Below are 144179 nucleotides of genomic sequence, written 5' to 3'. Positions count from 1 at the left end.
GGCATATTTGCCTGTGCAGCATGAAGACATTGTGTATTTCGGGTGTCCCAGATGTCCAAGAGCTGCATACAGTCACCCATAGACATAAATGGATGAAAGCGGTTGTACACATCTATGCACCAACATTTGCATAAAGTAGCACATGCGCACAGACGTAATGCACTGAACACACCTATTTTTTGACCATCCTATACCACTTTTAGCTCTGGTTCACACTAGAATGTGGTGCAGGAAACCTTTGATCCATGCACATTTATCTCACCACATTCAAAATGCATTGCCCTTGAGATCTGCAGTGGGTACAAGCATGAACAGAAAAAAAACACCCGAACCGGATATCGTATGTACTCTCCAGCGCCTCAGGATATGCACAGCCAAAAGGGAAGCCAAGGGTACCAGGACAGCGACAACCAAAGGAAATGCTTCAGGGGTGCAGCCCTCCTCAGACGGGGAAATCAGCCACTGGATAGAGAGAAAACAGGTGGTGCACACACCTAGTGCATTATCCAAGGTTTATTGTAGGAGTGAAAGAATAATAAAAACATACTCACAGACGAAGCATGTATCTAAAAAGCATAGAAAAATGACAATGGCCACAACGGCAGGCAAGGTGTTCTCACTGTCAGTGTCACCATCCCACTCAGGCATCAACAGCAAGGGTCTTACTTTCCATTCATCATACATCAGCATCAGAGGTTGGTCATCAGCTCTGAGGAAAGGGATTTGTCCCCGAAACACGTCAGCCATTTGACCGCACTGACAGTGAGAACACCTTGCCTGCCGTTGTGGCCATTGTCATTGTTCTATGCTTTTTAGATACATGCTTCATCTGTGAGTATGTTTTTATTATTCTTTCACTCCTACAATAAACCTTGGATAATGCACTAGGTGTGTGCGCCACCTATTTTCTCTCTAGAAAAAAAATACCTGCTGCACATGAATGTGATAGCTTGATAACAGTTTTTCATGTACTTCTGCTTCTCCAAATGGAACAGGGACACGCCAAGCCTTGCTGCCCTCTCAGGACTAGGGGAGCCCCAGAAACACACTACAAAAACACAAAGAAGGGCGCACCATCCTAGTGCATCATATCTTCATGTACCATTTATTAAGAATCCACAAATGATAAAAACAGCATATCAAGATAGACATCAGTATCATGGTGTTCTGTCCCACTCAGTGTAGCCACTCAATGTAATCAAAGGCTCGGGAGAACACCACCAGGATCCTAGCTGGCATTTCAAGGGCTTTACTTTCTTCCCTAGAGCCGGAACCTCTGAGAAAGAGGGTACAGCCCTTGAAATGATGTCTATCTTGATATGCTTTTTTAATTATTATTATTATACAGGATTTATATAGAGCCAACAGTTTGTGCAGCACTTTACAAAATGAAGGTAGACATTACAATTACAATACAATTTGGTACAAGAGGAAACAGAGGGCCCTGTTCAATAGAGCTTACAATCTAGGAATCAATTATCATATGGTTTCTGAGTATACTGTATCTATTTGAGGATTATTAAAAATGGTACATTGGATAATGCACTGGGGAGATGTGCCCTCTTTGGTTTGTGTTTTTATAGCGATCTTTCTGTCATGTAACTGGATAGCTTGCCTGACGTGAAGAGGCAGACCTCCTGTACAACTCTGGCTCAAGGACCGCTGATGGTGGGACAACGGCCGCAGGGGCACAGTGGGGTATGAGTGCCTGTGATCAGTCCAGTAGTAGGCAGGTGAGCTGCAGGGCAGGCTGAAGATAGGGAGCCGGATCCGGATACAGCCATGCTGGATGGATCACTGAGGGGTGCGTTTTGAGGCTGCAGGGTCAGACGAGCTGGGTTCGGTAGCGGTTGGGCAGATCAGGCATAAATGGCAGGAGGAAGAGTAGTTCGGTCACAGGCCAGGTCAGCAACAGAAGATCAATCAGACAGGAGCAGAGACAGAAGGGCAATCCAAAGCAAGCCAGAGGTTAGGGTAGGTAGCGGTCAAGCGGAGGTCAGGAACAAGCTGGTTCGGAATCAGGAGTCAATCACAGGAATCAGGGAACACAAGCAGGGATAAGACCAAACGGCAATGAGACATTTACTGCAGCCACTTTAAATAGCCCTTTTGGTGTCATCATTAGTGACGCATGCGTGCATCTGCCTGGTTTGTAATAACTGTATATTTGTGCGCCGCAGATCTTTGCCTGCACTATGGGCAGGCCTTTCATGACAGAGCCAGTGCAAGGTTAACAACACCCCAAACACAGGTGTAGATGCAGTGTGTTTGCCTGCAGCAGATTGCATGGTACAAAACTACAAGTCATAGCTGTAACTGTCAGTTTTGTAATGCTGCAATGCCTCATGGGAAATGAAGTTCCACAACAGCTAGACAGCCGCAGGTTGCCTACCCCTGGCCTAGGCGATCAGAAGTGGAAGTTGTCCTCCCTCCCTCCCTCCCTGTAGTCTTCTGGGACACGTCCCAGAAGACTACAGAGCCATTCACACACGCTTCTCACGCATGCGCAGTGGGCACCTGGCTGTGAAGCCCCAAGCTGTCACAGCCGGATGCCCACACTGAAGATGCCGGCGCCAAGGAGAGAAGACGGCTGATGAAACCAGCGGTGGTGAGGACATCGCTGGACCGAGGAACAGGTAAGTGGCTGTATTTAAAATATTTTTTTTTTTCAGCTGGAACACCGCTTTAAGCTATAGCTTGAAACAGAACACGAATACACAGGCTTCTTTTGAGCTTATGACCCCAACAGACTTCAATGGGAATACCTGAAAATCACGTAATGTGTATTCCCTAGTAACTCATTTTCCATTGACTAAAAAAAAAAAAAATCCTCAACCAAAAATTATCTGCAGAAATGCTCAAGAACACCTGTATATACACTGAACAAAGCCTGTAGAAATGAGCAAAGACACTCAGTTCAGGTGTGAATGCAGCCTCTGGGTGGTTTTATCAAGCAATTTAAATATTCTGAACGTTTTGCTATATTTTTGTTATAAACAAATGAAAAAAACATCCTATCTGTTACCCTAACCTAGCTCTAGAACAGTTTCAGTAACCGGGGTTCCGCAGAACCGTAAGTTCGGCAAGAGGTCACCAGGGGTTCTGCTCCAATCTACACGTCAGTCACAGGCAGCTGATGTGTAGATCGCTTTCACCGCATGCAGAGTAGTGCAGGCAAACAATGGGATTCTCCACTGTTCCTTGCCAGCCCTTCCTCCCCTCCTGTCCATCCCAAATGCTTGTATGTGATATCATCTGGGATTTTCAGGAAAGTAGGAGGGGTCGGCGGGGAACAGTGCGCCGCAAGAAGAAAGATCCCAGCCGCTTCCCTGCCATGCTCTGCATATAAATCCGGTAGGAAACCAGTACTGTAATGTGCCTAGTGTCTCATGTAATGTGCCCCATGTAGTGGGTCCCATAATCTGCCCTGCTCCTATGTAATGTGAACTGTTCCCAAGTAATGTGTCCTGCTCCCACATATTGTGCCCTGCTCGCATGTATTGTGGCCTGCTCCCACATAATGTGCCCTGCTCGCATGTATTGTGGCCTGCTCCCACATAATGTGCCCTGCTCGCATGTATTGTGGCCTGCTCCCACATAATGTGCCCTGCTCGCATGTATTGTGCCCTGCTCCTACATAATGTGCCCTGTTCCTATGTGATGTGCCCTGCTCCTATGTAATGTGCCCTGGTCCTATGAATTGTGCCCTGCACCCACGTAATGTGCCCTGCTCCTATATAATGTGCCCTGCTCCTACACAATTGTGCCCTGTGCCCACGTAATGTGCCCTACTCTTATGAATTATGCCCTGCGCCCATGTAATGTGCCCTGCTCCTATGTAATGGGCACTGCTCCCACAATGTACCCTGCTCCTATGTAATGTGCCCTGCTCCTATGTAATGGGCACGGCTCCCACATAATGTGCCCTGCTCCTATGTAATGGGCACGGCTCCCATATAATGTACCCTGCTCCTATGAATTGTGTCCTGCACCCACATAATGTGCCCTGCTCCTATGTAATAGGCACGGCTCCCACGTAATGTGCCCTGCTCCTATGTTAGGGGCACTGCTCCTATGTAATGGGCAAGGCTCCCAAGTAATGTGCCCTGCTCCTATGTAAGGGGCACTGCTCCTATGTAATGGGCACGGCTCCCACGTAATGTGCCCTGCTCCTATGTAATGGGCACGGCTCCCACGTAATGTGCCATGCTCCTATGTAATGGGCACTGCTCCCACATAATGTACCCTGCTCCTATGAATTGTGTCCTGCACCCACATAATGTGCCCTGCTCCTATGTAATGGGCACAGCTCCCACGTAATGTGCCCTGCTCCTATGTAAGGGGCACTGCTCCTATGTAATGGGCAAGGCTCCCACGTAATGTGCCCTGCTCCTATGTAAGGGGCACTGCTCCTATGTAATGGGCAAGGCTCCCACGTAATGTGCCCTGCTCCTATGTAAGGGGCACTGCTCCTATGTAATGGGCAAGGCTCCCACATAACGTGCCCTGCTCCTATGTAAGGGGCACTGCTCCTATGTAATTGGCACGGCTCCCACATAATGTGCCCTGCTCCTATGTAAGGGGCACTGCTCCTATGTAATTTCTAAATCTATTTCTAATCTATTTCTAAAAATAATTGTTGTTTTATAAACAACTTGCTGATCATACCAATGTTCTGTGAGATGTGCATTATTTCAGGGGTTCCCAGAGATCTCAGACTTTTCCCAAGAGTTCCTTCACGGTAGAAGTGTTGAGAAAGCCCGCTGTTGAACAATACAACTCAAACTGAAGTAGCTCATAGACATCATATATTTGATCTCCAATCCCAGAGGACGCCAGTTGTGGGGAAACGCATCAGCCAGAGTAATCTTGTGACGTCACCACGTACCAGCCAGTGAACTGACACTGTGGCCAAGTTGTATTTGTTTCATTGCTTCCTTTGTACCAAATTGAATGTAAGTGCAACATTTTATCTTAATAAACAGTATTCTTTTACTGGGTTGCACTATGAAGTTTCTTCTGTTTTAATTCTTCATATACCATTGCGGAGAGTGGTGTGGAGTATTATACCAGCTCCTGGGGAGCTCGCAGCTGTCCATTCATCCTTTTTAGAATCGGTAGTGAGCGTGTCAGTGTAGAGTCGGGATATTTTCTGCCTATTAGATCTCTATAGCTTGAGGTCAATTTGGTTCGGTAAGAGGCTTGTCAGTTTTTTGTGAAGAGCACCATTGAGCACTACAGCACTTTTTGGAATATATATACAGCACGCAGCACTTTTTCTTTACATTGGATTGGGGACTTTATATACCAATATTTGTGCATTAATGTATTGATTTATATGTCATATTATTGTGTATTTTTGTATTTTTTTTATACTGTATATATTAATTAAAAACAGTCATTTCAGTATTTATATCATTGGGGGTTAAGTGAACAGTGCGCTTTGTGTATAAGTTGTCATTTGCTATTCTGGTATTCAGGAAGTGAGCAGCAGCAGTTCACTTTATTATTTTTTATTCATTTTCATATATTTATATATTTTTTCACCTTTTCACATTATTGGTTTATCACTAGTCATATTGGGTATTAGCACGATTTTTCTTTCTTTCCCAGCTCATACACATCACAGAGACCTCAAAAATCTTGTTAAACAATGAATGATTGTCTTGAAACAGTCTTGCAATTTACTCAGACCACTAATATTTATGAGTAGACTGACTATAAATAAATAGAAATGAATAGGAAAAGAAATCTCCAGTCTGGCCTCAAGGAAAAGGGTTCTACTGAGGATTAACATGGGGAAAGGGCAGTTATTGAATCAGAATTTGTCTTTTTAAGTTTTTATGATCTGTGTTTGAGCAGATACTTTGAAGGGCAGGGGAGATAGAGTGAGTATAGAAAAGAAACACCCTCATGAAAATATTCACACTTTGCAGCCTGAAATGAAGACAAACACAGTGTTTGTTTTATCCAGCTGTATTAACTCAGTGCAACTTATAACATCCAACTGAAAAATATAACACCAACATATCAGAAAAAAAAATCAAAAACAGAATCAGTTAGTTGGAAAAAGGATCACCCCCTGCTAAGAATGACTTGTAAACTCAATCATGTGTAGCTAATCACCTTCTCAATTGCAAAGAAAGCCAGTTGTCAGCTGTGATCAGCTGTGGTCATTTTGATTAGCTCAGCATGAAAAGAGCTTTCCTGGAGCATTTCAGTCTCTAGTAGTGCAGCTAAAGCAAACAATCAATATGAAATCAATCATCATCAATCAAATGAAAATTATCAACCTACAGAGGACTGAATTCAAAGACATCCCGAAAATCAAAGTGAAAAAATGATGTAGCAATCTAATCCATTTTTCTGAAATTTCATTGCAGCAACTCCAAATGGTACTCAGTAGTTTGTATGGCCCCCACATGCTTGTATGCATGCCTGACAACATCGGCGCATGCTCCTAATGTGGCAGATGGTGTCCTGGGGTATTTCCTCCATAATCTGGACCAGGGCATCACTGAGCTCCTGGACAGTCTGAAGTGCAACCTGGCTGCATTATATGGACAGAAACATGATATCCCTGAGGTGTTCTATTGGATTTAGGTCAGGCGATCGAGGGGGCTATTTAATGGTATCAATTCCTTCATCCTCCAGGAACTGCCTGCATACTCTCTCCACATGAGGCCAGGCATTGTCATGCTGCAGGAGGAACCCAGGACCCACTGTACCAGCATAGGTTCTGACAATGGGTCCAAAGATTTCATCCCGATACGTAATGGCAGTCAGGGTGCCATTGTCTAGTCCAGAGGTAGGCAACCTGCAGCTCTCCAGCTGTTGCAGGACTACAAGGTCCATCATGCCTCTGCAAGTCATAGCTGTAACTGTCAGTTTTGTAATGTTGCAATGCCTCATGGGCATTTGGGTAGTTCCACAACAGCTAGAGAGCCGCATGTTGCCTGCCCCTGGTCTAGCCTGTAGAGGTCTGTGTGTCCCTCCATGGATATGCCTCCCCAGACCATCACTGGCCCACCACCAAAACTGTCATGCTGAACGATGTCACAGGCAGCATAACGTTCTCCACGGCTTCTCCAGACCCTTTCACGTCTGTCACATGTGCTCGGGGTGAACCAGCTCTCATCTGTGAAAAGCACAGGGCGCCAGTGGCGGACCTGCCAATTCTGGTGTTCATTGGCAAAAGCCAATCAAGCTCTATGTTGCCAGGCATTGAGCACAGGGCCCACTAGAGGACATTGGGCCCTTAGTCCACCCTCATGAAGTTTGTTCTGATTGTTTGATCAGAGACATTCACACCAGTGGCCTGCTGGAGGTCATTTTGTAGGGCTCTGGCAGTGCTCATCCTGTTTCTCCTTGCACAAAGGAGCAAATATCGGTCCCTCTGATTGGTTAAGGACCTTCTACAGCCCTGTCCAGCTCTCCTAGAGTAATTTCCTGTCTCCTGGAATCTCCTCCATGTTCTTGAGACTGTGCTGGGAGACACAGCAGACCTTCTGGCAATGGCACGTATTGATGTGCCATCCTGGGGGAGTTGGACTGCCTGTGTAACCTCTGTAGGATCCAGGCATCGCCTCATGCTACCAGTAGTGACACTGACCCTAGCCAAATGCAATACTACTGAAAAACAGTCAGAAAAGATGATTAGGGTGAAAAAAGTCAGTGGCCTCCACCTGTAAAATCATTCCTGTTTTGGGGATCGTCTCATTGTTGCCCATCTAGTGCACCTATTGATATTTTCATTAACACCAAAGCAGCTGATTAATAACCCACTCTGATACTTAACTGGCCAGATCAATATCCCAGGAGTTTCATTGACTTGATGCTATGCTCTGATTACAAAGTGTTCCTTTAATTTTTTTGAGCAGTGTGTATTCATGGTTTATCAACATTTCCATGAGTGAGAAATACAGCTATCCCTTTTCAGGATTTTGAGTGATTAAGAAATGATAAGAATTAAATTTTTACAAAAAAAAAACTGAAACTTGTGATGACTATCTTGTGACTGAAATGTTGCTCCAGCTCAGGTTTCTGTGTCACAAAATATACTGCAGCTTGAGCAACAATGGTGTAATCATGGAGAAATACTGCCATCTTGTGTTTCCCTCTATGAACTAAACTAACAGATAAACCTTTTTTTTATCATAAATGCTACGGCTTTATTAATGCAAACGCGGGCATAATATTTTATTAATTTACATAGGTCATTCAAATTTCACATTATTAAGGTAATTCTTCCTCTTTAATAGCTTTTCTTCTTTTTCTTTTCATTGCAGGTAAATGGATCCCAAACAGAAGCAACGTGCTGTCATTGGATTCTTGATGAAGGATGGCCTTGGCTGTCCAACACTGAAAGAAGGAAAGAAAAAGGAGGCACCCATCTAAGATAAAAAAACACTTTGTGCCGCGCTCCACTAACAATATACACAAAAATCAATTAGTGCAAAACAATATACTGAATCCTAATATATTTCCATAACGTGATTATCAATCACACTAGTACTGCATTGTCAGGGAGCGAGGAGCCAGACACACAAGGAGGTGCAATTAAAGGTAGGTTTATTAATATAAAAATAAGACAAGAGTCTATGCAAGTCCAACAGCGGAAATTGTAGCCATAGCCGGGGTCAAGAGCCAGGAAGAATCATCGCCAGAGCCAGGATCAGGAGCCAGGAAGAATCGTCACCAGAGCCGGGATCAGGAGCCAGGAAGAATGGTCGCCAGAGCCAGGGTCAGAAGCCAGGAGGAGTCTTAGCCAAAGCCGAGTCGGTATCCAGGAAAGCAATGAGTAGCTAAACAGGAGCTTGCTGTTGTGCAACAGACAGGACACGAATGCAATGGACAGCCACAAACAGCAGACTTATATGTGATAAGCCGCCACCTCCTGGGGGAGGAGCCACAGAGGGCTGAAAGCATAAAGGATCCCACAATGCTTTGCAGACACCTAAGATGGATGCCAGCACATGGAGCAGCACAAGGTCTGAGGAAAGGTAGGACCTTGACAGTACCTCCTCCTCAAGGGCCCCTCCCCCTCCACGGCTCAACATAAGGCTTCTGTGGAAAGCGGGCGTGAAAAGCGCGGAGGAGGGCAGGAGCATGAACATCCGCGGAAGGAACCCAGGAACACTCCTCGGGACCATAACCATGCCAATGGACCAGGAACTGCACCTGACCGCGGACCAACCGAGAGTCCAGGTGGCGGCTCACCTCATACTCCTCATGACCGTCGACCCGGATAGGACGAGGCCGAGGCGGAGAGGCAGAAAAGCGTTTACAGACCAGAGGTTTCAACAGGGATACGTGGAAGACATTGAAGATACGCATCAAAGGAGGAAGAGCAAGGGCATAGGCAACCAGGTTCACCCTGCGGAGGATGCGGAAAGGACCAACAAAAGGGGGAGCCAGTTTTGGTGCGGGCACCCGAAGATTGAGGTTACGAGTGGACAACCACACCCGATCTCCGACCTGGTATGAAGGAGCAGGCAACCGTCTATGATCAGCCTGGAATTTCTGGCGCTGAGCTGAGTCCTTCAAGGACCTCTGGATCTGCCCCCACGAGGAATGCAGGGCAGCAAGATGGTTATCCACAGCCGGAATGTCCTGTGGCGAGAACAACTCAGGCAATACAGCGGGTTGGAACCCATAGTTTGCCATGAAGGGAGACATCCCGGAGTTGACAGCCGAGTTCCTTGCAAACTCTGCCCATGGCAGGAGATCAACCCAATTGTCTTGATGGCCAGAGATATAGCAGCGAAGGAATTGTTCCAGGGCTTGGTTGGAATGCTCTGCAGCCCCATTGGACTGCGGGTGGTAGGCCGAAGAGAAGGAGAGCTTGATACCCAACTGGGAGCAGAAGGCACACCAGAACCTGGACACAAACTGGCTCCCACGGTCCGAGACAATCACCTTAGGCAACCCATGCAAGCGAAAGATCTCCCTGGTGAAAACCGTAGCCAGTTCTTGCGCAGTCGGCAATTTCTTGAATGGAACACAATGGCACATCATGGAGAAACGATCAATGACCATAAAAATGACCGTATGGCCTCGAGACGCAGGGAGGTTTACAATAAAATCCATGCCCAGGTGTGACCAGGGACGCTCCCCATTGGGAATGGGTTGCAGAAGGCCCAATGGAAGATGCCGAGGAGATTTATTCTGGGCACAGACAGAACATGCTGCTACATATGAGGCGATGTCGGAACGGAAAGATGGCCACCAGAATAAACGAGAAACGACCAGGACAACTGGTTCCTCCCTGGATGAATGGCGGTCTTGGAATTATGGTAGGTACGCAGCAAGCGGATGCACGATCCTTCAGGTACGAAACATCTACCAGCCGGTCTCTCAGAGGGAGCATCAGTTTGAGCCGCCAAAATCTGCTCCCCAAGGGGAGAAATCAGGCTGGTACGAATGGCAGCCAGGATCTGATCCGGAGGTATGACCGAGGCCGGCTCAGAGTCCTCCCTGGACAGCTCAGAGTATTGCCGCCACAAAGGCATCAGCCCTGACATGCTTGGAGCCAGGCAAATAGGAGACCACATAGTTAAAACGCAACAAGAATAGAGCCCATCTGACCTGACGGGGCATCAACCTCTTAGCTTCCGAGAAATTTGTCAGGTTCTTGTGGTCAGTGGGAATGAGAACCGGAACCGCAGAACCCTCAAGCAGGTGCCTCCATTCCTTGAGAGCCTGAATAATGGCCAACAACTCCCTGTCTCCAATCTGGTAGTTGCATGCTGCGGAGGAAAGCTTCCTGGAGTAGAACCCACAGGGAAGTAGGGGTCCATCGGGCGACCGACGCTGAGACAGGAGGGCGCCTACTCCCCTCTCAGATGCATCAACCTCGAGGACAAAAGGCAACCCAGGATTGGGATGAGGCAGTATTGGAGCCGAAGCGAAGGCGGATTTCAGAGCTTCTAAAGCTAAGATGGCCTCGGATGACCACTCGTGGGGATTAATGCCCTTCTTGGTCAGATCTGAGAGGGGCTTGGCCAGCGTAGAGAAGTTCCTGATAAACTTCTGATAATAGTTGGCGAATCCCAAAAAGCGCTGAATGGACCGAAGACCACTGGGACGAGGCCACTGCAGAACCGCCGAAACCTTCTGAGGATCCATGGAAAATCCCACAGCGGAAATGATGTAGCCCAAAAAGGCAACCTGGGATTGGTGAAAGTCACACTTCTCGAGCTTACAGAAAAGCTCGTTCTCACGTAATTGTTGCAGCGCTCGCTTAACATCCTGGATATGAGACTCCATGGACGCAGAGTAAACCAGGATGTCGTTCAAGTAAACCACCACGCACTGCTGCAACAAGTAATGAAAGACATCATTAATGAACTCCTGAAAGACCGTGGGCGCGTTACACAACCCGAAGGGCATAACCAGGGATTCATAGTGGCCGGTTCTGGTGTTGAACGCGGTCTTCCACTCATCGCCCTCCTTGATCCGTACGAGGTTGTACACAGCCCTAAGGTTGGGTTTAGTAAAGACTGTTGCTCCCTTGAGGCGGTCAAACAACTCGGTTATCAACGGAATTGGGTAAGCATTCTTAATCATGATTCGATTGAGACCCCTAAAATCAATGCAAGGCCTCAATTCACCGCCCTTCTTTTTCACGAAGAAAAAGCCAGCTCCTGCTGGAGAAGTAGACTTGCGAATGTGCCCCCGGGAAAGCGCATCCGCAACGTACTCCTCCATGGCCTGAATCTCCGCAACCGAAAGAGGATACACCCTGCCACGCGGATGAGTGGCACCGGGTTGTAAGGTTATGGCAAATTCGTATGGACGATGAGGAGGCAGAGCACTGGCGCGCCCCTTGTCAAACATGTCCAGGTACTCCCCATAGTCAGTGGGCAACACAGAGTCCGAGGAGGCACACAACACCTTAACAGGTCCACGGATGCAACCGGCCCCACACTGTGGAGACCACAAGAGAATCTCGGCAGACCGCCAATCAAAGGTCGGATTGTGCTTCTGAAGCCAGGGATATCCCAAAACCACAGAGTAGTGCAGGGAAGAAATTACTTGGAAACAGGCCAACTCCCTGTGAACAGCCCCAATAGCTACTTCCACCGGCAGGGTCTCGTGGGTAACCTGCGGCGGTTGCAGGGGCCTGCCATCTATCGCCTCAAGGACCAATGGAGTAACTCGAGCCTGCAGAGGAATGGAGTACTGGGCAGCAAACGAATTGTCCATAAACAACCCGCCAGCACCAGAGTCTACCAATGCCTGGGCCGTCACCGAGCCTTCCGCCCAAGAGAGGACAACGGTGATTAGCGGTTTATCTTTGCGGGAAACCGGGGACGAGGAAACTCCACCCAAGATCTGCCCCCGACAGGATCTCAGGTGCAAGTGTTTCCTGGACGGACTGGACAGGACTGCCGAAAATGCCCACCGAGACCACAGTACAGGCAGCGACCCTCCCGACGCCGAGAGGCCCGCCCCCCCTCAGAAAGGCAAGCAAACCCCAGCTGCATGGGCTCACCGCCAGGCAAGCCATCCCCAGGAGGCGTGGGAGGAGAGGAAGGAACGGGTGGGACAGAAAACATAGGTCGATTAGAAGGCCTCTGCAGATGCTCCTTAAGTGAAGGCCTCTCCCTGAGCCTGGTGTCAATCAGGATTAGGAAGGAAATGAGCGCTTCGTGCTCCACAGGCAGTTCTTTGGCTGCAATCTCATCCTTCAACGCATCTGAGAGACCATGAGAGAAAGCAGCCACCAGAGTCTCATTGTTCCGACCCACCTCTGCCACCAGGGTACGAAATTCTATGGCGTACTCGGCAACGGTTCGTGAACCCTGATGCATGGACATGAGCAGCTTAGCAGCAGAGATGGAGCGAGCAGGCACATCAAATACCGTACGGAAGGAGGCAACAAAACCGGCAAACTCGTGAATCACAGGGTTATTGTTCTCCCTTAAGGGATTTGCCCAGGCCAAGGCCTTGTCCGAGAGCAGCGAGATTAGGAAGCCCACCTTTGACCTCTCAGTAGGAAAAGCGTGGGGTATCAATTTAAAATATATGCCCACTTGGTTAAGGAAACCCTGACACTGACTCGGTTCACCCCCAAAGCACTGTGGAAGGGGGGCTGAACCAGTCATACCTCTGGGCCCTGCAGGTGCGACAGCAGATGCGGAGGTAGGCGCAACAACCAGAGCAACAACGGGAGCGACCACAGGAGTGACAACTGGCCTAATAGCACCAGGAGCAAGGTGCGCTGTGTGTGCAAGCAGCGTCTGCAACGCCTGAGCGAACTGAGCCAACAAGAGATCCTGCTGATCAAATCTAGCAATCAACATAGGGAGCGGGGGCGTACCTGCACCGTCAGGATTCATGGCATTCGTGTAGTGTCAGGGAGCGAGGAGCCAGACACACAAGGAGGTGCAGTTAAAGGTAGGTTTAATAATATAAAAATAAGACAAAAGTCTATGCAAGTCCAACAGCGGAAATCGTAGCCATAGCCGGGGTCAAGAGCCAGGAAGAATCGTCGCCAGGGCCGGGATCAGAAGCCAGGAAGAATCGTCGCCAGAGCGGGGATCAGTGCCTTATCCTCTTTTTTTTAAAGATTTATTATATAACATCAGAGCGTCAATTTTCCCTGATGAAGCCACGTGACCCGGTGGCGTAATGTGTAGGGGAGGGGCTCTGACATCACGATGCTTAAAGAAAAACCGCACAGCAAGTATATGGGAGTGTGGAAAACTTACTAAAAACCAAACAAAAAATTGTATCAAAGTTTTTATTTTGTTTTACATGTGAGTGCACTATATTTATATAATAAATCTTTTAAAAAAGAGGATAAGGCGCTATATATTTTTTTCAATTACATGAAACATACATAGATGAAGGAAAAAGTCTGAAAGGAGCCAAGAGACCCCCTAGAGGGAAGAGGGATAACTCCATCCATTCATCCATACTTAGGAAAAGGATCTCTTGACAATAGCGAGACCCCCTGCTGGAAAAATGAAAAAACTCCATTCATCCATCCAACCATCTAGGATACAGGGATTTATCCATTTGTCCTATTTTGAGCCCAATTAAAGGGACACAAGCCTCTATGACCTCACTTAATGGTTTGGTCATACATATAAGGTGAGAGCACAACTGGTGAAGGAGCATAGTATACATTTATAAATTTGGTGGACTATTTTTTATATATTTTTTATTTTTATTTTTAAATTTTATTTTTATTTTTTATATATTATAGAAGATACTATAGAATCATGGATTGTTTTGAGGATTCCTTTTGAGGACTATACATGAACAGTTATGCATGCAGTACTAACGTGATTGATAATATTACGTTATGGAAATATATTAGGACTCAGTATACTGTTTTGAATGAATTGATTTTTTGTGTATATTGTTAGTGGAGCACGACACAAAGTGTTTTTTTTTAATTTGATAAATACACATTGGTATGGGTATGTGTATAGTGTAGGCGACCCACTGATTTAATCCATATATTTATTAATTCAGTCATAGTAATTAAAACCGTGTTTAATGGTAAAGGATAAAAAACAAAAGAGTAATAAAAAAATAAAATAAAAGTAATAATAGAAAAAAATCTTCTTACTGCACTTAGATGGGCACCTCCTGTTTCTTTTCTTTTGTTCTTGCATACAGAGTTGACTTTTCTCCTAGGATGGCTGCCGCTAATTTGCGCTAATCTTTGGGCAGATTGCCTAAAAGACTTCTAAAAAGACTTTTCTGTTCGTTTATGGACATTATTCTTTACTCTACAGTGTTTTACATCTTTGCTATGCCCTGCATCACTCTATATACATTGTTTACCTCATCTCTGTGCACCAGAATTACCTTCTTACTGTTCCAACACCGACAGAAGGATACATAATGTCTATGTAGATAACACCATTGACAAGAGCTCCTGACAATGTCCCAATGATGAAACGCATTCGGCTGGCGTAGGCACACTGACATCATTTCACATAGTGTACCTGCTCACAGTGAGCAGAAAAAAACAGTGTTTTACCTCAGTGCTGGAATTGGGCACTAAGTGATGTGAGTACTATAATGTATTTTATAAATTGATTTTACCTATTAAATGGTTTAATACTGTGGAATCTTCTGTCCTTCTCTGATCTTTGCCTTTACAATGGGGATCGTATGAATGGTGACTTCAGTACCTGGAGGAGTATAAAGTGCAAAGAAACCATTTATGAAAGTAAGGGGTCTCCTAATCTGGTAAGAGTTCATCCAGTTGGGTGAATTATTAACAGGAGGGTCGTGTCACGAAGTGGGCGTTAGCCTATTGTGGATCACAGAAGTGCAAAAGAAAGTGCACTCCTGTGGTCCACTAGAGAAGATCTTTGGACCTACTTCTTATTTAATACAATGGCTGGGGGATTTAGGAGGGGTGTAGGAGGGTGCGGGCATTTAACTAATATTAGTTAATGTAAACTTAATGTATTTATCCTAAATCTTTAAAACTTTTTTTGACTTTTGAGTAGGCATTGTCTAGAACCTCTTTCAGTTATTATTGCTGACCCAGTGGAGTGATTCAAGTTGTCTATTTGTCCCAGCATTTCAACCACCGGGACAGAGCGTGATGACAAATACATTTTATGATTGTCGCTGCACCAGGAAGTGAGAAATCTTCCAATGGTGAGACTTGTCTTTGTGACAAATGTTTAGGATTTCCTTTCACTTTGGAGACATTTTCTTTCCCTTCCTACTATGTCTCTGGGGCAGAAAATTAAATAAAATCCCCCAAATGGACAAAGACAGGAAAAAAAAGGGATTTACCCATTGCCTGCTCTATCAAAGACTGACCTCTCAAACATGGAGGAAGTGCAAGAAAATACTGAATATACTGGATTAACATGGCAGCCAGATGTTCATCTGTAGTAATGGACAAGGTTGAAAGCTATATGTGCATAGCAAGCTGGCATCAACCCCCCCCATGTTGTGTAGAAGACATTGAAAAAGTTGCTAGAGCCCCATACACTATAAAATGATATAATAAAATATAATATAATGTAATTTTATATAAATATATAATATATTTTATTTATATATATATATAAAATATTCAACTGCTCCAGAATGATTTTCAGAATTATGTTTTTCGGATGTAAAAGTTAGCATTAGTCCATATATTGACATATAAGCCTCTGCAGATACTTTTCAAACATATGGTTAACTATGTTGAGGACTTAAAGAGAACCTGAACTGTTGGAAAAGGATTAGTCACCTATAGGTTCTTTGCTGCTGATCTTTACCTCATTACTAACTTACCATGCCTTCCTTTGCTCTGCTCTCTGTGTGGAGACGGCCATCTTGGTGGAGACAGGGCTTTGCTTTTTTTAATGTCCATTGATGACCGTTGATCTGTAGACAAGCGGGCTAATATTCAAATAACAACAAGAGATGTGCAAATCAAATCTACAGAATGAACGAAGCAGAAGCAGGGAGTTTATTGCAGTGCAGGTCCTCAAGCACAACTTTCACTTCAGCAAGAACAGGGAGCTGTACAGTAGCATGTTCACCATATCTTGTCATAAATCTTTAAGATTGTAAGCTCGAAAGAGCAGGGCCCTCGAACCCCTCGTGTATTGTTTTGTTACTGTATTGTCTCATGTTCTCTCCCCCACTATAATGTACAGCGCTGAGCAAACCTTTCTGGCGCTATATAAATACTGTATAATAATATAATAATACTAAATCTTGTCAGACTAGAGGTCAGAAGCATAGTATATTAGATCTTACACTGAAGATATATACTGTAGCTACGAGGTTCAGGGCACTGAAAATTAGACATGTGCAAATTGAAATTTCGGACGAATTTTCCATTATTCAGAGATTTGGATGTATCCAAATTACAATAGTAACAAATTTAAATGAATCTGAAATAACAAAACAAAATTCGTCCGAAATTCGAATCGATTTGAATTCCAAAATACATTTGAAAACAAATTCAAATTAGAAAACATTTGAAAACCAATTCCAATTTAACAACAAGAATAGAATAAAATAGTACAGAAAATAAAGAAATAGAAAAGAATAAAATAGAAAATAAAGAATAGAAAAGAAAAGAATAAAGGAAAAAAGAACAGAATAGAAAATAAAAGAATATAACAGAATACAGTAGAAATTAGTAGAGTAAAACAGAACAAAATTGAATAGAAAATAAAGGAATAGAAAATAATATAATCCATTAGAATGCAATAGAAAAGATTAGAATAGAAAATCAAAGAACAGAATAGAAAAGAATAGACTCAATTAGAATAGAATAGAAAATAATAGAGTAAAACAGAGCAAAATAAAACAGAAAAAAGGAATAGATCAGAATCAATTAGAATAGATTAGAATAGAAAATCAAAGAATAGAATAGAAAAGATTAGAATAGAATAGAATAGTATAGAAAAACAATAGAATAGCATAAAAAACAGAGTGGATTAGAAAACATGAAGAAAGCGGAGAGGAAAAAAAAGAAAAAGGGGGGGGGAGGTGGGATGTATCTCAAACCAAAAGTCCCATATTTACGATAGTTTTATAATGCTAAGAGTGGATTTTGAAGACCTCCTAGACGTGTGTAAGCTATTCAAGGTGACCAGTTGGAATGTAAATTTTACACTGTGCTAGTTTCTTCAGAGAAGCAAGGTTTCTCACTTTCTAGTTAGAGCATTCAGAGATTCAGCTTAACAAGGAAAAGAAAATATTTACAGAAAAGCTATGAAACAGATATAAGCAATGGTAAAATAAAAAATGTTAGAAGCAGGGGCGGACTGACCATTTGAAAACTAGGGCACTGCCCGAGGGCCCAGGGGTCAGTAGGGGGCCCCATGAGCTGCCCCTGGAATCTTTTTCATAGGCTTTTTTGAGTTTGGGCAAGGACACAGGAGCCACGTAATCCCTTATTGCCCGGGGGCCCCATGAGTTGTCAGTCCGCCCCTAGTTAAAAGTAAAATGTATTTAGGTAATATCCACATGGAGTTTGATACAGTGTAGAGTACGGATCACTTGCAGATTAAGTCCAATCTGAGTTACTGGACCTCATAAAAGCCTCTTAGCTTTAATAGAAAACATGAGCTGCTAGCTGCTAGGTCAGCTACCTTTTCCATGTTCCCAGGTTGGTACAGACTTTCCTTGTGTAATCAAAAGGTCTAAGGGATATGTTGTAGGTGTGCTGCAGTCTTTCTGGAGACACAATAATGCTGACTATCCTGGGTACATCTACATTTCCATATGACAAGGTTTCACAATCTGAAACTCTGCATCTGGTCTAATGTGTCTTACTAGCCTTCTGGACTTCTTAATATAATTCAGTTTAGTATCTACCTCTACAATAAAGTAACCATCCATTACAGTAGGAGTTATGGAATATGAGTGAAATCTTTGTGGAGTTAAAGCGGAGTTCCAGATGAAAAAAAAAAAAAAAAGTCAGCAGCTACAAAAAAACTGTAGCTGCTGACCTTTAAAATACAGACATTCACCTGTCCCTCGGTCCAGATTTGTCCTCATCACCACTGGTTTCACCGGCTGTCTTCTCTCCCTGGTGCCGGTATCTTTTGTGTGGGCACCCGGCTAGGACAGCTTGCGGCTTCGCAGCCGGGTGCCCACTGCGAATGCGTGAGAAGCACTGCACTTTGTGAATGGCCCCGTAGTCTTCTGGGACCTGTCACATGTCCTAGCAGGCTACGGGGAGGGAGGGGGGAGGACAACTTCCGCTTCCAATTGCCTAGGCGATTGCAGCGGAAGTGGGAGGAAGTACCTGTCAAACTCGGGTACCCGCTCCCCAAAGGTGCTAATCCTTAATGGGCAGCGGGGGACAAAGCATTAAAGCAGAACTTCCCCTTTTGGGTGGAGCTCCGCTTTAAGCTGTAGGTCAGTAGAGGTTAATACCCCAGCCTCACCCAAATTGGTCATTGGCTGTCAGGGATGCAGGTGTGACCAGAAGTGTGTGGACTGACACAGGGAAACGCAAGCTTCAGATATGGTATAAATAAGACGCTTTATTAAAGACTAACAATACAAACATAAACGCAGTGCACCAAACCCCAAGCTAACACAAATACATACAACAAGGTGAAACAAACCCAAACCTAAACTGATACAGATACACAGGTACATACACATGTAGAGCACAACGTAGTTAGGCAGGCCGGGTCGATAACTATCGGGCAGGTAGGTACAGGAGGAGCAGGCGGAGAGAATGGTCAGGGTCACAAGCCAGGGATCAAAACAGGAGAAGTCAGCAGAGGTCAGGATCAGGCAGGGTCGGCAACAAGTCAGGCAGAGGCAGAAACAGGAACAGGAACGCAGGTTACAAGATACAGGGGCCCATGGAAAAACACACACCAAGGCACAGACTGCAGGTCTGGCCATCCCTTAAATACACCTGCAATCAGCCCCAGGTGATGGCTAATTGCCGAAGTGAACCTCTGGTTGTTGAGAGCACCCGCTGGCCAGCCCTGGTACTGCAGCCCACAAGGCAGGTGAGTCCCACCACCATTGGCAAGTCCATTCCTGACATTGGTTCCCTTCATCTGCCAGATTTCCTGGCCTCTGGGGACAAAAAGATTGCTTCTTCGCACATCCCCAGCTTTCTGCCACACCAAAGCTACCTGTGTTTTGTTGACGAATAACATTACCAATTTTGTTGCCCTTCACTTTGGCCTGTTCACTGCACTTCAGATTTTTACCAAGGTGCTAGCCCCTGTTCTTGTTTTGCTTTACACTTAGGGCACCCCCATTGTACGATAGCTGTGCAATCTCTTTCTGAGGTAACAGTTGACTTGGAAAAAATATCAGTTCCTGATTAATATTCTGTAGCTCATGAAAAGGCTCTATAGCTCTTGGCTGCAAGGTCACCCAATCAGGATTCAGTTGAACAATGTCAGGACTGTGACTTTCAATAACCATTAGGGGAGCACCAGAAGTCATGAGGCTCATAGAGAGGTGGATCTGAACCTCATTTGGCCAGAATATCATATCCCAGCTCTGACAGTCATGCACATCCCAGCCATGAAAAATTGTCAGGTGGACTCCCTCAGTCATCAATGTCTGGACCCCAGAGAATGATCCCTTCAAATGGAGGTGTTTTGAGCTCTCTCTCACAGGTGAGGGATGCTAAATGTGGACCTTCTGGCAGGTGGGGGACACCAGAAGTGGATCCCCTGGCTTCCAGATTTAACAACAAACTGGATAAGTTTGTTGTCAGGACCAATGACACTCAAACCTTCACAGTGGATGCTCTGATCACTCAGTGGGATTATTTCAACCAGATCTATGCATTTTTCCCACTAAAACTCCTTTTTCATATGCTGCACAAGGTCAGGATGGAGGGGGTTCTGATGGTTCTCACTGCACCAAATTGGCCTGGGGGACATTGACAGGCTCCTAGCAATCTCTCCGTGGGCCTTTCTGGATAGTCTAGATGTTCTGTCCCAAGGACCAGTTTACAATCCTGTTTCTTGGTTGCTGGCTTTAATGGCTTTCCTGTTGAAATCCATATCTTAAAGTGATACTAAACCAAGGACAACGCATCCACTGTATCTGGTCTCCCACAGTACACAGAACATGGAAATGCAATTATTTTAGTAAATATAAACTGCTAAATACCTTTTCTCAGTTTCTTGACAGTTGGAGGGGTTTATTTTTAGTGTCTGATTTTGTGATCCATTTATACATCTGGAATTTTAAATAATGTAATTTTTTATATTTCTTAATTTTAATTTTTCATCTTTTTAATATTATTAATATTAATACTTTTTGTTTGTCACCACAAGGTGGCGCTATGTTTCAATTTTTGCACACCCTAAGTGGTATAATACCATTTCCAATTGCCATTTGGTCTTCTAACACTAGATGGAGACATTTATAGTTGAAGGACAGATTGATTATTCTGCAGGTGTACTTCCTGTTTCCTTTGTCAAGTGTGGCCTATCAGTGTGATCCTCTGGGGCTTCAGGTCTTATATAAGGAGCATGGATAAGCGTGTGGGCGTGCCCCTGATGACGTTACCTGTGACGAATTGCACATGCACGACTGGCGGGCGGCCATTTTGCAAATTGGAAAAGTTTGAAATTTTGCCTATCTATGCTCAGTGATGTCCGTTCTTATGTGAGTGCAACCATACTTCAAATAAATGTTGTCTTAATGGTTTTACACTATGTGGAGCACTCTTTTTTTGCATGTTTCTTACCACGAGTCTGAATCCCATTCGGAGTGGTGTAGTTACTCTAATTAGGGTCCATTGCTATGAGGATCTTTACTTTTCTCTCTTGGTGATCTGGAGGAGGATCTGATTGTCCAGCTTTCTGGGTTGCTTACAACAAAGCATGATTGACCACTCTTAACAGGGGTCATGGCTTTCTGGTAAGTCTTTTGTATGAGTGGTTGGTGACACAACAACTGTCCTTGGATTTCCTTTGTTTCATCACGGCCTCTGGGGACTTTTTCTTTATCCGAATATTTTTTTGATGGACAATTTTTCATATGACATATTTTTCACTAATTATTTGTCACTATATTAAGCTCTGCACTTTATGTATATATTGTTTACTGCCTGATATCAGGGTTTCTAATGTTCAGCTGCTATATGTTTACACTCCATATTTATCATATATTACAATTTTCTTAAGCACAGGTTTATATATATATATATATATATATATATATATATATATATATATATACATACACACAGGTTTTCTATATGTTGAATGGATGCTTGAATATATGTGTAATTTTTTTTATCTTCCGTTTCTTATTTTTTTATCAAATTGTTTCAATTTTGTATTGCAGATACCTTGTGCCAGTTTCACCTTCCTACACCATTATTTTTTTAATGGGGATCTCAACTATGTAAACAATTGTGCATGACACTTGTCTTGTCCTGTGGGAAGAAATGAAAAACTCAGTAATGCCAGAACCAACAGCCAGTTTGTAGGAAGAAATAGCTGATGAGTTTTGGGAGAAAACTAACTTCCCAAATTGCATTGGGGCATTAGATAGGAAACATGTCCATCTCATCAAGCCACCTAATTCTGATTCCCGCTTCTTCAACTACAAAAAATATTTCTCACTTGTTCTGCTGGGACTCAGTGATGCCAATATGAAGTTTATAGCTGTGGATATTGGGGCCTATGGAAGTTCTGGAGATTCTAGAATTTGCCATAATTCTGTGATAGGTCAGCTTTTCCAATATGGAGAATTTGACGTGCCACAATCAAGGCCTCTGCCTGGCACTGCTGGGCCAGATCTGCCTTTAGTGGTTGTAGAAAATGATGCATTTGCGTTATCCACCTACCTCCTTAGGACCTACACAAAGCATGGCTCAGATTCCAGGAAACGCATATTTAATTATCGACTGAGTAGAGCACACTGAATGGTGGAGTGTGCTTTTGGAATCTGTACATCAAAATGGTGTGTTTTATTAACATCAGTGCACCTGGAGGTTAACCACGCAGTCAACATAGTTTTGGCATGCTGTCCTCTGCATAACTTTTTGAGGATAAAGGATAATGTGTCCAGTGATTCGCCAGAACAGATTCCAAATGAACCCCAAGGTCATCAGACTGGCACTCATCCCAGTAATCATGCCCTACAAATACGCGACCATTTTGCGGACTACTTCCTGACCGAAGGACAGGTTCCATGGCAAAATAGATATATCTAATTTTTAGGTTGAAGATTTTTTTTTGAACAATTGTTACTACCACTGTTGTACCATTTTAAATTTTTTACCATTTGTATATTTTGTTATATTGGTATAGATAGTACACAAATTTTAACAGTTTGATAAAATTTTAAAAAAAAGTCAACACCTTTGTCCAATTATTTTGGATTTATTTTTTGTATGCTTTATGTTAATTAGTAACACACTTGTTAAACAAAGAAAGAAGACCTTAGGTCTTAAAAATACAAAACCCTGAACATACATGCTTGCATGTATAATACAACAAAAATTCCCTTTGGAATAGTGTGAAAGCTTTTTAGTTTTAAGTATACAACTCTTTTTTGACTCAGTATTGCAGGTGTGAGTCACAAACATTCCTTGCAGAAATCACAAAAAGTTTAAGTATTCCCATCATGTAATGTGGCAAAAACATTTTGTTTCACAAAGAAGGGCTGTGAGCGCAGTATACAGCTGTGAGTTAGTGCTTACAGTGGCCACATGTATTGCTTGAAAACATAATTTAAAAAAAAAACATGGGTTCTCAAATGCACAATCACACTTCAAAGTGTGTCCAACATCCTGCTGAGTGTTATCAAGCATCAATTGCAAATGTATCATAAACTGCCTGTGGTGATTTTGTGTTGGTAATATCTCTTTTTACAAAAAATCAGGAATTGGTATGGCTAGATTAAACAGGAATTGCAAATAGTTAAAGTATACTGTCGTTCATCTTATTTGGATACATTTTGGTTTTCCAGGCTGTGTGCAGACAAGATGGCATTTGACTGGAGCATAGAACACAAAGGGGATGTTGAAATGGTTAAATTGAGCAGTTTGACTATGCCATGATTAATACCTGTCTTTAGAGGGGATACAATAAACACAATCAGCAGGAAGTTGGATTAGTCGCTTACAGCAAAGTTATCAGTCAGATTAACCACAATATAAAAATAAAACAGGCATATAAATAACAATTTGAAAGTGATGTAATGGGCAGTACAGTGGCTAAATGATTAGCACTTCCGCCTGGCAGTACTAGGGTCATTGGTTTGAATCCCAGCCACGGCACCTCCTGCATGGAGTTTGCATGTTCTCCCTGTGCCTGCGTGGGTTTCCTCTGGGTGCTCCGGTTTCCTCCCACACTCCAAAAACATGCTGCTAGTTTAATTGGCTCCTGTCTAAATTCTCCCTAGTATGTATGTGTATGTATGAATGTAAGTTAGGGACCTTAGATTGTACTCCCCTTGAGGGTTAGGGACTGATGTGAATGTACTATATATATGTAAAAGCGCTGCGTGAATTGATGGCGCTATACAAGTACCTGAAATAAATTTAAAAAATGAAATAAATAACAAATTAGAAGCAATAAAAACTGCAAGTGTTCATAAACTAGGTAAGGGGAATGTATGGAAGAATGGCTAGGTTCCCTGCCAACATCTATGGGTGAATGAGATTGGGAGGATATAGATAAGGTTGGAAGACATGGGTTTGGTTGCTCATGCATTCTTTGAAAACCCTAATTAGATTGGAAAGGTGTGTACATCGTTGGGGGTCCTGAGTAAGGGTGGCTCATGGCAGGTGTAGTGTTATAACAATGAAGGGCAGGCAGTGATTTAGAGCCACTAGGTGTATTAAAACCCAATGCCCATGGCTGAAATCTAGGAAATGGGCGTTGCTCTTTTCAAACGGAAACTATGAACATAATATATGCATATAAATCCCCTTTAACTTCAGTACGCTTATCAAGAGGGACCTCTCTGATCACAGACAGTAACATTCTGCAAAACATCATATCAGGGTCTGAGATATTCATGAATTCATCATCAACTTGTGAGGTAGAAGCTTGCAATTGTTTTTTCAATTCATCAAGTAGGCAATTAAAATATTCTTCAATAGGAGGCTCATGCTGAGGATTATGCTTTTCTACAAATGTGTCACTGCACAAACACCAGCTGCCATTTTTGAAGGTGTCAACAACAGAGTGATTGTGACATGACAATTGTGACATTTTTTAAAGAAACATACCACAGGTGTTTGGTTTTCATCTGGAGAAACTGTCTCTGCATTTGTATCTTGGTTTGCTTCACCTTCCATTCCATTGTCTAATGAAATACTTGCACGCCTTACTATTGCAGGTACAGTATGCTTGAGACAGTTCTAGGAAAACATAATAGCATTCAACTTTGAGGATCAAGATTCTTGTATAATTTCTCTACAAACCATATCGTTTTTTCAGTGTTTACATTTTTTTATTATAATCAGGTATAGTGTAAACCACAGGATTGTCCTCCAGCAATAACTGATGGAACATTTAAAAAAGAGGTCAGATGCCTCCAGGATAAGAAGTGATAGTAGGTATACTATGCAGAAATAGTGAGTGTTGCAGATGATAGCAGCAGGCAATATTATCCATAGATAAAGCAAATCATAAGATAGTTAAAATTAAACAGTTTCTTGGATGCAAAAAATATTACATAAACTTACGGTCGCATCTCTGTGGTGCGCCTCAAAAATGATAAGGCCTCTACATGGGGGTTAGGCTGACGGCATTTTGAAGGTGCTCCACTTCTCTCTGCAGACTCTATTCATGGAGTTCCTTCTTGTTGCGGTCACGCAGGGACCTCCATCTTGTAGAAATCTCCTAGAAAGTCCTGTTGACTTTTAAAACAGCCATATGACACCATAGCAAACAATTACCATAGGAAAATGCATTTGCTATTTTTCAGGTATGTTTTCTATGGGCAAATGATCCCATGTATATGCACCTCACACATCAATCGATTCACTCACCACAGTTCTCCTGTTCACTTACCGACATATTTTCCCAGTTTGGAGTAAGAAATCGGCACACTTCCTCCCATCTCAGCCTCTTCATGACTCTGTCAGAGTATCCTGGGGATTCAGGGTCCCATATCTCTAGTCGGTCATGCACCAATGCTATAATGGCCTCATGAGAGATATCACGGGCCACCATCGCTCCTCTCTGCTTCTTTCCTCCCTTCAATTTCCTTTGTCATTCTCAGGTATCCCTTGTGATTCTGATGTGCTTCCTGTTGATTTTCTTGCTTTTTTGTCGCTGCTATCTGCAGGTGAAATAGTGCACAGCGATTACCTGCAGTTATGCACAGATACCTGCGATAAATCGGCCCTGGACACAGTCAAATTTATTTTTTTGTAACCGCCATTAACCACAAGTAACAAAACTGTTGCTAAACGCAGCGCGGGAATGGGGCCATAGGAATGCATTGTGGTAAATAAGTTCCTCTAACCGCAGCTAAAAGCTGAAATCTACCATGTGAAAGGGGCCTTAGAGATAGGGGCCTATTGGATTTGGTCATTCTTATGCTCTTAAAGGCTAGGGAATCAACTTCTGTAAAATCCACTATTACACCTGAAAAGCTTCCTTTTTCTGGTACAAAGCCAGAAACTTCCATCCCAGAATGTTCTCTGTGGGATGAATTCTGAATTTTCTCCAGTGTGGTCTAGACCACTGTTTAGCCTTGAATATCCTCAAAGAACAGAATTTGGTCTTTTCCAATGACCGCTCATCTCTAATTCTGTCAAACAGGGTGTTGTTCACATTGCTCCCTCTGTGCATTCTCCAGTGGCTCTGTTGGAGCTCAACCTTGTTCTGTCACCTTTGCAAAAACCACCCTTTGAGCCTATTAGGGATAATACCTTGTCTACGCTCACTCATAAGGTTGCCTTTCCTGTTGCTATCACTTTTGTGAAGCGAATGTCTGAGTTAGTACACTATCCTGTACACAACCCTTCCTAATGTTACATAGGGTTAAGGTTGTTTTGAGAACTAAGACCTCCTTTTATATATGTTGGTATTCTCCTTCCTCTCTAACCAGGACATTGTGTTTCCATTGTGTTTATGTGCTGTTGTCAAACATCTTTCTCTCCATTGTCTTGATGTGGTATGCACTGTTTGAGTTTATCTTTCTACTACAGCTTCTTAAACAGGTGAACTCACTATTTGTGATTCCTGAGGGTCCCCACAGAGGACACAATACATCTTGCTACACTAGTTCCAGGTGGACTTGGGATCTCATAGTTCATGCCTATGGTTAAAGGATAAGGTTTCTCCCTTTCCTGTCAGAGCACATTCCACCAAATTTGTTGGCACTTTATGGGCTTTTCAGCATCAGACATCTGTTTCCCAGATTTGCAAGTTAGCCAAAGGGTCTATGGATCACATGTTAAAGTTTTAGTAGGTGGATGTCCAGGCCTTTTCTGATGTTAATTTTGGTTGTAAGGTGCTTTACGATGCTCTCTAAGTTCTTCTTGAGCCCTTCCTCATCCCATTCCTTTAGTGGGCCTGATGGCTTTTGTTTGCTGTTTTCCCCCTCTCAGTTGGACTGCTTTTGGACATCCCAACAATCAAAGACTTAAAGAGCCTATGTCCTGTAATGTACAATTAAGAAAATAGGATTTTGTCTGACCTGTAATATCTTTTTCTTCTCCATTACAGGACACACACCCCCTTTCCTGTTTCTTATGTTTTTTTCCTATTAGTAATTACTAAAATAACTTTAGAAAGTTGCTTCCATGTCATTATTGTGAACATCTTATTTTATAGTTAGACAATGGTAGACCATTCCTACATAATAGGCATGGCAAAGGCTAAGTCCACCTTTTGAGAAAAAATAAAAAAGTGAATCTATTTTTGCAATGCATAGGCTCCTGTAGACTCTTTCTGCAGTCCTTAGTCCATACTGTATCTCATTATTGACCCTTGATTACAGGGTTGCAGGAAATATCAATAGACTTGTGTTCCACTCTTAAATATAAGTACCTCTGCTGTGGTGGTAGATGGGACTTGTAGTTTATTCTTCCACAGATCTTGCCATGCACAACTGCACCAAACTCAAAAAGTGGAAGCAGCTGCTGGGGAAAAAAAACATTAAACCTGTCTTTGGAGGGAGGCTTTGCACCATGTTACATGTCACACCCTAAACGTGGGTGTAACATGGTAAAAAAGGTGGAGTTAGCTGTTAACTTGTAGTGTCCATCAGGGGTGCATTTAATGGACAACAACACAGGCGCACAAATGGGAGACAAGTGTCACCCCATAACAGGAAGTGTCTGATCAAGGCAATGTGAACTATGACATTGTCAACCATATAACCTAAGGGCCAGTTCACACTACATGCATTTCAGTTGCTTTTTTTCTGCATTCAAAATGCACTGAAAGTAGGTTATATGGTTGTTAATGTCATAGATCGCATCAGTGCTTGCAGTTCCAGTGCATTCCGATTGCAGAAAAAGAAGTGGAACATGCAGCATTTTTTCCGCACAGAACTGTACTAAAACGTGGTAAAATGCATCCAGAACGCATCAAAAATGCACATTTCCCTATTTAAATTGAAGACATGAGAGGGAAAAACTGGAATGCTTACAAAATGCACTGGAATGCGTCAAAAACGCATCAAGAACATGTAAGAAATGTGCATGCGGAAACGCATCTGGAACGCATCTGGACTGCGTTTCTATAGTGTGAACTGGCTCTAAAAGTAAACTCAAATGAGAGAGAGGGGCAGAAAACAAATGTGCAAAACATAAATAGAAGCAAGTGACAAACAGCTGCATGGGGTAGGAGAGATGTTGCTGTAGGCTGTGAGAGTTGAGGATAAACACAAAGCTTGACTGAGCCACTTCCTATGGAGCTGCATTTCCTTTCCACCATTATTATTTGCCTCAGTTCATCATTTTTACTGATAACAATTTTGTTGTGTAGTGCAGCTCCTGGAGGAGCCACTTAGTTTGATGGGTCCTCTTTTGTGCCACAACTCCTAAAACTGCTCAGTCCCCACTGACCCAACTGGTATAGATTGAAGGCTGCTCATAACTGTGATAGTATATTAAGGGAAATCAGTGCTTGGTGCGCTACTTCGGTCTCCACCAAATTCCTAAATATGAAATAATGTGAGGAAAATATCAAAATTAAAACAAAATAAAATATAAAAAAAAGTGATAAATGACAAAACCAGGGATGCTGCTACCACTAATAATAATTCTTGCTGGGCCATCCTAGGTGACTATCTGGTATTATATTGCTACCTACTGGACTGTTTCAATGTACTGTGTCTTGTTACCCTTGTTGTGCCCTCACATTCCTCAATAAACACCCACATGGTGTGTTTTGTGTGATCCGCCTCCGTGTGCTATCTCTGTGCTCCTAGTTCATTACAAATGGTTGGCATCAGCGGCACGAGAGCGCTCGAGATGGCTTATGAGAGTCTACATACCATGGACATTGATGCCCTGGAACACCGCCATTGGACAGCGAGCAGCCTACAAGAAAGAACCAGAGCATTGGGTCTCAGTTACAGGGGACTTAATAAGGATCAGTTGGTTCAGATGCTGGAGGAAGAAACCCAATGGGAAAAGTTAGGCACATATATGGGTCAAGCATTTTCTAGGGAAGATGGACAAGAACTTCCCGGTACAGGCAGTAAGGGCTCTTGGGTCATATGGTATGAAGAAGAGATGGGCATCCTGGGAGAGGATGACACAACAGAAAGGAAACTTGCAGCCCTTCAGAAGGCTCAAAAGAGATACAAAGAGTGGGAGGCTGCAAAGAATCGAGCAGCAGCCCCTGTGCCAGTCTATGTCATAAGGGAGGGCCCTAGAGTCTCCTGGGAGGACATTAAACCCTACCAAGAGCATACAGGAAATGTAGAAAGGTTCTTTCAGGACTTTGAAAACCAATGTGAGCTAGTGGACGTCCCATCCACAGACTGGACCCGCCATGTGGTAGGGCTGCTAGACAGAGGAGCTGCTGAAGCCTATCAAATGATGGATCCTCTAAAGAGTGTGTTGTTTTGTTGAAAGCAACAATGTGTAAAGCAGTCAGTTTGTCTGCTTAATTAATCTATGAGTTCCTGTGCTCCGCAGGGGGTAGAAGATGGGGTTGATCTCCATGGGGAATGCAGACAGCGTCCTGTAGCTGAGAAAAGCCAGATGTTCCGGCACCAGGTGCTTAAAGCTTGGTTGAATTCAAAGAACAATATAATATCCCTATGTGGGTAGAAAGAGTCAGACTTTTTCTGAGTTTATTCCTCTAGCACACCTAACATGAATACATACCAACCATGTGGTGTGCTACCCCTTAAAATCTTTTGATAAAAAGAGAATTAATAAATGTATCCTAAGTAATTAAATATGTCTGTTAGTAAATACTAAAAAAGTCCGTAATGGTGTATATAGTCCATTGTCACAAATTCAGTGCTGTGCAAACAAATAACGTGCTGTCCTTCCTTTGGGTGAAAAACTTGCTCACCTTGTGATTAGACCTACAAATAAATATAGTTCAAATTTGCTGTGTTAATCAGTGATATCAATTCAGACCAACTCTTCCATCCATGCATGCATTGCACCTAGTGGTGGTGGGGTATTGAGCATGCTTTGGAGGTGTTTGAGAATCGCCACCACTCACAAGAGAGGATATTTTGGTCCTAGAAGGAGGTTAGAAGATGCACAGAACTGCTCAGACAGATAGTTGTTTTGGACTTAGCCCTGTCTGCCTCGATCTCTGCCCTGATCTGGACTTAGCCCTGTCTGCCTAGATCTCTGCCCTGTTTTGGACTTAACACCTTGTCTATATAACATAACAATGAACACTCAAAGTGATTCAGTAGCGCAAAATTATAAGTGAATAAAATGTGGACATAAAAAAACAGCATAAGTGAAAAATAAAGTCCAAAGACAATTCTTATCCACCCAATAATTCTTCAAAATAAATCACCACATGTGAAAGAAACCAGTATCCCCCCTTTCGGGTATACACTCACCAACTGGTGTTGCCCTCCATTCTCATGTTCCAGGAGACCTCAGTCTTTAATAGCTCCCGTTTGCTCCAAGTAGAGTCATGTACCAATAAAAGCATCACAAACAGTGCCTATGTACATGACTCAACTCTACTCTACTCTACTTGGAGAAAACGGGAGCTATTAAAGACTGAGGTCTCTTGGACGATTGACAGTTACACCTCCTTCAAGGAGCTAACATGTGCAGCCATAAGTGAATCTTTTTGGGCTTATCATTATCTTGCTGTCGGGGAATTTTGATTCAATGAGATTGAATTCTTCTGACTATTACATCTGGGAGAGTCATATTTCCTTCTTTGATTGATTGGACATCTGTTTCAGCAGCACCATCTCCCTTTCCAGTGTGGAATATTCAGGAGAAGGAGTTATTCCTCTATGCTTACTAAGTGCCTCCATATTAGGAATCCATTATTATATGAAATTAATGCTTGCTATTTTGGGGAAAGGCGACTTTGAAGATTGGAGGAGAGAAAGCAGATCGATACTAATTGATTCTTTATCCCACCAAGAAATATCCATTGAGTGTTTCTGACAACCGTGAGAGTGGAGGGCAACACCATTTGGTGAGTGTATACTCGAAAGGGGGGATACTGGTTTCTTTCACATGTGGTGATTTATTTTGAAGAAATTGAGGAATTATTTGGTGGATAAGAATTGTCTTTGGACTTCCTTTTTCACTTATGCTGTTTTTAGGGTCCACATTTTATTCACTTATAATTTTGCGCTACTGAATCACTTTGAGTGTTCATTGATATGTTATATTGAAAATATTTTTTGGAAGTGGCAGCAATTTTGAATTGCTTTTGTTTTTTTTATCCATTTTGCTTTATGACTCACATTTTTACATATTCAGCACAGTTTTCTTTGTTTTATATACTTATATTTTTAACACCTTGTCTGCCTGGGTCCCCATTCCTGAGTAAGGGTTCCCCATTTCTGCTGGGCCATCCTACATGGACTATCTGTGCGGTATTAGATTGCTACCTATTGGACTGTTTTGTTGTACTCTGTGTTACTGTGCCCTCACATTCCCCAATAAACTCCCTCAAGACGGGTTTCGTGTGCTCTCTCTCTGCGCTCCTAGTTCGTTACACTTCCTTGATCTCTCAAAATTTGCCCAGGAAACGATCGGGTCTGGGGGAAAGAGCACTGCACTTCCGAGTCCTCTTTCCCCTCACAGAGACCAATACTGATGACACTGGCGATAGGGGAGAAAGGAGTAAAACGGGCACAGACATACACAGCCCAAATGCTGACTACAATTGTATTGAAAAGGGAGTGTTAAAGTGATTCACCCTGTGTATCAAATACACCAGGCTACTTAGTTTAACTAATGTGTAGGCTACAAGTTGTATTTACACAGCTACAAACATAGATCTTTAGGCGCACCCTGAAAACCCATCTCTTCAGGGAAGCCTACCCCACCCCCTGCTAACTTGCCGACCTCCTCCACTCTTCCTACCACTCCATCCCCCACAGCTATCTCCTCCTGTGCCACCACCCCCTCCCTCCTAGATTGTAAGCTCGAAAGAGCAGGGCCCTCGATCCCCTCATGTTTTGCATTGTATTGGTATTGTTCTGTCACATGTTCTGTCCCCCTTTGTAATGTACAGCGCTGAGCGAACTATTGGCGCTTTATAAATACTGTATAATAATAATAATAATAATAGATCTGGACTTGCAACTGTGTAAGAAAAACAGCTATTAAAGAGGTATTAAATCACACCGACGACAGACCAACTATACACAGCAAACCATAAAATATTGCTTCAAACTATCCCCCGAGAACTAAACACTTTACACACTTCAGAACTCTCCAATCTAGGCCGAGTGGCAACTCTGAAAATGTACATTTTACCCAAAACCTTATACATATTCTGCACACTCCCCATACCAATCCTTAACTCATTCTTTTCTAGCCTACAAACAATCCTCACAAAGTTCCTATGGAACTCGAAAAAACCAAGATGTACCACTAATCTCTTAATACGCCCTACAGCTAAGGGAGGAGCAGGACTCCCACACCTCAAGTCTTATTACACAGCTACTTTTAGACCAATTATACTTCTGGTGGAACCCATCGAAAGAAAAAATTTGTACCATAATGGAAACCCTCCCTTTTCAACCACTTAAACCCCAAAATATAATCCTGACTCCACCGACCAACCGAATAGAACCCCAACTAAAACATCCCTGCATTCAAGCCTCCCTACAAGCCTGGCGGGACCTACTATCAACTAAATTTAAAGACGTCAAACATATGCCTACTCCAACCAATATACTACACCTTCCATTTGATTTGGATGTAAATACCCTCAAATTAAAGCTGACAGTCTGCAGTTAAAGCACATCTTGTTCGTTTCATTTTAAATCCATTGTGGTGGTGTATAGAGCCAAAAATGTTAGAATTGTGTTGATGTCCCAATATTTATGGACCTGACTGTATTTTTACCTGGTGATCTGGCCAGTAAATTTATTGTTTTTCAACAGAACAAGCTTTCAATTTGTTAATCTAAATTTGCCAATTTACCTTACACTCCTCTCCACCCAGACTGACAATGTTGCTGTCTGATGTGCCGGTGCTCCTTCATCCAAAGTGGATGAATTCTAATTAGACATGTGCACGATGGAAATTTTCATTTAGTTTCAGATGCATTCATTTAAGAATTTTGTATAGTCATATATGTTATGTTAACCCGATTAGTTTTTGAGTTCATTTTGTACCTTTGGCATTCTTTTCATATACAGTGGGGCAAAAAAGTATTTAGTCAGCCACCAATTGTGCAAGTTCTCCTTACTTAAAAAGATGAGAGAGGCCTGTAATTGGCATCATAGGTAGACCTCAACTATGAGAAACAAAATGAGAAAAAAATCCAGACAATCACATTGGCTGATTTGGAAAGAATTTATTTGCAAATTATGGTGGAAAATAAGTATTTGGTCACCTACAAACAAGCAAGATTTCTGGCTCTCACAGACCTGTACCTTCTTCTTTAAGAGGCTCCTCTGTCCTGCACTCATTACCTGTATCAATGGCACCTGTTTAAACTTGCTATCAGTATAAAAGACACCTGTCCACAACCTCAAACAGTCACACTCCAAACTCCACTATGGTGAAGACCAAAGAGCTGTCGAAGGACACCAGAAACAAAATTGTAGACCTGCACCAGGCTGGGAAGACTGAATCTGCAATAGGCAAGCAGCTTGGTGTGAACAAATCAACTGCGGGAGCAATAATTAGAAAATGGAAGACATACAAGACCACTGATAATCTCCCTCGATCTGGGACTCCACGCAAGATATCACCCCGTGGGGTCAAAATGATCACAAGAACGGTGAGCAAAAATCCCAGGACCACATGGGGGGACTTAGTGAATGACCTGCAGAGAGCTGGGACCAACGTAACAAAGGCTACCATCAGTAACACACTACGCCGCCAGGTACTCAGATCCTGCAATGCCAGACGTCTCCCCCTGCTTAAGCCAGTACATGTCCGGGCCCGTCTGAAGTTTGCTAGGGAGCATTTGGATGATCCAGAAGAGGATTGGGAGAATGTCATATGGTCAGATGAAACCAAAATAGAACTGTTTGGTAGAAACACATCTCGTCGTGTTTGGAGGAGAGAGAATGCTGGGTTGCCTCCAAAGAACACCATACCTACTGTGAAGCATGGGGGTGGCAACATCATGCTTTGGGGCTGTTTCTCCGCAAAGGGACCAGGACAACTGATCCATGTACAGGACAGAATTTATTTGCAAATTATGGTGGAAAATAGGTATTTGGTCAATATCAAAAGTTCATCTCAATACTTTGTTATATATCCTTTGTTGGCAATGACAGAGGTCAAACGTTTCCTGTAAGTCTTCACAAGGTTGGCACACACTGTTACTGGTATGTTGGCCCATTCCTCCATGCAGATCTCCTCTAGAGCAGTGATGTTTTGGGGCTGTCGCTGGGCAACACGGACTTTCAACTCCCTCCAAAGGTTTTCTATGGGGTTGAGATCTGGAGACTGGCTAGGCCACTCCAGGACCTTGAAATGCTTCTTACGAAGCCACTCCTTCGTTGCCCGGGTGGTATGTTAGGGATCATTGTCATGTTGGAAGACCCAGCCACGTTTCATCTTCAATGCCCTTGCTGATGGAAGGAGGTTTGCACTCAAAATCTCACGATACATGGCCCCATTCATTCTGTCCTGTACATGGATCAGTTGTCCTGGTCCCTTTGCGGAGAAACAGCCCCAAAGCATGATGTTGCCACCCCTATGCTTCACAGTAAGTATGGCGTTCTTTGGATGCAACTCAGCATTCTCTCTCCTCCAAACACGACGAGTTGTGTTTCTACCAAACAGTTCTATTTTGGTTTCATCTGACCATATGACATTCTCCCAATCCTCTTCTGGATCATCCAAATGCTCTCTAGCAAACTTCAGACGGGCCCGGACATGTACTGGCTTAAGCAGGGGGACACACCTGGCACTGCAGGGTCTGAGTACCTGGCGGCGTAGTGTGTTACTGATGGTAGCCTTTGTTACGTTGGTCCCAGCTCTCTGCAGGTCATTCACTAGTTCCCCCCGTGTGGTCCTGGGATTTTTGCTCACCGTTCTTGTGATCATTTTGACCCCACGGGGTGATATCTTGCATGGAGCCCCAGATCGAGGGAGATTATCAGTGGTCTTGTATGTCTTCCATTTTCTAATTATTGCTCCCGCAGTTGATTTGTTCACACCAAGCTGCTTGCCTATTGCCGATTCAGTCTTCCCAGCCTGGTGCAGGTCTACAATTTTGTTTCTGGTGTCCTTTGACAGCTCTTTGGTCTTCACCATAGTGGAGTTTGGAGTGTGACTGTTTGAGGTTGTGGACAGGTGTCTTTTATACTGATAACAAGTTTAAACAGGTGCCATTGATACAGGTAATGAGTGCAGGACAGAGGAGCCTCTTAAAGAAGAAGGTACAGGTCTGTGAGAGCCAGAAATCTTGCTTGTCTGCAGGTGACCAAATACTTATTTTCCACCATAATTTGCAAATAAATTCTTTCCAAATAAGCCAATGTGATTGTTTTGATTTTTTTCTCATTTTGTCTCTCATAGTTGAGGTCTACCTATGATGCCAATTACAGGCCTCTCTCATCTTTTTAACTGGGAGAACTTGCACAATTGGTGGCTGACTAAATACTTTTTTGCCCCACTGTAAATAGAGCAATAACACAAGAGAGAGATAAAGGAAGAAGTTTAAGAAGGTAGAATACTTGCAGAAGTCCTGGATTTAAGCAAAGTTCAAGTGTCCTGAACAAAAGGGTACCTTTTCTCCCGAAGTTGGTTCCTGATGTTAAAAGGGAGAATCTCTTCATCTTTCTCCAGGCATGACAGCCTCTTTTCTAGGAACCCAGCAGGGTGTCTCCTTAAAGCAGAGAACCAATCGCCTCATTTGGGGAGGGGTGTTTGGGTGGGGACCCTGGCTATGACCAAATCCCTCCCACGTTTATACCATGGTCAATACCCTTCTATAGGTACATGTAGCAGCCTAGCCACTGGTAGATTAATATGAAGAATGATATCCTGAACGTCCAGACATCAAATATGACATATCTTACCGTTCCAGATAAAGACATATTGCTTTCTACTCTCGTGTAGGTGCCACATAGGGGTGTAAGGTATTAGGTGACTCATATTAAACTGACCTATCTGAATATATGCTTTGTTTGATTGTACCTTGTTCCTGTCGGAATTTATGAAATTGTATGTGTGACGGGAGTGACTTTTGGGGGTGGGGGGACCTCTGTATCATCTCCCCAAATCATTATGTTTAACCCACCCTGTGCCTGTTAAGGGTTACAGGGTGTGTATGTGAATGTCCCAGTATTGTGTATAGTGTGTGTTCCTTTGTCTATTACCATGTGCTACCCCCCATTGTGCTGTGTCTTCCGGCCCAGCCAACTATTATGGGATGTCCTGTTTGTGTATTGGTGTGGGGGTTGGTCAATGTCCTTTGCCACATGGTTGCATCCCATTGTTCTGTGTCTGGTTGGATGGGGAGGGGTGATGAGGTGTTTCCTGCCTATACTGTAGCCCTTCCCACTGAGAGGGTGGGCTGATGATGTATGTCCTGTTCCTGGATGTGTTTCCCCGCCCTCTGTATATATTCTGTGTTTTGTGTAAAATAAAGAGGAGTTGGCTTCCTGTTTTAGTAGGAGCTGGGTATTGTCTATTTTCCTGAGCGATTCCAGGGGTGTGGTCCGTGGATGGTGTTCGGACAGGGGAAGTTGTGCTATAACGGAAAAACTCAGTGCGGTCTGGGTTCCGGTTCTGTTACAGTATGAAAAAAGGGTTTCAAGTGGGATGTATGTTTTACTGCCATTCTGGAATGCTTTTCATGTCCAGTGACAGACTGATTTATAGCTTTACGACCAGGCCAAGGCAAGAGCCTGACAGACATCCTGGAACCAACGAATTGGGTTTACAACTATGATGCGTATCCAGCTGTGCCCTGTGCACTCCTGAACTCAGCACACACACAAACCACATTCCTTGCAAGGGGAGGGGGCTGGAGGGAGAGAGAATGATATTTGCAGAGTATGATACAAGATGGTAGATCTTTAACAAAATGGTTGTCCGCGTCCAATCGCCACAAGTATGTCTTGTTTCACCAAGTAAGATAAACAAAAAGCGTTGCCGTATGGCTTGGGGGGTGGTAATCGTATTTTGCCCAAAGTGGGGCTTTAATAAAACGGACAGCACTAATGCAATCTTGCAGTTTGTAGACTCAAAAAACAGTGGCTGGCTCCAACCCTCCACAAGTTTTCTTCATACTGTATGCTGGAATCGGGTGCTGGCTTGGAGTCCGTCACTCCTCCACTCATAGCTCATTATGAAGCTGCACACCGATGGAACCTTCACAGGCAAAACTTTAGATCAGCCAATAAGCTTCAGCACATGGTGCCTTCCACAGGATTGCCACTCCATGGGTACATTCATATATGCGGCTATACTGCTGACCTCGGAAAAACAACCTGCAGTAGATCGCTTTTCAGAGGGTCTTTAACTGGCTGGGAGGATGTGATATGCCACTTATATGGTTGAACTGGATGGTCTATTTTCTTTTTTCAACCAGATTATGTAACTTCTTCACCACTTGCTTTAATCCCCAAATTGCTGACCCACTGTGGTTGCAGTGCGGCTCCTTTCACTTGAATGGGTGTTTTTGGTGGTGGTCCCATCTGCAGCATGCAACATGCCATTTAATTTTTGCCGCAAAGCATCACAGCCGCGTCATGCGTACAGCCCTGATCGACTGCTTTTCTGTAATAGAGCCGATTCACATATATCCGGTGCCTATTGGATTCACTGCGTTTCCTACACTGCATTGAAATTGCACTCCGTTCATGTGATCTGCCACCGGTGTCAATGTTGAATTAAATACTCAAAACAGATTGCAAAACAGTGCTTTTGCAAGGATTGGATCCCATAGGTGTGAACACTCATGCGATCTGATTCGGGTGTGGCAAAAAAAAGGTTCCTGCACCTTTTTCGTGTGGGTATTTGAAACAAAATGAATGGACTCAAATCACACTGCAAAGAATCACATCTGATTTGAACAGGAATGCGGTTCCCGCTCCACCATAGTGTGAATCTAGCCTTAAGGTAGGTGGTCCAGGTGGTAAAACTGAAGCTCAACCACCTGCCTTTACTGTCCCCTGTGTGAAGAAGCCCTGACATGTTTTTGTCTGATGGGCTTAAAGGGTTAGTTCACCTTTACAGAAAAAATGAAATGTGAACTAACACCCTACACCCCAATCCCTGCTGTACTTACCTCTGGTGATCCTGACCTGTCAGGGAACCCACATCTGCTCCAGTGGTCTGAGGATTGGAAATCTGCACACTTCTCCCTCCTCTGTGCAGTGCTTCTGGAATGGACCACAGTGATTCACTGGCGCTGACCAACCAGATTTGCTCCGGTCAGTCCTGGAAAAGTTGCATGATGTCTGGAGGTAAGTACAATGAGGACTAAGATGGGAAGGGCGTGCGGCGTTCACCTTTACATCCTTTCTGTAAAAATGAACTGACCCTTTAATCATAGATAGCCTTTCAGGTAAAACCAGTCAGAGGGATGGTAGTGCAGACAGGACCACGTTCTGAAGCTCATCAGACCCTTGTTTTCTGCCGGCCCTCAGGTGAGGTTAGCACCTGTTCTCAGTACAACATCTGGCGGGGATTGTCATCTCTTGAGATCTGGAAATTTGCAAACAAGAAGTCCCTGGAAGTCAATGTGAATGTAACCTTCCTGGAGGGCACATGAGGCCCTGGCTACGTCACCAGTGTCTTCAGACAAACCAGGAAGTAGGAAAACAATACAAGCACACAAATTAAGTTTTGATTGTGGATGTGACATGAGGGTGTGTATGGATAGGCATCAAGCTGTTTTTTTTTAATTTGGTGAGTAGATAAGGTAGGTCCAACCACAGCACACCATTTTGAGGTAATGCCTTTTATCGCAGCGCAACAATGTGAACCCTGACAAGCAGCCCACCACTCAGGGCAGGTGAAACACTCCCTCAGTCAGGGCAGACTTCAGCCTGCACAGGGTGTCATAACAAGAATTCCCTGCCAGTCCTGGCTGCTTTCCAAACTCCCCCCATCTCTACTCATCACCTCATACAGCGTCAGAACGCCGTGACAACCGAGTACTAGATAGAAACGAGGCACAGGACTGCATGGAGTGAAACATTTAGCGGGATACAGAGATATTTTTTATTTAGTAGTTTATTTCTATTAACGAGCCCACAGCCAGACCCGTTCTCCTCATCCTGTCAGCTCGTGACAAGATGGCGGACATTCTCTGACACGGGCTCTCCAGCGACCAGGGACGGGCCATGCTCCAAGCGCCCATTGGCTCTCCCGGTCGTGGGAACCACCCACGCATTACGTCACGGAGGCGAGAAATAGGACAGAGAGGAGGGGGCGCGCGAGGAGAGAGCTTCGAGATGGCGCCGTGAGAGGAGACCGGGGAGGATGCAGTAGTGGAGGCGGCTGTACGGCTCATGTTAGGAAGTATATTGGCGGGCTCCGGCTGGCCGTGACTACGGCACAGTACAGGGCACACAACGTGACCGAAGATTAAAAAAAGAGAAGAGCGCACGGTGATGGAGGAAGAAAAGACAGGCGCTGCAAAGGACGGCGGGGAAAGTCCAAGGACGGCGGTAGCCGCTGAAGAGACGGGGGCGTACGGCATCGCTGCACAAAATGGCGAACAAGCCGAGGACGCAGACCCTAGAAGAGCGGGCTTCGTGCGCCGCCACAGCAGCACCAGCGAGCCCGGGAAGACGGAGGGAGGGAAGGGGGCCACGCCCCCAGAAGAGCCCCCCAGGAAACGCTTTCAGATTCCGAGGAAAACCAAGAAAGGTGGTGCCCCTCTTCCGTTCTATAAGGGCGAGGTCTTCCCGTGCATGCCGCCCGCTACACTCGCGGTGTAATAGTTGTGTAGACCGTTAGGGGGCGCCCGCCCGAGAGCATGGTGTCCTGTTACATCGCTCGGGGTGCGCGTGTTGGTTTTTTCCCGTTAGTTGCGTCCGGTGACGTCACCTCTTCGATTCCCAGCGAGCTGGTGTGGGCGGAGCGTCTGGAGAAACACGTGGTTAACGTGCTGGCTCTGCCCCTGCGCTGCCCGCTTGTCACGTGTGTTATTTACTTACCTGCCGACTTGCTAGGTGAAGCTGCACCATTTGCCACGTGCTGAATACAGCAGGGCAGCAGTGTTGGTGGGACTGGATAAGGTAGTGGAATAGCTTTCTCCACACCTGTCAGCCTTATCATTTGTAGATTTTCTTAGTGCTATAGAAGCAAGTTTCACTAAGGGCTCATTAATACGCACTTTGAATGCCTGTTAACGCACTTTTCGTGTAGGGTGCTGTTTGCGTCGTTAACATTTTTTGTATGATCATCTTGGCTAGTTTTCTAGATGCATCATAAGCAAAGGGGGATTTGCAGAGCACTTTGATGTCAATGAAAGTGGGGAGTAGTAATGCTGGACAAATGACACAGGTCAATTTTGGAGCAACATAAATGAGACCATGTGAACACTAGCTGTTGCAATCCAGATTTGACAGGCACTCGGGTTTAAAAAAAAAATGCTTGTGAAATGCTTACTTTTGAAGCTTGTGCAAACTCTGCATAATGGAAATAGAACGAGAATTTCAGGCTTGTGCTATGTATTTAGTGCTAGCTGAAACTTGTGGTTTCAGCTGACAGCAATTTTTTTTGTACTTTTGAGAGTGTAAACATTTTTTTATACAAATACTGACAATCCAGTGTTAAAGCAGAACCATACTCACCAACTCCAGTAATGCTGTCTTTTGGAGCTCACTGGCAGCTATCTTCAGCCTGGCAGCTTAAGCCATTTCATTGGCCAGGCTAAAATGTCACTCCTGTTTATGCACAGGAGTGCATGCATCTTGGCATGGCAGAAGCTGTACCCAGCATACAGGCAGGTAAAGAACTTTAATGCAGAAGAAACCTAGGTGTCCGTTTATGAACCAGCGGTAATAGATCGCTGCTCAGTTCTCCGGCATGCTCGAAGAACACAGTTCTGTGAGTGCAGTTTATGAAGCAGTTCTCCAAACGAAGGGAGAACGGTCTACAAACTGAAAAACGGCTGATTTTACTATAATCTCGCGAGATTACAGTAAAAGATCAGTTTACTAAGCAGAGGTAAATTATCTCTGCTTAGTTTGCGGTCCCTCCGATTCTCCAGCTCTGGGCTGGAGAATCTGGAGGGAGAACACAGATCTCCAGAGAAGGGCTGACATGATCTCCTGAGTGTCATAAACTGTGAATGACCAGAGAATAGCTGAGATCTGTTGAATTGCAGCTATTCTCTGTGTCATAAACGGACACCCTAGTGTATATTTTCCTTTTCCACTTTCATTTTGATGTTGGAGCTTGCCTTGAACTTTTGTCCCTAATATATAGATCAGTGATAATGCTGTCTTCCAACACTGATCCTGAAAGTAGTGCACCTGATTTAGTGCTGATTCACCCATGTACAGATTGAATCTCAGGTTTCACAGCTAATTGATACAGTAGTTCAGGTTTACATCAGGTTCAGGACAGGATTAGGTTTAGGTCAAGCTTTTATCCTGTTCACAACTGGTGTGAATGGGAAACGGCTCCCATAGAAGTTAATAGCCTGTATCTGCACCTGAACTGGAACACACTGTTAATTGGACATGACTCCTTTAGTCTGCACTGCCAGTGTACCAGACATGTAAGCAGGCAACCATAGAAAGCAATGTTATTTTACATAATGCGGTTCATACCGCATCCAATCTGCATATATGTGAACCGGCACTAAAGGTTCTCAGCACTGCACAATACTTCCATAAACTAGCTGTCGTGATTTGGTGTTAGGCTGGGTGCACAGGGGTGATTTCTGCAGTAGCAGTCATCACCTGATTTAACCAACGCTCCCCCCAAGTTAGTGATTACTGCAAATTAAAATATTGGCGTGTAATATATTGTATTGAATACTTCCACAATTTGTTTAATAGCTGTTATGTTGAGCAATCTCTAGTGGTTAATCATGGGTTGCTATGCGAGAAATCACCTAGTTGACAATCTGCAATAGTAATTTGGTAGCACTCTACTTGTAGGTCATTTAGACTAGCCATACGTGCTTGGGAAACCCGTTTGGCCCCCTAGGCTGAATGAGGTCAATTGATTCCATTAAAGAGCTTTAACAGCAGAATCTACCCTATTGGCTGTTTGGATAGTAGCATGAGTACATTGGCACTGCCAGTCAGTGACTGCATCTGGCTGCCATCATTGTTCAGGCAGCCATTGTTTACCCAGCACCTTTGCCATTTTTTCAGTTGACAATGTTGAGTCGGGTGGCGCCGTTGGGGCCACCCATGGTTTGAATTTCAGTAGAATCATTTGAAACTTGAGCTGTTTATGGTAAGCAATCAGAGAAACAAGTTGCGCTATTAGTATTTAAACTTTGAAGTGTTCCAGGTTGAGTGCTGTTGGGGTTTCCGTAATAGGTTGATGGAGCCATTCACGTGTATTAGTATACTACTGTTGGCCTTTTGGGAACATGTCATTAAGCACAAATGCTTACGTCCCCACAGTATTAAGATTTTAATTACAAATCTCACTGTTTATTAGACTGGTGAGATTCGTAAAATTAGCAGTAAATAAAAGAAACCCAAGCTTAATGGTGAAATATGATATGCGCTCCAAGATTCTTTAGGGAAATTAGAGGCATCATGGGAATGTATATTCAGCTGCCTTTTCTACAGATTTTAAGGAAAGCAAATATTGCAGTTCATTTTGGATATTTACTCCAAAGAAACAATGCTTTCAATCTTACGTATAGATTAGTTTTATTCCAAATATTTTGAAGGCTATTCCTAGACTTGACTGTTTTAGTGTTGTGGAGCATCAGTGGATAAAGTCAAGTTAACAGAAAGCCATTGGTATCACACAATGGCATTTTCAGCTTATAAGTGTGTTTTAAGCACACAGTTTAGCATCTTCAGGTGTCTCTGGAGAACTGACATTCCATATCTAGAAATTTACTGTTCTAGAACAGTGTATAAGAATATATTGAAATTGTTCTTTTCCCAGAATTAATGGCGCTTGAAATCGATCTTCGAAGGCTTGATAGACTGATGAATGGAGGAGGATTGAGACTGTAGGCTTGATGGATTGATGGCCCAGACTGGTTAACATAAAGGATCTTTGTTGGGTACATTCTTTGTGATTCATAACACATGAAAGTTTTAGAACAAAAGATGAAACCTTGCCTGCTTTCTTTGAATGCTTGCTTCAAAAGCAGCAGATTTAAGCAACTTGGGCAAAAACACATTCAGTAAGCACTAAATATGGCACCTCATGGCTGTGGCGTATCATTAACCCAAGGCTTTATCAATAGGTTATTTAGCAGCTGAAATACAAATCACAGCTGTAACATATTAATATACGTTTCCATTTTCTATTGGAACCTTTTGATTACCAAAATTATTGAAACATCTACTCAATTTGGTTATGTTGGTTTGTGTCTAATGCAAAGCTGTCTTTAAGTTTTAGTGGTCAGGTCCTCAATGCAAAATGACAGTGTGGCTCAGAACTACTTGATATATGAAACTTAACAGCTGTGGCTGTCATAAAGAAGCAACCAGTCACTGAACATATTTATAGTGCCGGTATATAGAGCACTTTACCTAGTACCATTTGCATCACTGTCTTCTGAAAGAGCTCAAAATCCAGTGCCCATACCCTATTCATTTACACTGGTTGAAGTCTTTGGATTCTGGAAGAAACCCGCATTGATTTCATGCATGCAGGGGGATGGTGAGATATACCCCACAGCTACTATGTAAATACCAGAAATGAAAACTTAAGGTGATTTAAACCATGCTTGTAAGTGTTTGTAAGACTAAATTTAAGAACGTTTAGCAGGAAACGTCAAGTTGAATGTGACCAGCTACTACTAGTTATTGCATGACCTGCGCACATGAGAAACTTCAGACTTATTTTGATCAAAAACTGGCAGGCGAACAGTTGACAGCTCTTGAAGAATAACTGATTTTTCCTGTGCGTTTTCTGGCCATAAGCTTGTGGATGTGTTCTATTTTGAGCCCTCGGATGAGAATTCTTTTGCATCATTTGTTCAAAGAATGGAGCAATGTTGCTGTCCATACTGGCAGATTGGGTCTTTGTGTGTGTGTGTGATTGTATATATATTATATATTTTCATCATATTTTCTGCAACCTTAATGTAAACCACAGAGCAGCATTTTCCCCAGTTGTCTTCCAGGACAGTAAATGAGAAACTCCTCACACCAGGACAGGAAACACATTGCCAGGTTAAAAGGCAGTCCTGTTATGCTCCAGTTTTATGTCTCCTGGAAGGTGGAGTCCATCCCTTGTGCAGCCCGTTTTAATGAAGTACATGTTGGTATAGGGGAAAGGTACTATGTATTGGCAATAAAATTATTTTGTCACGGTTTTGGTAAAGTTGTCTCTTGAGTTCATATATTTGTTCTGCAAGTTGTATACTTTGTAAATAAATTCAACCAAAATAAATATAAAAAATAAAATCTTACACTTTTGGTTTTGTTTTTTTCTTGTGTGGATCTGAAATAAATCAGCGCGTATGAATTTAAAACTATTCCTAAAATAAAAAGTAACACTTTTTTGTTTTTGTTCACATTTTAGCTCTTCAACCACTTAGTTCTGACTCGCGGGAATTTGAGGAGCTTTTGAAAATTCTACATGCCTCATTCTTGGAAGCAAATTCTAAAATACATTTCACTTACAAATCTGCCCAACTGGTTCACAATGAATTCTTGGAGAAAGAGGTCAGTGAACAATAAATTGATCATCTTTTAGATTGATCAAGTTTGGATTGTAGGTTTGGGGGACTGAATGCTTGAATCGGTTAATATTTGTGGCAATTTGCTTTTTTTCCAAAGATTTTTGCCGGCTGTAATACCGTGCTTAATTTGTACATGTGCTGTCAATAGCAAAAACTATTGTCTAGTCAAGTTTTATGGAAAGATATGAATGGCAAGACTTTTGCTGTAACCTTGTGATTTAGTTTTAGGGCTATGAAAGTAAAACATGAACATTTCATCACTGTTCTATCTAAATTGACTTTTATTTTTTTTTTTCCCTGTCCCCAATTTATATCCTCCCCCCTATAGTTTACTGAAAAAAGAAGACAATTGAAATTTGATGGTCGTCTAGATAAAGAGCTTGCTGAATCTTATGGTTTTCTTTTGGTTGATGAAAGCCAGGTAAGATGAACACAAAGTTAAATCTTCTGTCCAAGAAGATATTTTGACAATGTGAGAAATACTTCTCCAAACAAAGTGGGGTAGTGAAATTGCAGGGGTGTGAACATTAAAAATAGCTCTTGCTTTTTTTTTTTTTTTATAAATCAAAGTGCTCCTTGCTGTTTTTCAAAATCTTTTGTGGTAGATTCCGCCAGTGTATTTTTATATTTCCAGCTGCAACTTGTATACCTACAATTTTGGTGTATGTGCAGCAATGGAAGTGGTATATCAAACAATTTGGACAAATCCAGGCTTCAAAATATTGATTTGAGCTGACCTGTATTTAAATCCTAACCTCTCCAAGTATGTAATTCTCTCAAATTTTGCCATTGATGCTTTACACGCAACTGCACCTTGATTTCCAAGTACTGACTTAGAATCTGGGAACAAAATGGAGTATCAAGGTTTAATGCAATACCAATCTGCAGCAAACGAAGCCAGCAGAATATTAACATGCATAAAAGGGATTTACACCAGAGGTAAAACTATAATTCTACCACTTTACAAAACTCTGGTTTGCCCACATCTGGAGTTTGCTGTCCAGTTCTGTTCGCCAGTCCTTAGGAAGAATGTGCTGGAACCAGAGAGTCCAGAGAAGGGCAACAAATCTAATAAGGGGGTTGCAGGACCTCAGTTATAAGGAGCGACTACAAACAACTTATCTCTATAGAGTAGATGCATGAGAACGATTTACAAATATCTCAGTGGTGATCCCAACGTAGGAAGAAAACTATTTAGCTTCAGGGAGCTTAAGAAGACACGTGGCCACTTCATGAAACTTGAGGAGAAGTGGTTTAATCTTAAACTTTGCAGCGGATTCTTTACTGTTGGAGCAGTAAGGATGTGGAACTTTCTTCCACAAGCAGTGGTGTCTGCGGGGAGTATAAATAGCTTCCAACAACTCCTAGATGGGCATCTTCGTGAATACAATATACAAGGATATGTGAAATGATATAGATTTAAACACATGTTGAACTGGATGGACTGGTGTCTTTAACCTTACTATGCAACATGTCATATTCAACAATGGTTGGATTTTTGCTTTCTATTTGCAGGCTTTTTTCCCCTTCATAAAGAGTTTTTAAAGTGTTACTAAAGCATAATCTGTTAGAGAAATCCCTTTTGTCCTATTAATCGCTTGCCAATTGTTTGCAAAATTTCCACTAAATGTAGTAAATGGCATAGCCTCCAGCTCCTCCATTCAGCTTCTCTGAGCTTTCTTTTGGGAAGTGTGCACTCCAAATGTAGTCTTCCCACTACCCCCCATTGGGATTACAAGTTCCTTCGTTCCTAACACCTGCATGTCAACACTATCATGTAATTTCAGTTCCCCTGGGCTGGCCACACATGTCCAGTGCAGGCAGTGGTGTCAGGTATACTGTGATTGTGTAAGAAAGGGTGGCCCCAGCACATGCTTCATAGGACCCTACAAGCTAGGAAGGCACCCTTAAAATAGAATTCAAGGCCAGGAATGGGGGACATGGTAAAATGAGAAGACAAATGCAAAAGCTTTAGAAAAAAAACTTAAAATAAGTGCCGCCATCAACAGCTTGGCATAAAAAAAAGTTTAATATGACTTAAGCTCACCCTGTTAATCAAACAGAAATTATATAAATATGCACTCAACCTGTGTGTGAAAAATAGAGCCTTTTGAGCAATACTATTTTGTTAGGTTTGAAACGCACTTATGTTATGGTAATGCATGGTTAAACAGCATGCCATCATGTACCATCCACTTTGTGGTGTTCTGAGTGTCACCGTAATGCAACTTTGTGCACCAATACATGTATGTTTTAGTGCACCACAACACATGGGGCAACCATTTTCGTTAAAATAAAAAAAAAATAGCCTCCTGGTTGCGTTGGCAGCACATTTAAAATAGTTGACCTTAACATGCCTGCTGTCAAATTGGACAGGTGTGAAGAGAACCTTAGCAGAGGAACAGTTTTAGAAAGCCTAATTGGTCAATGTTCAAAAATGTCACAGGCACAAATGTAATAGTTTTGTGTCAGTTCAGATTAAACACTGAATAACATAATCCCTTGACACTGTAACCTATTCAATGCCAATCTTTAAAACATAATGTTCTCAAAAATGTTAGGTTACAGTGAGTTAAATGAAAGGACTTCTGACAATTGGGAAAAATGAAAAGCAATACTCAAATGTAATGGTTACACACTTTTTTTTTCTCTCCTTTCTGCCTTTGCCTGACACATTGTAACACTCCTGCCATCCTAAATTTAATCTGCAACTTCTCAAATTTCCTGCTGGCTTAGTTCCAATACTGTACAGCCCTAAACAAAGTGAACAGTACTAAACACTCTGTTCAGATTTGCCTATTTTTATGGCATATCTGGTGTCTTCAGCACTGAAAGCCATGGCTGCCAATGTTTGTTTTGACTGTTATGCAAGAAAAGTTCATGGTTGACAAAACTGCAAATAATTCATACGATCCCGCATGTTAGGATAGCCAGCAGATTTTGTGCTTAACCACAGAAAAGATCCAGGTGCTATTATGTAGTTTTAAATGCACTGGCTTCCTGTCTCCTGGGACTTTTTTTTTTTTTTTTCCCCAGCCATACATTACCAGAAATGCAGCAGTATTCATTTGTTTACAATTGACACTTTCTAATGTTAACTAGCAGTTCAGGATCATCACTGCAGAGATATCAGACCTTCTGTCTGCATCAGAATAGCCATATGTGAAAAAAAAAAAAGAAAATAGTTTTATGGACTGTGAGGCCTCATGCATCCTAGACATTTTGAACACTGCTCTGAACGTGCATCTTTTCTGCCTCCTAAACTATGTGATCTTGCACACAAAATAAAACACTGCTACTGTTTCCAGGTGCATCAGTGTTTTGGCAGAAAAAAACGCTTGACGTGTTTAGTGCTTGAGCATTCATTTCATTGTCCATAATAAATTATGACCAGTAAAATGAATACACGCCCCTATGCCCCTAAATGCATTACAAACATCAAGCCTTGTCTGCCAGAGCACTGCTGTCAGGAGGCAATGCATCTAGGAGAGATGGCCAAAGTGTCCAATGTGCATGAAGCCTTAAAGGAGAAGTAGAGCCAAAGCTCTTTTGGCCAGTTTTCTCCTATAGTTCACAGGAGTGTGTTTAGGTATGCATTCCTGTGGCCTATATTCAGCTAACAGCAGGCTCTGGCGCTGGCCGCACGCAAATGTGCGGCCTCCCGGTGTTTGACACAGATGTCTATGCAAATTGCACCAAAAGTAGTGCATGTACTACTTAGAAATCGGTCCGGATCCGACTAAGTTGCAACCACACCGATATGACTGCTGTAATTGCGGACAATAGGGTGCAACTTGGCACGCGATTTGCATGCAATGCAAATCGCATGCCAATTCGCATCCAGTGTGACTGGGGTGTAAACCTCATTTGCTACATAGTTGCCCAGTTAAACTGCATTGAGGTTGTGAGTTGGAGACATCCTGTAAGCTCCTGGGCTTAGTGCTGGATGTTGGCAGTTCTAGTGCTACCAGACGCTCGGAGACCAGGTGTGATTTTAAAACAGTCCTAGAACAAAGCTGCTCTCCCTGTAACATTTTGAAAAGGCCTTGAGGTCTCAAGTGGCTAAAGAAATGAGCGTCCAGCCCTGTTAAAATTTAGTTTTTCTTGAACATCTACAGTAGAATTATATTGGATGTCCATATAGAATACAAGGATGGGTATTTAAATAGTAACCAGAAACCATTTTAATACCATGTATTTTTTGTTTGTCATGCAGGCAAATAATGTAAAGCCACTAATTTATTACCAAATAGCGAAACACAGATCTACATTTGTCAGTTCTCAAGCCACATTCAAATATACAGACAGTGGGGAACCACAAAGACTTGCAAAAATAGTATTCAAATGATATTGACTTGGTAGGCACAAACCTTTTAATGGAACATGCAAATTATGCAAAAGCTGGTTTTACTGTGTCCCTGGGAAATGTATTTTGTAACAGATGTTTTGAAAAATACCAAGAAATCGCCAGGAGCATTAAAGCAGTTTAGAATGTACCAAAAGCACATGAAGTATTTTTTGGTCTGCATGTAAATATGTAAAAATAAAGCATATTAAATGAGTTCTTATTAGAATACTATTACACATATTAATTGATAAGTTATCAGAGTACATTTTTTTGGTAATGGCCTCTTACACCTAAAAAAAAATAAATAAAACGCATTGGAGGTACTTCAGCTTGTCCTGTTAAACCCTTTTTCTCATGCCTTCTGACATGCATGTAAAAAAAATGAGAGAATATCGTTCATTATCTTTGTGCTGTCTTCCAATAAAGACTTGAAATACAGACCCCTGAGTCATATGTGATTACCTATAGTCCAGTCATATGTTTAGAGGATCAGAAGGCTGTGTGAGCTACTGCAATGCTGATGAATGGATGCAGGTCAGGTATGAACCAGAACATGTGGCTCTGCAGCATTTAGTTTTTTTGTTTCTTGTACTGAAAGAATAATTGTGTAACCTTTAGAAAATCAGTAAAGTTTTGAGACGAATAATCTGTAGCAATATCTAAGCTTTACTAGTAACCTGCATTTACCCCTGTGATGTGAAGGTCCTTTTACCATTATTATGGAGTAGTTAACACATTGTTGTGACTGAATTGCTGAAAGTCCCTTTTGTATTACAATGGAAGCTGGCTGAAGCAGTGACAATACAGTGGAAACGCCTGTGTCCAAGAACCTGCAGAAATGTAAAATTAAGGGGAATTGTTTTTTTTTAAAAAGATTAGCACAATTATTTACATATGTTAAAATTTTAGTTAATTTCTTTAGGAAACTGAGCGTTTATAGTGCTGTGGAACATTGAATTGATAACTAGTGAACACAGATGTTGCTTTATCCATTAGGTGAATAATATATGTGAGAGAGGATTACTTGTGGGACATTCAAGGCTTACTACACTTGGAAAACCCTCTATGGGTGAGTTTCTTGTTCACAGTAATATACAGCACTATGTTCATTCATTTCATTCATTGTGAAAAAGGGATGTGTTTTCCTAAAAGTTTTTTAAATGTTTTTCTAAAGTTAGTGGCAAGAAAAGGCTAACTACAAACAGACCTTTACAGTGTTTCTATAGGCTTATTTATTTAAATACAAAATAATAAACATGTATATACTTACCTGCTGTGTGCAGTGGTTTTGCACAGAGCAGCTCAGATCCTCCTCTTCTCTGGGACATGAGCCATATTTAAATGTCAGTTTGTTAGCCTTTTCTTCTATTTGAAGACAGTTTGTTTCTGCAGATCATCATACCCAGAGTTCAGAAAAAATAGGCGGAGAGCTGAAATTACACTCTGCAGAACTCCGGAGAGCTGAGATCTGATTGGAGGGAAGAGACACACACCCTCCACACAGGAACAGAGCTTCTCTGGAACAGGCTGTCAGTTTGCTGAAGGTCCCTCTTGTGTGACCATTTTTCTCTTGCTGTCAGGAAAACTTGTCAAAAAGTAATTCATGCTGATAGCAGAGGAACAGAGCAGCTGACAGAAAGGACACTTAGTGCTCTTAAGTTAGACAAGTACACACTATAGAGGGATGGGATATGCTTTGTTCATATTTCATTTGAGGTTTACAGCCACTCTAACTTAGTGTAACAAAACCCATTGGGGAAACCTTTCCAGAAATGGTTATATTTAAGGTCTGCTGTAAAGTGCCAGGAATGATTGTTCTCTCAACCAAAATGTAAAGTCATAAAATGAATGGCTGGTGTCAAAATGGATCACATGTATAATATCGTGGTAACTGCAGATCAAACAGATGTAAGCTTCCTTGGCACTTTAACCCAGGATCTAGTGTTTAGTTGGTACTAATTGGTACTGTTCCCTGCTGGATTGAGTTATTAGGTTACAGTTGGCTGAAGTTTAAGTTGTCAGTGGTATACCTTAAAGTACATATTTACAAAAATCCCTCCCCCTTGCCCCCCCTCAATACACATCTGCATTGCCATTTCCCACCCCGGTTCGGTCCATTCTTACCCATGACCTACTTTGCACCTGAGCACTAACCCCATTGACTTGATTGGGACGTACCAATACAGCAAGAACAATGTCCCATTCACGTCTGACTTTAGAGTGAGGGCTTGTACACACCATCTGCAGAGACCTACATTTTTCTGCACAAGAAATCCGCAGGTCTCTGTGAGATAGACAGGAAACAATGGTTCCTATGTGTCTTGTTCACACCAAAACGCAAGTGTGATGTCTGGTGCGGAGCTGTGTGGGATTATGCTACATGTCACAGCTCCTCAATTGAATGCAGGTAAAATGGACAGCACTGCTCTTCTTTCACCCAGTGTGACAAAGTGAGAGGGAAAGCAGAGTGATTCTGTCTGTACTGCCTTCTTACCTTCCCTACTGTTGGATGCTGGCTGGGATCATGCTGCCACCGGGTCTGTAATGGTGGAAGGTGGGATGTTGCTGACAGTGATCATGGGGACAGCTGAAAGGATACAAATGATGTAGGACAGGTGCAAGGACACGAATGGTGGGGGACAGATGAGGGGGCACTGATGGCGGGGGACAGATGAGGGGGCACTGATGGCGGGGGACAGATGAGGGGGCACTGATGGCGGGGGACAGATGAGGGGGCACTGATGGCGGGGGACAGATGAGGGGGCACTGATGGCGGGGGACAGATGAGGGGGCACTGATGGCGGGGGACAGATGAGGGGACACTGATGGCGGGGGACAGATGAGGGGACACTGATGGCGGGGGACAGATGAGGAGGCCCTAATGGTGGAGAACATTGGTGGGAGACAGATGAGGGGTTCTAGTGTGAGGGCTCTGAGGAGTTTGAAATGAGGGGGAACTGAGGAGTTTCTGATGTCAGTCCGCGTATGAAAACTGATATGAACCAATGTTTCTGCAAGTGAAATCGGTGTGGTTTTACCAGTTTTTATGCACGTATGATATGAACAAGCCCCAAAGAAGCAAGATTTTTACTGGCAGGGTTGTACACTGCAGGAGGCTGCAGCCATTGGAGAAGGTAAATATATACCTGGGGACATTGTTGTATGGAGGAGCCTGGGAGTGGGGGCTGGGTGTATTTTTTTTTTTTTCTTTTTTTTTTTTTCCGAATCAAATTGAGCCTTACACAATACTGCAAATTCAGACATTTGCTTCCCCAAGAAGTAAAGCCATCTGGGATGTGTTGGTTTTTATTACTGAGTTAGCCTGGCAACAATAGAGCTAAAGCAAAATGTTGCATGTTAACTAGTTAATGTTCCCCAGATATGCTGCGCAAAATTAGAAACTAGCTTTTCTGCCGAGGCAAGGTACTACATACATATATTCCAGTATTGTAAGTATAAACCGCTTTATGAGCAGAGTGCTGTTTGAAATGGCCTTCTTGTAACCCAGTGCAAACATTCAATAATGTTAAGAGCTGATAACTGTGCCGTTTCCCTTTGTGGCACAATTGCATGCATGTTTATGCCATGGTTCACTTGGCACATGAATTTAGTCTGTGTACCAAAAAGGGCACATCTTACACATGTTCACTTTTTCTGAACACTTTTAGGCTGTTCTGATGTGCAGCATCATTAAATTGTGCAGCTGTGCAGTCCGAATATCTGCAGCATTTTTATGATGAGAAATGCGAAATGGTTTTTGTAGAAGAGCAAAATTCACGTTTTTGTTTTAGTTGTTTAATTTGTTTTATACTGTTTTTCCTGCAGGGGTGTACTTATCCAAGTTTGCTGACTTACTGCAGGCCAACCCTTTGGAGGCTGGTGCAACAGGCACGGTTTTCATATTTAAAGTTACCAAGGTAAAATAACTTTTAAAGTATATAAATGTACAGTTATACTGGCTGAATGCTGTTTTGACTTCATGGCTCCTGCTTAGTGTTATTTTGGTGTCAAACTAAGTGTACTTAATCCTTGGAACAAGCATGCCTTTACCTAATCAGAGACCACCATTTTTCATAGTAAATACATCGTTTTAGATGTATTCAGCAAAATGGTTGTGCCTTCACCTTCCCAATAGTGCTATTTCTTATAGCTAGATATGGATAGAATAGTTGAACCCATCAGTTTTCTTTATTGTACATCCTAAGATACAGGCTATTTTCATCTCTATTACAATAGGGTTATGCTGCCACCTTCAGCTGATTGGACACTGACAAAAAGGCAGGTTGTAAACTCCCAGGCATAACCCCCTTGTGTTAGACAAGGTTTGTTTTTTGCTAATGGCTTATGTAATAGTCATGTGTATGCAGTCTCTGCATACACATGACTTCTCTCTAGCTTCTCAATTGTTCCATCTGGGGATTAGGAGATTGGCCTTTTCTGGATCCATTTTATGTGGCTTTTGTACACTCGGGAATGGTACCTGGAACCTGCCCTGGAAACACTGGGATGGCCTGGTAATGTTGACCCTGCAAAGTGGGATATATTGCCTTGCAGACCTGTGAGGTGCTGTATAGGTCCAGGGAAATAATCCCCAGATGGGTGCAGTTCTCAAAGGTCATTGTGGTGTTGTCCACTGTGATGGGTAAAATTTTATTCAAAGACATCGATATTCAGAGACTATTGGATTATGCTGCCACTTTCAGGAGGATTTGGACATTGGCAAACAGTGGCCAGCCTTGCATACTCCCAGCAAGCCTCAGTTTGTGTCCTAGGAGGATGAACATCTTTTTTTCTACTGAGAAAAGCCAACCCTTTTTCATCAATCAAGATTTTTTCATCAATCAAGACTTGGATCAGCAGCTCTTCAGCACTAGCTTTGGAGAATGTTTCTGGACCCCACTGCCCTTTAACGGATGATACAGGGCTTTTCAATGCTTCTGGAGGCCAATCAAATCCTATATGATTCTGTCTAAACTCCTGGGAGATGACCTGTCAGGGAAGGAGCATTATTGGTCACAGTGTACATGTATTGGACATACTTATCCAAGCTCTGATAATGGGTAATTGCCCCACGAAACGGGTTGGTTAACGTTTAAATTCCTTTTGTCATATTGTTAACTGTAAATACCTGGTGGCTTTTTTCTCCATTTTACATGGATTTTTCAGTTTGGGAGACCATTGTCCTTGGAGGGGCCTCATGCTTTGTGATAGAGCTGCTGAGATTAACTCTTGAAGCACAACTAATACCAACTGATGGATGAAAGATCTAAGCACTCTACTTCTTTTTTTGTTTTTTTGACCTGGGCTTCAACAGCTTTGCCGTTCAAATCCCGCAACCATGAAACAGAATGGTAAATTGGTCCCTGGGACAGAAAATCCGGATGATGTGGAAGAGTATGGCACATCTGCCATAAGTCTGATTAGGTCAGAATGCAGCATATACCTAGGCAAGTTCAAAATCATTGAAATGTGTTCTTTGCCTGGTGCGAGGAAAGCAGTTTTCATCCCTGAAATCCTCTGTGGGATGAATCCTGGCGATTGTGTAGTTGGGCCAGGTCAGCATTTGGCCCTGAGTACCATGAAGGGCAGGTGTGGGCAATAATTTTTCTAAGGGGCCACATGAGAAACTGGGACCACCAAAAAGTAGGGTATATTAAAACTTAATAAAAATATTGTTATTAAACCAGCAGTCTTGGGTGAGCACTGGACTGGAAAGTTATGCAAGTATGTGAACCTAGAAAAACACCTGGTTGGTGTAGGGCAGGCTGGTGAAAGCTGTGAAGTAGCTGATGGGCGCAGGTTATATAGTTGTATTGCTGCCAATGTTTGACAGGCTCAGGAAGAGAACTGGCAGTGCTGCAAACGCTGTGATTGTAAACCGAGAACCTGAGATCAGTACAGCGGGGATGTCTGCGGATCCTGCCCTGGATGGAAGAACAGATGTACGGCTCCTGGGGTTTGTAGCATGCAGGTTCTTTCACAGGAAGAACTTTGCTGGATAGCAGAGTGGTGTGAGAGCATAGGGGCATCTCTTCCACCACAAAAAATTTTCAGACTACTTTCAGGGGTTTTGGACCACATTGCATACCTTGTGACATGCTTTCCATTTGATTTTATTTCTCTTGTGAGTATTTTACTTTTTATCAATAAATATCTTTATAGGTAATGCACTAGGCCTGTATGTCCTCTCTTTGTCTCTTTATATACAGTTCTCTTTGGATTTCCCTGGTCCGTTGAGAGCTGTAAGGCTTGCGTTCTTTTCATATACATGTGGCGATATTGACATTGTGGAGTCCATTGTCCAGCGCAGGAGCTCAGGCATTCGGTTGCTTTTTTTCTTCCATGAGCTGGCAGCTGTCTATAATAAACTTTCTGGCGTTGTACCAGAGATAAGTTAAGCCAGTCACAGATTAATCAAATCTTGGCCGGTTCAGCAGGATCAGGCTGAGATTTGATCCATATATTGGCTGACTGACTGTGCCCAAGTCAATCCATCAATTGACTTCAGTACAACCAGCTTTTGGATTTTTAGCTTGTGTTTACTACTAGCAGCTATAGCCGCCAACAGTAATCGTGTTCTGCCGACCGGGAAGACTTCCTGCCAGCAGAACACATAGCGCTACAGGAGTCATTCGAGCGAGTGATTTTCTTTCCTTCCATGTGTGGTGGAAAGAGAATTGATTTAATCTATGGCTTGCCTTCATGTTGAGCCTTAGAACTGTCTTACTTCCCAAGGCCTTACACTTCAACCAGGACATCTTTTCTGATCCTCTATCCTGATCCAGTTAATCAGATTTCCCTTAATTGCCTGGATATAGTGATGTGCTTGTCTGCCTTACAGCCACTGCATCCATTAGAAAAATATATTTTGTCATTCCTGATGGTCCCTGTAAATTGAAATCAGCTTTTCTCCTCCACCATTTCTTGGTGGCTTAAGCACTTCATTTAAAGGATATGTAAACTCTCACTTTGTAAAACATCCTATTCAGTTTAAAGTAGAAATGAAAGACAAAACATTTGTGTGTACTTATAAAGAAAAAAAAAAAGATTTTTTTTTTTTGCTTTTTTTTTTAGTGATCACATACCCTCTGTTCTCAGCTACATAAGGAGCTCAGGGAGGAGACACAGCAGTACACTAATCTTCCCAGTGAATGGCTGTGCAGGGGGAGGTGTCAGCTGATCATTGGATTAGCTCCCAGCACAGCCAGAAAACTGACTATTCTGTGCTCTCATGCCTATTGTGGTCAGCTTTTAATAGGAAAGCAGAGGGACTGGCAGGTATTTCACGCAAAGGAAACTATACAAAAAGAACAGGAACCTTTTTCATGAAAGCACATAGTACAACAGGCACATATCAGGAATATGAAATTGTTGGGTTTACATACTCAAGCTTATGGTTTGGGTTGCACCCTTTTCTGTCAAGAGGCACTCTACTAGGTCGCTGTCTACTTGTTGGGCCTTTCCAAATCGGGTTACTGCTCCCAAATTTCCAAGGCTGCTACCTCGTTTTCTGTTCACATATTTTTCAAGTTTTACCATGTGAATATTTGGACCTCACCTGATGCCAGCTTCCAGCGTATAATCCTTTAGGTGGCTCTAGCTGCAGGCTGTTCTGGTTTCTTGTGGGACATAGTCCTGGTTCACACCAATGTTTTTTGACAGTTCAAAATCACATGACAAGTGGCACCCTATGGAACTGTTCAAATCGGTGCAACGAAGACTTTTTTTTTTTTTTTAATTCCTGCACTATTTGTGGCGATTTCATGTGCTACCTGCATTGACCTCTTTGCATGAAGCCGCATGTGAAATTGCACCAACAGGCAACTTGGAAATTGCGCTACTTTAGCTGATGTAGTGCAATTTCAAAACCGCATTCAGTGTGAACCAGTGCTTTGTTTTTTCTTGCTGTTGCCCAACCTTCAATTTGACTGCTTTTGAATGTCCCAACAGACTCTAAATACTCCTGTCCTTCAATGAACAAGAGTGATAACGGGATATTTTTTTTTTTTTAACTTATCGTACAGTCCATTTCTTGATGTTCATGGACGGGCACAATCCCACCCCTATTCTGTTACTGAAACTGCTTTTCCTCCAAAGTGCATGCTGGGAGTAGGATGGGTTATTCCTGTTTCCTGGTATATGCACCACTGTGCAAAAGTTTTAGACAGGTGTGAATGTAATGAGTAAATTAATGCTTTCAGAAATGGAAGTGTTAATAGTTTTATTATCAATTTACAAAACAAAGTAAATTAACAAATAAATCCATATTTGGTGTGACCACCCTTTGCCTTCCAAGCAGCATCAGTTCTTCTATGAACACTTGCACACAGTGTTTGAAGGAAGTTGGCAGGTAGGTTGTTCCAAACATCTTGGAGAACTAACCCTCAACATGAAATTCATTGCTACAAGCAATCATTATGTGAAGAAAAAAAAAAACTGATCACTTCCTTAGAGTAGTACAATGTTAAAATTGTAACATCACTGTGGTGTGTTTAAAAAAAAAAAAAAAAAAAAGTCATTCAAAAAATGTAAAAGAAATTCGCTTTTTTTTTTGTACTGTCACAAGTCAGTGTGCCTGATCACCTCCACGGCAATTATGATAACGCAGTACTGCACTGGTGACCGGTATGTAAATAGTGAATTTGTTTTTTTTTTATTAACTTGATTTTCCACAAAGTTATGACAAATTTAAAAAAACTCGCCATGCCTCTTACTAAATACCTCAGACATTATACTTTCCAAAAAAGGGGTAATTTGGGTAATATCTATACCGTCCTGACATTTTTGGGCCTCAAAAAATAGTCCATCAGTGCAAAAGGATTGATCGATTTTCAGAGATATATCGTAGTTTGTGGACTCTAACATTTCTACAACTGGCCCAGTTCCTTCTTACTCTTTCCGTGTGTTCCACAGACCAGAAGTGATGTAGGTGGAAATGTCACAATGAATAGCCCTGCCCAACACTTTTCAACCACTTGTCAGGGACATATATTGGGCTATATTGCACTTCTGAATTTTTTTTTAATGTAAGAAACCCAAACTGATTGGGTTTGCGCAGGGCAGTCAAACTCTGTTGGCAGGGCAGAGCATTTGTGTTGCTTGGAGATGAGAGGAAATATTTTGTACCTCTGAAGACAACTGGATAGTATTGACACCATTACTTAACATTTTGGTTAAGTAAAGGCATTATCTTGTAAACCCACAACAGGACTTACAAACCAAGGTATCAAATTTTTTTTTTTTGTACTTTTTTTTTTTTTTTTTTGACATATCTTTCCCACGAAGCAATTGTATTCTCCCAGCAGGGACGACTCCTCCCCTGTGGGAGAACACAATGGTTACTGCTAGTGGCTGTAGCCACTGGCAATAATAGCATGTGAAAAATCCGAAATACTAGTTGTACCCAAGTCAATCAATGGATCAACTTGGGTACAAACAGCCTGCCCATAGATGGATTTAATCTTTGCCGGTCCTTGTTGAACCGGCTGAGATTCAATCCTCTATAACCAGCTTAAATGAGCTAGGATGAGTGGATTAGAATGCATGAGATAAGAGTTCACAGGAGTGTTTTGTTTTTTAATTTTTTTTTTTTTTTTTTTGCACTAATCAGATTTAATATGCATTCAGTGATATATTTAACAGACCAAATGGAAGCAAATGTGAAGTTCATTGTTGGGGTTTACATACTTTTAATAAGCTTTTATTAGCCAGTAACAGTTGCATTGACTTTTTAACATAATTGTAGTGCTGTACTTGGATTGCTACCTTTAGCTACAGTTATGTGGTTCATTGATCAAGGCTTGTGTTATGCTTGGACTAAAGACTTGTATTTTTTTTTTATTTTTTTAGGGAAAAATGAAATTTGTGTATGATAACTTTAGAAGTAACCAGGATGCACATCTTGGTAATGGTAGTTTGGATCCTGCTCCGAAGCATGAATGCCACATCTTAAAGAACATGAATGCTGTCATTTCGCTCCTGAGTTACAGGGCATTTGAACGCACGCAGGTAGGGTTAGCATTTAATTTTTGCCAGTATGGATTAAAGGTACGTTCGATAAGTAAAGCTCGAGGTGCACGCAGGGAGCATAGCCTACATGCTGATGGAGATTTACTTCTAGACTTTACTGTACTGTTCGCCCCACTGCTTTTTGTTTAAGATCTTGTGATCCTTAAAACACAGCTGCTGATTATACTGGGACATCCTGTGTTGGAAGTTTTATTATGCAGGAAGCAGAGATTGAACACAACAGCACAGCTTTTGATATGTACAGCATTCACATTTGTTAGCAAAGAGAAGCTCACGCAGGCCTCAAAATATGTACTTCCAGAAAATAGATACAATATATATATTTGAGATATTAACCTGTTGCCACCCTCGTAACACACGTGGGAGCAAAAGGATGGTTTTTAATACCCACACATAGCAACAGTGGCATCATATATCTGTAGACACAATTATAACACTGCTGCAGGTTTTTGTGTTCATTCTCCTGCTAGATGAAAGATTGTAAATTAACTTCGTATACTATACTAAATACTTTATAAAGCTTTGTATCCTAACAGATTGCACCAATAGACATGAATGTTTAGTGCTGCAATATAACCAAAACTCTCCATTTATTACCTTCACAATGCCCAGCTGTTATATATGGTTTTCTACTATAAGAATGTGGCTTTAATGTTACCTGTTTTTTTAGTATTACTTCTATGAGTACGGCTTTGATGAGATTCTCAAGAGACCTCGACATGTGTGTCCATATGCGGTTGTGTCATTTAGTTATAAGACTGAACAGCCTGCGCCAAGGCCGTCGTCGTCACCTTTGTCACCTATGCCAGGGTAAGTGTTGCAGTGTGAATTTGGATATTTCATCTTGCTGTACTGTACGTTCTCTTAGTATTGTAAAACTTTTTCCTGGTTGCAAATTGCACTCAGTGGTTTGTTCTGCTGGACACTTTGCCACTACAGTGTCTGTAGGGGCTGCTGTGAGGAAGCCCAGCATCCAGCAGGACTTTCAGGCAGTGCTTTTTTTTTTTTTAATTGTATGGAAACCCTTTATTGTACGGTTTTAATTTTTGAAGAATTGCTTTAAATGTTAACATTAAACTTTGAATAATACATTTGATGTAATAGTTGTGTATTTAGTCAACTTGCAAGCTATAGAAGGCCTCTGTGTTCCTGACATCAAAAGACCTCACATATTTAGTATATGTACTACCAGGGGCAGACTGACAACTCATGGGGCCCCCGGGCAATAGGGGATCATGGGGCCCCTGTGTCCTTGCCCAAACTCAAAAAAGCCTATGAAAAAGGTACCAGGGCATCTCATGGGTCCTCCTACTGACCCCAGGCCCTCGGACAGTGCCCAAGTTTCCAAATGGTCTGTCCTCCACTGTGTACTACTTAGAGTGCTATTTGTAGACTGCAGACATACTAAAGGAAATGATGGTCAGAGATTGGAGACATGTTTCAGAAGACAGTTGGAGACTGAGAACTTATTTACATGAGATTAGTTGAGATCACTGCTACTACAAATCGGTGCTGTCACTCCCAACTACAGACCGCTGGTGTACAAGGGCCACACAAGTACCAGAGGGCTGCAGATATCCTTCAGGGCATAGACTGGGCACCAGGGATTTAGAAGATATAATTACTTTGCAAATGCAAATAGTTTTTGTTTTAATACTGTAGTTTTTTTACTAAATGCATTGGGAAATCAAGGAAATCTTGTGTCAGAATGTAAACTTTTTTTTCTTTTCTTTGGTGTGAGAACAGTGTTTCCAGGCATGAGGTTTTAGCTAATGGGTTTGGCTAGTAGTGCTCGTGTAGCATGTTTTAGTTTGACATACCTGCAACTGATATTTAATGACTCAGGTCAGGATCTGTCACAAGACATCGGTTTGAAAGTAAAGTACATTTTTAACTGAATTTCTTTTTGATTTTAATAGGCCGGTAACCTTCAGCTCAGATCGATACAATGGTAGGTATTTTCATTTAAATGTATAAAAATATGAAGGGATTTGTGTTGTGTGGCTCAAAAGGGAAAATTCTGTAGTTTATTTGATCTGCACACATGTATCATTTAAAAAAAAGTCCTACTTTCTACTTTAACCTTTAAATCCTTTAGGGAAATGACATCATAAATGGTGTGAGAATTTTAACTCCTTATTTCAGTCTGCATCCAGTGCTGTTGTGTTCAGTGCAATCTCAAATTCTGTAGGCAACCTTTATCATGTTAGAAATAATGGTAATACTGGGCTGAACTTAACTTTTTCATGAAGCTGAATGTGGTTGCAGTGGTCCTAATTGAAAAATGGAACATGACCTTTTTCCTTAATGCCTTGGGGTAAAAAAGGGAAATATTCTTGCATTGTATTGGTGTTTCATGATTGTTTTGCAATATAATATCACCATATGTATAGAGATAAATGTCCATTGATTTGAAGATATAGAGGTAGCCTAGTACTGCCTCATAGGCTAGGGAGATCACCCACCATGCTGGAGCCAGAGGGTTGCTTTTCAGGTGCATGTTGGAGTCTACAGGTACTCTCCACGCCAAGTTTCTCACCTGCCTCTGCTGCTCTGGCTAACATGAAAACAGATTTGTGTGATGGTAACTTGAGCAGCTACTACGTGTATGATGATTATTGGCTACAGGTTTAAATTATTTCCTCCGTGAGAGATGCAGGACAATCTTTAGCATATAGAAAGTTGTACTTTGTACCACTGAAGGTTGGAAATCATAGGAATAACCTTGGCCGCTAATTAAAAGTTCGCAAGCATGTACCTAGACTTCTGATATGTCTGCCAAGGGGGTCTGGGACACGTCACTTGAGGACTGGTGACTTCCCAGGTGGCGTTGAAATAGTTAGAAATACAAGCAATCATGTTTGAATGCTCTAGCTGGCAGTTGGCTATTTGACTAGTTAACTCACTGTGATAAGTTAATTTTATTCTCATAAATAATTTAAGTATTTTTAAAAATATTTGTATAATGTTTGTTGATGGCTGTGCTTGTTTACTTTTAGCAGACCGAAATGGTTTTATATTGTGGAGAGGACAACTATTATGTAATGGAAAACTCTTGTGCTTTGCTTCTCTGAAATCAACGAATGGCATTTTTTTGCCATACAAATTGTGAGTACATTGACTGTTTGATATAGGGCAAACGTTTAAACTGTATGTTACCCAACAGTTCATATTCCTGCTGTCTATACCATATACTTGTGTTAAAAAGCATCCTGTTCTCTTGCATTACTTACTTTGTGTGAAATAATTGGTAATCTTGCCAGTCCCCCCTGTTTTTCTGTTCCAAACGGACCACGCGAAGCGTGAAAGCACATCATCCCAGAGTATTCATTTTTGTAGCTGTGTTAGGAGCACAGCCTGTCTGTACTCTAATGGCCAGGCTTGTGCTGACACACCCTCTTTCACAGCCATTCACTGGGAAGATCAGTAGACTGGTTTCTCTGCCTCTTGCTGACACGCCCCCTTCTAGTCTTCACCTCCAACTCTGTACACAAATGTTTCCCTTTCAATTCTATTTTAAACTGAATGGGTGGTTTTACAAGATGAGGGTTCACATTTACTTTAATACTATATCATTAACTTCAGCTAATTTTTTTTTGTTTTGATTAACATGGAAGTTAAAGGTTGGAACCTCTAAAGATTTGTTGTTCTTTTGCATTTCTGCTGCATACTACTAAAATTGTGTTGTTCTCTGATTTACCGTGGGAGAATTTTTTTTCCTTGCTTCATGTCCCGTGATTACACAGGTCTGCAAAAAAAATTTTTTTCAAGAGCTGTTTTGGTTATTCCACGTAATCTTTGTTTTGTGGTGCGCTGAATCCGAAAATGACCTCCATTTTGTCATAGGACATTACGTTTCCTGACAATTTAGGTAAATATGTTAAATAAGGCAATACCTCAAAATAAATGGAAATAGACTTATAAAATTAAAGTTTTATTACAATTTTTTCATGAAAATCCTTTTTTGAACTGAAATGAGCTCACCTACACACACTAAACTCGATTCTTCTTCCCTGTAAGGCTCCTCTTGGTGCATTTACGCTTGTGAGTAGCATCTGGAATGTCTCTCTGAAGCATCCAACAGTAGTCTGCCATCATTGTAATGCTCCATTTTCCCTGGTATCTCCTTTCCATCTCTTTAATGTCTTGGTGGAATCATTCACCTTGTTCCTCACTCACAGCTCCCAAATTTTCAGGAAAGTAGTCAAGGTGGGACTGGAGGAAATGCACTTTCAAACTCATCAGGCAACCTAAAGCTTGAAATGCTTTCAGCATTCGTCCGATGATCTTTTTGTAGTGAGGATCTTTTATTGCCTAAAAATTTCTGTACGACTTCTTTAAATGCAATCCACCCTTCTTTTTTGAGGATCCGTCATGGTATTGACAAACTCTTGATCAACTATAAGCCTTCTAATGTCTGGTCTGACGAACACACCTTCCTTCAATTTTGCCTCCGACAGGCCTGGAAACTTGGTGACCAAGTATTTGAAGCATTCTCCATCTCTTGGAAGTGATTTTACGAATTGCTTCATCAATCCCAATTTTATGTGGAGAGGTGGTAGAAGAACTTTATGGGAAGGTACCAAAGTTTCTAGGAGGACATTTTTTTCACCGACTGTTAGCACCCTCGGCTGCCAACTCTTCTTGGTCCAGTGATTTTGTCGGTCTCGACTGTCCCATAGACACAGAAACCAAGGGTGTTTGGTATCCCACCCACTGGATTCTTCAGGAAAGATTAACCCCTTCTACCATTAGAAGCACAGACTCAGGGCTGAGGCTTACACATACAGCACGCTGCTAAGTATCCCAGTAGTCAGACATGTCACTCAGAGCAGCACTTGTATTCACCCCCTTTGCAGGGGGCAGGGGCAGAGATTGTTTACCTGCAAATAACAACAAAGGGCCAGAAGAGAACTAGGGAAATGAGGAAATAGAACTTTTTTTCCCCTAAAACTTGCTTAGCTTATGTATATATTGCTGACTATCAGATTTACAGTGCTATATTTTTTTTTACATAACTCAGACAACCCCTTTATGGGTTTTTTGGCATTCTGTATCTTAAATGCACTTATGTGAATTAATTAATAGTATTTTGGACTTTAAATTTGGTTAAAAACCCATAATATATAAAAAAAATTAAAAAAATTTGATAAATTTGAAGACAATTTTGCATTTTGTGGCAAATCATGACGTCTAGGAGTTTTTTCAATACTTTTTGTTTTCAGTACACCAAAATACATGGAAATTAGATGAAAATAATCAAACAGCTTTTTAGTCGCAGTCCTATGTTATTGAACAATTAGTGACAGGAAAACCTCACAAACCTGACAGACGTTATGACTCTTCTGCTCTCTATAACTTAGTGATGCTAAAGGTTACTTTTATATTATTGCAAGGTAAGCCCTGTTGACCAAATCTATGGAATATGAAATATAATATTTCTCTGATATGATTTGGTTAACCTTAATGAGAGTTCTTTGACCAAGAGTGAAAGGTTTAACACAACAACCAAAATTTATTGGTGAATAGTAGGGAGGTCTAAACTAACATACCACAATCTATCTATTTAACAATAAGAAAAAGAGAAACAAAATGTATATGATTCAACCAATGAATTAAAGCATATGCTATTCATACCCTAAACCCACAAACAGCAAGACAGACAACACATACGACAATCATGTATACATATAAGTGCCAGAGAAATGTCCTGATATTTACCAATGGTGTAGCATGGGGGCCCCCAGGATCGGTGGATCTTCTCTCCTGTCTTCCTCCAAAACCTACCTTGACATACACTTATCTCCCATAGACTTGCATGGGGCCATCCCGATTGGTAGAACTATCCAATCCATCTTCCATATCTGACGCATCTCATCCAGGATTGGACAGTTTCCCCATCCCATATCGCTTACATAACTCAGCCCCATCCCAGAGCCTCCCCTTTTAGTGATAAAATTACATATGCCAGGTCATGGCACCGAGGCATCTGGATTCAGGCTTTCTCCTCAAAATTCCCTCCATTATTGAGAGTTTGGAGGGAACCTTAGGTCATAGCCTGGTAAAACTACATTCCGCAGATAGCCATCACCATTGCATATCTAAATAGAGGGTACTTTGAAGTGGCCCTCATACCAACAAAGAGATTTAAATGGCCTGGTCTAGATCGTTATGTGGGCCCCATAAAGTCTGAGATAAGGTAGTTAATTTAGTGGTTGCCCCCTCTCACATAATAGAACATTCCTTGTGGCATGCACATGTTTACACACCAAACATTCCTCCAATACAATACAAAGCTATCTCTACAACATGATCACTTGTTTCAATGTCTACACACCGCTATCAAACCAAGCTCTGATATTTCCAGCTTTGTAACTTGGTTAACATATAGTTAGAAAAATATCTATTTACAGTTGCTGATGAAGATTATACATAAACCCCTCATAAGTCAACAAGCCCTTACCTAATTTGTGATGGTTGTTCGCCAGCACGGTCTGCTTTTTTCCTCCAGGTGCCCTCTTAGCAAGCTGGGTGCTAAGAGCACCCGTTTGTGCATGCTCCTGAGATGAGCTCTGTGCATCCAAAGACCCACAGTGCTGGTAACCCACACCCCTCTCCCTCCTCAGTTTGACCGCAGCAGGAGCCTAAGGCTCTCGCTGCTGTCTCTTGTGAGACCAGGAGGTGAGAAGCAGTGTTGTTGCCAAGACAGCACTGGATCGGTGACAGGCGTCAGGTGAGTGTTTGGGGATGGGAAGGATCGGTAGTGGGGAATTTTCTACCTTAATGTATAGAATGCATTAAGGTAAAACCTTTTGATTTAGAACCACTCTAAAATTAAGCTGGAGCTGTATTATACAAGATGTATAGAATTGCCCTGTAGAAATAAGTTGTAAGGCCACATCTTGAACAGGGGGGCAGTTTTGATATTGCACTATAAACAATCATAAGTTTATAAGGCAGTCTAAAAGGGGGCAACCAAGTTTAATGAAGGGTTATAGAAGGTTCCACTTATTATGAAAGGTTATTAAGAGGTATTGTTTACTCTATGAAAAGAAATGGTAGTTCAATATATAAATATATCCAGTGTCAGCATGTAGATTTAACAAATTACATTATTTTTTTTATTCTGGGGATCATACAATGGCAAACATCAACAAATACTATGGAAAGGAAGTTTTACCACTTGCATAGGAAGGCGTTACTTCCTGCAACGTAAGTAGCAAAATCTTCAAAACGTGGTAACAAAAACTACAGGGAGAACCCTGTGAACCCATTGCATGAGCTGGAACCAATGTTTTTGGTTACAGGTAAAACAACCAATGTGTTTCAGAGATTTGAGTCTTCCCCTTGGATAACACTGTGTGAATTGGCAAGACAGAATTGTAAGGTAATTACCAATGGAAACTTGGCTATATCAGTTGTCCTTATACGTTTCCACTTATAGTTGCCTTAGAGTTCTATACCACTAGAATGTTTTGGGCATTCTCTACATGTCTTCATTTTCCAGTTCACAGCTGGCTACGGATTGCATTGGAGAGGTAATGTGTTATAGCATTAAATCATGAAATGGCCTATATCACAATTTATAGGTTTCAGTTGATTGTATGGCAGTGCCTTTTATTAAGTGGATTGGAGTGATTGCCTTTTGATCAGTAAGTATATTTGGTCCTGAAAAAGGTGGTTTGCTGGAGCTAAACTGGACTTTGAGGAGTTTAACTTAATAGACTTTTTTTGTGTTCAGCTTGGTGCAATGTGTAATTATATGTAAATCTTGATGTGATGTTTTGTACATAGACCAGAGAAGCTCGATTTGGAAATCCTAATGCGGCTGGAGCAGATTAAAAAGCGGATTCCATCATTACTGTTCTACAAAGAAACTCATAAGCAGCACAAAGAAGGTATGTTTACAGTACAATAAGGTACTGCAAAGCTTCTGTGCACATGTCTGCAAATTGTCTGAATATAAAATGGGTTATTGACACTTGTTTATGCCTTCATTTAGAAAAGCTAATGTATCTAAAAAAAAATATTTTTGCTTATTTGTGTTTTTTATAGATTGTGTGGTAGTGTGTGCTGGGGAGGTTATGTCAGTCACATTAAGGGTACGTTTACACATCAGATAGCGGCCTCATGCTAAAACAGATCATTTTAGTGCAAGGCTGGAGTCCACTATGTAGCACCAGTGAGGAGCGCTGCCTTGCATTGGCACATCACATGCACAGGCATTGTGGTGTGGACCGGGCACACAGAATACAACTGTGTTCTATGTCCCCTAGTGGTCACCTGCTTTGATTTGATGCAGGTCACCGCAGTATGGGTGAACAAGCTTTTGGGGATATAGGACAACACCGTGTAACAGTGTCCAGTGCAGGGCTTTCTATAGCCTGTGTCTAACTGTGTTAGCTTCATACAGGGAAGTTTCTGTGTACCACAATTACACAGCTATTCATGTATATCTAAAATGCATCTAAAAAACAAAAATGTAAAGCAGCTTTCCAGTTCTCAGATGGGTGGTTGCAATAGGCTTTTTTTTAATCTTACAAATAACAGTTCCTGTACCTTTTGTGTCTACACAAGGATTTCTCCATTGTATCTATGGAGGCAGCCATGGGGATCACAGAGGCTGGACTTCATACATGTCTGCCTTTGTTCACTTCCATTACATGGTGAATTGATCACTCTAGCAGTTTACACATGAAAGAAAAAGCCGTTTGTGCTTCCATTTCACAGGAAGGGACAAGGAAACTGTATTTCTGGCAAGATCAATGGGTAATTTTTGAACTTGCTGAAAATGTTCTTAGCCTGAAAAGAGAAAACTAATGCAACCTTCACATCTAATTGGTAATCTATTTAATTTGTTTCCGGGTTTTAGATGTGCTTTAACCACTTTATCCCCGGCAGGTTTTACCCCTTTCATGACCAGAGCATGTTTTGCTATTCAGTACTGTGCTACTTTAACTGGCAATTGCTCGGTCATGCAACACTTCACTCATATAAAGTTTATATCATTTTTTTCCAAACAAATATATATTTCTTTTGGTGGTATATAATCATCACTATTTGTTTTTTTTTTTTTCTTTTGCTATATAAATGAAAAAAGACAGGTTTTTCTTAGTCTACTAGATTATTTGTTTCCAAAATTTTTTTTTTTTCAAAATGTATTATGCTACATTTCTTTGGTAAAAATAACCAAAATCAGTGTATATTTAGTCTGTGCGAAAGCTTGTCTACAAACTGTGTGTGTGTGTGTATTTTTGAAAATTATTCAATCCTGATGTACTGATGGCCCATCTAATGTCTTGAGGCCCTAATATGCCAGGACAGAACAAATACCCTCAAAATGACTCCTTTTTTTTAATTGTACATGATCCAGCCTGCTCTGGTTTAGGAGCACATACTGTGCCCCTCCTGTGACCGCTGTGTCCATTATACAAAGTAGATTACAGGTAACTGGTAATCGGAATTATGTGATTGCTCTCATTGCTTGAAGTGATCACATAACAATGTAACCAACCTGTAATGAATGGGTTTCCATTCTTGAACTGCTTGCTTACTGTTGTGATCTGTGATTGACCCACAGATATTACATGGTACCTGTACCACGTGATTAGCTGTAGGCATTTATACAGTTATCAATGTATAACCAGTAGCAATGTATGTGTGTATGTATGTATATACATATGTATATGTGAACCCCTTGGGATTACGTGTAGTTTTGCATGAATTGGGCATAAAATGTGCTCTGAACGTCATCTAAGTCACAACAATAGAAGAACACAGTCTGCTGAACATAATACTACACAAACATTAGATGTTGCCATGGTTTAATTTCACATAACGTAAACATTCACAGTGCAGGGAGGAAAAAGTATGTGAGGCCCTAGCTTAATGACTTCTCCCAGAGCTAATTGGAGCCAGGAGTGAGCCAACCTTGACTCCAATTAGTGTGATGATATTGGATGTGTTGCTGACAGCTGTCCTGCCCTTAAAAAACACACACCTGTTTTGGGTTTACTGGTTTCAAGAAGAAAAGAGCTCTCAGAAGACCTACGATTAAGAATTGTTGACTTGCATGAAGCTGGAAAGGGTTACAAAAGTATCTCCAAAAGCCTTGATGTTCACGTGTCCATGGTAAGACAGACTGTCTACAAATGGAGAAAGTTTAGCACTGTTGCTACTCTCCCTAGGTGTGGTCGTCCTGTAAAAATGACTGCAAGAGCACAGCGCAGAATGCTGCATGAGGTAAAGAAGGATCCCAGAGTGTCAGCTAAAGACCTACAGAAATCTCTGGCACATGCTAACATTTTTGTTGACACATCTACAATAAGGAAAACATTAAACAAGAATGGAGTACATGGGAGGACACCACGGAGGAAGCCATTGCTGCCCAAAAAGAATATTGCAGCACGTTTGAAGTTTGCAAAAGAGCACCTGGATGTTCCACAGCACTACTGGCAAAATATACTGTGGACAGATGAAACCAAGACTGAGTTGTTTGGGAAGAACACACACACTATGTGTGGAGAAAAAAAGGCACAGCACACCAACATCAAAACCTCATCCCCACTGTAAAACATGGCGGAGGGAGCATCATGGTGTGGGGCTGCTTTGTTGCCTCAGGGCCTGGACGGATTGTTGTCATTGATGGGAAAATGAATTCCAGAGTTTATCAAGACATTTTGCCGGAAAATGTACGACCATCTGTCCGCCAACTGAAGCTCCGCAGAGGATGGGTGATGCAACAGGACAATGACCCAAAGCATACAAATAATTCAACAAAACAATGGCTGCAACAGCACAGAATACGCCTTCTGGAGTGGCCCAGTCAGAGTCCTGACCTCAACCCGATTGAAATGCTGTGGCATGACCTTAAGAGAGCGATTCACACCAGACATCCCAAGAATATTGCTACACTGAAACAGTTTTGTGAAGAGGAGTGGTCCAAAATTACTTCAGATCATTGTGCAGGTCTGATCTGCAACTACAGGAAACGTTTGGTTGAGGTTATTGCTGCCAAAGGAGAGTCAACCAGTTAAGTCCAAAGGTTCACATACTTTTTCCTCCCTGCACTGTGAATGTTTACATGTTATGTGCAATTAAACCATGGCAACATCTAATGTTTGTGTAGTATTATGCTCAGCAGACTGTGTTCTTCTATTATGACTTAGATGACGTTCAGAGCACATTTTATGCCCAATTCATGCAAAACTCCACGTAATCCCAAGGGGTTCACATACTTTTTCTTGCAACTGTATGTTAAGAGAAATTAAATAAAATTAATTTTAACATGTTTTGGTTATGTTTTTTTTTTAACAAAGTACAAAATATTTTACATTTATCAAAATTTTCAGTCTTCATTTATATAATAAAAATAAACCCAGTGGTGATTTGTGTGGAAACAATGGTATAAATTTCATTTGCGTACACTGCATATACAATCAGTTGCCAGTTAAAATAGTGCAGTGCTGAAAAGCCAAAAATGCCCTGGTTATGAAGTGGGTAAAACCTTCTGGAGCTCAAGTGGTTAAGCAAGCAATCAGGTGTTTTCTCTATGTGGATTTTTTCTGTGTAAATATTTCACTTTAGATATTAATTTTTAATGTGTCCAGCCTTCCTCATGCAGGGTTCCTTTGAACCTTGAATTTCCTCCAGTGGTTGCTGTGAGTTCTTTGAGCTGGTGACTGATTGGTTTTCTGCTCAATGGTGCCTGCAAAATTTTATTATGTGGGACCAGCAGAGCTTCTTTCCACTGGTAACCATGAACACCAGTATTGGTAATTTTATCGGTAATCTTTATTTTTAATCACTGACACCCATATCGATAACCACTAACCGTGATCTTTAGGCTGTCTGTAAGTCATCGGTCACACCACTGCGATTTAAAATTGCGAGATTTGTGTGCAATTTCAGTGCGATTTCTGAAGATTTTATTGCTGCTTGTGGAGATTTTCAACGATTTCTTGCAGTTTGCAGTGCGATTTCTATTATATTCTATGTATGTGAAATCGCAACAAAACTGCAGAATAAGTAGTGCAAGAACTACTGTAGAAATTGCTCTGCAGCAAATTGCACATGTTAAGACCCTGACATTCACATTCATTAGTTGCGATTTCAATTTGCAAAGCGCACCTGAAAGCGCACGGTGTGACCGGGCACTGAGTGGATATTCTTCCCTCTGTTTACCAATATAAAGTACGACCTCTCCCACTTACCACCAATGTAAGGCAGCACTACAGTTTTGTTTTATATCCATTTTGTTTCATTTCCTCAATATTACTAAAAATAATTTTGTATAGACTGACATGTTTACTAGGCATGTCTCATTTCCACTGTGTGCTATCGATATACATTTTAGCAAAGGTTCCATAAGACCATTTATTTAAATGGTTTCTGCATGGCAAAAAGGTTTAGAAAGGCTTTAGTCTGTCAACATGTTTACCATTTTGTTCGAACTAATACATTATATTTAGATAATTTTTGGTACTTGTTATAACAGTGATGAAGGGTGGTATATATAGTCGTCTCTGTGAGGTGTGTGACAAGACGAGAACTGGGAATGATTTCCAAAGACTGTTGCAAAAGCTGGAGAAAGAAAAACTGGTAAGATTGGACTGTTGGGTTTCCCTGCAGTTCTGCTATTGTCATTGTTTTGTAATCTATATGGTCATCATTACATTAGAACTGTTAACCTTTTATGATAGTTGCTTTATACTGTAATTGGAAAATTTGCTATTTTGTACGGAACATCTAGAATAGTTAATTGTGCCTAAGCAGTGCCTTGAAAAATCTGCAGTGGCATTAAAGGGGAAGTTCACCTTTACAAAAAATGCTAGTTTTTTGCAGGTAAAAAACAGCATTTTTTTTTTTTGTTAGCTTGTAAAGCATTGCACCCACAATCCGATCGTAGGTGTAATGCCACAGTCCTGCAGAGACTGAGTATCTCTGTCCATGCCTTCGGTACAGGCAGGCAGTTGCACAATGACAGGAAGCTGAATAGGGGTGTAACATGTTACAAAAGGTGAACTTATACTTTAAGTATCTGTTCTGAGTAAGGTAAGGGCTTTTTATATTCTTTTTTGCAAATTGTGCCCTCTTGTCACTTCTGTCTTTTACAACAGCTAGAATAGCTGTGTAACACTAGCTCATTTTAACAAGTGTGTATCAGACATAAGTTTAGCAATAGTTAGAGGTTTTTGAGAAAGTCGTCCCTAAACAAGCAGTCCTGTCCTAGAGGACAAGTTACTGTGCCAACCTTGTTGAACCCCTTGACGCCGTCATCACACAAATATGTGGCCTCACGGAACTGGTCTTTTTTCCGTGGGGCCGCATATTTCCGTACCTGTCTTGGTGCTGGGAGCGCGCCTCACTGTGCACTTCCAGCACACAGACCGCGGTGTCACTGAGAGCCCCGGGACCCGTTCTAAAGATCGGGACCCGGGACTCCCAATTCCGGGTCACATGATTGCTGTGATGGCCTCTGATTGGCTATCAGTGATCAGTCACTGTGCAGCCCGGCCCCCTTGTTTTTTTTTATCTCTCTATGAATGGAGAAAAGAGATACATTGTATCTCTCGAACGCCTGGCAAAGAGAGAGAAAAAAAAAATATTAACAAATAAAAAATACCTAGGTCAAAGTTTGCTCTACTTCAGTGCCAGGGTTATTGTTTGTGTCAGGGTCAAGGTCAAAAGTCAGGATTTAGGTAAAAAAAAAAAAAAAAATTGGTGTCCGTGCGTTTTAGGTAAAAAAAATGCGCTCTATTGTTTCCGGGCTGTACTACGGGTACAAATAACATACACATATGGTATCGCTGCGATCGTCAAGAGCTGGATAATTTATTTTGGGTTGTTCTTTGGTGGTATGTTATAGTAGTATCAAGAGACACAGCTAAATAAAAAAAATTTTTTTTTTTTTTTTTTTTACTATTTTGGGCCAGTTTTCCTTTGATAATAAAAAAAAATCAGGAGATATCCATTACCAGTTACAACCAAATGAAAGCCCAATTTGTCCTGAAAAAAAACACGGTATAATTCACCTGGATGTACAAAGTAGTTGTGATGATATGTTCGGTTTTACTAACACATGTCAACGTTGCAGAATTGTGCTTAGGCATTTAGATTTGTTTTATCCTTAGGAGTGAAGGGGTTAAGGACAAAGGGGAAATTGGCAATGGTTCCTGCACCATTCTAATGGCATAGAAAATGTGAGTTTGTTTGCAACTTTAAGCAGATGGATGTATTTCAGGTCCATCTACACTACCCATGCCAGTGTCTATTTCAAAGTAGTATAGAAACTGATGCAGGGTCTGCCCCTAATTCACAAAAGGAATGCGTCAGTTTTCGATACAGAAAACTCCACAGTTCCCTGCCAGGTTGGACCTGTCATACAGCTCACATCCCTCTCTGAACAGAGGGAGGGGGGAGGAAGTGTTGGACATAATGTTTGGAGCATGCATCTCAATCTAAAGTGATGTTTGTGCCATGTCTATCAGACATGGCATAGATCAGAGTGAAGATATGTGCCCTTTTTTTTTTTTAAGGAGCAGCATGTGCTCCGTTTTCTCAGCTTGGAAGACATGCAAGTATAAAGTCTGTGACATTTCATTCCCCTGATAGTCTGCCAACATAATCACATTTTATATTTAATTGTAAAATGGTCTATTGACACCATTATTTTGTGGGACTTGTGTTAACTGGGCTAGTGACAATGTTTTTGTTGTAACACCAGCTACTCAGAAATTTCCTTGCCTTAGGATGTTTTATGTAATTCATGCCAACCAATCAGATTCTTAGAAATTTCCTTGCATTAGGATGTTTTATGAGTAGCTGGTGTTACAACAAAAACATTGTCACTTGCCCAGTGACTTTTTTTCCCACTGCACTGTTCAATCATTGATTGTGTCCTGATGGTAGGCATGTAATCTAGCAGGTCTTCAGCTAGTTGAGGTCACTTGCTGAAAACGAAAATACTTGTACTCTTGATTCCTGATTGCTTAGTTGGGAACTGCTGGCATATAAAATTCTGCCTAAAGACTTGTGGTTTGAAGATTTTGTAATGTAGATTGGTTCTGCTTCATAGGCTTTGGTTAAACCACTACCAGACAGAGGATTCCTGTTCTTCTATTTTCCAACACCCATGGGATCTATGTATGGTAAGTATACTATATTGACTTTATAAATGTTAAAAAAAATTAAAAAACCCCCCCCCCCAAAAAACGTGACTAAAAAAAAATTCCATTTCAGGTTCTCAAAGTAAAAAACCTTACCCTCTGCACGCTCTCTTCATCTACCAGCAGTCCAGAGAAACTTTACAGCCTGGTGAGTGTGAATTTTATTCTGTTTCAATAAATGTTTATCATACAAATTGAAACCTCCATTACGAAGTAGCATAGAAGAATAATTGGTTGGAGTATCATAGGGTTATGTAGCAGAGTGTTTTTGGTTGGTATGGAGTTTTACAGTATGACTAAATTATGGTGATTGCAGAACAACAGGCAGTTGTCATGCCAGGGTGTACATGATAAACCATTTCAGTAGTATAATATTTGGGTCCTATCTGGGGCTCAATAGGCGACCCACCCAAGGAGGTTGTTATGCCAGAGATTGAGCTAGCTTCAAGTTTAACGCAGGAAAAATGCTAGAAACAATAAGGAGGCGGGGGAGAATCTAGAGAAGGGTGATGGTGGGAGGAGACTTACACTAATCTGTCAGTCACCTGGTCAGCTCATGTAGATTGTTAGTAGGATCTGATCAGTAGTTTTCTGGGAGTGTAATGTATGCAGATCTTCTGGAATTTCTGTACTGAGTCATTAAAAATCAACCATTTGCCATGTATGGGATGTATATAAATGACCCGGACTTCAGGTGTTTAAAACAAGCTCACAACAGCAGCCCAAGCTTGGTATATATTTTTATTTAGCAGTCTCCCAGCTTTCATGAAAAGGCATACCAAGCAGCTATAGAAGCTACTCTTACCACTTTTGACGTGCAGCAAATGTGCTGACCCTACACCTACTTCCAGGCAATTGGGCTAGAGCACCAGAGGCCTTGCCTCATATCATGAACTAGGTTGCCTTGTCTTGTAGGTGCAAGATTCTAGACACGGGGAACAGTCCTGCTGTACTGGGTACCCAAGCTCACACATAGCTGAAAATGTTGGTGGTGCTTGCAGCGTGTCTGCTCAGCTAGAGTTTATACCATCTTTCTTAGTTCTGTTGGTCATGGCAACCTCTTCTCTTAAGGAGTTTTTTCCAACAGTTATGCACAACTTTATGGCCCAAATCACTCAGGTTTCTGACTCTAAATGCAGCGGCCACGAGTGTGCTCCCATGCCTTACACTGCTGATTCTGTATCTGCTCTGCCTGCAGCTTTAACTCCAAGCCATCTGCTGAATTTCCCCAGTCTTTGCTGGACAAACCTGCCTCTGAGAAGTTGGTTTTCTGCCATCACTCTTAAACAAAAAATGTTTGCGTTAATTGATGCGGTGTACACCACCTTAAAACTAGTGGGTCAGCCTCTTGGTTCTCCCACCACTCTTCCCAGTCCAGAGCTCCTAAGACTGCAGAGTTCCTTCCTGTGCACCCGCTGTTCCAAGCCTTATGTAGACAGGAAACATCCTTACAAGATGTTTCTACCTACCAAGCGCTTATTAGTTTTGTACACATTTAAAGAGGGCTTCATTAAAACAAGGTCTTCTTTCTCTGAGGATCCGCCAGCATTCTGTCTTAACGAAGCATCCACCCTTCTGGTAAAGCATACACATCTTCAAGTACCTTACAATAAGAGGCTGAAGGCCCTCTTTGAGAGCCATGTTCTCTGGCAGAACCTGCTCTGCATCCTATTTTGGCTGTGGCCTTAATCGACTGGTATAAAGCAAGTAGACAGATGATCACTGATGGTTGATTCTTTGGTAACATAGTGTTGGAACAAATGGCTCTAGCTCTGGACTACAGTTTTGACAGGAAGCTGGAGACTTCCCCATGAGTCTCCTTTTACATGCAGTTCATCTGATTCTGCCTTCTCAAGGACTGATTTTCATCTTACTTTAGTCACTGGTTTTAACCTCATGCCTGTTTAAAGAGATCTTCAGCCTGTTTGAAAAACATTAAGTCGGCTACAAATACTGTAGCTGCTGAATTTTAATAAAAGGACACTTGCCTGTCAAAGGATCCAGTGCCAGTTCTTCGCCGGTCTTTAATTCCCTGGCACTGGTATGTTTAGTGTGGGAAGACCGCATCCCGCAGACTCCTGGAACCTGTGTCATGTTCCAAGAGGTTGTGTACTGGGGGTTGTGATGGGGCATCTTCCAGTGGAATAGCCTAGGCGATCTGACCAAAAGTGGGGGAGTAGGTACCTAACAAAACTAGATACCCGCTCCCCCTCCCTAAAAAAAAAAAAAAAAATAAGTCCAGAGATGTTAGAGGATGGAGGGGAGGTTCCACTTTGAGCTCAGGATTTGAGAGACAGGGACATCCCTGAATCAAGAGACATTTTTCTTGGGATGATTCCTTTACAACTGGATTAATGGGCAGGTCTCTGCTTTTGTATCTCTCCATAGATGTTTGGCTTTTCAGTTCTTAATCAAGACCTTTGGGCAGGGTGTTTCCCATGTGGTTTCCACTGTTTGCTCTCCTGTGACTCTGGGGGATTTTAATGTATTTATCTCAGGGCTACAAAAACTGCCTTTTGAACTTATCAAGAATATTTTCTTACCTCTCTCAAACTCTAACCGTCCAGTGGAGTACTGGTAAATTGCTGGACTGTCAGTGTCTATACCCGAGTGATGCCTGCCAATGCAGGCATAACCCCAGTACTGTTGTGTGGAGTCGGCTGTTGGTTCTCTTGTAATAGAAATTGGAGTGGCTTTCCAGCTGCTAGATCGCTATTACAAGGAGTGGGAGGGGACATACCCCGCTTCTGTCACTCCCTCGGGCTCTCCCATTCCACCTGGAGACCCGAGACAAGCCAACGCATGAGCCGACTGGCTGGACAGCCGAACAAAGCCAGGATAGGCTTTGATCGGCTCTCCATTATAGTAAACTGGAAGTGATGACCTGACATCACGTTCGGTTTACTAGGAAGTAAACCACCATTTTTAACAAAATATAAAAGCATTCAGAAACGCCGATCTTGGTGTTTTTGATTGCTTTTAACTGTGGTCTTATAGACCTTAGATCTCTCCCTAAAGAGTACCTGTCACATGCCTATTGCTGTCACAAGGATGTTTATATTCCTTGTGACAGCAATAACAGTGATAAACTAAAATGTTTTTTTAAAGCACCCCCATCCTCCTGTGCTCGTGCTCAAAGGGGAGTGCGCACATCGGTCCCACACAAACCGAAATTAACCCACACATGTAAGCGATCACATGGGCAGTAATTCTAGCACCAGACCACCTCTGTAAACCTAAAGTTGTAACCTGTAAAGGCTTTTAAAGCGTCGTCTATGGATAGTAAAATTTACGTTGTTTGTCGCCATTTCACGGGCACGCACAATTTTAAAGTGTCACATGTTTGGTATCCATTTATTCAGCGTAACATCTTTAATTTTATTGCAAAAAACAATACATAACCCTTTTTTTTAATAAAATATAAAAGTGTATTTTTTCCCATAAAATTGTGCTGCGCAAATACCGTGTGACATAAAAAAATTCAAAACCTACAAATTTATTCTTTAGGGCCTCTGCTTTAAAAAATATATGTTGTAAGTAATTTTATAGCAAAAAAAAAATTCACCTTTTGACAAAAAATGCACTTTTTTAATGTAAAAAAAAAGTGCACTTATTTTTTGTTGCATGGGCTTGTGAAGCATTGCACCAGTGATCAGCAGGTTTCTGATGCCATGCAGGTCTCCTGCAGACCTGTCAGTGTATCCGTGTGCCTATAGATCCCGTACAGGCAAACAGATACACTGACAGGAAGAATCAATGAACTACCACGGCGCTCCATAGCACCATGGTAGTTCATTGAGAACTACAAGCTGACAGCCGCTAAGGTTGTCGGGACTTGTAGTTCATTCAATCACAGAACTCTGTGAATGAATGACTCTGCCGTGTGGGCGGAGCTCCAAATGGCCGTGCTGTTTTTAAAAAGTCTCAGCTTGTACAGGGGAACATCTACCCATACTGATGTTGCGGGAGGGATCGGAGAGCAGCTTCAGCATTGGGAACATGTTACATGTTACACCCTAAAAACGGGTGAACATGTTTCCAAAAGTGAACTTGTCCTTTATTTCTTGTAGCCATCACCTCCTGCAAGGTAAGTCTGAGCTGGCAGCCTTAACCTGTAAAGAACCCTTTCTGCTCTTGCAGATATTGTATAACCCCAGTTCTAGAAAAATTGCAATGATTTGCATATCTCAAACCCGTATTTTATTCACAATAAAAAAAAAAAAAAAAAATCAAATGTTTAAGGTACTATTAGAGGAAAATAAGGTAATTTTGAAATTGATGGCAGCAACATGTTTCAAAAGTTGGGACAGAGCAACAAAAGGCTGACAAAGTGGTACTAACTTGGAAGAGCTTTGGATTCTGTTTTAATGTAGATTTTAACAACATAACTTTTTTTTGGGGGGGGGGGGGATTGGGGTTGTATTCAGACAGCCCCAGCTGCAGTGTACTGCATTATAAAAATGCTGTTGGGCCTATTTTTTAAATCCTTTTTTTTTTTTTTTGTATGGGATGGTTCTTGGAAGGCCATTCGCGACTTGCTTTTCAGCTGATTCATCAGGTATTAGATGAAACTCAAACATTCAATAAGAGCCTTAAAGTTTTGGCCTTTTACCTGTACCATGACCATTCTCCTGTCCTACTGTCCAGATCCAGTTCATAGATTTCCATTGTCCGGATGTGGTTTAGACTGTGAGTATCTCTTAGCCACTGATTCCTTCAGAAAGACTAATTATCCCTCTCATTTCCCAAGGTTCCCTTAAGAGGAACCACCTTTTTTGGTTCAGTTTCTCAGTGGTTCAGACAGACCAATTATACAAGTTTAGTCTTCAAAATAGGATCCCACCCTTTTTCTGTCACACTGAGACACTTGAGTTTTTGTCTTAACCCACAGTTGTGTTGTTTCGGCTCTCCCAACCGTTATTGACTTTGTGTCGCTCAATAGATTAGACGTATAATAGGATTTTAAGGCAAGTACAAAAATCCTTTCTTTGAATCCATTGAGGGACACAGGTCCCCCACCCTTCTGTGTTAGTGATCATGCCTTGGTACTATTTTGCTACAAAACTGAGGCATGCTCTTAGTAACTGGTCTACAGTTTGCTTTCCAGTGTTCATTCCTATTGTTCATGGCAGTATAATCAGCCTGTTAATGACGTCCTGTGTCCCTCAGTGGACTTCCAAGAAAAATATTTTATTGTGAGTACAAAATACCTTTATTTCCTGGTGTTTCGATTTGCACAAACTTTCAGTTCTTGTAACTTATCCTGTTTTTATTCAGCTAGTAATATGCAAGTTTTCCTGCACTTAACAGGTTTTACATTTTTTTTTTGTTTTCTTTTAATTCAGGATCACGCTCTAAAGTCCGACCCACTTCCATCCCAGAAAGCAATGAAATTATGCCTGAGTTCTTGACCTTTCTTGGAGGTTTACACTATGCCATCAATAAGGCTCAGTCAGACACTTCTGACAACTTTAACACTGTCGTGGAGAAACATGCGCACTTGTATTTGAAAAGACGAGAAGAAGGATCTTACAAGCATAAAGATTATAAACTTAGAAACTATGAGCAGGGTTGCGATGATAAGAAAACCTTGTTTGTAGCGCCAAGAGATAAGAGTGGGATACTTCGAATTGTCGAGAGCTATCTGAAAGGATCAGATGCATATACATTGCTAGTAAAACGTGCAAAGGAACTGATCATGGAGAATAGAAAGGTTCAGCAGTTCAGTCCCATCTCTGACTATGAACCCATGGAGGATGATCATGATAATGGAACAAGCATAAGCCGAGCAACTGGGCGTGAAATACTTCCTGATAATTCATATTATGATCTAGACAAAGTGAATTCCTTATTAAATCTAATTCAGACTAGGAAAAAGGGGAATCTGGAAACAGATGATGTTCCAAACAGTGGAGTGAAAAGAAAGCTGGAAACCAGTCCAGAGGCACAATGGAAGCATCCAAAATATGAAGACTACATGCATCAGAACAGTAAGTTTTAGAAATATTTTCAGTACAAATATTTGTAGCAATGGCAGTGTGCCTACTTGTAGCCATGTACTTGCCAGAAATTGAAAGTGATCAGCTACCTAATGTAGTTAGAAATATAATGAGCTAAGTCTCAATAAAAGCTGAAGCAATATAGTTTGGTATGCACAGGCGATACAAAGATGAAAAAAAACGCTCAGGCCGGTAGGGTGTGTTTGGACTGTTACAGACATTTGATTTCAGTACAATAGGCTGTGTGTTGCTGTGTGGAATCTTTTGTCTGTAATCTAATATGCCTTGTCTGCATGATTCTAAAATCCAGGCCATCTAAAATCTCACCTGGGATATAAGACTGTACAATTAAAGTCACTTAGCACTTGTGTTCCTTATATTGGACATGATACATTCCATCATAGATAAATTCCAAACAGTGCTCCCTATTCCTTTATAGGTATACGCTTCATTCAATGATTCACCTCAGCCGTACATGTGAGCAGAGAAACCACCAAACATAGTGCTTATCCTCTTAAAACCATTTATTACTACTAAACAAACTTTCAGAGATGCACTCACTTTTTGCAGGTCCCAGAGCGCATCAGACTATTTCAGCACAAATATTCTATCAAACAGCAAAAGGGATATCACCCTGACGAAGCCACGTGATCCTGTGGTGTAACGTGTAGGGGAGGGGCTGGATGACGTCACAACCCTGGGAAAGAATTTATTTGCTATAAGCAAGCATTTACTTGAATGAAATCCGGTTTTTTCAGGGTTTTTTTTTTTACTTAGCTGTGATTTGGCCACAGCTAATCACGACACAGCTGGGCTGTGATTGGCCCAGCTTGTGCATGTGATCGCTGTGACCATTCACAGCTAGACACACTTGTATACAATGGATGGCATGAAAGGAAGCCATCCATTATATAAAACTGTCATGTGACCTGCTGTGATTGTTTACAGCAGGTCACATGGTACTGGCAAAGGGGCCGGTACACAGATCTGTGATCAGCCGTGTCCGAGGTACACGGCCGGCGACAGATCGCGCTACTGCGCTGCGGGCAGGCGCAATGCGCATGCCTGAAGAGACACCATATGGCGTCCACCCGGAAGAGCTGGTTAAACATGTCCAATAAAAAATTTAAATTTCGTTCTAAGTTTAGGTCAAATTGTATTCTGCTACATGTCATTGCTAAAAAAAATTTAAATTGGTTTAGTTAGTTATAGCGTTTACAAATGGCGGTACTGGGATTTTTTTTTTCCCCTACTAGTAATGGCGATCAGTGACTTTTAGCAGGACTGCGGCAGGCATTCTGACGCTGGGGGGAACTAGGTATCACTGACATCCCCAGTGAAACCAATACAGTGATCAGTGCTAAAAAACAGCACTGACATTGTACTAATGACACTGGGCAGGAAGGGGTTAATGTGAGGGGCGATCAAAGGGTTAACTGTGTAGGGAGTGTTTTACTAGGGGGCAGGGGGTGTGTGCTTTCTTCACTGTGCACAGCCATCCCAAGCAATGTGCCCGAGCTAACGGGGAGGAAGACTGTAAACAAAACAGTCTTCCTCCCCGTCTGTGATTTTCGGTAATCACCGGCCGGGACCCAGTGATTGACAACCGTGGCCGTGAATGGCGGCGCAGCTAGGGCACACACGCCCCCTACCTGGAAATGCAAAATTGCGTGTATATATACGTGATTTTGCACACCTGTGCCGCTGTGTAGCAGTATGTCTGCTATATGGTGGTGGGTAAGCGTTTAATGATTATCTCAAGAACTGGCCCCGAAGAGAATACTGTCCTTCAAAGGCCTTGCAGATCAAATACATTTTGCACACAAATTTTCTGCATTCTATCTCTTTAGCCAATGTTATCCTGCACATATGAATTGACATGCGATACATGCAAGGGCTGAGACTAGAGGACCTGGGCAAGCAGTCACTGTTAAATTGGGAAGCTACAGTTATCTGCTTCTGCTTTCTCTAAGCAAAGGATCAACCCAAGGGATTTAGGCCAGTCAGACATGGTTTGAAGAAGTAAGGTCACAGCCAAAATCTGATAAGGACACATACTCTACCAGAATAGTAAGTGCCCTGTTAGGTGGGACAATGCCAGATCCACAGTAGGATGAGACAACTCATCCACAAAATCCTCAAACAAAAGTAAGGCTAATGAGCATTTAGGGGACGTAAACAGCTTGTCAGAATGTTTCCAGGCTCCACAGGGAAACCGTTAAAAAACCATGTGCAAAGGGAAGGTCTTTGAGGCCTTTAAAATTTGTAAATAACCGAACACTAAAAACTGCACTGATAGCTGCAACAGGTCAAACTTTTAGTTTGAGTGGGCTCACTGCATCAATAAGATGAAATGGTCTCCTTTGGATACAGTAAGGGATGGCTATAACCTTTTTAGGAGGTTTTTTTTTGTAATCTACCATTGGGGAGATCTCCCTAATGGGGACACACAGCAATAAAAAAAACCTTTAGTGTGTTCTGCTTCCCCTTCACTCTTATCAAAAAGTTTTGCTGAAATTCATACTTTGAGTAATAGCAGTAGACTGTGATGACTCAAGGGCAACTAATTTTGTTTGAAAGCACTTACATTTCACTCAGACCAGCTATTTGAATGTAATCACATATGTATTAAACAGGTTTCATTAAATTATGCGCTATTTTTCCCAAAATAAATCCACGTTCACAGCATGTTTGAAAAAAATGTTTATCCTTTGAATTTTCCATTCAATATTAGAAAAGGAACAATTTAACTCCACTAAACGTTAGAAAGTCAAATGAATCTTATAGAAATAGAACTTTTCAAGCAGCATTCTGCCAATTAATGGCCAGCTTTTGGCCATGGGCAAAATCTGCATGAAAACGTGCGGCAGCACACTTGTTGCCTCTGACCACAGTTTGTAAATAACTGGGTAGCCTGGGTCATAAAATCATGCCTCATTGATGTAAACAAACTGTCCAATGGAGAGGGTCCAACCACACCAGTAAAGGAGGACTCTGGCACAGCAGACTAAGATTAGAGGATAACATGATTCCAGGTTAAAAATGTTGACACTGTCAGAGGGCATTCTGCAAGCAGCCCCATAACAGTAGGGGGTGTTCACCTGGTACAGCAGAACCGTTCCCCTTCCCTTGCAGTCTTTCCCCAGTCTTCTACATGCATATCTTCATTTTAGTACTCGAGCTGCCCAGGACAATGAGAGGAAAAAATGTCCTAGATGTAAGCCTACAGAACACACTGACATGTGAAATGACCAGCTGTGCACCCTCATCAGCTTTGTTGTTGGTGAACATTAATATAAAATGTATATTTATAGAAAGACTACATGCCCAACCCTTGAAAAACAACCCCACACCATAATCCCCCTTCATCAAACTTCCACTTGGCACAATGCAGCCAGGCAAGTATTGTTCTCCTGGCAACCACTAAACCTAGACACATCCATCAGATTGCCAGACAGAGAAGCGTGATTTGTCACTCAAGAGAACACTTCTCCACTGCTCTAGAGTCCAGTGGCGGCGTGCTTTATACCACTTTATCCAACTCTTTGCATTGCACTTGGTGATGTAAGGCTTGGATGTAGTTCCTCGGCCATGGAAACCCATTCCATGAAGCTCTCTATGCATTGTTGTGCTAATCTGAAGGCCATACGAAGTTTGAAGATCTTTAGCTATTGACTCTGCAGATAGTCGGTGACTAATGCACACTGTGCGCTTCAGCATGTGCTGACTCCACTCTGTCATTTTATGTGGTCTATCACTTGGTGGCTGAGTTGCTGCTGTTCCCAGTTGCTTACACTTTACCATACCACTAACAGTTGACCGTGGAATATTTTAGTAGCAAGGAAATTTCATGGATGGACTTATTGCACAGGTGGCAACCTAACTCGGTACTGTGCTTGAATTCACTGAGCACCTGAGAGCGAACCATTCTTTCACAAATGTTTGTAGAAGTAGTCTGTATACCTAGGTGGTTGATTTTATACACTTGTGGCCATAGAGGTGATTGGAGCCTCTGAATGTCCCATAAGGCTTTGCAAGTTAAAAGCATGACTCCCAGAGGCAGACATGATGGGGAGACAATAGTTACTCTGAGGTAGAGTCATGATAGGACTTGTACATCTGCAACAGCTGAAGGGCTGCAGTTGCCCAACCCTGCTTTAAAGTGGTTGTAAACCTCAGTCATGAAATCTAAACAAAGCAAATACACTCCGGCCAGTTTATTAGGTGCACCTGTTCATTTGCTTGGTAACACAAATCGCTAATTAGCCAATCACATGGCAGCAACTCAATACATTTAGGCATCTAGACGTAGTGAAGACAACTTGCAGTTCAAACAGAGCATCAGAATGGAGAACAAAGGGGATTCAAGTGACTTTGATCATGGCATATTTCAAAAACTGCTGATCTACTGGGATTTTCACGCACAACCATCTTTAGGTTTACAAAGAATGGTCCGAAGAAGAGAAAATGTCCAGTAAGCAGCAGTTGTGTGGATGAAAATGCCTTGTTGGTGTCAGAGGAGAATGGGCGGACTGGTTCAAGGTTTTAGGCAACAGTAACTTAAATAGTCACTCGTTCAACCAAGGTATGCAGAATACCATCTCAACGCACAACACGTCGAACCTTGAAGCAGATCTACAGCCACAGAAGACCACACCGGGTGCCACTCCTGTCAGAACAGGAAACAGAGGCTTCAACAGGCTCACCAAAACTGGACAATAGAAGATTGGAAGAACATTGCCAGGTCTGATGAGTCTTGATTTCCTTAGAGATGGTTGTGCGTGAAAATCCCAGTAAATCAGCAGCTTTTGAGATGCCAGACCAGCCCATCTGGCGCCAACAATCATGCCATGTTCATAGTCCTTTAAATCCCAATTCTGATGCTAGGTTTGAATTTAAGCAAGTTGTCCTAAACACATCTAGATGCCTAAATGCACTGAGTTGCTGCCATGTGATTGGCTGATTAGCAATTTGTGTTACCAAGCAATTGAACAAGTGTGCCTAATAAAGTGGCAATAAAATCAGACAAAGTGCAGGAACTATTTTTGAAATCGCACTGATTAAGACAGTGTCATAGAAATACATTAGATGCAACTTCAGGTGCAATTTGTAAATTGAATAAATCTACAGAAACCCCAGCGCACAGGTAAACCCAAAAAATTAGACCCAGGTTATGGATTGCTGCTGCGCACAGGTAAGTACACCAAAAAGTTTTTAAATATAAAAAAAAGCGCAAAACACCCCCTAATTCAAACCATACCATAAATGTCATGCATTGTATCAAACAATACAAAATATATATAAACTATTATATAGTGACCACAAAAAAATATTTATAATATTTTCTTTCATAAAAGTGTCCAAATTAAAATACATAAAGAAAAAAGTCCTTTCTCCCAATGGATTGTGAAAGACAGATCCAAACGAAATAATGCTTCCACCAATCACCAGTGATCAAAACCAACATCAACCGCACTCGCCAGATGATGGTGAGTAATGCAATGCGCCTTTTAGGATGTTTTGGGATCCTAAGCCCCCTCCCTTTTTTTTTTTTAAGCCTTCAGTGCTCTTTCCCACCATATAGGGTTTAAATATTCCTTCCACTCGCTCCTGCCGTCTCCTCTCACCAAACTCCACAGCAGTACAAGGGAAAAAAATATAGTGTAATACTGCAATACTTAGTGAGAATTGCCAGATCACTCACATTTAGTAAAAAGGATAAAATCATCTATTTTATTACCTCCATAGGCTAGCATAAGTTTCACTGCTTCCACATCTCATCACAGAGACCTCACTGCCTGGTATAGCAAGGGATGACAGGATCAACTCCAAAAATGGCCGCTTGAAACGCACTGTTCGGCGTGCGTTCCACTCACCGGAAGTGAACGGAGGAGAACGCCCTGTGGTTGGGGCGAAACGCGTCGACGCACTTCCGGTCTGACGTCCCGCGTCACTTCCGGTCAGTGGAACGCACGCCGAGCAGTGTGTTCCAAGCGGCCATTTTTAGAGTTGATCCTGTCATCCCTTGCTATACCAGGCTGTGAGATCTCTGTGATGAGATGTGGAAACAGTGAAACTTATTCTAGCCTATGGAGGTAATAAAATAGATGCTTTTATCCTTTTAACTAAATGTGAGTGATCTGGCAATTCTTACTAAGTATTGCAGTATTTATTAGCAGTTAGCTTGGAACACACTGCTCGGCGTGCGTTCCACTGACCGGAAGTGACGCGGGACGTCAGACCGGAAGTGCGTCGACGCGTTTCGCCCCAACCACAGGGCGTTCTCCTCTGTTCACTTCCGGTGAGTGGAACGCACGCCGAACAGTGCGTTTCAAGCGGCCATTTTTGGAGTTGATCCTGTCATCCCTTGCTATACCAGGCTGTGAGGTCTCTGTGATGAGATGTGGAAACAGTGAAACTTATGCTAGCCTATGGAGGTAATAAAATAGATGCTTTTATCCTTTTAACTAAATGTGAGTGATCTGGCAATTCTTACTAAGTATTGCAGTATTTATTAGCAGTATTACACTATTATATTTTTTTCCCTTGTACTGCTGTGGAGTTTGATGAGAGGAGAAGGCAGGAGCAAGTGGAAGGAATATTTAAACCCTATATGGTGGGAAAGAGCATTGAAGGCTTCAAAAAAAAGGGGGCTTAGGATCCCAAAACATCCTAAAAGGCGCATTACTCACCATCATCTGGTGAGTGCGGTTGATGTTGATTTTGATCACTGGTGATTGGTGTAAGCATTATTTTGTTTGGATATGTCTTTTTCACAATCCATTGGGAGGAAGGACTTTTTTCTTTATGTATTTTAATTTGGACACTTTTATGAAAGAAAATATTATAAATATTTTTTTGTGGTCACTATATAATAGTTTATATATATTTTGTATTGTTTGATACAATGCATGACATTTATGGTATGGTTTGAATTAGGTGGTGTTTTGCGCTTTTTTTTATATTTAAAAACTTTTTGGTGTACTTACCTGTGCGCAGCAGCAATCCATAACCTGGGTCTAATTTTTTGGGTTTACCTGTGCGCTGGGGTTTCTGTAGATTTATTCAATTTACAAATTGCACCTGAAGTTGCATCTAATGTATTTCTATGATACTGTCTTAATCAGTGCGATTTCAAAAATAGTTCCTGCACTTTGTCCGATTTCATTGCGACTTGCATTGACTTCTGTTAAATGAAGTCGCTAGCCACATTGAAATAAAGTACAAATCTCACTGATCTGCAGCTTTGAAATTGTGCTACTTCAAGTGAAGTAATGCGATTTCAAAGTCACATTCATTGTGAACCAGGACTGTGCCCTTTTTTTCTCTGGTGCTTCACTCCTCTGTTATCAGCATGTGTCACTTCTGAATGATTTTCCAACACCAGAGATAAATTTGTGATGGGGAGGGAGTGCACAGCTTATCTACTTACAACACAGCTCTGTATCTTCCTTCCTGTGTGCTTTGTGGAGAGGGGGTGTCCCTTTCCTCCAATAAGCTCTTGCACACTGTACAAGTTCTCTAACTGCAACTCTCAGCCCTCTCCTCTGTGATACTGACAGAGAAGGATTTTATCACAATTCTGCACTTCTGGAGGGATGTAGCAAAGAGAAGATTGCAGATAAACAAGTAAAACTTAGGAGGATTTTTCATCTCTGTGAATTATCTGAGGCTATTCAATTCACTGGGTAAATGAGGGTTTACAGCCACTTTAAAGGAATAGTTCACGTTTACCAAAAAACTGTGGATAAGGGATGTCTATAGATGAAAACAAGTTGTGCAGCTCTGACTAAAATTCAGTTGCTATAGGTGTAGGCCATTTAACTACTTCATGAAGCCTGATTTGAAAACTTCCAGGTTGTCACTAGAAAACTTCAAAGTGGCCCAGCTATTACTGCTCCAGTCCCAGATTCATAAGCAGGGTTTTGAGGAACATTGGAAATGAAGCCATCGTGATCTGTGTGTATATGCAATTGTATTCATATCAGCTGTTCTTTTTGGAAAACTGATTTGTACTACTAAGTACTTTGGTTCACTTTTGTGTGGCGTGTGTGAATGTACTGGAATAACTTGCTTGTTTCTTTCCAAAGGTCAAGATCCAGAGGAATCAGCACATTCTTTAATATCTGCTCTTGGTGGACAGGATACAGATCTGAGACAAGAGAATGAAGAGGAAGTGACATCAGAACAACTGTTGGCTGATGCAGAGTATTGTAAAGGGTTATTTGAAAAACTGTCGAATTCTGGCCTGTTGGACCCACAGAATTTGTTGCCTGTTCAAACGGCAGTAAGTGCTGAGACTTCAGACGTGAACTTTGTGGGATTGGCTAGTGATGCTCCTACTCCTGTAGAATCTGTTGGCACTGCCTCCGACGTTGGTACACATTATGTTGAAAGCACTTATGTGGAATCCCAAAGTGGGAATGTTCCAGAGAGTGTTGCAGTACCTGCTGCTCCCCTTGCAGACAATGCCCTGGTACAAAACATAGATGATGGAAGTGATCCACTGCCAGTTGAGGAGATGATTCAGGTAAGTGAAGTGTAATGCTACTTTTTTATTAATTTTGGATTAATCTATTGCAGAAAACTGGTATGATTGTATACATTCTGTTCCTTGTTACAGAGCTATTAAACTATAGAATTTTAACAAAACATAATATTGCTTGTATTTGTACTGCACATTTCTTTGTCTTGGCTTTTGCTTTCTAGGAAGCTAATGCTTCATAAAACGTTCTATTTAGGCCCCAGATTTCATAGAACAGGCTTTTCCGGTGCCTACTTGCATGCTTGGATTATAAACAGATTATTCCAGGAACCCCAAAACCTTGGAGCTTGCTTAGGAAATATTGACCACAGACTGTGACCAAACTCTGGCTTGCCTCCTCTTCTTCACACAGCTTTATTTGGGCAATCAAGGCTGCCAATCCTATTTTTTGGTCAGTAGTACGGCCAGTGAAGGGGAGGTCAGTATTATAAAGTGCTCAATTTTGTGGATTCTGCTCTGCTGATGCTGAACAAGTACCTGGAGGTGACTTCTGTATGTCCCTGGGGGCCACATAGAATAGGTGTGCCTGACATTCACACTATAATATGAAGCTAAATTCTGTAAATTTCCTTTGTTTTTATGGTTTTCATATAGTGAAGGAAATAACTATTTGATCCCCTGCTGATTTTGAATGTTTGCTCACTCACAAAGAAACGATCAGTCTAAAAATTGAATGGTAGGTCTATTGTAACACTGAGACACAGAATAGCAACAAAAAATTCAAAAGAAATGCATGTCGAACAAATTATGCACTGATTTACATGTTCCTGAGGGAAATAAGTATTTGATCCCCTAAACAAAACATGACTTGGTACTTGGTGGAAAATCCCTTGTTTGCAATCACAGAGGTCAGACGTTTTCTGTAGTTGGCCACCAGGTTTGCACACATCTCAGGAGGGATTTTGGTCAACTCCTTTTGGCAGATCCTCTCCAAGTCATTAAGGTTTGGTGGCTGACGTTTGGCAATTAGAACTTTCAGCTCCCTGACTGTGGTCCCAGCTGCCTGGAGATTATTGACAAGATCCTCACGTGTAGGTCTGGGATGATTCCTCACTTTTCTCATGATCATTGACACTCCACGAGGTGAGATCTTGCATGGTGCACCAGACCTAGGGAGACTGACAGTTGTTTTGTGTTTCTTCCTTTTGCGAATGATTGCACCAACTGTTGTCACCTTCTCACCAAGCTGCTTGGCGATAGTTTGGTAGCCCAGTCCAGCCTTGTGTAGTTCTACAATCTTGTCGCCGACATCCTTGGACAGCTCTTTGGTCTTTGCCATGGTGGAGAGTTTGGAATCTGATTGTTTGATTGCTCCTGTGGACAGGTGTCTTTTATACAGGTAACAAAATGAGATTAGCAGCACTCCCTTTAAGAGACTGCTTCTAATCTCAGCTTGTTACCTGTATGAAAGACACCTGGTAGCCAGAAATCCTGCTGAATGATAGGGGATCAAATACTTATTTCCCTCATGAACATGCAAATCAGTGCATAATTTGTTAGACATGCATTTCTTTTGAATTTTTTTTTTGCTATTCTGTCTTAGTGTTACAATACACCTACCATTCGATTTTTAGACTGATCATTTCTTTGTGAGTGGACAAACATTCAAATTCAGCAGGGGATGAAATCCTTATTTTCGTCACTAACTCCTGTGTTCTTCTTGTATTAAATTCCTTATAAAGGTCTATGGGTAGTTGTCATACTTTGTTCTTTTTTGTGGAGTTCCCTGAGACTCCTTTTTGTGCCCTTTTACCATTAGGTCAGGTTTTCTTAACCTTTTTACCCTGAAGGAACCCTTGAAATATTCAGGGCTCATGGAACCCCAGCTAAAATTGACACCTACAGTTCATCGTAGTTCAGCATAATCCATAAGATTTCAATACATGAAGCGCAATGGTGCTCTGCATTCAGCAATGTAAAAAAAATTGAGCACAACTGCATCCAGGGCTGTCATTTTCTCTATTTTACACTGTACAATAATATACACATTTATGCTATTATGGCAACAAATCTACAGAGACCTTTGGCCACCACTGCCCAGATATGAAATGTAAATGTCAAAAATGTGTAGCCAGCAATGCTGCAGATTACACAAGATTGATTACATGCCAGCCCTAGTAGTCATTCCTGCAGTGGGTTGCACATGTGCAGAATGAACTCCGCCTTCAGGTATTCAGAATTGCCTGAGGTCATTCTGTGCATTTGCCTCTACCACAAGAATGACTTATTCAGGGCTGACATGTAAACATCAGCAGTGGCAACGCCTCTGGCTACACATTGGTTCATGTCGACACTGAGCAGCGGTGGAGGTCAGTAGAATCCATGCGTGCTCTAAGCATGTAAATGTTGGTACAATGCATCTGTAAAATAAACAAGTGTTATAAAGAGTTTGCTGCCAGCAAGAGTCTACGTAAATACTTAAGGCTGCAATTGAGGCCTGAAAAGGAGGTGAAACAGAGCCACTAAATTTTTTAACCGCATCTGAAGGCTAATCACAAAGTCCTTTTTTGACCGCGATCTTGTTTTTAGAATCACCTCAGTAGTATCTGTAAAACAAAGATGGCCTACGTAATATTTTCACGTTCTTTCTATTGCTGACAATTAACCAATACATGATTTTATGTCATGGAGACTGGATTAATGCAAAATCCTCTTATCAGGTCTACCCAGAAGTGATGCTAACAAAGTTACAAGTGTAGAGTGCTGCTGCCAAGGTTCTTTATACAGCATCTTTCATGTCTCCATTGTTAACTACTTGCTTTGATTGATAACAAATAATCAAATAATTATTCCCCCCCCCCCCCATCCCATATTTTAGTGATGTAATTATTCAGAGTTTTTCAAAACGCAGCGTTGGAAAATTGCATGGTGGTTTTGCACCATTCAGTGTTTGTGCACTCAAAAATGAGCTGCCTTTTCAGATGCGTGTGGGTGCCATTAGCTCTGTTTCACATTGATGCAGTTTTGGATGTCTTTAAACCACAGTGATTCACATGGACATGGAAGATAAAATGAATTCCTATGGGGGCTATTCACATCTATGCAGGCAATATGCAGTGCATTTTGAAAAAGGGTCATGTGCGCCTTTGGAATGGTGTGATCTGAGAGAGATTGCAATTGTGTAAAAATCGCTGGAAAAATACATTACTATTCCAGCTGAATCGCACTGTAAGGTGCTCCTTGAATCACACTTGAAAACCAAAGGAATTTGCACTGCTTCAGTGTGAACTTTGCCTTAATGAATGGTAGCCACGAGAGTCTGCAAAAGAGCACCACAGTTTAGCTATGGGTGGCTGCGGGTGCAGGAACACATTTCAACTCTTTACATTCAAGTCTAGTTTGCTGCATACATACTGGCATGCATTTGCGGTGCAGTTGCAGCATGTTAATAACATTACAGTAATAAGTGCTTGTGATGCGGTTTTAACTCACATTAGAATGTGCCAAAAACGATCATAGGGTGTTTGGGAGAGCATCTTAACGCTATATGTACATTTGTTAAGAGCCTTTTGAGTCAAGTGTGAACAAGCCCTCCATGTGCGGTCTCCTAGATTTTCTGTGTGCAGTGCATGAAATCAGGCAATTGAAAGTTGGCTACTGTCAGGCTTCAGGATAGCTTGACCCCTTAGCACTTCAGCTAACTCGCTGTTCATATAATAAAGCAAGACTTTTTTTTTTTTTTCTTTTGCCCAGGGGCCATATTCAGGATATGCCAGTCCTTGTCCCAGCACCCCTACTGAAGAAATCTATCAGCAGCAAAACTCTAATTCCAGCAATGTGGAGACTGAAATGAACTGGAAATTAATTCCAATTACAGGTAAGGTTAACCTGCCCTTTTCAAGCATTCAGATTTAAATGGAGTAAAACATGTCATAGGAGTTCACGCAAGTTGCTTCAGCCACTACTTTAACCACCATTAAAAGAAAATTGTAGTAACCCAGAAAAGCCGCTTGAATCTTTTGCAGTTCATAGACCAAAAATGAGCTGGGTCAGGCAATGCAGTGCAGTTAAATTTTTGCTTGTTACAAATAGTGTATCTTAATTGTCCTTTCAGTTTTAGGCTGAAGATTCATTGAAAACATCAAGAACTAGCCAAACTGTCATAACATGTGTTAAGCTGGCCATACACTGATCGAAATATGGCTGGTTCTGCAGGACTGGCGATTTGGATCAGTGTGTGGCTGTCCCTGTTTGATTTCTGTTGATGAGTCATGCTGGAAAACTGTCAGACTACAGCCAATGATCAGCATATTCCGACAGCGGTGGGTCCCAGTGTGATAGAGGGATTCCTCTACCTCCTTTGTATGTATGGAGGGAAATAAAAAACAAATCCTCCCATTTCATTCAGCTCCCTGGCTGAAGAAAAAAAAAAAAAAATCTTAAGTGTACGGTCAACCCTATAGTCACAATCACATAATGATGTGAGAGGGTACTGAAGGTAATTGGTTTTGGAGTTGTAATATATTTTCTTTAAAAGTACAGGCTTCTTTCAGTTTGCTATGCCATAAAGAAAGTATTTAGGATTCATTGTATTTTTTACAACTAGACTCAAAGCATGTGATTATATTGTTACTGATCTGATTTTGATAAGCATCTTCCATCTGCAAACCATAAATGTGTCATAGTCATTACACATTGCATGACATTGGCATTTTTGGCGCATTTACATTTAGAGATGTGGATATAAATATGTGGCTAAAATATAAAGTGCTTTGGTACTCAAGAATCAGACTCTGTGAATACTTCATATGTACGAATATCCAGATGGGAGCTCTACATGTTTTACAGGTAAAGCCAGCCATACATGAATTCGGCCAGTTTAGCAAGGACAGATAGACTTTTGATCTGTGTGTGGGCAGTCTGGTTTTACAGACGTCAGTCTACCAATCGACCTCTGTACAGCCAACCTGTCTGATTCCCCATCTCTCCCCCCAACCCATCTCTCCCCCCAATGTGTTCTGACGGCAGGGAGGGCTCACTGGAGTGGTTTCTCCTTCTGCCTGGAATGTGTGGATGGCAAATCAGGTTCCTCCTTTTTTTTCTTTTCTTTTTGTTCAACCCACTCGTTATACGATAAAGATTAATGTATGGCAAGCTTTAATCTTACCTGCTATACTAAAAATGTGAGTGATATAAGTTCAGATCTTAGTCTAAAATTATGCACACAGGTGAATGAGTCAGATGAGTGACTCTTGAGCACAGCTCCATACAAGCTCCATACAAGTGTTTTCACTGGGATACTTATCTGAAAGCAAACCGCTTCTGTGCTTTGTCACAAGTGTTAAGGGTGTACAGTCTGGTAATTTGTACAATGTAAAAAACCCTGTTAATGGAATAGAAATGAGCCATGCATAATCCAGGACTTTGTCTGTGGTTTGGATTTTTTAACATCAGCATTGAGACGTTGTGCATAAGTGTTATATTTGAATATAGTTGGTATATATTCAGTTCAAGTCAGATTTGCTGTTCATTTTTCAAGTTTTTCTTCTGGAATATATTCTTTTGTTTTCCTTCAGGCTGGCCCTGTAACTCCACCGTGTTCTGCCAACCTGTTCTAAACTTTGCTAACATTTAGAGGAAAGCACATGCATGATGGAAGATTTGGTTGCTTTTCATACAAATGGGAAGCACTTTTGATGCTTGAAAGGTTTTGAACTTTAACCCCTACGTTGCATGATGCTTAAATCTGGCAATTTTGTGTGCCCTGAATACGTTGCCATTAGAGTTCTGCCTGTCAAATTGTAAAGCATATTTATGTTCAATGTCTGTATTACCTTTTAGCAAATTAAATCTTTTAGAAGCTTTTGAAGAGCTGATTGGTAGTGTTATGCTCTGTACATTACAGACCATTATAGTTGGAGTTTAGATAAGAGTCCATGATTTCTAATTACTGGTTTTCCCCAGGAGAGGAAGAAAATGTTCCTGAGGATCATGTTGGATTTCTTAGAGATGAAAACCAACAAGGTGAGGAGGCCAGTTTAATAAATTACTGCTGTGAACCTGCTATACTTGCCTGTGTACAGAAGCAGGACTGCTGTTATGAAGTGTCCTTAAGAAAACTAAAACCTAGGTTGACGTAGTACAAAAGGTCTTTAAAAATAGTATCCGAGCTAATTAGTAGTAGAACTGTAGATATCATTTTCCTTCACAAAATCCATCTCATCTACATACTCATTTGTGATGTGTACCCATTTCTGTGAACCGTTACAAAAGGTGTTTCTAAAATGAATGTTTGTCTATTGAGGGTTACACAAGTCTTCATTGTTATAAGTTATACTGCCACTTACAGGAGCATTGGACACTGGCAAACAAACTACACGCCAGCTCAGGATAAACTTCTACTACTACTAATGTGTCTAGCTCTGCTGGTCTAAAATATTTATCTTAGTGATTTTAAAGGCTTAAATATTTTTTTTTATTTAAATAACAAACATCTCTATACTTGCTGTGTGCAGTGGTTTTGCTCCTGGCCCCTCCCTCCTGTCGGATGTCCCCCACAGCAAGCAGCTTGCTATGGGGGCACCCAAGCATGCACACACCACAGCCACTGCACCATGTGCATATTCACACACGGAGCTGTGGCTCGACCTCACCCCCTTTCTCTTTTCATTGGCTCACTGTCTGTGACTGACAGTAGCGGGAGCCAATGCCTTCTGCTGCTGTCTCAGCTAAAGAGGAGAGGGAATCCTGGGGTAGCCGAAACTCCAGTGCACATCGCTGGATTGAGAGGGGGCTTAGGTGAGTATTAGGGGTGGTTGGAGGGGATGTTGCACATAGAATGTTTTTGTACCTTACTGCATAGAATCCATGAAGGTAAAAAAATCATTCAGCCTTTACAACCACTTTAAATGTACAGGACTAGTATTCATAGACTATAAGTTATATGCTGCTTAACTTAGGTGATTGGACACTGGCATTGACTTTTGCTAGGGTCACCAATAGAGCATACCCATATAACCCTGCCTAGCAGTTTCCAGAACTGTTGCTTTGTACATTGATAAAATACGGACTGCCTACTGGCAGGTGATAAGTGTATTCTTTAGTCAATTGACTTAAATATTTTTTTTCTTTTTGGTATTTACCTCATATTTTTAACAAATGTGCAGCCTCACATTCGATATTCTACTTGATGAATTGACTCTTATTGCATGCAATATTTTGGAAAAAATGGGTCATGTGACCATATCGCAATCAAAATCCTTTAGTGAATTCACTCCTTAGTGGTTTAGTGAGGAGTGGAGATGTTTGTTCACTTTATTATGGGTACCCTCTACCATTTCTCGGAGAGCATTTTTAAAATTGGCTTCATCTCCCTCCTATTTGGAGTTAATCTCAGAAAGATGAGGTAACTGACTCATGCCTCTCGGATGGCACATTTCTAGCCGAGGATACGCAAAGTACGTTGCTGTTTCGCAGCCGTCTTCTACAGAGACACAACCACAGGAACTTAGGGCCTGGGGTACAGCGGCTCCTCCAGACATTCATGCCGCACTCATTTACCTTTGTTTTTGCTGTGGAGATCAGCCCTTACAGTTTGTCATTCAGGCTCTCCCCTGCACCCCAATTGTTCACAAAAGAGCTTGTCCTACCTTCACTTAGCATTCATGCCACAGGTTACATGGACGACTTGTTGCTCAACCATGACCTTATCTGGCCACTTCTGAAAGTCCATCTAGTTCTTCAAACCTTTGCCTGAATAATCAACTAATAATAACAGTCTGCCCTCCAGACCTCAGAGTGAAGTGCCTGGTACAAATCTTAGGATACAGCCCAAGCCACAATCTTTCTCCCGTGTGTTTAGTTTTCAGACCCTCAATTTGCTTTTGCATGAGGGTTCTGGGCTTCATGGTAGCCTCCTATGGGCAGTTCCCTTTGTTAAACTTCACTCTAGACCTCTTCAGTCCAACCTCCTCAAAATGTGGAACAAGCAGATCCAAACCTAGGATTTCTCAATGCTTCTGCCCAGTCAAGCCGAAATCTCCCTGGCATGGTGCATCTTCAATCCTGCTCCAGAATTGGGAAAGTCTTTCCTTCACAAGACTTGCAGCAAGTGTGAGTCTTACAGGCTGGGCTGGAGTTACAACTCCCTAACTGTCCAGGGGACCTGGTCCCCACAGTAGCTAAAACTTCCCATCATTATTCTGAAACTGAAATCCATCAGATTGTCTCTACAACACTGGATCTCCCTTCTGCAAAGTCACCCAGTACAGATGGTCAGTGCCATAGCAGGGATCTACATCAAGGGGGCACCAGGAGCCTAGCGGCCCTGAAAGACATAGGTCTCATACTCTCGTAGGTTTCAATGCCTAGACCCAGTGGAGTGGCCTCAGCACCTGGAAATCTTACAGAATCTCTGCCAAAGGTGGAGAAAACAAATTTGGACATCCTGGCTTGCAAGTTGAACAAAGTTGTGGACAAGACCGATGTCACTTCCGGTACCGTCGCCTTGTAAACAAGGCCTTTTTTTTTTTTTTTGATCTAATGCTTTACATAGGAGAGATCTCTCCATAAAGAGGATCTGTCACTAATTATGTCTATCGCAAAGAATGCATGCATTCCTTGTGATAGGAATAAAAGTGATTACATTTTTTTTTTAAAGGGACAGTGTAAAAAAAAAAAATACATTTAAAAAAAAAGTTTAAAGTGCCGCCGTGGTGTAGTGGTGAACACATACATAGGCCACACCCACATACACATATGTAAACTGTGTTCAAACCACACGTGAGAGGTATCTCCATGAACGTCAGAGCAAGAGCAATAATTCTAGCACTAGAACTCCTCTAACTTTGTACTGCTAACCTGTAGAAGTTTTTAAAGCGTCACCCATGGAGGTTTTTGAGTACCATAGTTTGACACCATTCCATGAGTGTGCGCAATTTTAAAGCATGACATGTTGGGTATCTATTTACTCGCCATAACATCTTTCATATTTTACAAAACAATTGGGGTGTAGTGGTTTTTTTTTAATCATTAACCACTTGCCTACAGGGAACTTATACCCCCTTCCTGCCCAGGCCAATTTTCAGCTTTCAGTTCTGTCGCACCTTGAATGACAATTGCACAGTCATGCAGCACTGCACCCATATGAAATTTTTTTTTCATTTTTTTTTTGAGACAGAGCTTTCTTTTGGCGGTTTTAAATCACCTCTGGGTTGTTTTTATTGCTAAACAAACCAAAAACTGAACATTTTGAAAAAAGTATTTTCTTAGTTTCTGTTATAAAATTTTGTAAAGTGATTTTTCTCCTTCACTGATGTGTGCTAATGAGGCTGCAGTGATGGGCACTGATAGGCTGCACTGATGAGGAGGCACTAGTAGGTGGCACTGATGGGCATTGACAGGCATCACTGATGGGCACTGAAAGGCAGCACTCCTATATGGCACTGATAGGCGGCACGGACGGGCGGCATTGATGGAGCTACACTGATCATCAGTGCACATGTCCCCTCTGAGGAATGCTGATTACCGGCTCTCCTCTCACGAGCTGTCAGCGTGACAGCTTGTGAGGAGAGGAATGCCGATAACGGCATTTCCATATTTACATGTGATCAGCTGTGATTGGACACAGCTGATCACATGACAGAGCCGACAACATCTGCTCTTTCCGTCGATCGGTGATCCGCTGTGTCCCAGGACGTCATATGATGTCCTCCCAGAACGAGAGAGAACCACCTTGTGCCCGTTATTACCTTATATGGCGGGCGGGAGGTGATTAAAGTGTATTTTTTTTTTCCAAAAATATATATTTAATTTTTAAAAACTGCCCATTTCGGTTTTTGGCCAAGTGCATCCTTAATTTTCGGTTTCGGCACCAGAATTCTCATTTCAGTGCACCATTAGTTGAAGCACAAATATTAAAAGTTAGGGATATCAGATTTGGCTGTCCCCATCTTCCTCAGAGCAAGAAAATGTAATTCCTCAATATTTACCATTGCCCACAAAAGGCTTGCCTGGTTTAAGAATAGAAGGTGTAACTAGTACTCTTTTCCACTTGTATTTTGGCCTTTCTTCAGTCTGGTCTCGACCAGCATCTAGAATGACCTCAGGGAACCGGTTTCTGCCTTCTCCATACTTTTTCCAGGAAACCCCTTGCCTCGCAATCCCTTATCAGAAATTTTCAATAGTTACTCATTCCCCCAGCCCCACCTTTTGGGATCCCAGCCTGGTTCTCTCTGCTTTTCAGAGACCCTCTCCTTTTCAGAGACCCTCTCCTTTAAACCTATTAGAGACGTTCTTTTGTAAAACCTCAGTTTTAACATTGTGTTGCTATCTTGTCTTAAGCGTGTTTAATAATTAACAGCTCTATCTTGTAAAGAATCTTTTCTTCTTTTGCACAGACAAGGTGGTTTTGAGACTAAAACCTTCTTAATCTAAGATTACCTCTTCTTTCCACTTCAATGAGGACACTGTCCTCCCTTCCCTCTCTCCTCCTCCAACACATGACAAGGATATTGCCTTACAATGTTTGGATGTGGTTAGGACTGATGGAATTTACTTGGCTGCCACGGCCTCGTTTTTGCAAGACCTAGTCCCATTTTTGGTTTATTTGGAGGTGATCTTTAGAGCACACGGTGCTTCCTGCTCCACCATCTTCAGGTGAATCAGACCACTCATTTTTGAAGCCTGCATCCCTAAGGAAAGAGTTCTCCTCTTTCCATTCAGAGCCCATTTCACCAGGGCTGTTGATGTCTCCTGAGCTTTTCAGTATCAAGTATCTGTATCCCAGATTTTTACGCTCCCCCTCCTGGTTCTCTGTTTTACTTTGCCAATGTACTAGATGGAAGTTTAGGCCTCAGTTTATATGAGCTTTGGCTGCAAGGTGCTTTCAAGCTGTTATCTTAGTATTTTATTTGAACTCAAACCCTGCTGATGTGGGTCTGTTGGCAGAGTTTGTTGCTATATTATCCACCCTTCACTTATTTTTTCTTTGGTACTTTCCATGCTATATAAATGCAAGTCCCCTACTGTACAATTAAAGGAGAAGTATGAAGTATTGAAAAAAACATTCACCTAGGTGAATGCAGCATAGATCCGATACTGCTTCTGTCCCCTGCCAGCTCTGCACAGAGAACTGAGCGATCAAAGACCGCGATCACTCAATTCTCCCCCTCTGCTCTGAGCAGAGAGCTGTGATTGTTAGCTTCCGGCTCTCTGCTGTGCTCCTCCTCAGCGCTTACTGGAGCACTGGGCTGTGAAGGGGGTGGAAGGGGCTGGCTCAGCTTCTCAGCGAATCACTGAAAGGCTGAGCCAGGTGCCGGTCCAAGGTTCTGGGTGGATCTCGACCATATGGTTGGCTCAGTGATGTAAAGCCTGCTGTTGGTTGAAAACGGGTCGCAGGTGTGCCGAAGCAATTGCTTTAGCTATACTTTTAACCATTTACAACTGAGCTATAGCCAAATGACTGTCATATGACGTCCTCCCAGAATGTGCCCGCAGTGTCCTGTGGACACAGCTGATCACATGACATGGTAAAAGGCCAATCACAGCGGCCTTTTACCACATGATCAGCTGTGTCCAATGACACAGCAGATCACAAAGTAAATACAGTTGCCAGTTATCGGCAGCACTTTCCTCACACTGTCACAGCGTGAGGAAAGTACTGCCGATAACCAGCAAATGTCAGGACACCCGCACTGATAATCAGTGCTGCCTATCAGTGCAGCCGCATCAACGCACATCAGTGAAGGAGAAAAACTACCTGTTTGCTAAATTTTATAATAGAAACAAAGACATTTTTTCAAATTGTTTGCTTTTTTTTTTTTGTTTATAGTGCAAAAAATAAAAACACCAGTGGTGATTAAATACCACCTCTACCAGCTATATTTGTGTTAAAGAAATGATAAAAACTATATATGAATACAATGTTGCATGACTGCGCAATTGCCATTCAAAGTGCAACAGCACTGAAAGCTGAAAAAGGGCCTGGGCAGGAAGGGGGTAAAAGTGCCCGCTAGGCAAGTGGCTAAGATATGAATTTTGACTTGCCTGTAAATTGATCATCTTGGAGTACCACACATGACACAAGTCCCTACCCTGTCTTGATCACTCCTTATTGCTTGCTTAAAAAAAAAGAAAAAAGTAAATACACTGAAGCCATAAAGTGGGTGTGGTTATATAGGAATGCCATAGGGGTGGTTCTAGCAAATGTTTTTGCCAGTGTCCAATCACCCGAGGTAGCAGCATATAACCCATATTCTTTGAATACTAGTCTTTTGTCCTTTCCTGTACTCCAAGTTAGGGAATTTACAATCAAGTCAAAAGCCCAATGTTTGCTGATTTTTCTCCCATTTTTTCATAATTTTTCTTTCATCAAGATTTCTCCCTACATTGTTTCTACAGCGAATCTCAACAGTTGCAACTGTTCAGCACAGCCTATCCTCTGGCTTTTGTAGTGCTGTGACCAGTCCCTATTTGAGATTTTGTGGAACTAGTTTGGAACTGACCCTCTGAAACTGGGTTCTCCATAAGGCTTTTTCCAGATCCTGTTCTGGTAATAGGTTGAATGCAAGCTGCTTTGCAGGTTCAAATCCATTTTTAATACCTCAGTGCTTGCCCTGTATCTGAAAACTTATTGAACAGGCTGAGCCCTGGGAGTTAACTCTTTATTTGGATTGCTGGGTGCCTTTTGAGGCACCCATTTTTTGTTGGTTCTATCATGGGAGGGTTAGTGCTAAGGGAGAGCTGCTGTCATCTGCTGGTTGGAATGTTGTGCATGTCATACTTTTTTCCCACCTTTCAGCATCGAGGAAGCATCTCCATGCGCCTGCATTGCAATGAGCCATGTTAAATGCTGATCTCCGGTTCATTCCTGCAGACTGCCTACTTTAGTCACTGGCTTTCTGTGTTTTTTGCCTAATAGAGACCTTGCCTTATACCTTGCCCCTGTATTTCTCCTCCCTCTCTATCACATTTCTTACTAATTATGCATGTTTTCTTTTGGCATCAGGCATTGTTTACACACGCTGAGTTACCACTGGGTCTTCTTTTCATGTTCTTAACCAGAGGGGGGTTGTGGTCCCATTTGAAATCCAGTATCTGGTGTTGGTCCTTCAGGTGGTTCTGAATCTGCAAGCAGTCCCTAGTTTTATTTTGTTCACATTGCGCCTATTGGTGGTGGTTTGCCATTGTCCACCTTGTAGTTTGACCGCTTTTTGAAATCCCAAAGGTGAAGACTTTAACAATTGATGGTCCCATCACTTGTGTTTTCAGTCATGCTTTTGGTGACACTTGATACAATGCTGAGACATGCTGGTATTTGAGGGGTTATCCTGAGCTGGTCTACATTTTTGTTTGAAAGTGTCAATGCTCCTGTAGGCAACAGTATGATTCTAAGGTGAAAACCTCCTATCTTTCAGTGGAATGGAAGTTAAAGGATTTTATGAGGCCCAAAAAGTTTTTTATATTTGTGTTTTATTGCTACATGAAGAGGCACAAGAAAGCTGGAATTTAAAAGTAAAAGGTTAGAACAGATGATGCTTTCTTTAAATTCACATATTAACAAAAAGTAAAACCTGTTATCCCCTGTCTCTCTAGCTACATTTAATGTGAAGTAATTTTCAAGGATCCTCGAACAAGACTCTTAAAGTGGTAGTAAAATTGGGCAAAAAACCTGCAAGGTAAAAGCATAATATGCTAGTATGCATCGCTTCATAAAATACTTTTGAATGACGCACTGTCACTGCTGACAGGGCTTCCATCTTCAGCCGGCCTTCTTTCTGGGTTTGCGTACTCCGGCTGCCTGACTGGCTGATCCGCAATGTCACTCCTGCGTACATATGCGGAAGTCACTGACACAGCACACAGCTCTGAAGGAATGGCATGGGTATGCCATTCCTTGAGTGCATGTGACGGTTAAGTCACTGGCTGCATGCGGTGTGAATATCTCCTAAACACTGCAAGTTTAGGAGGTATTCACTGTACCTACAGGTAAGTCTTATTATAGGCTTACCTGTAGGTACAAGTCCAAAAAAAAGTTTACTACCACTTTAAGCTGGACTTCAATTGGTTTCCAACAGCTTAGGAACACCTGGTTGATCTTTGTGGCCTGCCAGCTTTCTAAAATTGTAATGCCTGTTTCCTAAAGTTTTGAAAATGAGTTTCTGTGCAATGTGTATAGATAAAGATGTAGATTAGATTGTTTTAAAGGGCGCAGGTTCACTCTTTGTACCAAAAATGTAATGGACTTTTGCCTATGGCCGAGCCACAGAATGATTGTAGTCACCAAACACCCATCCTAAAGTTAGGGATTTGTGAGGGATGGGGATTTAAGCATATATTGCATGTACAGTGAAAACTGGGATGACTGAACAGTATATTTAATTTTTTTCTTTCTAACTTCCCTGTTTTCTGCATCAGGCCTAAGTCTGACAGAAGAACAATCGGTATACTCACCTTTGAGGGATAGTTTTCCAGATGATCCACGAGTGCATAACACCAAGAGGAAAGAATGTGGTTACTCCCCACTTGCTGAGTACCAAAAAGGAAGGAGACGGTCTTCTCAGAATGAAAGAGCAGCTTACAGTGATCACACCACCAGGAAAGGGCATTGCTTTCTTAAAACAAAGCATTGCCAGAACGGAGTGATTGAGAAGACTGTGCAGGAAATCTACAGCAGTTTCTCTGAGCGTCTGCAGGAAGTGTTGCGTGAAAAGGACATTTCATATACTGCTGTCGCTGCACCTGTTCTGTCCTCAGAAGAAAGAAATGTCAGACTTTCTGACTGGCTGTATGCACACACCTCTGGTATACCTGTACAACAGTATATAGATGAACTACGTGTTAAACTTGACAGTGTGGTAAATTCCTATTTAAGCTGTCCAGAGACAGGCATGCCTGTCAATATAGGGACTGAAGTGAAGGAATCCATTGATTCCTTGCATCATGGTCAACAGAAAAACAGTTTAAATGATCACGCACATCATTCGAAAGACACTGGTCACATATTGGAACCTTTACAAAATTCTGAATTAATTCTTAATGGCTCTGTGGAAGGGAAGCGTCAGAGCAGTGAACAGGAGGTTACGCTGGATGAAAATCCTGTTCCTTTGTCAGAGCTGGTGCCTCATAGCTCCCAGGATGCTGAGATACAGAATCAGGAGAAAATGACACCTACTACGCCAGACATTACTGCCTCAAGCACAGCACTAGCCCATCTAATAAATCAAATGAATCCAGAGGTATTCAGCAACCTGGTGAAGATTTTCACCCATGTCAACAAGAATATTGTTAAATTCTATATTCACACAGAACAAGAGGAAAATTCAGTATGCCAGGAAATAAAGGTAAAGTGATGTGGTAAACATTTACCTATTTATACACTCTTTTTTTTTTTTTTTTTTTTTCTTTTTTTTTTTAATAGAACACAAGAAATCCACCTGTTGGGTTATCCTGCTACTTGCAGGAGGATTTGAACAGTGGGAAAAAAAAACATAACCTGTTATAACCCCTTGTACTCCCAGCATGCCTTAGTTCTTTTGCTAGTGTTGTACAAGGACCTTTTTCCACTCTTGAGGAATCTTAACTTTTTGTTTTCCTAAATATATTTTCATCATTTCAATTAGGATTCCTCTACAAGCTGCTGAGCTGGTCTCTATGTGCATTTTTCTGGATCAGAAGCTAGCTTTGAAGGTCGTACCAGGACCTTGCTGGACTGGACTGGTGGTCCAGCATGGTCTAGCATGGATTGTGACTTTCAAACAGTGTTTTGGGCTTTCCAGACCTGAGTGTACTCATTTATCTGTTTAGCTCTTTCTAGGTCCAGAGCTGTGGCAAAGCCCCAGAATTGATGCAGTTGAAAACTTCATTTTTTAGTAGATTGTGTGGGCTAAGTTCAGAGAGCTCATTGTTGCTAGGGTCATTGGGCAGCATTTACTATTCCCATGTCCATTGGTTCACTGCAGAAATGACTAATGCTAGGTGACTGAGCCCTGATGACTGCTGGTTGGAGCGTTACACATTCTTTTTTTTTTCTTTCCCCTTCGTTCTACGTAAAAGAAGCAACTTCTTGCTGTTGAAAGTGACATGTCAAACTTTCCCATCTTTGCTACCTGCCCTCAGTGATCAGGTTACCTTCCCCACCTCTATCCCTTTCATTACCAGCAAACCATTTTGCTTGGCTTTGCATCCAGAGCTATGTTGTTAACTTGACATGTAGTGCAACATGCTAGCACAGTGAACAGTACCACTGCCCCAGCTTCCTCCAGCCCTCAATTCTTGAATGTTTCCACTGCTGCCTGCAGTATACCCCCTAAAGAGCCTGACATGGACAGCCTGAAATTTTGTCTTCTGCTTGAGTCTGGCATCCTCAGTCTTCCTCAGCTTAATTGAGAATGGCCCCTTGGAGCTTTCCTATGAGGGCTTTACCCCAGGAAATTTTCCTTGTGTCTAATCCTGGCCTTTCTGTAAATGGAACAGCAGTTTGTGTACCATCAAGGGTCATATCTTGGACACTTATGATCTTGTTGCAGAGACTAGTAGATTTATACACTTTAAGACCTTTGTTTATGGTGTTTTGTGGCTTCCACTGTGCAATTTCCAGTGGCTCCATGGGATCAGAACATTTTTTTTTCCACCCTGCACTTCAGAAACCGCTCTTGGAACCCACCAGGGATTTTCCACTTACAAGGTCGTGTTCCATCTGGCCATCACTTCTGAGGAGAGTGTCTTACCTAGTGTCTGTATTAACCACTTGCCTACTGGGCACTTATACCCCCTTCCTGCCCAGGCCAGTTTTCAGCTTTCAGCACTGTTGCAGTTTGAATGATAATTGTGCGGTCATGCAACACTGTACCCATATGAAATTTTAAATTATAAACAAAAAAAGAGCAGAAAAAGTTTTTCTTTGTTTCTATTTTAAAATTTTGCAAACAGGTAAGTTTTCTCCTTCACTGATGTACATTGATGAGGCTGCACTGATGGGCATGACAATGCTGGGCAATCCGTGCCGATCAGATCAGTGCTGATCTGTTTTTGGACAATTGCCGATTATTGGTGGTAGTTTCCTCATGCTGTGACAGTGTTAGGAAAGTGCAGCTGACAACCGGTGATCTGCTGTGTCATTGGACACAGCTTATCACGTGGTAAAAGGCCTCTGTGATTGGTCTTTTACCACATCATGTGATCAGCGGTGTCTGTAGGACACAGATCATGGAATTCGCTGGGGGTGCGCGGCATTGCGTGTTCTGGGAGGATGTCATATGATGCCCTCCCAGAACTTGACAACCGCGCTATTGCCGTCATTCGGTTATAGCCCAGTTGTCAAGTGGTTAAAGAACCCTTTCTGGTCTTGCACAGGGATAAGGTGGAACTGAAGCCCAGAACTTTCTTCCTTCCTAAGGTAGTTTTAGCCTTGCACCTCATCCAGGACATCTTTCTTATGCCTGGCCTCACTTCATCAGAGGTCTCTCTCCATTGCCTGAATGTAGTTTGTGCCCTGCCATTATACCCAAGTCAAGTAGGACTCTGTTCTTGAAGGTCCTATATAAAGTTGAATCTGTTCCTTCTACCATTTCTTGGTGGCTTAGGCAAACCTTCAAGGGTTATGGCATAAAGGATCGGTTCTCCTTTTCCTGTTAAGGTGCACACTGCTAGATCTGGACTTTTCAGAACCAAGACAACTGTTTCCTAGGTGTACGATGCTGCCACCTGCTGTTTTGTTCGCATGTTCTACCAGGCTGATGTTCAGGTCTCTTCTGATGCCAGCTTACGGTGTGAGGTCTTTCACTTTCAATAAATTGAAATAAATTTATGAAAGATACATTGGTTTTAGGGCGTGAGGTCTTTCAGGCAACTCTTTGAGCTGCAGATGAGGCACACAGACCCCACCCTTCTGTGTTAGTGATAATTCTACTACTGCTTGATACTGCTTTTTCCCAAACTGAGGCATGCTGGGAGTGCGAGGGGTTATTGCAGGCAGGTCACTTTTTTTTTGCTAGTGACCAAATTCCTCCTGCAAGCAAAAGTTAAAGAAGTATGGGATAGTACAAATAGCATTAACTACCCTTACCACAGAACAGCTTTTTCTTTCTGTCCTATGTTGCTCCATTGTTTGCTCTATCCCCATTTAAAGTCCTGGTTAGGGCTGAGTAATGGTCCTCTTCAGGTTTGAAAGTTTGGAGTGGGTGGTTACATATGGAGCGAGCCGCCTCCCCTCATCCTCTCCCCCAGCTCTCAGCTGTGACCATGCTTTCCTCAGACAAGCTGGAATGTGCCTGCCTGTCGTGCCTCTGTTTCCATAACTGCACACTGTCGGCAAGAAACAGAGGCACATGACAGTATGCTGAAGGATTTCCAAGTCCAGGAGACTGTACTCTACGAGAAAAGAATTTATAAATGTTCTTCGGCTTCTTCTCTGCTTCACTCTGCAGAGTACTGATAAAGTTTGGAAGTGAGGCTGAGCTTGGATGATGGGAGGGGGAAGGAGGAGGGAGAAGCAGCTGCATCTCTAAGTGATACGAACAACCTTGATGGGGGGGGGGGGGGGAAGCTGCCTGTGTGTCAAGAAACTCAACAGCCTGGACAGGAGAAGGCGGGAGTGAGAAGAGCTGAAGCTCAGCTGACCTCTCTGGAGTTTGCATACTGTCAGGAGCCAATGTCAGTCATAAGAGGGTGCTGGATACCGACTTCAGTGTCAGGATGACACTGCATGAGAGACCTCAGCCCCTCCCACAGGTATTTTCTTTGATTTCAGAAGAAAGGGTGTACATTTCAGAGGGCAGCAAATCATTTTTCATAGTAGTAGCTCACCGGGATTCAGATTATGCAAAAAAAAAAAATGTAACCCATATGTCTTTTAACCCCAGTTGCCAACTTCCTGCCCCTCAAAGAACAGCAAGAAATGGATTTTACAAGAAGTTGAAAAATCCCATTTAACATAATCCATTACAAATATATAATGTATGCATCACAGCCCTTTATTGTGGCTGGCCTTAGTGCTTTTGAGGTGCTTCCACCTTTTATTTCAGGTCCAACTGTAGCATTTTCTTTTAGCTATGTCACCTGTGCATTAACTGGTGTACGTTTTGGTGGACCCATTGTGTAATTATTTTAATGACATATAGGACTTTTATGTGGTGTACAGCTTAAAAAAAAAAGACCTCTGCTTCATTCTAGGCTGACGTGTGCAAAAATGTAACAATAAACTGTAATTGAAGATTGAACAATTAGAGCACTAAAGTAATCTTCAGAAAGCAGTGCTGCTAACCTGATTGGTTCCTGGTCATTAGCAAGGACCGGAGCTGTATGTGATGGTTTAGTTTTTACATGTCAGCTGTGTTAATGTCACCTGCTTGGTCTCAAAAGGAATATTCCTCAGTTGGGGCATCATGCTGAGGGACATGGGGATTGCTTGTAGTAGTAGTTAATGAAAATAGCCTGAGGACTGTTAAAGCATGAACGTATATTAGGTCAACTGTTTTCATTTACTTTTTTATCCCTCTTGTAGCAGTAAGAGACCAGCATCGAGTACATGTCAGTTTCTAAAAAGGAAAGTTTCCTGTTTAGACAGAGAGCATTTGTTGGCTTTCTTGATAATCAGTCCCCCAAGCCAGTTCAGCTAGGACCACGTAACCAATGCACTGCATAAAGTACACATTGTTGCCTTTTGCATATAGGAAAAATAAAACTTGTCTAAATATTTAAAACCACAAATGTATCTGGCTGATCTTCTAACACTGTTGGCTCCAGGGCTCAGCAAAGCTGTGCACCAGTAGCATCAGCCATGGCATGTGATCTTTCTGAGCTTCGCATTGCCCTAACAGGCGAATAAACCAACTGCTCATTGCAAATTTCAGTTGCTTCACTTTTCCTCAGTTTGGATAATAGTAGCAAGAGTCGTTATAGAGCCCATACTCTTATCATACGATGCTGCTCATAGCTGGGTTCCAGTGAAGTCTCAAATGCCCTTTCTTTTTTCTGCCATTTTAAACTGCTGTTTACCACCACCAGAGGTAGACATCCTGACATAGCAACACATTCTACAATAACAGGACTTATATTTGAATCTTGGCTAAGGTTTCTGCAGCACAAATTAAATTGGTTCTTGCTAAAACTGGTCTACAAATTTGTGCAATTCAGACAGGAATATGTATGCATGTAAATATGCACAAATAAAACAATTTTGCAGTTGTAACTGAATTGCAGTTTAAATCTCTTTTGTTACAGAACTATTTGTTAAAGCTTGGAAATGTACAGTGCAGTCCGGATCAGATTGTAAACTGCAGTGAGAGCTCTGATAAGCTACTTATAATCATCCAGAATGAAGATATTGCCAGCAGTATTCATAAGGTGAGTGTTGATCAATGATATTTAGGTCCCCTTTTTGTACATGCAACGTCATTTATGGCTTGTTCACGCCAGCCCTGTTTGGCTGTGTTGCCCAACAAAGTTCAAACCCATAAACCAGGCAGTTTGCCTCATGTCTTGTTTCACTTTAAATGTGTTGAAAAGTAGGACAGGTTGTATTTTTGAGCAACATGTTGCGACTTGTTACAACACATTGCACTACAGTGCATAGAGGTGAAGGAAATGTCATTTTGTTACATTTCAGTAAAGTTAAAATGGTTCTTAACTTTTGAAATACAAAATAAAGCATACTCATCCTCATTAAGTGTTTACCTGTTTTAATGGTGCCTAGTGTTGATCTTGGGTGTTTTCCACTTCCTTTGTGATCTGCATATGTCACTTCTGACAGTTTTCTCTGAACCAGGCAATTCATGGTGACTGCCCCCCAACCCCAGCACACAGGACGTGATTCACTGTATCAAAAAACAGATCCACATGTTTTTCTTGTGTTCATTGAAGGGCACAGCTCGCCATTAGTCTTGACCATAAGGTTATAGTGTTGCCTTCAGGAGTAGTACACTAGGCACTTTCTGCCTAGTGTAAGGAGAACCTATCTCCCTACTGGCACCTGTGGTTTTCATATTTTTTTTTATTTTTATCCTGTGAAGATCTTCAGTCAGGCCAGGCGGCAAGCTTTATAGTCTAGAACCAGTAATCATCCCAGCTTGACCAACAAGTGCATGCAGACCCGTAACTACACGTGGGGTTGACATGAGACCGCCCCCTAAAATACTGGGGCTGTCAGCGAGTTAGACTTCTCACAGGAACACACATGATCCATCACCTGGCATCTGTGTCACAGTCCCTGGCTGACAACCCCCCGGTGGGAGGTCTGTCTCAGGAGTGTTACCCCCTACCTCTTCTAGACCAGTAAGTAGAATGCCCCCTTTGGGCACTGTGGTAGGCTTTTATGTACTCCTAGGGGGGTGGTTGGCTCTACAGGGTCTCCTCCTACCCTCCAGGCCTGGGTTGCCTGTGACCAATCCAACCTCCCCCCACCTCCTTCCCTTCAGCTGTGGTTGCTCTGGCCTGGGCAAGCGGGACTGCAACCTATTCCTGGGTGGACTCTAGGACTGCTCTCCTGGTGCATGGAGTTGGTTGAAGGGTGGATGGTGCGCCTATGTTTTTGGTGGGGCTGCCATGTGCTGGATGGGTAGCCATTTGTACAAAGCTGTAGTAGCCATTGTGGCAAAGCCAGTGAGTATTTTGGTGGCCATATTGCCTGGGCCCATTGGGCAACCATTTTTTGGGGGACCTGCTTCATCCGCCATTTTTGGGGGGGGGGGACCCTTTTTGTCTACAGTCTTGCCTGTGGCAATCGTCACATTTTTGTAGCCTTGTGGCCATTTTCCGTCCCTCTAGTTAAAAGACCTGTGCATGGGGGTTGTGTCTTCCTATAGTGCAAAACAAGGTTGGAGTGGTTCATGTGGCTTTCCTTAGAGTGATGGCACAGCACACAGCTCTGCATACCAGGCAGCCTTTTTTCTGCTCTGGTTGCGAGTCCTGCTGGGATCCCCCTCCACCTGCGTCAGCCAGTTGTGGTGATTAAGTGCCTGTTTATCCCTGGCAGTCCCTGGGTTGGGGGGGGGGTTGCTTGCACCTGGAGGCTCAGGAGCACGCATCTCTTCCTGACTCCCTTATGGAGCACATCCACAATCTTGGTGCAAAGTTTGGCCATTCTTCGTGGGGGAATGGAGACATAGCTTGCCTTAAGTACTGTTAAAGGTCAGGTTCCTGCACTTGGGATTTTCCTCCATTTGACAACATTAGGGATATACCCTTGCTTCTGTTCTCTCAGGTCACCTTTGTAGTGGCTATCACTTTCGTGCACCAAGTGGCGAAGGTGGTGGCCTTGTCCTTTTTAGGTGTCCTTTTTTTAATCTTGCTCAAGGATAAAGTGGTTCTCCACCTGTGTCCTTCTTTCCTTGCAAAGGTGGCGACGCATATTCATTTGAAGGAGGACATCAACCTGTCTTCCCTATACCCACTGCCCTGGCATCCTAAAGAGATTTCACTGCAGTCTTTGGATGTGGTCCAGGTGATTCTGGTGTGTCTGTTGGCTGCTGCTTTTCAGAGGTCAGATTCTTTGTGGTCACAGACAAGCCGAGAAAGGGCTTGGTGGCCTCCTCTTCCACCATTTCTAGATAGATCAGGCAGACGGTGATTCAGGCTTATAACATTAAGGGTTGGATTCCTCCCTTCCCTGTTATGGCACATTCTACCCTTGTGTTTGGTGACTCCTGAGTGTTACAATATCTGGCATCAGTGCCTCGGGTTTGTGAGGCAGCTACCTGGTCATCTCTGCATACTTTTTACTAAGTTTTATAAGGTGGATGTTTTTGCATTTTCAAATACTTTCTTTGATCGTAAAATTTGCAAGCGACTGTTTTTTAAATTTTTTTCGGCTTTTTTTTTTTAGGAGTGTTCATTTTTTTTCCTGTTTGAGAGCATGTCAGCTATTTGACTCCTGTTTCCCTCCCCTCTGTTTTTGGCACTGCTTTGGGACGTCCCTCTGGTCAAGAAAAAGAGGCTGTGTCCGTCAATGAACAGAAGAGAAAACAGGAATTTTTGTTACTATAAAATCATTTTCTCTGGGTTCATTGATGGACACAGCACCTGCTCCTCTTGATTTGTTTGTCGGTTTGGGTACTGCTTGTTATGAACTGGTTTGCTTATAGCAGAGAGGGGATTTATACCAGCCTGGATTGCCCATATGCAGTGACGCGTTTCTTTTCTGCCTAGTGTCCTACTCCTGTAGGTGGCAATATAAACCCTGTGATCAAGAAAAAGGCTGTGTCAGTCAATGAACTCAGAGAAAGGGGTTTTACGGTGAGTAACAAAAATCTCATTTTTAACCACTTTAAAGTGGTTCTAAAGGTTGAAGGTAAACCTACAGCATGCAGTGCTTCCCTCCCATAATTACCCCTGCCTGATTGCGATCCATCAATGTGCATGAGAGCAGCTGCTCTTTTGGTTCTCTGCCTCCTCATTCGCTCCTGCTGCTGTCAATCGCATCTAGTTAGAAGGGGTTGGGTCAAGCCCCTTTTGTCTTATGGACACAGAGTGGGGCTCAGGAGCAAGCATGCTATGGGCACACACTGATGAGAGAGAGCCAAGATCACCTGCATGGAACCCCATAAGAGAGTTCGTGGCTGTTCTGTGCAAAACCATTGCACAGAACAGGTGAGTATAACATGTTGATTATATTAAAAAAAAGTTTTTACCTTTAGTGACACTTTAAGATACACTATTTAAAGCCCCCAAGAGTGGCCTGGGCCCTTCCTGCTGCCAAAACTCCTTTCACTGAAAAAAAAAAAACCCAGCAGGATGATGTCATGATGCAGAAATACGTACAGTAAATATTGTAGGCATACAAAAAGTTTAAACATCATAGATCTAGAAAGGAACCAGAGGAGGAGGATCAGGGCTGCTCTGTGCAAAACCATTACACAGAGCAGACAAGTATAACGTTTAAAAAAACTTTTAATATCACTTCAACTCACCTTATTACTATAGCTATTATCTGGTAAGCCCCACTATATGATAGTTTTGAGAGGTGATAGGTTCTCTTTATGGAGACATCAAGGTACAGCAATAGGATCTCTTGGTCTGTTCCAAAACCTGTAATGTTAGAAGTTAACAGATGCTTTCAGAGCACTTGTACATTGTAGCAGGGAGCCTGCTAATTAAAACATGCATGTTCTAAGCCAGGCATGTCCAAAGTCCGGCCCGCGGGCCATTTACGGCCCAGGGGTCGGTTTAATACGGCCCTCCAACAGCCCTCCCTGCTCTGTGTAATGTGGCCCTCCCACGGCCCTCCCTTCTATGGCAGACAGTCTTCTACTTGAGAGCAGAGGGCAGTGCGCATGCCTGACTGCGGAGCATTCTCCCTGGTCTGTGTAAATGCGGCTGTTGCACGGCCCTCCCTTCTGTGGCAGACAGTCTTCTGCTTGAGAGAAGTGCGCATGCGTGACTGCGCCGCGCTGGGAGCGACAGAGGGCGGTGACGTCAGGGCCGGGCTTCCAGCGTGAAGTGTGTTTCTCTTCCCCTCCCGGCTGCCGAGCAGAGACTTCAGCTCCAGCTACCTTTTTCACCCTTCACATTAGTGCAGGTAAGTTTTTTTTAAATTTATTTTCAATACATTGTGAAAACTCAGCTGTCAGTTGATCTTAATGTTATGAAATGAAAAGTATGTAGTTTGCAATTAACTTGGCATAAAATAATTTATTTGCATTTAATTGTAATGGTTCAAAGAATGTTCGGAAAAATGTTCGGCCCTCCACCATGTTCACTTCATCCAATCTGGCCCTCTTTGAAAAAAGTTTGGACACCCCTGTTCTAAGCCTTTCATTGCCAAGATGTATGGTACATGTCATTGAAAGCATTAATGGCTGATTGTATCCAAGGTTTCAGCTAAAGTGAGCTTCAGAGCAGTGCAGTGTCTGCTGTGCCAATACAGGAAAATAGATCCAAAGCAGTTCAAAATAGTATAAACCTAAAGAAAAAAAAATGCCGAAGTTACTTCTCTTTAATAAATTGAAACATCCCCAATGCACCAGGTCACCAGAGACAAATTGCTCTTTCTTAGATGTTAAAAGTGTAGCTTTAGCTGTGGATGAAAAAAAACATTTGTTGTAGGAATACATTGCTAATTGCACCCAAGGTTACGTTTTGTCATTAGTTAACTGCCTTTTTATTTTTCCCACCAGATCCCATCATTGATAACACTGAAGAAGCAGTCGTGTGTCAGTTTTGCAGGTGTTGACAGCTTGGACGATTTAAAAAACCACACATATAACGAATTGTTTGTATCTGGAGGATTTATTGTATCTGATGATACAGTGCTGAATCCTAATAACATTACTGAGGGTAAGCTGTAGCATGGGTTTTTCGTAATTACATATATCACCTATTTATACAGGAGAGCAAGCATATTCCTACCATTTTGTAATCATGTAAACCAGTTTGCAGTTTTGATTTAACCCATTCACGCCTAAGGGTAAAACGAATCTTAAAGCCGAAGTAATATTTTACAACTTTGACATGTGTTTGTTAAACTGTACATATCATCACTACTTTGTGCATCCAGGTGAATTATACCGCGTTTTTTTTTCAGGACAAATTGGGCTTTCATTTGGTGGTAAATGGTAATGGATATCTCCTGAATTTTGTTTTTTTTTATTATCAAAGGAAAACTGGCCCAAAATAGTATAAAATTTTTTTTTTTTTTTAATTTTTGCTGTGTTTCTTTTTACTACCATAACCTACCAACAAAGAACAACCCAAAATACATTTTCCAGCTCTTGACTATCGAAGCAATACCATGTATGTGTATGGTTGTTATTTGTACCTGTACTACAGCCCAGAAACAGTGCACATTTTGTTTTGTTTTTTTACGACACCGACACTGATGCCAATTAAAAAAACCAAAGGGGTGGGCAGGCTTCAATCACAGCGATCATGTGACCCAGAATCTAGAGTCCTGGTTCCCGATCGTTAGAATGGAACCTGGGGCTCTCAGTGACACCCTTGTCTTCGTGCTGGTACAGATACGCAAACATGCGGCACCATGGAAAAAAGACCAGCTCTGTGAGGCCTCATATTTGTGTGACGTTGGCATGAAGGGGTTAAACTTAATGTTTCTACCTTTTTGTACACAATCTGACCCGAAAAAAAAGCCCTACTGTCTGGTATGTTGGAAGACCTGCTCCTTCATGCATATCTCATTGCAGTATTTTTGGGCTCTACTGTCCGGCCACATGTTATGCATAAAGACTGGGCTGTTCCCATGTTAATGTAACTGGTTAGTCGATATAAGCATGGGAACGTAACCACCACAATACCAGACATTTTTACTCCCCCCCTGCCCACGCCAATTTTCAGATTTGGGCTGTCACATTTTGAATGACAGTCATGCAACATTGTACTCAAATGAAATTATAATTTTTTATTAGACAGAGCTTTTCTTTCTATTCACCACTGGGTGTTTTTTTTTTTTTTTTTTTTTAAATGAAAAAATACCATACATTTTGAAAAAAAGCTTTTAGTTTTAAAATTTTGTAAATTGTCTTCATAAAATTAAGCCAAAATGTATTCAGCTACTTTTTTTGATAAAAAACCCAACTCTGCGTATATTTACTCTGCATGAAAGGTATGTGGTCTACAAACTATGGTATCTATGTTTTGAAAATTGATCAGTCCCGATGTAATGACTGCTTATCTCATTTCTTGAGGCCCTAAAATGCTAGGAAAGTACAATTACTCCCAAAATGACCCCTTTTTGGAACAATTAGGGAGGGAGAAAAATTACAAAATTCTATAACAGAAATTAAGAAACTTTTATTTTCCTTTTTTCAAAATGTTTTAGTTTGTTTAGCAAAAAATAAACCCAGTGGTGATTAAATACCAGCAAAAGAAAGCTCCATCTGTCTAAACAAAAAATGATAAACATTTTGTTTGGGTACAGTGTTGAATGACCGCTCAATTGTCATTCCAAGTGTGACAGTGCAAGCCTAGCCTACTGATACATGGCTGCCCCCAGGAATGTTCAGGATATGCAGATAGGGTCAGCAAAGTATCAGTCCAGGCAACAGGCAGAAATATGGTCAATAAACAGACCAGGATTAGTTTAGGTGGCAAACAGAGGCAACACTGCCCCGGTGCGGCAGTTGTAAAGAACGCTTGCATACACTGGTCTGGCAGCCAGGTAACTGGCATGCAATGGCAGCTTCCATAGTCTCACAACTGGTTTCCTTTTAAAAAGGTTCCAGTGGATGTAAGCTGTATATTTTTGATTTGCAATACCTGCAGTCTCCTAGAATTGGTGAGCTACAAGAAGCTTACGTTTCACTTTTCGAGCTCTGTTGGAGTGGTTGCCCTATAACTTTTATATCTTTATTTTTATAGATGTACTGAAAAAATTTTTGGTGTTTCTGGAGCAAATTGACAGTCCTGATGGAAAATGGCAATGGAAAATCCACTGCAAATTTCAGAAGAAACTGAAGGAATTGGGAAGGTGAGTGGTGAGATAACAGACTGTGTTGGGTGCAGTTAGCCACCACATTTTGCATACAGTGGGTTAAGAAAAGAATTACCCCCCTTCTTAAAATCACATGTTACTCTTCAGCCTGAAATGAAGACACAAAGTTTGTTTTATCCAGCTGTATTTACATCCAAGGGAAAGATATTACACTAACATGTCAGGGTAAAAAAAAAACATGCAAAAACAGAATCGCTGAGTTGGAAAAAGGATCACCTGCCTCCGAAAACTGAATTATAAACTCATGTGCCACTTATCACCTTCTCAATGGCACACAAAGCCATTTGACTTTCAACTGTGATCATTTTGACAGGAAAAGAGCTTTTCTGGACAGGCACAAGACAGGAGATAGATACAAAGTCAAAGGCTTTATCAATGCCTAGAAGGTGCAGCACAGACCCTCCCTGGATGAAAGAGCCAGGAGAAAACTGGTCAGAGGCCTTCAGCAACTCTGATGCAGTTGCAGGAATTTATGAACAATGAGTGGTCATTGTGTGCATGTGACAACATCACAAATTCTCCACAAATGTGACTTGTATGGTAGGGTTGCAAGAAAAAAAGCTGCTGCTCAAGGAAGGTCATGTTCAGTCACGACTGAGCTTTGCCAAAGTGTACCCTGAAGATTCTGAGGCCACATGGAAAAAACTGTTCTGGTCAGATGAGACTAAAATTTAATTATTTGGCCTCAACACTTAAGTTGAAAATCCAATACAGCTCACATCTAAATAACACCATTCCTACAATAACGCATGGAGGTGGTAATATCCTGTTATGGGGGGTTTCTCTGTAGGAGGGACTGGAGCACTTGTAGAAGGAAAAATTGGTGAGGTAATATACCGTCAAATTGAGGAAAATCTGCTGCGCTCTGCCACAAAGTTGTTAATGTGAAGGTTGTTTATCTTCTAATATGACAATGATCCAGAGCACACAGCAAAAATTACCACACGTTGGTTGAAGGAGAAAAGGGTGAATGTTGTCCTTGCATGGCCTAGTCAGAGCCCAGACTTAAACCCCATTGAGAATTTGTGGAATGACTTGAAGACTGAAGTCTTCAAACAGTCACCATCAAATTTAACTAAACTTGTGAGTTCTGCAAAGAATTTGCAAATTTTAGATGTGTAGAGTTAGTAGATACAAATCCTAACAGACTAAAGGCTATAATTAAAGCAAAAGGTGGTTCAACAAAATACTGACACAAAGGGGTGATCCTTCTTCTTTTTTTTTTTTTTTTTTTTTTTTTTTTTGACATGTTGGTGTTATATCTTTCACTTGGATGTTGCACTGAGTAAATACAGCTGAATAAAACAAACTGTATCTGTCTTCATTTCATGCTGCAAAGCATCAAAATATGATTGTTTTAAAGGGGGTGATTCTTTTCTATACGCACTGTATAGGAGTTAAACTTGTTGGATGTTGAAATTAAAGCAAATTTTTGCTAGTCTCTTCCTTGAATCCCTGAAAAACAGGGATTAAGAGTTGCTGTCTAGGCCTGCCATTGACTGGTCTTCTCAAGACCTACCTGTCATGACATCCCTCTGCCAAGGGAGTTTTCAGGACCCATTAGCAACCTGCTGATGGACAGCCAATGGGGAAGCATCGACAACCACCAGGCAGCAACATGGACACCCAAAATGGAAGCTTTGCCACTTTGCTGCAAAAATAAGACTCTAGTTTTAGGCAGGTATTTGGACCATTAAGATTTATTTTTTTATACATTTCTGCAGAAACTAGTTAGGGTAGGGTCTGGTGGGATTCCCTGGCCAGGGTTTGGTGGGTTTTTTGTGGGTGCAAAATTTTGTTTGTGTATTCTTACTGGAGCACAGCTTTAACAGTATCCAGAATCACTATTTCTGTATTGTTTAGGTATATTTCTTTGTTTTCTACAGAGCTGCCTAAAGGAGAAATATTGATTCGTGTGCAGTAAAATTACCATGTATGGCACCTGTCTTGACAGACTTTTAAATGTAGGATGCATCCTAAATCCATACTGCATTCCATCAATGCAGCTGATAGAGCTATATCCTACATATATAGGCTTTATGAAGTAAGAACTGATATATGGGCTGGAAATGTATGTCTTCCATTTATGTTCACTTTTCTAGGATAAACAAAACTGCATTGAATATATTGACACTGTTGAACAGCTATCAAAAGAAACATCTGGTGGAGATCCTTGCTTATCATATGTGCGATTCTCAGACCAGACAAGCTCCTGAGCTGGACTGTTTGATCAGGCTTCAGGTTCAGAACATACAGCAGAGGCATCTAATATTTCTGACTGGTAAATCTTCCCAAACTTCCTTGCCATTCACATTATTCACAACTGCAGAACAGTTCCTTATTTATATTTTCATATATCTGTTGCAGAAAAGGATAAATCATTGTTTTCCAGTCATGCTGAAAATGGAATTCTAGTGACAAGCATGGACGAGTTCATTAATAATTTTACAGAACTTGTTGGTCACCATAACTCCAGCAATGAAGAGCATTGTTTATCTCAGTTAGTAAATCAAGAGAACCAGAAAGGTATTTAAAATGTGTTATTTGTAAATTTAAAATGTTAATACTGATATGTAAAGAAGAACTTCACTAACCAATATTGGTATCTAACCTGGCAACATGACCCCAGCACAATTTTAGAAATGTGATTCCTATGAAAACTTGACATTTTTTTTCTGGTCCTAATGTCTGAGTCATATATATACAGTTGTGTTCAAAATAATAGTGTATTGAAAAAGTGAATAAAGCTCAAAATCCTAATAGCTTTTATTTCCATACACACAAATGCATTGGGAACACTACACATTCAATTCCAAATCAAAACATGAAGAAAAATATATCAAATTTGTGTTGTTCCTCTAAAAAAAAATTGAAGAAAAGTGAATATTAGACTGTTCAAAAAAATAGCAGTGTTTGTATTCTTCTTTACAAACTCAAAATTTCACTATATAAACTGAAAAACATTTGAAGATTTTGCTTTCCTTTGAATCAATTAATATTTAGTTGTATAAGCACTGTTTCTGAGAACTGCTGTACATCTGTGTTGTATGGAGTCAACCAACTTCTGGCACCTGTGAACAGGTATTCCAGCCCAGGATGATTGGACTACATTCCACAGTTCTTCTCTTTCTTGGTTTTGCCTCAGAAACTGCAAGTTTTCTATTGGATTAAGATTCGGGGATTGGGCTGGCCACTCCATAACGGCAATCTTGTTGGTCTGGAACCAAGATGTTGCACGTTTACTGGTGTGTTTGGGGTCGTTGTCTTGTTGGAACACCCATTTCAAGGGCATTTCCTCTTCAGCATAAGGCAGCATGACCTCTTCAAGTATTCTGATGTATTCAAACTGATCCATGATCCCTGGTATGCGATAAATAGGCCCAACACCGTAGTATAAGAAATATCGCCATATCATTATGCTTGCGCAACCATGCTTCACTGTCTTCACAATGTACTGTGGCTTGAATTCAGTGTTTGGGGGTCGTCTGACAAACTGTCTCCGGCCACTAGACCCAAAAAGAACAATCTTACTTTTATCAGTCCACATCATGTTGCACTATTTCTCTTTAGGCCAGTCAATGTGCTCTTTGGCAAATTGTAACCTCTTCAGCACATCTTTTTTTCAACAGTGGGACTTTGCGGGGGCTTCTTGCAGATAGCTTGGCTTCACATAGGAGTCTTCTAATTGTAACAGTACTCACAGGTAACTTTAGACCTTCTTTGATCTTCCTGGAGCTGATTGTTGGCTGAGTCCTTGCCATTTTGGCTATTCTTAGATCCATTCGAATGGTAGTTTTTTGCTTTCTTCCACGTCTTTCAGGTTTTGGTTGCCATTTTAAAGCATTTGCGATCATTTTAGCTGAGCAGCCTATCATTTTCTGCACTTCTTTATATGTTTTCCCCTATCCAATCAACTTTTTAATCAAGGTACGCTGTTCTTCTGAACAATGTCTGGAACAACCCATTTTCCTCAGAATTTCAGAGAGAAATTCACTGTAACCAGCATGAACAACATTTGCTGCCTTCCTTCCTTCAATAATGACAATAATTGCTACCTGTTTTTCAAAGAATGAATGACCTCACTAATAGAACTCCACACTGCTATTATTTTGAACATGCCCCTTTCAATTAGTGATTCAATTACACAGAATCAGCAGCATGCATGTCATGACTGTTGGGTCTGTTGGATTTCTATTACTCTACTACACCTGCTAGTAAATTATTTGCCATGTAGAAATATCATTTCGAGCAAAAACAGTGATTGATCAGGTTAGTGATGTCTGACTGCTATTATTTTGAACACAACTGTATATGTTCAATAAAAAAAAGGGAATGTTCATAAATTCTGTCACACAGCTAGGCATGAGACAGATTGAGACCAGTTGCTATAAGGAAACCGCTTGATTCATAAATACTACCTCGACCACTCTAAAGTAGCATCACAACAGAATTTGCCTTGCCCATTTTTTTTTTTTTTTTTGCTTAGAGCATGGGAGCAATATAGCAGGAGGTGAGGGGGGACCTGAGAGAGTGGATCAACAGAGCTGGGGATTACTAATAAGCAAAGAGAGGCCAGTAGAGTGTGGGGGGTTACCACTGAGCAGTGATCAGCAGATTTGGGCACTACAGTGAGGGATCTGCTGAATGAGGGTACTAACCAGCTGGGGATCTGCTGAGTGAGGGTATTACTGACCTGGGGGTACTACTGAGCCCCTTTAAAACAAAGTTTGACTGAACCCCTTTGAAACAAATAAAAATCCACACATGGGCATTTGCCATGCTTGCTTAAAGCTTCAAAATATCATCACAGAAGCCTCAAAAACGCATCAAAAATGCATGTTGAAGTGGCTAGGAGATTTAATGTGGGAAAAATCAAAGCGAGTGTAAACTAGCTTTAAACTTGATTTCAGGCTAATTGTGTTGCTAATTTGTTTGAATGTCCCCCACAAGAAATGTGTAGACCCTTCCTAAGCAAGAGTAGGCCAAATAAAATTTTAGGTCACCCATAAACTTTTTTTTTTTTTCCTCTACGTCATGTCAGTCTTGTTGCTTCAGACATAGGCTGGTATCTGCTGATGCCCAGTTATATTCAAGTATCGTAGGCACAGACAAATCATTCTGGCTGACTCCCGATTTGGGAGAAAACATTGCATATTAGCAGCTTTTGAGCTTAAAAACCTGTGGCATATTTGTTAATATGTTGCATTTAAAGAGCTAAATATTGACACAAAAAAATATGGATTCGTATTGTTTAGTTAAAGTTCTTCTTTAATTTGTTTCATTTAATAAATGTCAGCAGTTTTAAGTGAAAAGAACAAAACCTTCTAGACAATGGGACCAAAATGCAAGCTGCTTAATTAAAACAAATACTGTAACTGCTTCAAAATGCATCAACCAAAATGGCATTTCATGTGTGTGGACACTAAACAATTTGAAAATCTTTAAATTGAGATGGGACTTTGATTTGGATGTACTGTTTGTAGAAAAAAAATCTTGTTCTTGAAATAGAAAATTGTTATTCCACTTCATAAGTACATCTAGCCATCATAGTGCAGTGTGATACAGTAGTAAATCCTTAGAGTACCATTTTCTTAACAAGCAGTCACCTTCTAGGGATCCCAAAGTATTGTTATGCTGCAGCTTGCAAACAATGCGCACATATACATATAGATGGCACAGATCATTTGGATTTAGTCTCAGAACTTTGCAGTTTAGCCTTACCCTGTAATTGAGTTTTTTTGTAACATTTACATGTAAATGTGTGACATTTGTCCATAGCCCTGGAACTGAGAATTTTCCATAGTTTATGTAAAGGTAAAGCTTAGAACTGCAGCACTTGCACAGACATTGCTACATTAATTGTGCATTTTTCATGGGTATAGAATTTGCAATAACAGTTCTGCAAGTGTTGAAAATGTACTGCTTAAAAGGGTCCCCTCTAGCTCACATGGATGGTTGGATGGTGCTGCCAGTTTTAAACATGCAGCATGGCAGCAGAATGTTTAAGTTTTTTTGCCACTTTGTACATCATTTTCTTCCAGCCATCACTAGAGGCAACAGAAAGTAAGAGACAAACTACTCAATGCAAGTCAATATATTTTTCTCTTTTGCCTCCTCTAGTGGTGGCTGTGAGAAGCCGCTACAAGAGGAGGAGGTCCACCTATAGAAATCTTCTGGTTGTCAGCTAAACAGGGATCGGTTATAGTGCAGTAAGAATAAAGCGCTCAAAGTGCACGTTTTTTGTTGTGACACTTTTAAGAAATGTTTTGGAAGGCTCCTTGACTGTTCACTGACAGCCGCATCATGTAACAATACTGACACTGTCTTATCCACAAACCTGCAGAACAAACAAAACTGCTTGTTTTAGAAAAACATGCAAGACCGATGTACACCTTGGAATCTGTTCCATTACACTGTAATGCATATAGTGGCCCCAGGTTTTTATTTGTAATACAGCATACAATAATTTTCAGCTCAGCTTGCATTTTAGGTTCATTGGTCTTTAATAGGAAAGTCGACTAACGCTACTAATTTGCCAGCGTGTATTAACAAAATTAATTTGCATATATGATCACTCTTGCTATTGGAAATTCTATGTGGCTGTTGGTTTATGTTCACTTAACATCAAATGCAAGGTTGTACTGCGGTAACTTTGGGCAATCCCTGTAGCTGTGTGTTTAGTTCTTTGGTCTACTGAATGAGCAAAGACTTCTTCTCAGCTTGCCTTCTGCTTCCTTTTGTAACTGCCAGAAGTAAAATTCTGGTATGTCTAGCCTTTGGCATGCTAGTTGGGATTTCCCAATGAACTAATGTTGTTTCTCCCCCCCTGTCTTCTAAAAATCCCAACTTCTACCCCAAAGGACGATCACGGCACCACTGTGATAGAAGATGACTTTTTCCAGTGCATGTTGAATATGAAAAGGCTGCAGGAGTGAGTATAATTGTATAGTTATACTTGGCTTCTCTTTGCAATGCAGCTGTCAGTGAAGCTGATCTGAAGGAGGAAGAAGACATGTCTTTAGATTCAGAGGACGAGATGCCACAGATTGAAGTATGCACAAACGTGACCCATGATCCTCAAATAGACTGTACTACGAACAAGTCAGAGGCTGTAAATGATTCTCAAACCGAGAAGTCGAAAAAGACTCCTATCTTTGACCCAGAGTTCATGCAACCTGTAACTCCAGTGTCCACAGCTGGCTCTACCGTGGGTGATAATGGCAACACAGTGGAGGATTCTTCCAGTAATTTTAATGACTATGATAGCAGGTCTTTGGGCATTTCCCATTTCAACCTGTTAACGCATCAAACATTTCTGGGATCAATGGTATACCGTAACCAAACCCCTGGGGAAAACCTTTTCATCAGTTCCTACAGCCAGTCGGATCAAGAGACCTCATCTGGCTCTGAGTGGGATCAAAAGTGGAATGTAAAATAATATTTTTTTTTTTTTTCTTGTAATGTACCTAAAATATTTATATATCTGACATTTTTGTAAGATTTGTTTTTTTCTTATACAAAGTAAAAGACACATTTTATTATATTTAAAGACCTTGTCTCTTTCTGGATTTGACATGTGCAATGAGTTTTTAATTGTACAAAGGGTTTGCACTTAGGTTAACTTTTATTTCTCTTCAATTGAGAGACATTCTTAGCCTTTGGGTTATACTGTTGCATACAGGGGGAATTGGCACTAGCAAAGGAGCAGCTCAGAAGAACCCACTCACTACCAGCAAGCTTGTTTTACTCTGGTTTTCTAGGAAGGCGGAAGTCTTTTCTTCAGCTCTGCTGTGAAAGTACAAACCTTTTTTTTTTTTTTTTTTTTCTCATTCATTAAAGAGGACTTTCACTTTATACAAAAAATACTGTAGCTGCTGACTTTTAATAAATACACTTATCTGTCCAGGGTTCCAGTGCTGTCCTCGCCCTGGTTGGTTCCTCGACAGTCTACGGGTCTTCGGCGCCAGCATGTTGACTGTGTGAAACTGGTTGTTGCTCCTTAAGACTATACATTCTTTGTTTACATTTAAAAATCAGTATTTTTTGCTAGAAACTACAAACTACTTAGAATGCCCAAACTTTTATATTTTTTTTAAAGCAGAGGCCCTAGATAATATGATGGGTGTTTTTCAAACGCATTAAAAAAAAAAAACTCAAATATTAAAGCGGAGTTCCACTCAAAAGCGAAAGCTCCGCCTATTTGCCACGGCAAAGTGAGCCAGATGTTCTTCCCCCTCCTTACTCCCGCAGTCTCCTGGGAACTTTCACAGGTCCCAGGAGACTGCCAGACCAATCAGGAGGCACAGTGCGACTCGAGCATGCACAAGTGGGCACCAGGCTGCGAAGCCGCAAGCTGTCACAGCCTGGTGCCCACAGTAGAAATGCCGGCACCGTGGAGGACAGAGGAAAAGGGACTGTGCGGGTGATAACATCGCTGGACCCCGGGACAGGTAAGTGTATGTTTTATTAAGTCAGCAGCTACAGTTTTTGTAGGTGCTGACTTTCAATACACAAAAATGGCTGGAACCCCACTTTAGGTTTAACCTGTGTAAGAAAGACTTGTATGCTTATCTATTTTTTAGATCGCTCTTTGTCCAGTCACATGATTTCCCCTCTGCCAGCCAGCACTGGCTGCAGGGGAGAGAAGACAGTGCTCAATAATGGCTGGTAATGCCTTGGAGCAGTGAAAACATACAAAAGGCTCATATGGCCCATCCATTGTCAGCACTCCCTACTTTTCCCTGACATGCTGCTGGGTGACTCGGGAACTGTGCCATGTGACCGGACCACACCAGCTTGAAAATAGGTAAATATACAGATTTTTCTTAAACAGGTTAGGCACTCACAATAGGTGTTAGGAGTGGAGAGGGAGGTTTTGCCAGGAATTATACTTTAACCTTTTCACTGCCAGTCCCTGTGCTCCAATTTTAAACTCAGTTGGTCGGACCATTGTTGCAAATTTTCCCTTGCTTTTATATTTTTTCCTCAGTTTTCAGAGTTTGTGGAAGACACCCCCCCCCCCCCCCCAACCAAACCATACATTTTCTGAAAACACATGGAACAGTAGAATAAAAAGGTGCTACTGCTTAAGGCCCACAATATATACACAAATGTTTATCAAAGCAATATTTTAGCTGAAAATACACTGAAATCATTACCAGATAAACACAGCATATTTTACAAGCATCCTACTCTACATATGAAATCTTAATTTGTATTTACTTAAGAAATACAAATATTTGTACATTCTAAATTGCACTTTTTTGCAAAAGGGTGAAAATCATATGCAAAAATGTAAATAGTAAATATCCGAATTTCTCTAAAAATCTGGAGGTTTTCCTTGATCGCTTACAACTTCCAGAGTAAGTAAAAGACCCCCCCAAACCATATATTTTCTGAAAGCACTGGACCAGTAGAATAAAAAGGTAGTACTGATCTTTAAGGCCCCTCAATATTTGCGCAAATGTTTATCAAACAATATTTTCGTTAAAAATACACTAAAATCATTAGCTAAAACACAGCAGATTTGACAAAATTCTTACTAAATAAAATGTAATCTTAAGTGCGTGTTTGCCTTTGTGCGCTAGCATGGGAGTACGGAGGCACTTTAATTTTATTTTTACATCGTTGCTTTAAATTTTTTTCTTTGATCACTTTTATTGCTGTCACAAAGAATATAAACATCCCTTGTGACAGCAATAGGCACATAAGAGGTACTCAAATTCCTCTGCCCTCAGAAACATACAAAACACCAAGATCAGTGGTTTAAATGCTTTCAAAAATGGCGCTGATGACATCTGGGTAAACCGAGAGTGATGTCAGGTCATTGCTTCCAGATTACCGCTGTGGAGACCCGATCAAAGCCAACCCCAGCTTCGTTCGGGACTCCGACCAGCTGGTGGATGCACCAGCTGATTGCTCGGGTGTCAGGAGAGCCTGTGAGCCATGGGGGGGGCGGAGAATGTCCCCTCCTGCTGCTTGTAATTGCTTTTACGAGATAACTGGTATCCTGGTACAAAGTGGTACCAGGGTGATGACTGCAGGTTGGGGGGGGGGGGGGGAGCACAGGCATTTTAGAGTCTGCAGGAGGGAAGGAAGCAGCGGGTGGGATGTAGAAAGGCAGTGGCCATATTGGGGTGTGTGGGGCGGGGTGTTATTTTATGTGAATAGCTGTGATCGGCCCCGGTGGAAGCAGTGCAATAGGGTCTGTACAGCATACAGACCTTTCAGTTAGAGGGTTAAGGCCATGGTATTCTGTTTAGGGTGTTGGTGCCCAGCGGTTGATTGTGGTTGCAGTGCTTTGCAGGCTTATTTGCAAAAAAAGTGCATTTTTTTTGCTGCAAATATATGTGCAATTATTTTTTGCAAAAAATGGACTTGGCCTTTTAGCATTCAATCCGCAATCGTTTGGAAACCCTTTTCTAAAGTTTTTAACTAGCATGTCCTGCTATGCAGCCTACCATAGTGAGAATGTCAGTATTTCAAACCTTAAAGCATTGGACTAAACAACTATCTTTGCTGATCTGTATTTGTAGAGTGCTTAGAACTTATGCCTATAGTTCTGTACTATTGCGTAGATTGGTTATTTGATCATGTCTGGCTTAATAGCTGAATGAGTCTATCGGTGAACAGTGGAGAACTTGGTTAAAATGTTGGTCTACAGAACAGCTGTTTAATCAAAAAGGCATGCTTAGGAAGCTTTTAAATGTCTTTTTGGGGATTCTCTGGACATCCTTCTAAAGGATTCTACTGGGAATAAGTATTTAGTTGCCCCATGAAAGAAGCCTAAGCCACAAATAAGAAAGACAATAATCATCTAAGGCCAAATGGGTTTTTTTTTTTTATTTTTTGTTACACTCAGGCTTCAACTTCCAAGGTCAGCCCCAGGCCAATGGCCCTGTTTAATTGCTAATGTTGGTCCTTTAAATCTCCCAAATCTTTAAGTCCACTTTGGCATGAAGTGATGCCCCCACTTTCCAAACATCTTCATTTTTGCAGACACCTGGTAAGAAATCATCTTTGTTCTCTGCCCCCTCCTATTAAGTACAGCCTGATACATGCTTTACTTCCTTTAAACAACTGCACAGGATCAAGATGGAGGGTATGCTAATGGTTTTCCTTGATCTGAGCTGACCCAGGGTTTATGTGGTATGCCAACATGGTAATACTTCTGGTAGATACTCTGTGGGCTCTTGTTTATTTTGCCAGTATCCAATTCCCCTGTAGGTACCTGTATAACCTGAAGGCTGACTTTGTGTCCCTCAATACTCTAAATGAAAGATTTTATGGTAAGTACCAAAATCCCATTTTCTATCTTTAACAGTATTTTGGCCATGACTGAAAAACTGTTGTACATAAATGTGGTTCATGAACGTTACCTCTGCATTTACTTTCTGAAACTTTTCTAATCTACATAATATTTGATATTTTAAATCACAAGAGACACTTGAACATTTTTTTTTTTGCCTAGTTTAACATGGTTTCTACCTGAAGTATAGATCATATCTATATATGGTCAAGGTTATCTGGGACTGTCAGTTTATTCTGCACTGTTTATCACTGTATAGTGACCCGCTGCATTAAAATGCTACTAAAAATGTTTGTTTTGATTTTAAAGCAACTACTGTAGATAATGTATTTAGTGAGACAGTATTGGCACGTAAGAAATTCTTTTACAACTGAAATTAAATAACTTCTATTTGCACTCAGTATTCATCTAGTCTTCAGCTGTGTTCCTGTCTGCAAAAATATATCTAATTTAAAATTTGATTCCAAACACATTTTTATAGTAGGTGGATGTGTTGGGTTATAAAAAAAAATACAATTTAAAGGCAGGTAAAAAAAATGTGCGGTTATTAGTTTTTGCTGCAGGAGCTTGTAAAGCATTGCACCAATGATAAGCAGATCTCCTGCAGGTCTGTCAGTGCATCTGCTTGCCCATACGGGATGTATTGGCAAGCAGATATTACTGACAGGAAGAATCGATGAACTACCACAGCGCTCCACAGCATCATGGTAGTTCATTAAGAACTGCAAGCTGACAGTCACTTAGGCTGGCCATACATTATACAATTTTTTCTTGAGATTTTTGGTTTAGATTTACCAAAAAGAATATAATAGGAGGTCAAAACTAACAACACTTTCAATTGTATCCAATTAGGCAGGCTCTTGCACTACATAGTTGAAGGTAAATCTAAAGGAAATTGGGCAGAAAGTTGACAGAAAATTATATAATGTATGGCCAGCCTAAGACTGTTGGGACTTGTAGTTTCTCATTCAGAGGAGTGACATGGCTGGGCAGGTGGAGCTCTGCACGGCAACTTTTTAAAAACTTGACAGCGAGGGGGGTGAAGATCCCCCACTAGCTGTAGAAGCGAGGGAGCCGGAAGAGCAGAGGCTGGTGCTTTCATAACATATTACACTCTGAAAATGGGTATAACATGATATGAAAGGTAACCTTGTCTGTATAAAAATATTTAAAAGGATAAATAGTTGGAAGGCTAAACACACTTCCCCAGATGTTGTTTTTATTTTTGGTGTAATATACAGGTGAAACTCGAAAAATTAGAATATCATGCAAAAGTTCATTTATTTCAGTAATGCAACTTAACCACTTGAGCTCCTGAGGATTTACCCCCCTTAATGACCAGGCCTTTTTTTTGCTGTTTGGCGCTGCACGAATTCAAATGATAATTGCGCGGTCATGCAATGCTGTACCCAAACAAAATTTACGTCCTTTTTTTCACACAAATAGAGCTTTCTTTTGGTGGTATTTTATCACCTGTGCGCTTTTTATTTTTTGTGCTATAAACAAAAAAACACGAACATTTTTAAAAACAATATTTTCTACTTTCAGCTATAAAAAATATATTGTAAACTCAAAGTTAGTCATAAATTTAAGCCAAAATGTATTCTGCTACATGTTTTTGGTAAAAAAAAATCCCAATAAGTGTATATTGATTGCTTTGTGTGAAAGTTATAGCGTCTACAAACTATGGTATAGATAATTTGAAATTTACACAGCTTTTACTTTCTGACCACCCATCACATCTCTTGAGGTGCTAAAATACCAGGATAGAACAAACACCCCCAAATGACCCCTTTTCGGAAAGTAGACACCCTAAGCTATCTGCTGAGAGACATATTGTGTCCATGGAAGATTTATTTTTTTTCCACAGGTTTCTGGAAGTTGTCAAATGATTTATTTCTTGCACAAGTCATGGGTATATGTGGAATTACACACCAAAATACATTCTGCTACTTTTACCAGGTATGAGGATACCACACATGTGACACTTTTTGGGAGCCTAGCCACATACAGGAGCCTGAAATCCAATGACCACTTTGAAAGCCTGAAGGTGCGTAACTTCTTCATTTCACTTCCCCACTACCTATCACAGTTTTGTAGGCCCTGAAATGCCAGGATAGCACCAAACCCCCCCCCAAATAACCCCTTTTTGGAAAGTAGACACTCCAAGGAATTTAAAAAAAGGCATGGTAATATTTTGCAGATCTCATTTTTTTCTCGCAAGGTTTTGAAAGAAAACCTTGTGTTTTCTTTCTTCATTTTCCAAAAACTTGTGGCAACAAATGAGATCTGCAAAATACTTACCATGCTTCTTATCAAATTCCTTTGGGTATCTACTTTCCAAAAATTGGTCATTTGAGGGGGTTTGGTGCTATTCTGGCATTCCCGGGCCTCCGAAACTGTGATAGGTAGTCTGGAAGTGTAATGAGGAAATAAAGCCCTTTAAAAGCCTGAAGGTGCTTATTGGATTTTGGGGTCCTGTACTTGGCTAGACTGCCAAAATGTGTCTCACCTGTGGTACCCCCATACTTGGGAGAAGTAGCAGAATGTATTTTGGGGAGTAATTCCACATATACATATGGCTTGTGTGAGCAATAAATTATTTAAATGACAATTTTGTGTATTTTTTTTTTTTTTTTTGTCATTTTCCAAAAACCTGTGGTAAAAAAATAAATTCTTCTATTGATTCAACATGCCTCTCAGCAAATAGTTTGGGGTGTCTACTTTCCAAAAAGGGGTCATTTTGAGGGGTGGGGCATTTTATGCCCAGCATTTAGAAGTTTATGCCACACATCACTCACTCTTCTAACCACCTAAAGACCAAGCCTTTTCTGACACTTTTTGTTCACATTAAAAAAAAAATCAGTATTTTTGCTAGGAAATTAAAGTGAACCCCCAAACATTATATATTTTTTTTAGAGCAGACACCCTAGTAGATAAAATGGTGGGTGCTGCAATTTTATATCTCACATATTACTTACACAGCGATTTTTCAAAACGCAATTTTTTTGAAAAATATACACTCTTTTTAATTTTAATGCACAAAAACACAATATATTGGCCAATTATTTGGTAAGATATAAAAGATGATGCTATGCTGAGCAAATAGATACCAAACATGACATGCTTTAAAATTACGCATGCCCTGTGCAATGGCGACAAACTGCATACATTTTTAATATCTATAGGCAACGCTTTAAAAGCCTTTACAAGCTACCATTTTAGATTTACAGAGGAGATCCAGAGCTATAATTACTGCCCTTGATCTGACGTTCGTGGCGATACCTCACATGCATGGTGCAATCGCTGTTTCCATACTCGCACAGGGTCAACGCTCACGACCGCAGGTGTGCGCGTGCGTGGATGGGCAAGGGTCCTTTTTCCTGATTTATTTAATTTTTACACTGTCCCTTTAATTTTTTTAATCACTTTTAATGCTATCTCAGGGAGGGGGGGGCATTTTCTCCCACTGCTTGTAAAGGCAATCCTGCAGCTAATTAACCACTAGGAATGCTTTTAAATGAAAGCCCATTTCCGGCTGAAAAAAATTATACCAGGATGATGCCTGCAGCTGCAGGCATCACCCTGGTATAACCATTCAAAGTCCACTGATGTACCAGTACGTCGCTGGTCCTTGTTGGGTGTATATGCTATGTTCCTTTTTTTCTTTATGCAGCCTGTGGGCTGAATGGAAAAAAAAAGAGAAGAAATCTCTGCCAGAAAAAGTGTGTGGTATGCCCACCATTAGAAACCTCCCTGCATCCACCCACTTCTAATGGTGGGCACGCATGAAATGTGCCAACAAATATAAAATATATATGCTGAAGCATAGGGGCCATCCACCCACTGGCCACCCCAGGCCCCCATGCTTTGGCATATATTCTCTTTTTTTAACTGCGGATGAAAAATCTCATCCGACAGCACTGCACACACCTACTTATGTCTATTCTGAAAGCAAGACCCTGTTGCTGTCAGAATAAACAGGTCAGTGCTGCAGTTTGACATTCCTGCAAAGAAATCAACAATGGTTAACAATAAAACATAAACTCAATAAAACAACTTTATAATTGAAATATCTCTGCAAGGAAAAGTGTGTGGTGGTATGCCCACCATTAGAAACCTCCCTGCATCCACCCACTTCTAATTGTGGGCACACATGAAATGTGCCAACAAATATAAAATATATATATGCCGAAGCATAGGGGCCATCCACCCACTGGCCACCCCAGGCCCCCATGCTTCGGCATATATGCTCTTTTTTTAACTGTGGATGAAAAATCTCATCCAACACGCTGATTTATGTCTATTCTGAGAGCAAGTTGCTGTCAGAATAAACAGGTCAGTGCTGCAGCTGAAAGCATTCCTGCAAACAGAAATGGTTAACAATAAAACAGCAACAATAAAACAGTATAAGTAGAACAATCACAAAAATGACAACAAAAAAAGCGATATTTTTGGTTAAATTTTTTTAGGGGGATTTGTATTTTAAATTTTTTTTTTTTTTCAAACTTTAAACATTTTTAAAACAGATGGTAGGGTCTCTCCAAATGCGATAGCCAGTTTCCTGACTACCTAACATCTTTAGAGACCCTGTGTAAATGTGCCCTGAACTTTGCCGTGCTGTTCCCTATACTAATAGTTCACTAGTGTATAGTAGAGGCGGAAGCAGGGCTTGACGCAGAGGCCAGGTTGGCTAGGACAGGAGGGACAACAATAGCGGCTGTCACGCCTAATTCCACCTTTCAACATCTTTTTTGGGGTCTTCTTTGGGTTGGGGTACCAGGAATGGTATCGGGAAAATGTCTCTCATGCAGATGGCTAACTGCATCTAGGATGGGGGTTTGGGGGCGCAGCACCTTCTGGATACAAAAGGGCCCTGTTGATCTCTAACTGGAATTTTAGGTATGATTCACTATGTACAGTTGCTTTGTAGAGAACAAAAGCGTTATATACAGCCAATTGAAATAGATAAACAGACACTTTTATGTACCAGCGTTTGGCTTTTTGGGAAACCAAGTACGGCTTCATCATCTGGTCGTTGAAGTCCACCCCTCCCATGTTAAGGTTATAATCGTGGACACAGAGGGGCTTCTCAACAACACCAGCTGCCGCGGCAATTTGGACGGTTGTATCTGCGTGAATGGAAGACAAGAGGTAAACATCCCGTTTGTATTTCCACTTCACTGCAAGCAATTCTTCGTTTCTCAAGCAGGCTTTGTCCCCCTTTCTAAGACGGGTATTTACAAGCCGTTGGGGGAAGCCCCGGCGATTAGATCGTACAGTGCCACATGCGCAAATTCCCAGATTGAACAAATGTCTAAATAGTGGCACGCTTGAATAAAAATTATCCACATATAAGTGGTACCCCATATGGAAAAAGGATGACACCAAGTCCCAAACTATCTTGCCACTGCTCCCCATGTAGTCTGGGCATCCGGGGGGCTCCATGTGACTATCTTTTCCCTCGTAAATCCTAAACTTACATGTATAGCCTGTTGCCCTCTCACAGGTCTTATACATCTTGATCCCATATCTGGCAAGCTTGCTGGGGAGATATTGTTTGATTACAAGGCGGCCAGAAAATTGAATGAGGGACTCATCGATGCAGATGTTTTTATGGGGAGTATACACATCTGCAAATTTTTGGTTAAAGTGATTTACAATGGGCTGAATTTTGTGGAGCCGGTCAAATTCAGGGTCACCCGAGGACGACTGAGTGTGTTGTCGTAGAAGTGCATAAAACGCATTATCGTCTCATATCTATGCCTGGCCATGGCAGCAGAGAACACGGACATGTGAACAAGCGGGTCTGTGGACCAATACAACCGCAATTGATTTTTTTTATTAATGCCCATGTTGAGGATTAGGCCCAAAAAAACTTTAAATTCGGAAACCGCAATGGGTTTCCATGCGAATGGTCTGGCAAGGTTTGAATTTGGGTTGGCGGCGATATATTGTCGTGCATATAAATTGCTTTGATCCACAATCAATGCATAAAGATCTGTGAAAAACAGCTCAAAAAAATCAAGGGGAGTATTTAAATTTGCTGTTTCCACCTGAATTCCGGGTTGTGCAGTAAATGGGGGAAGTAAGTGTGCTGCAGAATTTGTGGGCTGCCAATTGGGATTTGCAAGCACATCCGGAAGGATACTAGGTGCTCTACAGGCCTGTGTGCGAGTTCTTGGTGGCCGCGGGACACTACTTGTGCTCGCCACCGCACCAGCTTGTACTGCACTTATGGAACTCGCCACGTCACCAAGTGATACTGCAGTGCTGGTATGTACATGACCAGAATGTACTAGGCCGCTGGTGCTCGCCAGTTCACCAAAAGGTAGTGCGGCACTAGTACTGGCACTCTGCTGCATATGAGAGTCATCATGCATTTGTACCACCTCAGCAACCTGGGAATGGGGTTGGGTACACCTGATCTTAGCAGGGACCTCTTCCTCGTCGTCTGAGCTATGTCAGGGTACCGCTGCTGTCTATAGGTTCGTATTCTGAGCCTGATTCTGCCAGTGAGTCTTCCCCTTCGCTCTTACTTGACATGCTCAGAATCCTATAGGCCTCTTCACTAGAGTACCTTTGCTTGGACATTTTGGCCACTAAATTTACAGGTACCTAGTGCGACTCACGGGAAAAAGAGCGCCTGGCTGTTAGGGACTGCTTGAACCGCTACAAACAATTTACCGACAAGTGCTAACAGAGATCAGGCCTGATTCTGTGAACACTACGGTTTTGTGTGTAATGTATCAAGTGACAGTTTATCTACTGATACTGCATTTGCTGGGGGGGGGGGGGGCGTAGGGGCTAAATGCAGGTGCTGGCAGGTGTCATTGCTGATCCTGCTAACGCTGCGTTTTTGGGGATACTATAGTAATGTGAAAGCTGGCATAGCGCTGATCTGATCAAAGATATTGATCCAATCAGACACTATACTAGCAATGGAGGTTTAGCGTGCAAGTGAGCGTGTTCCTGGCAATCAAGGGGTCAAATGTGATTACTTGTGTACTGGTGGCAATCTGACGCTATCTGGGAGGGGTGCTAACTGAAGCTAACACTATTGGAAGTCACCAGTGACACTAATACAGTGATCAGTAAAAATCTGTTCACTGTAATCAATGACACTGGTGACAGGGCAGTGAAGGGGTTAACTGGGGGGGGGCGATCAAGGGGTTAAACGGGATTACTGGTGTACTAGCGGGCAATCTGGAGCTATCTGGGAGGGGCGCTAACACTATCGGATGTCGCCAGCGACACTGATACAGTGATCAGTAAAAATCTGTTAACTGATCAATGACACTGGTGACAGGGCAGTGAAGGGGTTAACTGGGGGGGGGTTAAATGTGTCCTAGGTGTGTTCTAACTGTGGGTATGTGCTGTTTTACTCACGATTTGTATGTCTTCTTCTCCGTCTGGAACGGATTGTGTCCAGGCAGAGAAGAATGACATCATATCCTGTCCTGTGTAACTGTCAACACAGGACAGGATAGGAAAGGGACTGATCATCCAATTTCAGCCGGACATCACAGGCTGAAATAGAATGATTGATCCCTCCGGGATAAAATTGTGTCACCCGCGGGTCGGCGGAAGCGCCCCCTGCCCGCGAAAACCTCGGGAGCGCGGCGCACGTTTTAAAACGTGCTTTTGCGCACCCATGCCGCCCTGCAACCGTATATATGCAGTGGCAGGGCGGCAAGTGGTTAAAAGGTAAAGCTAATATATGAGAGAGATTCAATACATGCAAAGCAAGATCGTTCAATCCGTGATTTGTCATAATTGTGATGATTATGGCTTACAGCTCATGAAAACCCCAAATCCACAATCTCAGAAAATTAGAATATTGTGAAAAGGTGCAATATTCTAGGCTCAAAGTGTCCCACTCTAATGAGCTAATTAAGCCATAACACCTGCAAAGGGTTCCTGAGCCTTTAAATGGTCTCTGTCTGGTTCAGTAGGAATCACAATCATGGGAAAGACTGCTGACCTGACAGTTGTGCAGAAAACCATCATTGACACCCTCCATAAGGAGGGAAAGCCTCAAAAGGTAATTGCAAAAGAAGTTGGATGTTCCCAAAGTGCTGTATCAAAGCACATTAATAGAAAGTTTATGTGGAAGGGAAAAGTGTGGAAGAAAAAGGTGCACAAGCAGCAGGGATGACCGCAGCCTCGTGAGGATTGTCAGGAAAAGGCCATTCAAAAGTGTTGGGGACTTTCACAAGGAGTGGACTGAGGCTTGAGTCAGTGCATCAAGAGCCACCACACACAGACGGATCCTGGACATGAGCTTCAAATGTCGTATTCCTCTTGTCAAGCCGCTCCTGAACAACAAACAACGTCAGAAGCGTCTTACCTGGGCTAAAGAAAAACAGACCTGGTCTGTGCTCAGTGGTCCAAAGTCCTCTTTTCTGATGAGAGCATCTTATGCATCTCATTTGGAAACCAAGGACCCAGAGTATGGAGGACGAATGGAAAGGCACACACTGCAGGATGCTTGAAGTCCAGTGTGAAGTTTCCACAGTCTGTGTTGATTTGGGGAGCCATGTCATCTGCTGGTGTTGGTCCACTGTGCTTCATTAAGTCCAGGGTCAACACAGCCGTCTACCAGCAGATTTTGGAGCACTTCATGCTTCCTTCCGCAGATGAGCTTTATGGGGATGCTGACTTAATTTTCCAGCAGGACTTGGCACCTGCCCACACTGCCAAAAGCACCGAAACCTGGTTCAATGACCGTGGGATTACTGTGCTTGATTGGCCAGGAAACTCGCTTGACCTGAACCCTATAGAGAATCTATGGGGCATTGCCAAGAGAAAGATGGACATGAGACCGAACAATGCAGAAGAGCTGAAGGCTGCTATTGAAGCATCCTGGTCTTCCATAACACCTCAGCAGTGCCACAGGCTGATAGCTTCCATGCCATGCCGCATTGAGGCAGTAATTGCTGTAAAAGGAGCCCAAACCAAGTACTGAGTACATATGCATGCTTATACTTTTCAGAGGTCCGATATTCTATGTACAATCCTTGTTTTATTGATTGCATGTAATATTCTAATTTTCTGATATTGTGGATTTGTTTTGTTTTTGTTTTTTTTCTCAAAATTGTCAGCCTTTTTTTTTTTTTATAGTGCAAAAAATAAAAAACGCAAAGGCGATCAAATACCACCGAAAGAAAACTCAATTTGTGGGGAAAAAAACGTAAATTTAATTTGGGTGCAGTGTTGCATGACCGCGCAATTGTCAGTTAAAGTAACGCAGCATCGTAACACAAACGGCCTCTGTAACCGCTTCCTGACCGCCCTATAGCAGAAATACTGCTACAGGGCGACACGGACACACACACACACACACACGATTCGTGGTTTTCACGCCCCTCCCAGATAGCGTCTGATTGCCCGACAGTACACCAGTCATCACATTTAACCCCTTTATTGCCAGGAACACGCTCATGCACAATAAAATTAAAAATTAGTGAAGCGCTTGTATCACATGAATACAATCATGTATCTCCATATAGTGTAATTATAAATCAAAGTGACCACTATATATAATAAATGTGTGTTGACTCCCTCTAGTGAAAAGAAAAAATAGTGTCAACCAAAATAGCTAAATAACACACATTAGGAAACTAAATATATAGTGCATAAATCAAATATAATGAACAGAATATATATACGTGAAAACAGAATATTGGCCACATACAATGGTGTCTAAATTATACATAAATGATATATGCCATAGGTGAACAAGACAATATCAAAGGTGAAAAAAATATTCCATGCATGTGACTGTGCTTTAAGCTGGAACACACACGTGATCTCCACTTCTAAGTGCAAGTACTCTCCTTCAAATGGCAGCAATGCCTGCTCACCTCCCTTCCTCGACCCACACAGGGCCTCAAAGCAGTTACCACCTCAGTGGTGTATTCCTCTGGCAGACTCCTTATTCCTCCTCCTCCTCTTATGCAACTCATAAAAAGACAAGAAAGCCTTCCATAGTGTAGTAAATTTAATAGGCAAAGTTAAAAATTACAAAGTTTTCCACTCACATGCTCCTTTCCATAAAAAAGCGTTTTTCCCAGCCTGTGGGTAGATATGCATGCACCTGGGGGAATCCAATATGGCCACTGTGTCCGGACATACGTCACCAGGAAGTAGACAAACCGACGCGTAGCGTCACGTGCGTCGTGACTTCATCAGGGTTACCGCCCCCTGGTGACTCAATGGTATTTATAGAGAGAAAAAAAAAAAAAAAAAAAAAACCTAATTGGATTCCATTGTGAGAGCGGGCATACGGCGGACATCTTATTAGAGTCCTGCACTCACATACATGAATCTATCCCATATATGAATTCTAGTGCTGGATACCAGATATAAATCTCCATATGTCATATTCAAGATATACACATATAGGAGTAAACAAATTATATATTTAAGCCTATATGAACCACATCTACATCTTTAATGGTGCAATAACACCAAATCATAAACTTTATTAATCATAAATATTAAAACCATTAATCTTAGTGGGCTTCCTTATTAAGTAGATATATATATCCTAAATAAAAAAAAAAAAAAAAAACGCATGAGGGTACATGTTCCCTCATGCGTTTCCAAAAAAAAAAAAAAAATTTTAAAATATATATCTACACGACCATTGTAAATTAATTCGAATGAATGCTCAAAGAGCTCATTAAATACCGATTTAAAAGAACAATTAAAAATAAAAATAAATAAAGTGGCATGCACAAATACCAATAGCTTGGGTTTACAAAAATACATTCGTTATATTAACAGAGTTAAAAAATATAATATGTAAGTTAATATTACCAGAGATATTTTATATGTAAATTGCTGTTACCAGATCAATTTTCTAACATTTAAAATTCAAATTTAAAAATCGCTAATAAAACAGTTGAGATCAAACTCAATATTAAGGCCATGCGGTGCCTGTGTATGCATGGTATACATCCATCTCGACTCTGCCTGACTAAGGGATTTAATCTTATTACTCCCCCTCCAATGACTCACATACTTCTGTATACCCCAAAATTTGAGTCCTGAAGGGTCTTTATTATGCTGTTTTAAAAAGTGCCGGGAAACGCTATGTTTAGGGAACCCCTTTTGTACATGTTCCCTCATGCGTTTCCACATAGGCCTTTTAGTTCTTCCTATATACTGATAACCACATGCACATTCAAGGCCATAAACTACTCCCTCTGTATGGCATGAAATGAAATCTTTGATCTTATATATTGTGCCATCATAGTTGGCCTTGAAAGTGTTACATTTGCCGTTTTTTCCTTTGGTTGCTCTACATGCGTAACATTTTCGGCACGGAAAAAAACCTACTTGGTCAAGAAATGTAATGCTCTTCTTTTTGACTGGTGGATCAAGTACATTTTTAACTAGTTTCGTCCTCAGGGAAGGGGCCTTCCTATATATAAATTTTGGATTATCTCCCAAAATCTTATTTAGATCAGGGTCCGTTTTAAGAATAGACCAATGTTTAGAGAATATTTTCTCGATTTTTTTATAATGGACATTGTAGTCTAGAATAATTGCCATTTGACTCTCAAAGTTCTCCTTTTTATTTTTGTCTACAATCAGTGACTCCCTCTCCATATTTTGAACTTCAATTATTCTCTTCTCTATTTCTTTCTCAGGGTAGCCTTTTTTGATAAACTTATCTCCTAAAGTCTTTGCTTGTTTCTTGTACTCTTCCTTATCAGAGCAATTCCTTCTCAACCTCACTAGCTGGCCCTTTGGTATATTATAGAGCCATGGGCGGTAATGGCAACTGTCTGATGGTATGAATCCATTACGATCCACTTCTTTAAAATAAGTATTTGTGTAAATTTTCCCTTGTTGATTCATAATGTTAAGATCCAAAAAATTAATCCTCTCATTATCAAAGGTCCAGGAAAATTTAATATTTTTAGTATTATTATTTAATCCATTCAGAAAATTAATCAACAGTTGTCTACTTCCCTTCCAAATGATGATAACATCATCAATATATCGATAATATGAGATAAGTTCACATGGGGTTTGTTTATAGATGGCTTCCTCCTCCCAGTGGGCCATATACAGGTTGGCAACACTGGGGGCAAACCTTGCCCCCATCGCAACACCCCTAATCTGCTGGAAAAAGGTATGATTGTGCCAGAAGTAATTATGTAAAAGACAAAACTCTAGACACTCCAATGTAAATTTCCTTTGAACTCGTTGGATATCACTATACTTTTCAAGTCCCCACTTCACTGCATCCATTGCTCCATCATGGTCAATAATGGTGTACAGCGAAGTTACGTCTGCACTTGCTAAAATTATTTCTGGATGACCCTCAATTTTTTCTAATATTTGAATTAAATGTTTCGTATCCCGTAGGTACGCTTTAGTTCTTTTAACTACTGGCTGTAGATAGAAATCCACATATTGACCAAGTCTTGATAGAACGGATTGGATACCGTTCACTATTGGTCTACCTGGTGGATCCTTCACATTCTTGTGTATTTTCGGTACAGTGTATATCACTGGAATACGGCAAGTTTCAGGTATCAGATATTTGGTTTCCTTTTTGTTCAAGATTTTTTTATTTTCCCCTTTTGTTACAAGTTTGACCAATTGTTTCTTATATGACAACGTGGGGTCTTTAGACATAACTTTATAAGTGGTATCATCTGCCAACTGTTGAGCTAATTCTTGTAAATAATATTCTTTGGATAACACCACTATGCCCCCTCCCTTATCAGCAGGCCTGATGACTATATTGTCTCTCTTAGTAAGTCTATTAATCCCTGTTTGAATGCCTATATTATTTATGCATTTGGGGATTTTCAAATTGTCCAAATCTTTAGTGACCATCTGTTTAAAAACTTCAATGTGGTCATTATTGTGTACCTGCGGATTAAAAAGCGATTTATTTGAAAAATGACTGTAAAAAATTACTGCTAGCACAATTCGCTATGCTGCTCTTAGCTCCTGGTAAGTTTAAAAAATACTTTTTAATATTGAGTTTACGGATAAATTTTTGTGCATCTACATAAATAGCAAATTTATTAGCCACCTTAGGTGGTGCGAATTTAAGGCCCTTATCTAAGGCCATAATTTCTTCTTTAGATAATTCACATCCACTTAGGTTAAAAACACCTTCCCCTATTATTCTCTTTTTCTTTTGTTGTTTCCTCCCTGCCCGGCACCCCCTCCTTTGGGTGGACTTTTCCACCTTACATTCTCCGGACTCCTGTCTCTCTCTAAAAAATCTCTCTGGGGTAATTCTTCTCTCAGTGGTTCATATCTATTGTACTGTTCTATAGGACTTCTTCCCTCACCATACGGTGGATACCATCTCTCTTGTGGGTATTGCCTCTCTGGATAGTAATTATTATATACAGGTCTTTGGTAATAATCTGGTCTATATGGGCCATAATAATTTGGATTATAGTTATTCCCTTTATAATGGTTATTCGGTCTTCCCCCATTTTGATATGGTCTCCAATTGTTACCACCCCCCTTAGACTTTTTCCGATTAGAACCCCCATTGTTATTGGGTCTCCATCCATTTCGGGGTGTATGATGTGGTGGACCATTAGGGTGATAATTGCCCTTCTTTTCTTTATTATTTTCCTGTTTTTCCTGAGTAGTTATAAACGAAAGTTTAACTGTTTCCCCCTTCTGTTCTTTAATCGGGGTTGTATTGATAGAGGCTATCTCTGATTCTGTGGAGGAACTTTGCCATTTGAATACCTGCTCTTTTTTGAAATCGTTAAGATCTCTTTGGTACTTTTTCATTTTCCTATATTTGGTTTCCTGATCAAATTTTTCCAAGTCTTTACTTAATCTTTTATTATATGGTTCTAAATCTGGAGAATCTTTCAAAGGTTCAATTCTGTTTTTTATTTCTTCTATCTGTGATTCGAGTTGTCTCATTTTCTTCTGTTTTCTTTTTAATAAGAATCTCAAGAGTTCCAACCCTTTATCATGAAAGAAGTTGAACCATTCATCAGTGGCCTCAGCATCAACTAATCCATCACAGATGGGTACGTCCCACCTAAATCTCCTGGGGACCAACCGGTCCTTGAGATATTTTTCAAAGGTGGTCATATCCCACCATGTGGATAGTTTCTTCTCCATTAGATGCCCTAATTTCCTATATAAGGTGTCTAGATCTCCATTAAGAGTGTTCTCTGTTTTAGTAAAAATGTCCTCTATGTTGATAGTTCTATTCTCTATGAATTTAAAAATCTCCATATTGGCTGCAAAAGGTATAATGGTGTGAAGTAAGCTAAATAATAAGGGATCCTCCTGCGCTCATGGGAATAATTGACAAAATACAGCTGCTGTCACTTAGCTGATACCAATAAGTGCAAAATAAAATTAAAAATTAGTGAAGCGCTTGTATCACATGAATACAATCATGTATCTCCATATAGTGTAATTATAAATCAAAGTGACCACTATATATAATAAATGTGTGTTGACTCCCTCTAGTGAAAAGAAAAAATAGTGTCAACCAAAATAGCTAAATAACACACATTAGGAAACTAAATATATAGTGCATAAATCAAATATAATGAACAGAATATATATACGTGAAAACAGAATATTGGCCACATACAATGGTGTCTAAATTATACATAAATGATATATGCCATAGGTGAACAAGACAATATCAAAGGTGAAAAAAATATTCCATGCATGTGACTGTGCTTTAAGCTGGAACACACACGTGATCTCCACTTCTAAGTGCAAGTACTCTCCTTCAAATGGCAGCAATGCCTGCTCACCTCCCTTCCTCGACCCACACAGGGCCTCAAAGCAGTTACCACCTCAGTGGTGTATTCCTCTGGCAGACTCCTTATTCCTCCTCCTCTCTTATGCAACTCATAAAAAGACAAGAAAGCCTTCCATAGTGTAGTAAATTTAATAGGCAAAGTTAAAAATTACAAAGTTTTCCACTCACATGCTCCTTTCCATAAAAAAGCGTTTTTCCCAGCCTGTGGGTAGATATGCATGCACCTGGGGGAATCCAATATGGCCACTGTGTCCGGACATACGTCACCAGGAAGTAGACAAACCGACGCGTAGCGTCACGTGCGTCGTGACTTCATCAGGGTTACCGCCCCCTGGTGACTCAATGGTATTTATAGAGAGAAAAAAAAAAAAAAAAAAAAAAACCTAATTGGATTCCATTGTGAGAGCGGGCATACGGCGGACATCTTATTAGAGTCCTGCACTCACATACATGAATCTATCCCATATATGAATTCTAGTGCTGGATACCAGATATAAATCTCCATATGTCATATTCAAGATATACACATATAGGAGTAAACAAATTATATATTTAAGCCTATATGAACCACATCTACATCTTTAATGGTGCAATAACACCAAATCATAAACTTTATTAATCATAAATATTAAAACCATTAATCTTAGTGGGCTTCCTTATTAAGTAGATATATATATCCTAAATAAAAAAAAAAAAAAAAAAAAAAAAAAAACACATGAGGGTACATGTTCCCTCATGCGTTTCCAAAAAAAAAAAAAAAAAAAATTTTAAAATATATATCTACACGACCATTGTAAATTAATTCGAATGAATGCTCAAAGAGCTCATTAAATACCGATTTAAAAGAACAATTAAAAATAAAAATAAATAAAGTGGCATGCACAAATACCAATAGCTTGGGTTTACAAAAATACATTCGTTATATTAACAGAGTTAAAAAATATAATATGTAAGTTAATATTACCAGAGATATTTTATATGTAAATTGCTGTTACCAGATCAATTTTCTAACATTTAAAATTCAAATTTAAAAATCGCTAATAAAACAGTTGAGATCAAACTCAATATTAAGGCCATGCGGTGCCTGTGTATGCATGGTATACATCCATCTCGACTCTGCCTGACTAAGGGATTTAATCTTATTACTCCCCCTCCAATGACTCACATACTTCTGTATACCCCAAAATTTGAGTCCTGAAGGGTCTTTATTATGCTGTTTTAAAAAGTGCCGGGAAACGCTATGTTTAGGGAACCCCTTTTGTACATGTTCCCTCATGCGTTTCCACATAGGCCTTTTAGTTCTTCCTATATACTGATAACCACATGCACATTCAAGGCCATAAACTACTCCCTCTGTATGGCATGAAATGAAATCTTTGATCTTATATATTGTGCCATCATAGTTGGCCTTGAAAGTGTTACATTTGCCGTTTTTTCCTTTGGTTGCTCTACATGCGTAACATTTTCGGCACGGAAAAAAACCTACTTGGTCAAGAAATGTAATGCTCTTCTTTTTGACTGGTGGATCAAGTACATTTTTAACTAGTTTCGTCCTCAGGGAAGGGGCCTTCCTATATATAAATTTTGGATTATCTCCCAAAATCTTATTTAGATCAGGGTCCGTTTTAAGAATAGACCAATGTTTAGAGAATATTTTCTCGATTTTTTTATAATGGACATTGTAGTCTAGAATAATTGCCATTTGACTCTCAAAGTTCTCCTTTTTATTTTTGTCTACAATCAGTGACTCCCTCT

General features: G+C 41.4%; 1 protein-coding gene and 1 pseudogene across 5 annotated transcripts; one reads left to right on the top strand and one right to left on the bottom strand.

Moving 5' to 3' along the window:
- Nucleotides 1-23960: 23960 nt before the first annotated feature.
- On the bottom strand, nucleotides 23961-25625 carry LOC149458628 (uncharacterized; annotated as a pseudogene).
- Nucleotides 25626-39432: 13807 nt separating this feature from the next.
- TASOR (transcription activation suppressor) lies at nucleotides 39433-128036 on the top strand. Of its 5 annotated transcripts, none has more exons than XM_089681892.1 (24): nucleotides 39433-39883; nucleotides 44699-44841; nucleotides 45187-45279; nucleotides 50203-50275; nucleotides 53032-53123; nucleotides 59056-59214; nucleotides 59906-60045; nucleotides 61155-61186; nucleotides 62235-62343; nucleotides 67030-67133; nucleotides 71732-71835; nucleotides 74312-74384; nucleotides 74476-74550; nucleotides 79748-80392; nucleotides 88492-88931; nucleotides 92640-92763; nucleotides 94851-94910; nucleotides 103302-104227; nucleotides 109107-109229; nucleotides 113996-114155; nucleotides 116193-116301; nucleotides 118428-118606; nucleotides 118693-118851; nucleotides 123186-123446. In XM_089681892.1, exons 1-24 carry the CDS (start codon nucleotides 39625-39627, stop codon nucleotides 123215-123217), a joined length of 4413 nt encoding a protein of 1470 aa, XP_089538018.1. In that variant the 5' UTR covers nucleotides 39433-39624; the 3' UTR covers nucleotides 123218-123446. The 5 variants fall into 5 exon arrangements, with proteins under 5 accessions (XP_089538018.1, XP_089538016.1, XP_089538015.1 ...); XM_089681890.1 differs by having other exon boundaries at nucleotides 39440-39883; nucleotides 62238-62343; nucleotides 123303-128036; XM_089681889.1 differs by having other exon boundaries at nucleotides 39440-39883; nucleotides 123303-128036.
- Nucleotides 128037-144179: the final 16143 nt, after the last annotated feature.

The sequence above is a fragment of the Staurois parvus genome, unplaced genomic scaffold (assembly GCF_062004578.1).
Source record: "Staurois parvus isolate SC_StPar_1 unplaced genomic scaffold, SC_StPar_1.0 ptg000282l, whole genome shotgun sequence".
NCBI lineage: Eukaryota > Metazoa > Chordata > Amphibia > Anura > Ranidae > Staurois > Staurois parvus.
This window is presented reverse-complemented; position numbering and strand designations above follow the sequence as displayed.

Coding starts and splice junctions, on each gene's coding strand:
- TASOR (XM_089681889.1), top strand. CDS start 39,625: ATGGAGGAAGAAAAGACAGGCGCTGCAAAGGACGGCGGGGAAAGTCCA. Junction 44,842..45,186: donor ATGAATTCTTGGAGAAAGAG/GTCAGTGAACAA, acceptor TCCCCCCTATAG/TTTACTGAAAAAAGAAGACA. Junction 116,302..118,427: donor AAACTGAAGGAATTGGGAAG/GTGAGTGGTGAG, acceptor TCACTTTTCTAG/GATAAACAAAACTGCATTGA.